Source organism: Meriones unguiculatus, chromosome 1 (genome assembly GCF_030254825.1).
Source record: "Meriones unguiculatus strain TT.TT164.6M chromosome 1, Bangor_MerUng_6.1, whole genome shotgun sequence".
NCBI classification, from domain to species: domain Eukaryota; kingdom Metazoa; phylum Chordata; class Mammalia; order Rodentia; family Muridae; genus Meriones; species Meriones unguiculatus.
The window spans coordinates 20,696,090-20,836,898 of NC_083349.1; the positions used below are offsets into that span (position 1 = coordinate 20,696,090).

At 49.6% G+C, this 140,809-nt stretch overlaps 4 protein-coding genes and 1 non-coding gene across 13 annotated transcripts; 2 read left to right on the top strand and 3 right to left on the bottom strand.

Annotated features, from left to right (window-relative positions):
- Positions 1–14,129: 14,129 nt before the first annotated feature.
- Mrgpre (MAS related GPR family member E) lies at positions 14,130–20,443 on the bottom strand. Of its 3 annotated transcripts, none has more exons than XM_060383214.1 (2): positions 20,061–20,443; positions 14,130–17,486 (listed from the first exon to the last, which is right to left on the bottom strand). In XM_060383214.1, the coding sequence occupies exon 2, from the start codon at positions 17,365–17,367 to the stop codon at positions 16,438–16,440; it is 930 nt and encodes a 309-aa protein (XP_060239197.1). In that variant the 5' UTR covers positions 17,368–17,486; positions 20,061–20,443; the 3' UTR covers positions 14,130–16,437. The 3 variants fall into 3 exon arrangements, with proteins under 3 accessions (XP_060239197.1, XP_021490299.1, XP_060239199.1); XM_021634624.2 differs by having other exon boundaries at positions 14,130–17,437; positions 20,061–20,428; XM_060383216.1 differs by lacking the exon at positions 20,061–20,443 and adding an exon at positions 17,875–18,850 and having other exon boundaries at positions 14,130–17,437.
- Positions 20,444–26,965: 6,522 nt separating this feature from the next.
- Positions 26,966–50,904, bottom strand: Nadsyn1 (NAD synthetase 1). 2 transcript variants are annotated; one of them, XM_021633932.2, is made up of 21 exons: positions 50,722–50,904; positions 49,191–49,251; positions 47,328–47,444; positions 46,504–46,557; positions 45,772–45,861; positions 43,549–43,600; positions 42,895–42,983; positions 42,610–42,727; positions 41,312–41,443; positions 39,560–39,634; positions 38,751–38,875; positions 38,158–38,206; positions 37,636–37,738; positions 36,683–36,851; positions 34,708–34,843; positions 33,962–34,068; positions 30,780–30,911; positions 29,985–30,054; positions 29,374–29,502; positions 28,748–28,924; positions 26,966–27,297 (listed from the first exon to the last, which is right to left on the bottom strand). In XM_021633932.2, the coding sequence occupies exons 1-21, from the start codon at positions 50,804–50,806 to the stop codon at positions 27,190–27,192; spliced, it is 2,178 nt and encodes a 725-aa protein (XP_021489607.1). In that variant the 5' UTR covers positions 50,807–50,904; the 3' UTR covers positions 26,966–27,189. The 2 variants fall into 2 exon arrangements, with proteins under 2 accessions (XP_021489607.1, XP_060239202.1); XM_060383219.1 differs by lacking the exons at positions 42,610–42,727; positions 43,549–43,600; positions 45,772–45,861; ... (2 more) ...; positions 49,191–49,251; positions 50,722–50,904 and having other exon boundaries at positions 42,895–42,979.
- Positions 50,905–52,865: 1,961 nt separating this feature from the next.
- On the top strand, positions 52,866–70,267 carry Dhcr7 (7-dehydrocholesterol reductase). 6 transcript variants are annotated; one of them, XM_060383226.1, is made up of 10 exons: positions 52,866–53,172; positions 55,647–55,774; positions 56,712–56,768; positions 58,453–58,544; positions 60,124–60,346; positions 62,095–62,185; positions 62,309–62,522; positions 64,468–64,672; positions 66,723–66,854; positions 69,022–70,267. In XM_060383226.1, exons 3-10 carry the CDS (start codon positions 56,763–56,765, stop codon positions 69,484–69,486), a joined length of 1,428 nt encoding a protein of 475 aa, XP_060239209.1. In that variant the 5' UTR covers positions 52,866–53,172; positions 55,647–55,774; positions 56,712–56,762; the 3' UTR covers positions 69,487–70,267. The 6 variants fall into 6 exon arrangements, with proteins under 6 accessions (XP_060239209.1, XP_060239207.1, XP_021489627.1 ...); XM_060383224.1 differs by lacking the exon at positions 52,866–53,172 and adding an exon at positions 53,414–53,529; XM_060383235.1 differs by lacking the exon at positions 52,866–53,172 and adding an exon at positions 53,529–53,577.
- An 8,492-nt stretch (positions 70,268–78,759) lies between these two features.
- LOC132653801 (uncharacterized) lies at positions 78,760–101,545 on the top strand. The gene is made up of 8 exons (XM_060383242.1): positions 78,760–78,887; positions 81,574–81,702; positions 85,731–85,841; positions 87,308–87,392; positions 94,731–94,892; positions 97,169–97,357; positions 99,275–99,456; positions 100,739–101,545. Exons 1-8 carry the CDS (start codon positions 78,771–78,773, stop codon positions 100,880–100,882), a joined length of 1,119 nt encoding a protein of 372 aa, XP_060239225.1. The 5' UTR covers positions 78,760–78,770; the 3' UTR covers positions 100,883–101,545.
- A 434-nt stretch (positions 101,546–101,979) lies between these two features.
- Positions 101,980–102,120, bottom strand: LOC132651590 (small nucleolar RNA SNORA48). Its single transcript, XR_009589178.1, has one exon. It is a non-coding gene; the product is annotated as a small nucleolar RNA SNORA48 (small nucleolar RNA).
- Between the last annotated feature and the right edge of the window lie 38,689 nt (positions 102,121–140,809).

Here is a 140,809-nt window from a genome sequence, read left to right on the forward strand (position 1 = left end):
CTAAGTTGCATACACAGTATATTCTAGACAAGAATTGAATCATCTATATACCATGTGTAGATTTTTAATTATAAGCCTTTTGCTATAAGTTTAAAGCCAAATTTTGTTACAATTATTGTTATAGATTTTTGTTTGTATAGATTATTGTTACAGATTTTAAGCCATGCCCAATGAACTCACTGAGTTAGGGCTTACAGGATAGTCTTAAGAATTTTTTTTTTTTTGAGAGCAAAATGCAGTAAATCATAGAGATAAAAGTTTTTTAAGAGTGAGAGGTAGAACCTTAGAGATAAGAGGCTTTTGGAAGGGCAGAGCAGAGCAAGTAGAGATATAAGAGATCCATTCACACAGTGGCAGTAACAATTTGTGAGAATTTGGAAATGAACTGTGTCAGATTTTGGTCATTGATCTGTACTGAGGTCAGGCCATAGTGAGTCGGTGGAGGAAGAAAGAAAGGATCAAAAAACCGAAACTTCACTGAAGGGAATTTCTATAAGCTCCAAGAGGAAACTGAGAGAGTGCGTAGGTGGCCCAAACACTGGCTTCAGGAAGCTGCAGGAGGGAGCTGAGAAGGGAACAGGGTTGTGAAAGAGAAGCTGCAGGAGCAAGGAAAGGATCACAGACCATAGGTGGGATCAAAGGTGGAGAGAGCCTAGTGGGACAGCAGGCAGGGCTACAGTTCCCAGGGGGAAGAAACAAGAAAATCTACAGTGTATCGACCTAGGAAGGCACAGAGAGAGAAAGAGAGCAGGTGGAGTGGGAGCAAGCAAGGAAAAGAGTCCCAGACTGCCTGCCGTAGGCAAGACAGGTGGGAACTGAGAGAGCATGGTGAGACTCCAGGCAGGACCGCAGTTCCTAGGGGGAGGCAAGAGAAAGCTAGAGAGAGGGAGACAAGAGATCAGAGAAAAAGGGAGATGGTAAGTGTCTTTAGTAGAGATACCCAGACACAGCAGGCCACAGCCGTGAGTTGTGTGCTGAGTGTCCAGGCAGCTGCCTTATGAGGCTGTAGCTGACTGTAGGAGTCAGAGAGACACTTATGGCCTAGACAAGGAGAGGGATGTTTAAGAAGGAGAGAGAAGTAGCTGAGAAGGCAGACCCTAGAGTTGGGGTTGAATTTGATGGATGGCTGGGGCCAGCAGAAACAAGTGATCCGTACTTAGAGTCAAATCGGCAGCTTGATTCAGAGTGGGTGAGTTCGGATGGGCAGGAATTTCTTTATGCCGCTTCTGGGCTTCAGCACCAGACGGAAGGAGGAAAGGAAAGGAGAGTGGGAGGGAGGGAGGGAGGGAGAGAGGAAGGAAGGAAGGAAGGAAGGAAAAAAGGAAGGAAAGAAGGAAGGACATGACTGGTCCTGGGTATGGTGTAGGAGAAAGCTTATCGTAGATAAAATGGAAGGAAAGAGCATAACAAGGGGCAGGGACATCTGAGGGAGTCCAGAGTGAACAGGACCAGACTAAAATGGGACATGTGAAGAGAGTGGGGGAGGGGAGAGGAGCCAGCATCCAAGAGGGGTGGCCTGGGACAAGAGACCAAGGGGGTAAAGGGTAGTCAAAAAAAGGTCATCCAACCAAAAATGGTTGGATTATATAAGGAAGGGCTACTGGGGGAAGGGCAGCCCAGACCCTGTGCTGGAGAAGTTTAGGGTAGAGGGTGGGAGAGGTCAGCCATACCCGTAACAGGTAGGGAAGGAGGGATGCTGGGAGAACCTGGCATCTAGAGACTGCTTTGCACCTCACTTAGCCATTTTTCCTGGCTTTGAGACCTAACAGCAGCATCGGCTGCTGTCTCAGGAGTCTTGGCTGCAGTTCCTACCACCCACAGAAGCATCTCAAAACTGTCTGTAACTCCAGTTCAAAGGGATCCTGTGCTCTCTTCTGGCCTCTGCAGGCACTGCATGCATGTGGTGCACAGACATACATGCAGACAAAACACACATACATGTAAAATAAAGTAAAAACTAAAAACAAACAAACAAACAAACAAATTTACTGAGGTATAACTAAGAAAGTAATTACGGCTGTTTAGTGCTTATTGGAAGAAGCAAACAGGCAAGAAAACTATCTAAAGAATTATTTTGTTCGTTTGTTTGTTTTGATACATGGTTTCTTTGCGTAGGCCTGGCTGTCCTGGAACTTGCTCTGTAGACCAGGCTGGCCTCAATTTTAGAGATCTGTCTGCCTTTGCCTTCTGAGTGCTGGGACTAAAGGTATGTGCCACCCTGTCCCATTCATCTAAAGAATCTTTGGCAGGCTTTCTCATAGGTATTAGCAAGACTGATGATTTTTGTCATTGTTGTTGATCATCATATGCAAGGCCATTGGTTTGGTGGGGGAGCTTGAAACATTTTTCATTGGCCAGCTTAATTTCAGAATTACCTATGGGTCTTCTCTATTACAACGTTGTGGGAAATAGTAAGAATTTATCATCATTATTAGCATACATTGTGTTCAGTAAAGTGAAATGCAGTTGTGCAACTGGAGGGGCCCATGTGGCAGCATTCTGTAGAAGGATAAGATCGTTGTAATTATCTATTTGTTAAATCAGACTCCTGCATGAGGAACAAGCCCCTGGAAGCTTTTTGAAGGAATTCAGTTAAATTCAGTATCTAACTGACAATTTGAAAGAGAAATAAAATCCTATTGAGTCATTTTTATAGTATTGTCTAGCAAGGCTTTCAAAGACACCACTTGAATATTCTGACTAATTACCCAAAACTGTGAGTTTGATGACAAGAGAATCTTTTTTTTAATCTTTTATTAATTACACTTTATCCACTTTGTATTCCCCCATAAACTTCTTCCTCCTCCCATCCTGATTCCACCCCCTCCCCCTTCTTCACTTATGCCCCTCCCCGAGTCCACTGATAGGGGAGGTCCCCTTCTCCTTCCTTCTGATCTTAGTCTATCAGATCTTATCAGGAGTGGCTGCATTGTCATATTCTGTGGCCTGGTAAGGCTGCTCCCTCCTCAGGTGGAGGTGATCAAAGAGCAGGCCAATCAGTTTATGTCAGAGGCAGTCCCTCTTCCCATTACTATGTAACCCACTTGGACACTAAACTGCCATGGGTTACATCTGTGCAGGGGTTCTAGGTTATCTCCATGCATGGTACTTGGTTGGAATATGAGTCTCTGGAAAGACCCCTGTGTTCAAATTTTCTGGTTCTGTTGCTCTCCTTGTGGAGTTCCTGTCCTCTCCAGATCTTACTATTTCCCACTTCTTTCATAAGATTCCATGCACTCTGCCCAACAGTTGGCCATAAGTCCCTGCATCTGCTTTGATAGTCTGCAGGGCAGAGCCTTTCAGAGGCCCTCTGTGGTAGGCTCCTAACTTGTTTCCTGTTTTCTTCTTCTTCTGATGTCCATTCTCTTTGCCTTTCGGGATGGGGATTGAACATTTTAGTCAGGATCCTCCCTCTTGATTAGTTTCTTTAGATGTACAGATTTTAGTAGGCTTATCCTATATTATATGTCGATATGAGTGAGTATATAGCATGTGTGTCTTTCTGCTTCTGGGATAGCTCACTCAGGATGATCCTTTCCAGTTCCCACCATTTACCTGCAAATTTCATGATTTCCTTATTTTTCATTGCTGAATAATATTCCATTGTGTAGATGTACCACAATTTCTGTATCCATTCTTCAGTTGAGGGGCATCTGGGCTGTTTCCAGCTTCCGGTTATTACAAATAAAGCTGCTACAAACATGGTTGAGCAAATGTCCTTATTGTGTACTTGAGCCTCTTTTGGATATATGCCTAGGAGTGGTATGGCTGGATCTTGAGGAAGCGCTATTCCTAGTTGTCTGAGAAAGCACCAGATTGATTTCCAGAGTGGTTGTACAAGTTTACATTCCCACCAGCAATGGAGGAGGGTTTCCCTTTCTCCACAACCTCTCCAGCATGTGTTGTCACTTGAGTTTTTGATCTTGGCCATTCTGATGGGTGTAAGGTGAAATCTCAGGATCGTTTTGATTTGCATAACAAGAGAATCTTTAATCGAAGACCAAAGGAGGTTAGGGTGTGGACTCTGTAATTAGCTTTTGAACTAGTATGTGGGTCCCCTACCAGTTGGGTGCTAGCTTAGGTATAAGGTTTTCCTGTTCACAGAATGCTCATATGTCAGTCATTGAGTGAAGAGACTTTGAGTGTAGTGTGTAATTGTTTTTTTTTTTTGTTTTGTTTTGTTTTTTGGTTTTTGGTCTCTGTGTTGTTGTTTAACCATTTAGGATGTGGGTGTAGAGGCTAAGATCCTCCAGCGGACAAGAGAACCCATGTCCCTGTCATGTGAGACATGAAGCGTCATTCATCCTCATGTAGATTAAAAGGCGGTTTTCCTGATCAGGCCGAAGAAGCTGGAACTGGTCCGGGCCAGAGACAGGAGCAGCAGGCTGGCAGGTTTTATTTCCCTAGGCATACTTTTCCATAATGAGACTAGCATGCAACTTTTCTCTGATGGGAAGGGTACTACTCGGGCCTGGTGTTGTCCTGGCGTTCAAGTGTACTGTAAAATTCACCCATTTTACTCAAGTATTCAGTTTTTATATGCCTGTTAAAATTGTTGAGCCTCAAAAATTATGACTTTTAAATTAAAGCTTTTTTAGTATCAAAATAAACTTTGAACCATAGATACAGTCCTTGGAGAGACTGGAAACCTGATTTTCCTGATTCTTTTTTTAGTGTACATTAAAAAAAAATCATAGTTTAAAAAAAACCTTTTTATTCTTTGTAAATTCCGTATCACGTACCCCAATCCCACTCTTCTCCCTGTCCCTTCATATCTGCTCTCTGCCCTCGCAACCTTCCCTTAACCCAAAAGAAAAACACCAGCAACAAAACCCCATCTCATTGTGGAAGCTGTGGTGTGTCACAGTTTGTTGTCACACGATATACTTTTTGTCCACATGTGTTTACTTGCGAATGTTCGTTGCAGTGACTCATTGGTCTGGTTTGAGGACTCTGGCTTCTGTTGCACTATCAATACTGCACCCTCCCCAAGACTCCCCTTCGGCATCCTGTTGCCCTGTGTCATGGAGTTCCTTTAGCTTTGGATCTGCAGGACCAGCCCCTTTGAATGCTCCAGCAGCTCATAGATCGCTTAGATGTTGGGTGGGCCAACTCAAAGCCCTGGATCTGGGTCTGGGTAGTAGCTGAGTTGGTCAGCTCATCAGCTATCCTGCACCCGTATCACCAGAGAGAGCTCTCCAACATTGCCCTGGCTAGCTCACCCAAAGCTGTAGATGGCAAGGGGCAAGGCCAGCTCTCCTGCTCTCATGCCCTCTGGGCTGGCTCACCTCCCCCCCTCCCCCACCACCGGGGCCAGTTCCACTGTGCTGTCCAGACAAGATGCAGGCCCTCTCTCAGGAGTGCTGCAGCCAGTGAGGGCCAGGACCAACTCTCCCATACTCACGCCACCAGGGCCAGCTCTCCTGAACCCACACCATCAGAGCCAGCTTGCTGCCCAGGTGAGGGTTAGGGCCAGCTCAGCACAGTGCTTGGACATCAACAAGGCCTCAGGGGGCAGCCCAGACCCGGGGACATCTGCATGGCCTTTGGTGGTAATTCAGGTCGTGGACCCTAGCTGCAGCAGGACTCCAGACCCAGAGATGGCTTTTGGCAGAAGCCTTGGGCCAGGACATCACCATGGCCTTCGGTGATTGCACAGGATCCTCCTACAATTTCACCTTTCTCCACAGCGTACAAACCGCTTGGCTTCACCTTCTCTCCCATCTCTTTACTGTGTATTCCATCTTTCCCATCCCTCCATCACATATTTGCTCACCATAGTGGTACCTGTGACAGGCTTTTGGGTGTCTTTCTCTGGGCTGCCCAGCCAGTGGGGCTGGAGGGGGCTCTTGGGATAAATGTCATAGTTTTTAATGACTTGGTTTCTCCAGAAAGTTTAACAAAGTTAGAGAGGATATGAGTGATTAGATACACATCTTTAAGTCAGTTTTGTTAGCATGAACAGGCCACCATAAACCTAGGAATTTCTAAGTATTTTTTGTTTTGTTTTGTTTTTCTCTGTGTAGTCCTGACAGTCCTGGAATTGCTCTGTAGACCACGCTGGCCTTGAACTCTGACATCTGCCTGCCTCTGCCTTCTGAGTATGGAGATTAAAGGCATGAGCTACCATGCCCACTGGAATTTTTTAAAAACCCTGTCTAGCCCTGGTTGTTCTGGAACTTACTCTGTAGACCAGGCTGGCCTCAAACTCACAGAGATCCCCCTGCCTCTGCCTTCCCAGTGCTGTGATTAAAAGTGTGTACCACCACAACCTGGAATTTTTAAATCTTAATCATCAAACATATATCATTCTTAAGTCCCATCCTTAAGTCTTGTATAACTAACTCAGACTTGGTTTTATAACCTTATATTTTACATTTATTAAACATTTTTTTCCTCATGCCTACTCACTGTTTCTTTCTATTTTTCTAAACAAGAGTCAAATCCAATTATATAAATAGCATGCCTTAGCAAATTAATATTACCTGCACAGAAACCTTTAAGTATTAACCTTTTTAAGCTCAGTTTTCTCTGTTTGGAAGTTTACAGCTTTTCAGCTACATCCCTGGTGATCTTATGGATCCTGAGATAAAGAAAGCTTATACTCCAAGGAGAGCTTCAAAGAGTGGGGGAACATTTATTTTTTTTAATGAGAATCTAGAAGAGGCGACATATTCAGAGAGCCAAACATCTGTAATTACATTTAGCCATTTTAACTTTTATATATGAATTTCAGTTGATTAAAAGAAATGAAACACAAGACATAACATGAGCAAATAAGCTAACCAGTTGTTGTAAGAAATTTTCTGGAAGGGGAGGTGTTGGGTTATCTGGGGTTCTCACTCAGTTTACACAGCAGCGTCTCCATTGCTGCAAAGGTAGACTCTCGCTCTATTTTCAGTCTTTAGCCTGTACATTCTGTTTTTTGTTTGTTTGTTTGTTTGTTTTCTTGAGGTCTCCTACAGATGGGCCTACTTGAATACAACTAGCTGGGAGGAGTGACTGGGAACTCGGGGGATGATGTGATGACCTTGACTCCTGTATTAGTCAGTGTCCTATCACTGTAAAGAGACACCATTACAGCAACAACTATTATGAAAGAAAGCATTTAATTGGGCTGGCTTACAGTTCCAGAGGTTTAGTCCATGATCAGCCTGGTGGGGAGAATGGCGGCAGGCAGGCGGACATGGTACTGGAGAAGTACCTGAGAGTTCTACGTCTGGATCCACAGGTAGCAGGAAGCGAGACCTTGGGCTTGGCGTGGGCCTTTGACACTTCAAAGTCCACTGCCAGTGACACACTTCTTCCAACAAGGCTGAATCTCCTAATCCTTTCAAATAGAGCCACTCCCTGGTGACCAAACATTCAAATCTATGAGCCTATAGGGTCTATTTTCTTTCAAAGCATCACATCTAACTTAAAGGCCAGCTGTGATTATGTTAATCAGGCACATCTGGAGTCATTATTAAGAGATTTTAGACAAAGGGCGTTTTTTATTCACAGCCATTTTACCTGTGTCTGCAGATGGAGGCAGACAACCTGAAAGGCATAACAAGTATTTTTCTCTTATGAAGGTATCAAGCTGCCGATACTGTAAGATAACCTGGAGGCCATCAAACAGAAAACTATAAAAATAGGAGCAAGAGTTTCCAGGCTTGGTAGGGTATAAACAAAGGCAGACCACAGACATAAGGCAAAGGATTCCCAAGAGTAGTTTCTCTTCTTGGCCACACAGCCAATAGGCTTTTTCTGCACAGAAAAATTTGCCCTGCATCCTGTGGCCATTCTGAGGTGAGGTCCTGTACTCACCTGGACTCACTGGCTCGAAAGCCTGTTAGGATATCCGGGGTTGCTCCATCTACATTTTGAAGTTCCCACTGTGCGGCTCTTGAGGCAACCATTTACCCTTTGGTGATGACAGGCTATCTGGCACCTCATCTTGACTTTATGGCTCATTTCCCACAAGCTGGAGGAGTCCTTGGGGAGAAGGGAAGACAGGAGTTAAATACACTCAGGATACAGTTGCAAGTGAGAGCTGTGCAGCAGAGGTGGGAATGTTAGGATGAGCTGGGGTGTTCTATGGAGGAGGAGCCTTGGACTGTTCTCCTTTCCATCTTTTATGAAGTTGTCTAGATCAATTTGGAAATTAAAATTGAAGGTTTTAAAATTTGGGCCAGCAATGGCGATGGTCCAGTGTGTACTGAGGCCAGATTGGAACCAGAGCTGAATGAGTGTGGCTGCTGAGGTCTCCCAGAAATGGAGCTTTTAAAAATTAGTCTGCAAACAGGTGCATCCTTTGACACAGACAGTTTAGAGCCCATGGTGGTTGTGGAACCAAGGTAAAAGCAGGCATTAAATCCAGCACGTGGAACATGCCTGGAAGGTAAGAGGGGTGTTTCTAAACTTTACCTTCCAGGAGTCAAGAGACCACAGGGCCAGTGAAAGCTTCTAGAACTCCCCCTGCCAAGCAAGCCTTGCTGGCTTGTGCAGTTTCCAGAACTCTTGACTGAGCAAGGCTCATTTGGGGCCACAGAAAGCTCCTGGAACCTCCAACAAAGGGAGTCTCAAGACAAGACAAAGGAGACTCCCATGAGCCCCTGGAGACCTCATTTGGGTACCTTCAAGTTAGGTCTCATGGGTTATCTTGTTGGATGTGTGGTCTGGCCAAATGAAGAATTGCTTCTTATCAGACTAAGTCAAAGTGAAGCGGAGAGATAATGGGAGGAGAGAAATGTTTGATTGTTTTATAAGTAAAGGTGAGGTGATGATGGATAGAAGTTTTGTGAGTGATAGATGGATTCAGCAAAGATGCCATATGGTCATGGTCAACAGAGCCAGAGCCGCTAGTGGCCTTCAGAAGTTCAGGGTCACTGGGAATGGCCTGAGGTCTGGAAAAGATAGAGAAAGGTGGGAGGAGGGAGAAAGGTTAAGTGATAGAAAGAGACAGATGGTTCTGGCAGGCTCACTCAGGGCCTCAAACTGGTCTGCAGAGAACACTAATAAAGCCCCCAGAGCCAGAGGCCCCATCAAGGGGGCTTGCACCTCTCCTGGAGGCAGAGGCCCCTAAGGCCAGGAGTCCCAGGTAGACTGGTGGCTGTTTAACTTACATAGTGAGCTTAGTGGGCACCTGTGCTCCCAAGAGAAGAGTTTCTAAGACAGCTCCAAGGACAATAAGAAGTCAAAAGGTCCTAGAAGGAGAGCTTGGAGCAGCTTGCTGTTGGCAGGGGTCCCAGATGTTCTCTCCAGTTCAACACCAAATGTTAGATTTCTTAGACAGGGGGCAGAAAGGAGACCCGTCCAACCTCAGCAGAAAGGAATGTTTATTTTAAACACGAGAGGACATACACAATGGAAAAGGGGTGTCTGTCAAAGGGGAATGGGGTACTCGGGGTTTATAGAGGAGGTTTGGGGAACGGAGCTGCTGGGGCTACATGCAAGGCTGCAGCTTCTCCCTCCTGGAGTTGTTTGTCCAGAGAAGGTTGTTTCATCTTTAGAAACTGCCTTGTCCCGCCTATGAGGATGAGGGTCACAGTGGGCAGACAAGTTTGGCAATGGCAGTGGAGGGGAAGGAGTTGGAGTTTCAACATAGGGCTTTAGTCAGGGTTTGGCAGAATTTGTTCAAGGTTTGCTCCAACAACTGACATCAGTCAGCGCTTAGGGTGTTTTGTTTCTGCAGAGCCTCGGACACACATTTATTTATCTAGAAACTTCCAATCTTGTCCTCAGAGAGGAGACATCCAATGAAGCGGTTCAGACATCTGGAAAGAAGGAGCCATTTACAAACTCAAGTGTGCACAGAGATGTGCCCACTGCAGGAAATGCTGGGCACCATTAGCCGCCTTCAGTGAAGGAGACGATAGCATCAACAGGGTCCTACCTGTGTCAATACACGCTGTGCCAAACTACCTGTGTCAATACACGCTCAGGACTTGTCACTGAAGATGATACTCGTGACAGTGTCTCTGCTGGACGGCAGGGCGACTGCAGCTAGGCTACCATGATGGGGCATGCTGCATGTGCTAGCCAGCAGAACATGTCCGTGAACAAGCTCTAAAATTAGCATGACAGATCGGCAGGCTACTGGAGAACCCTGTCGTTGTTGTGTTGTGTGTGTGCACATACATGCGTGTGAAAGCCGGAGGTTGATGCTGGGTGTCTTCCTCAATCACTCCACCCTATTCTTTGGAGACAGTTCAACGACGGAGCTTGGAGTTCGCTGCTTTGGCTAGGTTCACTGGCAGATGCCACTCCCAAGGCTATGGTCCAGTCTATAAGGACATGAATTCTTCAGACTTGATGGGCCCAGCCTTTTGACACTGCAACATAATGCTATCACCTATGAAGTTCACGAATCCTGCACCTGAGATACTAAAGAATGCAAAAAACAAAACAAAAACAAGGGGCTGAAGAGATGGCTCGGTGGTTAAGAGCAGTGGTTGCTCTACCAGAGGACCTGGGTTCGGTTCCCAGCACCCACATGGCAGCTCACAAACTATTTGTAACTCCAAAACTGACACTCTCACACAGACATACACGCAGGCAAAACATCAGTGCACATAAAATAAAATAAATAAATGATTAAAAAACAAAAGCAAAACCAACAAACAAAACATAAATCCTCAAGGGTTGGTAAGCTTGTTGCCTGGTGCTTCGTTTCTTGCTAGAGAATATCACTCACTTTACTCCCTGGACCTCACATTTATGTGGCTTGCTCTTTGACTGACAGCACTGTGGTCCTGCTCCCCCAGTCTGCTTTCCATGGTGTAACCATGGATGGCGGGGTGAGGCTCCCAGGCTGCTGCCCTTCCACTGTACCTTCGGTATCAAGGTTGTCTTTCTGCCCTCTTCCCAGGTGTCCAGATCATGACATCCAATTTGTCCCTGAGCTAACAGCTGGCACCTGTCTTGTCTTCCCATCCTCTACCTCTACAGCTGCAAACTCGGGCTGGTAACGTGGAGCTATGGTTCCCCCATTCTCAGGCAGGTTCGAGGATAAAAGGGAATGCTTATTCTGTTTCAAGCTCTAACTCTTAGCTGTTCACTCTCATCCTTAGAGAGCTGGGCATCAATGGCCACGACAATGGTCACCCCACTTCTGAGGCTTCTTGCTTTCCTTACTGCTGTGGGTGAGTGGCATTCAAATAGCCATCCATACCTGGTAATTTCCGGGCACCCCTGTATTCACACATAGGCTGAAAGCGCTTAATATGTACCCCAGCTTTCCCTGCTTGGGGCCAAATGGCCGGCTTAGGGGCTTTGCCCACTCTGCTTCCCCTCCCTGGCTGCTTCCTCAACATCCTTACTGGTTCTCCAATTTTTCTGGGAGGGGGAGGAGACCAGCTTAATCTTAATGTCTGAGGACCTGCCTGAGGATGCCATGAGAACCAGAAAGCGAGGCAGATAGGTCCAATACCACACAGAAACCAGTTTATTGAAGAGTTGTTAGAAGTGAGGGCCTGCAAGCACCATAGCCAGAATTGTTGGAGTCCCATACTCGGGGGTCAGCCTGGAGATGATCTGTATGCAGCAAGGGCTGTAACATTACTGCAGGCTGCTGCATGGGTGTGGACCCTGGTGTCCTGCAGGGTGCTACAGAGGAACACGTGAATCTGGAGTTTCCCTGCACAGGCCAGGAAGTGGCTGCTGGCCTAACCTTTCTCGCTGTGTGACTTTGAGAGAGTGACCTAACATCTCTCCCTCCGCTTTCCCATCTCATTGGACTGATCTTCCATTGGCAGCCCTGTCCTCCATGTACTTGGCTTTCTTCCCTTTACAAATTTATTTTATTATATAGTCGTATGTTTGCATTTATGTCTGTTACCACACACGTTCCTGGTGCCCTCATAGCCCGGAAGAAAGCAGATAGCCTGGAACTAGAGTTACAGATGGTTGTGAGCCACCATGTGGATGCTAGGAATCGAACCCAGGTCCTCTAGAAGAGCAATCCATGTTCTTAACCACTGAGCCATCTCTCCAGATCCTTGTACTTGACTTTAAAATGCAAAGAGTGTGTGGCTTGGATCTCAGGCAGCCCTGTGACCCCCTATTCCATCCCAGTGACCTGTCACTGTTCTGGTGGCTACACCTCATTGAGGTACCTCCAGACTTTATCCCATCAGCCTGTGTGTAACGTCATCTCTGGGCCACTTCTCCTGTCTCTGGCCAATGCACATAACACACAAGGGGGTTTCCAAGGCTATTTTGGCACCCTAGAAACTGCAGCTTCTGCTCCAATCTTAACACTTTAAAGTGAGTCAGGGGGCAGAAGATATATGGGCGAGAGATGGTACTTTGATTTTCATGGGAAAGAATGGGTAGAGAATGTCAGGGCCTTGGGTACAAGGGCTGTTCCTGACTGGTTGGCTCCAGCCCTGGGGCCTGATGGCAGAGGTGGTCACAGGAGGATAAGAACTCTACAAAGAAGAAGTAGGGGATGTACATCCAGGCCTGTAGTTGGAACCATGGACCGGTGCATACTAGTTTCTAGGAGTTAGCTTGCTCTGGGAGGGGTGCCTTTCAGTGTCAGAGAGACCCCAGATACCAGGGCAGCATGAAGACACAACAGGGGCAAGGACACAGAGGTGCTGAGATGGAGGGGTGCCTGAGGCTGAGTGAGGTCTTCCTGCCCCCCTTCCTCTGGGCTGAGGTCCAGCATGGCTCGTTGGAAGGGGCCATTTCTTCTCATCGCCAGGAAGGGACACAACCCCCTGGGCTGTGGTCCCAGTTTGGTCCTCTCCCTCTCTGGAATCCCATGAAGGTTATATGACATCACACCTGTGGCTGTGTGACCCCTAGCTTTTTATAGAGTAAATGCCACACCTGAAGATGTCACTAACAACCCCCCCCTCCAAGTTTTAACATGGACTCATTCAAAGAACCGGCCTGATGTGTTTTAGTGACCACAAGTTGAGTGATGTGGAAGCATGGAGGCCAGTGGGATCCCACCATGTCAGGTGCTCACATGGTCTCTCTGGGGCTGGCTCTGCAGGCACCACAGGGGCTGGATCCTGGATCAGGGCAGGAAGGAACCATGAAATACACAGCCCTGGAAATAACAGGAGACGGAGGGCAGGGGAAGGCTAGGACTTGACAGCACTTTCTGACCTCTGAGATGAGGAGAGAGGCAAGACATGAGCTAGTAAGGCCCTCACAGGTCTTGGGAGAAAGACTGTTTTTTTATTAGCATGCAACAGGGTGGAGTGGGCTGTGAGAGTTATCTCAGGCCTCTGGCCACTAGGCTGCTGTCCTTTCTCAATCTATGTTTTTATCAACATAGGCTGGGCTCCTCTGTGCTCCCTGTGGGTCATGGGAGGGAGCAGGCTTACAGTGGCTCCCAAGAATGTCTGGCTGACCCAGTGGTGACATCTCAGTGATGATGCCCTGTTTCTGAGAAATATGTACCCCAGAGCAGCTCCTGTGTTCCAGGATTCCGAAATAGGTAGGCCATGGTAGATACTAGCCTGGCTAATTCTCCTAGAACTTAGGCCTCTCAAGGTCTGACTTTTCCTGGAGGCCCCAGGGAAGGGCAACTTGGAGAACCTGGCTTCAGGGTCATGCTAGGCATAGGTAGCGTTGAAGATGACTGGGGGTCCTTTGTGGGACCTTGTTGCTCTGAGAGCAGAAGGAGATATGTGGGGGCTGGCTGCAAAGACAGGATTGTCTCTTGGACCACAGGGAGAGAACTGAGCAGGCAGACGTGGGCCCAGTGAACAGCCAACCAATCCAGGCTATTGGGACACACACAGATATACACTCATGCACACACACACACACACACACACACACACACACACAGAGTTGGTAGAGTGGGTTGTTTCCATGGTGATCTCAGAGAAGGACACATATGCATTTGGGGATCTTTGGGAAGAATCCTCTACTCATGAAGTCCAGTGGAAAAAAATTTTGAGGTATTCCAAATCCATCTGGGAGGAAGGGTGTACCCTGAGGGCCCCTGATCTGTCTGTACCCAAGGTTGGCTAAGGGGTCTGAGTGGGTGGGAGGCATGGGTACCCAAGGTGGGCTATCACACTCCAGCCAACCCTGGCCCAGCAAGGCAGACACTGTGTGTGTACTAGTTTGCTTTTGGTTGCTGTGATGCCATGACAAACAACAACAACAACAACAATAACTTGGGGTGGGAGGAGCTTTATTTGACTTGCACTTCCAGGTCACAGTTCATCTCAGAGGGCAATCAGGGCCGGGACTCAAACAGAAGCAGAGGCAGGAAGTGCCGAGGAAAGCCACTCACTGACTTGACCCTAGGTTTGTGCTTAGCTAGCTTTGTATACAGCCCAGGTCCACGTGCCTACAGTGGCCCGGGCTCTCCCACATGTATTAGCAATCAAGAGAATGCCCACAGGCCAACCTGATCAAAACATTCCCCGAAAGGAGACTCCCTCAGATAACTCTGGACTGTGTCAAGTGGACATCTGAAGCTAACTAGGAGAGTAGTAGAGGGTCTGTGCCTTGTTCCGGGTTGTCTCAAGCAGACACAGGCCTCTCTGACCCTCAGGGTCTCACTGTACAGTGGAAGCACCTTCCAACATCACTGACAGGACACTGGGCAAACACACAGTTGTGTAGACACCTGAAAGGCTGGCATGGGCTTTCTCCCCAGGGAGAAGTGGGTAGCCAGAGGCTAACAATTGGACTTATGGACAGGCTACTTCCCTTCCTGCTCTCAGTTCCCCAAAGCTGAGGAACTGAAGTCGAGAAGCCTGTTCTGGAGGCGGACAGACGGCCACACTGGCTCCTAAGCTCCAATGTGGAGGAGGGAAGGTCCTCATGTGGGACGGAAGGGACTCCTCTGAAAGAGGATGACCAGCACCTCAAGCTCCTAGCCTCCTGGGATCTCTGCATTTAGACCTGCCAGAGAATCAGAGGTGAAGGCCTCGTGCCACAGGATGCATTCCAACACAACCTGAGTGGAGTGGGGAGAGCATGTTGCCAATTCCAGGACACCGCTCAGGGTTCTTCTGTTCTTGTCCAGACTCAGGGACAAGTTTAATTACAACATAGACCAAATGTGCCTCCATCTGTTTGCCTGGTCCAACTCAGAATTACACCCACACAGATGTCAAAGGAGGCCAGCACGTCATGGATGTGGGCTTAGTGTTGACGATGTAATAAAATCCTCTTGGGACTTGCTGGACACAACTCAGAACACTGACTTTATTCAATGAGGAAGTAGAAATGTAAGGGTTCAGTTAGCACAATGACACATGGGTGGTAGCAAGCTGGTCCTCAGCCATCTGTGCCAGGATTGGTGGCCTCCCATTCATCTCTGTGCCCCTGGCCAGGCAGGAACTCAGCCACCTCCTCTAGAGTGTGGCCAGGCTGCTTCCTCAGAGGAACCCTACTAGGTAGGTAGGTAGGTAGGTAGGTAGGTAGGTCCTGTCTAGGATGGAGGGTGAGGAAGGAACTGTCCAGGTGCTGAAGTCCTGGGTGTCCTGCTAGGTAGAGGTGCTTTGAATTAGGCAGAGTTGAGAGAGGGCTTGCTGCCCACTCAGCGAACCTCGCTTTGAGATTCAGACCCAGGAGCCCCCAGCTTTTATGGAGCATTGAGTGAGGTTTATGTCATCCAGTGGTCTCTTTCCTACACATTCCCCTCTGTGCTTTGATGGGTCCTCTAAAGCTTAAGCTGACCTTGAACTCTATTTTCAGTGTGTGTGTGTGTGTGTGTGTGAGAGAGAGAGAGAGAGAGAGAGAGAGAGAGAGAGAGAGAGCGCATGTATGAGCATGTATGTATGTATTCCACATGGGTGCAGTGCCTGCAGAAGCCAAAAGAGGGAGATAGAGTCCCTGGGACTAGAGTTACAGATGTAACCCAGGTACTTGGTTTTATGGTCCTGCCATGGCCTCTCAAGCAGCTGGGATGGCAGGCCTGTGACAGCTTTGCTCTTGGTCCCTAACAGAAGCCAGGCAGGCTTTGCTCTCTGGCTGCAATGTGGGGTCAGGAGGATGCCTTCTGCTATAGTTTGGCCTTCCAAGCCACTTACTCCCCCTACCTAACTGAACATCCAATTTCAGTGTCATTTATTCCACACTAAAGGGAGGAGCATGGGGCCCTGAGAAAAGTCACCCCACACTCTACAGCTAGGAGGATGCTTGTGGAGAGTCAGCTGCCCACCACATGACTAACCTGTCTCATGCCTGACTGCTCTCCTTGCTGTAGCCGTGGGGGAAGGTTGGCCGTGGAAGCAGCCGTCATGAGACAGTCCTGCAGCTCCGCCTAATGTGCACAATCCCAGGCCCTCTACAGAAACATCGCTCTCTGTCTGCTCTTTCCCAGCATCCTCTCAGGGGTCATACGACTGGGTCATCATCAAAGACGTCCCTCCGGGTTCTCACTAATGGAGCTCTGATGCCAGCTCTTACCTACATCAGGCAGCAACTCTGGTCCCCATGGGCTGGAGCTGCTCATGTGACCCACTGGTCTTAGACGGTCATGTCCACAAGTCCCCCTTGGGAGGCCTCTCTCACAGCCCCCAGCTCAGCCTCATCCCCTAGAGCCCGCTGGAGCACCAGCCGGAGGGGTTCCTGCAACCTCTGGCCAGGGGTGCTGCCCAAGAAAAAGTAGATAGCAGGCTTGGCTGAACTGTGCACACTGGCCATGAAGAAGCTGAGGTGGTAGAAGTAGAGGGGGGTGTGCCAGGACAGGTTCTTGGACAGCCAGAAAATGCCAAAGGGCAGCCCGCAGAAGAGGAAGAGGAGGATGGACAACAAGACCAGGGTGGAAAAGCCCCGGGGCTGGTGCCTCTCTGGACCACGCTCCACCCGCAGCAACAGGAGCAGGCTGGTCACACACATGGAACAGCACAGGGCAGCCAGGAGGACTGCCACCACCAGCCACAGCATCCCACACAGGTGGTAGCTGGGTGCCCCGAAGAACTGGGTGCAGGCGCCGCTCAGCAGCAGGTCCAGGAGCAGGCAGAGCACCCAGATGAGGGCACACACGCAGGTGGTCAGGTAGCGTGGGCGGCGGCACAGGTACCAGGCCGGGAAGAGGGTGGCCAGGCACTGCTCTGTGCTGATGGCCGCCAGAAGGCTCAGGCCCACAATGTAGCAGAAGAAGCGAAGCATGATCAGGCTGATGTATATGAATTCTGGGAAGTTCAGTTGGTCCCGCAGCAGCTCCGGGATGATGGCCACCATGTGGCAGCAGAGAAAGATGAGGTCAGCGCAGGCCACATCCAAGAGATAGATGGAGAAGGGGTTCCTGTAGACATTCTGGCTGAGGAGCCAGAGGGCTACTCCGTTGCCCAGCAGCCCGCCCAGGCTGAGGAGCTCGGTGAGGGACAGGATGGTCAGGTTGAACGCCATGTCTTCCTGGGTGCTGGGAGACTGTGTGTGCATCCTCAGTGACATTGTGAGGGGAAGGTGACTGCAGCAGAGGCTGTGGAAGTCTGTGATGCACTTTCTCTCTTTCCGGAAACCCCTGCAACCATAAGGACACAAGCTCAGGACTCCTGCCCACCTCTGAGGACCTAGGTAGCCAGAGAACAGTAGGTGACAGGAATGGTGACACTCACAGGAGGAAGTGCCAACCTCTCACTTATGTCTTATCATCTTATCTAGCCATGCTTCCCTCCCCCACCCTCTGTCTAAGGCATGAGGTGAAAAGGTTTCTGTCAGTCTTTCAGAGAGCCCCACCCTAGGGCCTACTAAGACTGTGCGTTCTGTGCTTTCCCTGGAGAGGCTGACTGGGCTGGAAATCGGGGGTAGGGGGGAGAGGAATAGGGGTTCAAACCAGATGGCTCCCTTTGTACAGGGAGCACAGGACTTGGAGGGGTGACTCTGGAGGACGAAGAGGTTCTCTTGTATTTGTTATCAGCATAAAAAGCTCTTAAGTCATCCGGGCATGATGGTACACACCTGTAATGCCAACACTCAGGGAGGTGGAGGCAGGCAAATTGTTGTGGCCTGGAGGCCAGCCTGGTCTACAGAGCAAGTCCAAGACAGCCAAGGCTACACAGAGAAACTGTCTCAAAAAAACAAAATGAAATAAAACAACAACAGAAAGCTCTTAAGTCTTCTAGGCCTTTCTGGAGCATCCCATGAGGGCGTGTTGGCAGTGAGCTCTGGACCCCCTTAGCTGGCCACCATACCTTGAGGGCAAGGTAGCTCCGGCAACCTTCTCTCTCTGCTTGGCCACGTGCCCACAGTTTGTGAGGTAACCCAGCCCTTCAGGGACTAAGGAAGTCTCTCCTTTTCACATGCCACTCACTTGTCCCTTCCCTTCCCTGAGGGGGAAGAGGCACCTGTTTGTGGGCGATGCCAGGCAGGGTCCTCACCTCCTGCCTTCCTTGCCTGAGACACTGTATGCTAAAGGGTGGGGCTGGGGGTGGGGCTGGAGAGGCAGTGCAATCTTCACTCAAGATAGCCAGGGCCATGCCACTGAGGCAGCTAAACGCCATACCTCACTGGAGACCCAGACCTCAGACAGATACCCACATCTACCAGTGTGGTTCTGTCTCACCCATCACCTGCGGTCTCCTGTCTTGTCCCAGCAACTATAGTCACCTGTACCATCCTTCCACCTGTGTTTTCTGTGCCCATCACTGTCTTCAGCTTTTCCTTGTGCCTTTTTCTCCCCAGAGACTGGCTGGAGTCTTCCTCCTGCCTTGGTGTGGCTGGTCCTCTGGTCTCCTTTGAGATCTGGGTGTCAGTCTCTGGGTGGAGATTAAGGGCCCCCTTCCTGGCCTTGGGTTCCATCCTAGCTCCCAAGGCCCTGGGAATGCCTGATGGGCAACAGGCAGAACGGGGGGGTGTAGTGGGGTGAGCGGAGCGGGGTGTCGGTGGCCAAGCTGGGTTCTGTGAAGCACCATCATCCATGTTAACCACCTGGGTGGCCCCTGAACCCACACTCCATGGGGAAAACACAGACCAAGAGCCCATATATCCCTATACCTACTGGTGGGATGAGCTAGTGTCCTCACAGCTAGGAAGTCTGGATGGGTTGCTGTGGGGAAGGGGGAACACTCAGAGGTGGGACCCCTGGCACAGACCCCTCTCAGATACTCAGTTCCATACACCCATGCACTGAGCTGCTTCCGGGACCCCAGGGAGGCTCTGGCTCTGAATGAGGGGGAGGTCTTCCCAGCCTTGAGGCTCTCACACAAGGCTCTGCAACCTCTCTCCTTTTCTGGGCTGGCTTTCTCACTTACCTCTGTACCTGAAGATGCCTGTCTGTGTGCCAAGGGTAGGGATGGGAGCCAGGGAGGACACAGCCCTGCATACCCCAGGGGAAGCTCAGGAAGAAGAGAAGAGGAGAGAGTACATGGGAAGTGAGGCGGGCAAGGAGAGGAAGAGGAGAGAGTGGGAGGAGGGGAGGTGAGCAGAGGATGGAAGCTATAGCCACACCAGGGGAATGATAACAATAGCAACAATTTAGGGGTGATGGGCAGGGCAAGGCTTAGCCAGGCCTGGCCAGCGTCCCTTTCCCACTAGAACCCTGTGAGGGGCCTGTGGAGGGGTCACCTAGCTGGAGGTTGGGGGTCTCAGGGTTGTATAGCAGGAAGAACTAGATCATGTGATCTGTGGGAGGAAAGAAGGAGAAGGAGGGAGGGGACCACAATAGAGGAGAAATGGGGAGGTTCCCCTTGGAAATACAGGAGATTGGGATAGGACATAGGTGTGGTTTTGCCTTCTATAGACTGGAATCAGGCACGCCCCACCCTGGCTCTGTTCTTGTAGGGGACGCTGAGGATTGAGGACCAATGCTTAGGTGGCTGTCTCCTGAATCTCCTGCACTCTCCATAGAGTAGGACCCATTTTCCTCTTCCTCAGGGGACACAAGAGTACGGTGAGAGAGCTGATGGGACAGGAGCCTCACCACAGGTGGGGGAAAGTACTATTTACCTCAGTTGCCCTTCTGGAGTGGCAAGGGGTTGCCTGTAAGCCAGATGGCCCAGCCCAAGTCAGAGGATGGAGGACAGGCCAGCCAGTCTCATGTAACCGCCCCTCCCCCACCTGCCCAGCCACCCCCCCACCCCCACAAGACACCCAGCTCCTGGGCTGCCCCAGAGCTCCGCCTTGACCAGCGTCCCCTGGCTGCTCACCGTTCTGCTTCTCTCTGCTCCACCCAGGGCCTTGGAGGAACTGGCAAGGAAATTCCTGGCCAGACCGAGGATCCAGCCGCAGCCTGAGCTGCCGAGCAGCAGGCGGGCGCTCCGGCTCAGCGTCAGTGGCTGGCTCCTCCGTGTCACATGGTGTCGGAAGGGATAGGGCTGGTCAGGAAAGAGCCTCTCTGGGGACCTTGTTCCGAAACTGGCTTCAGCTCCTGCCCAGGTGTGGACAGGAGAAAGCCAGCTCCTCCCTGCTGTCTTCCTGGCTAGCCTGGCACTCAGAGCAAACTAGGATGGCTCAGGGAAGCCTTCGGAGCCTCCACACACCCAGTGATAACCTCACAGGCTCTACTGTTTAGACCCAGACACCTAGGGGCCTTTTAGAGACCACTTCTCTCTATTGGTGATAGGGAGGGGCCACCATGTGCCAGGCCCTAGAGTCTGTCTGTCACTAACAAGCAGAGCTTGAAGGCTGCTGGCCCAGGCGACTCCAGGCAGCAGGGCAATGAAAGCCCAGGTCGGGGCAGAGGCAGAGGAGACAGCTAATGTTGAGGAGCTAGTGTTCATCCTCCAGCAGACAGGGGCACCAGAGACAGCCTCATAAGAGCGAGCCCTAAGAATTCAGGACTCTCTGATTATCTTAAAACCACGAGTCATTGATCACATCTGTTGTTCAATGAGGAAGAGCACGTGCATATTTTTGTCCCAGGATCTCCAGAAGTCATGCCCTAGCGACTCTCTCTCTTAGTCCTTAGTGTTGGAGGACAACTTCAGATGTATGGGAGAGTCTCAAAAGGAACCCCAAATTCACCAAGTGTAAAAACAGTTCCCATGGCAATGATGGCCTGTGTTCCTATCCTTTGTGGAGCCAAGCCGGAACAAGTTTCTGACAGTGACAGTGTCCCTTCAGAAACCTGGGCTGCAAACCTGAAGCTCTGGCATCTCCCTTCATAAGCACAGGGTGACAGACATCTTTAGGAAATCATGATTGACTCTGCAGGCATCTGAGTACCAAGAGCGCCACCTGTTGGTAGGTCTCCAGGCTCCATTCCCACCTGCCTTATCTGATGATGTGATTCTGTGGCACTTCCCACAAGCTGCTGCTGGCTTTGGGGAGACTGTGCCTGGAAGGGGTGCTAGAGAGGTCCTGGGCAGGAAAAGAGAAGGGTCCTATTCAGTTTTGTTTGCTCGAAAGTCTCATTTATCCCAGCTTGGCCTTGCACTCTTGATATGGCCAAGGGTTATCAGGAATCTCTGATCCTCCTATCTCCATCATCCAAGTGCTGAAATTACAAACCAAGGTTATGTGTATATGCCAACACATCTTGTTTATATGGGGGTGGGACCAGGTTTTTGGTCATGGTAGGCAAACACTCTTCCACTTGATCTCCATCGCAGCCCCACCTCACGTTTCGAACCCTCTCTTGCTTTTGTTTTTGTTACAGTCCACACTGCTCGGCAATTTCCCCAGCCTGGTGGTAGCCGCTGACTCCAGTTTGTGGTCTTTGTAAAACTTGGAAAAGCCACTCCTTGTCTGACATTTCAGAGACACCAGCCACCAGCTGGCTGGCTGGCTGCCCTCAAGTCTGAGTTGTGACTGGGTGGCCTTAGAGCTTTGTATGAATGCTAAGAATGGCAGCTCCTTTTGAGTCCCAGGCCTGGGGTGGCGGTAGAAGGTTCTAGCAGCTGCTGCCTCCTGAGGTGAGGAGCTAGCTTCCTGTGGTCCCTACTTCTGCTCTGCTCCCTTTTCCACGTTTGTGTTCTTCAGTGATGTGCAGTTCTTGCCCCTTGACTGTCCCTGCTTGTGTTGGAATTGTCCCAAACAAACATGGCATTTGGCTGGATCTGGCAGGGGTTAAGAGGGATTCTAGCAGTCCAAGGTATGTGTGGCCTCAGGGTTAATGAGAGGAGCACTCGTGATGGGCTGTGTGTGGGGTTGTCCCATGGAAGCTGTGAGTACTGCAAAGGCCACAGCATGCGGTGACATCGTCTGAGGGCCTGGAACCAACAGTGGCTCTCACTCCCAGTTATAGAGGACGAACACCAGCCGGAATCATTGCCCCATCATAGAAACCAGAAACTCAATAGTACTGCTGAGGACTTTGGCACCAGGCAGTGCAAGGGCAGGGCTCCCCTTTTCCAGGTGCCTCTGAAAGAGGTCTCCAGCTGGGGCCTGGGAGGAGGCACTCCAACGACTCGCCAGGGGAGCCCCGGGAAGGAAATCTCAGGAAATTGTAAAGACAGAAAGGCAACTTAAGAACTCCAGAAAATGGACCAGAATTAAAAAAAAAAAATCAATAAAGTAAAAATAGTACTATTAAAAGATTGACAGGGATAAAGAACTTTATGTAGATTAACTTAGAAAAAAATATAAATTACTGAGATGGGCTGCTTCTCCTGTTATCTCTTTGAAACAGACTTGTTATCCAGCCCTGGCACTTTCTGTGTAGTTAAAGCTGGCATTGAACACACAGTAATCCTCCTGCCTCTGCCTCCCAGTCCTGATATTTCGGAAAGTGCTTCATGTCTCTCTCCAAGAGAGTTTCCTTACAGTGCTGGAGCTGGACTCTGGGCCTTGAACTTGCTAGGGAAGTGCGTTACCACTCAGCTATCTGCCCTTCTACCTTGTGTATTGGCCAAGAGGCAGCCCTCACAGAGCTCAGGTATTCAGAGGCTGCAGTCAACACCCAACACAAGCTGTGTGCAGACACACGTGACAGGGTTGAGGACACTGTCCGACTCCTTCAACGCTACAAGTGATAATACAAGTATTTCTTAATAAAAGACATTGGGATCCTTCCTTCTTTCCTTCCTTCCTTCCTTCCTTCCTTCCTTCCTTCCTTCCTTCCTTCCTTCCTTCCTTCCTTCCTTCCTTTTTCGATTAAGATGGGATTTCTGTGTAGCCCTTTCTGTCCGGGAACTTACCATAGAACAGGTTGGCCTCTAACTCAGAAATCTGTCTGCCTCTGCCTCCTGCATGCTGTGATTAAAGGCATACACCACCACCATCCAGCTAGAAACTGGAATTCTAATTGAACCCATTTTCCTCAAATAATTCTCCATCCACATGGTGCAGGTGGTAAGTCCATAGGTCTATAAGGCAGTCATCCTGGGCTGGCGCCATGCCTCCATCTGTAAGTGCTTACTGCGCAGGCCTGAGACCCTGAGCTTGTTGTCTGTAACCCCAGTGCTGAGGGAGGAAGAGCACGCAGAAGCGGGTTCTGAGCTCTGGCTAGTCCAGCCAATCACTGAGCGTGAGGTTCAGTGAGAGGCTGTCTCAAAAAATAAGATAGAAGGCTGGAGAGATGGCTCAGAGGTTAAGAGCATTGGCTGCTCTTCCAGACGTTATGAGTTCAATTCCCAGCAACCACATGGTGGCTCACAACCATCTAAAATGAAATCTGGTGTTCTCTTCTGGTGTGCATGCAAATACACATTGTATACTTAATAAATAAATAAATCTTTAAAAAAATTAAAAGGAGAGCATCCGTAGAAGACCCTTAATGCTGACTTTTGTTCTCCACATACTTGCACCTACAAGGACTGGAGTACACACAGGAACTTTCGTACATGTCCATGTGCACACAGAAAGAGAAAGGGGTGGGTGCATTTGAATCTTGCAAACCTCTTTAGAAAACAGTTGAGAGGAACACTTCCATCCATTTTGAAAGGCAGTAGTGTTCTGATTTTCTAAGCTGGTCACACGCTTTATGAACACAGAAAATTTCAGGTTCATATCCTCTTAATAATGCACCTCCATTACTGCTGTCCCACTGGCCTCTCTGGGGCTGGCCCCACAGGAGGCGGGAGGTTGGACACTGAGACCACAGTCAGATTGGCAGGGAGCTAGGCTGTAAAAGATACAGGCCTGGAAACAAGGGCTAGGGTTTGGCTGTACTTTTCCAAACTATGAGGTAAGGAAGCTGCTGAGGGAAAAGCAAGGTCTCCTCAGGGCTCAGGAGAGGCGCAGGTTTCACACAGGCATGGCGCTGAGTGGAATAGGAAGTGGGGGTGTCCTTCAGCCAACATCCCTAGGCTCTACATGCTGCCTGCAGGGCCTGGGCGGGGCCAGGCTTACAGCATTTCCCGGGAATGCTGGCTGTTCTGGCGGAGACGTTATAGTGACGTCCTGTTCCCGAGAAGTCTGTGTTGCCAGAACAGCCCCATGATCCCAGGTCGTAAGTGGGCAGGCCAGGGTGGACACATCCTCCTGGGATCTGAGTCTTCACGGGTCTGGCTTTGTCTGAAGGACTGAGGAGGGGTGGTTGGCTGCAGAAACACACAGGGGAAGGCTACCACTAAGGCTGGCTGGTGGGGATAAGAGGGTCTCTTGGTGGTGGTGGTGTGTGTGGGGTCTAGTGGCTTTGAGTCACAAGATGAGGTCCATCTAGGCTAGTGGGAGAAAAAAAATGTGGCTAGTGTGGAGCAGACTGGGGAGTCAAGGCTAACTGGAGGCTCAACTACCTACTTCCACCCGAGGCTCTAGCTTGGAGGATCACCCTCTCTGGTCCCAGAAGCCTCTGGAAATAAGAGCCACTATATACTAGCTTCTGCCCGAAGTGAGTAGTTATTATGAGATTTGAGCTTAGTGAAAATGGCGGGGGTTTGGAGTGTGGCGGGGAGGGGTAGTGGGAAGGGAGTGGGGGTCTGACATGGGATCACTGTAGACACACACAGACACAGCTCTGCAAGCCTGGCCTGGTGCAGGTCTGTCTCAGATGGGGCCAGGGAATGAGATATGGGGCCTTGTGGATTTTTCAGGGACCCCAGGAAACAGGATGAGATTGTACAAGAAAGATGCAGGGAGAGCCCAGCCAACCATTCAGGAGGGACCAGGGTATGGGCAGAGAAGACAGGAATAGAAGGCTGGAGGTCTGTGTGCAGCAAAGGAGGTGCTTTGCCTGGCCTTCATGTCCCCACAGCTGAAGACCCTAGTGTCCCTCAGAAGCAAACTTCCCCCAACTCCCCAGGGTCCTTCCATCTGAGTGACTGCAGCACAGCCTTCCCCATGTTAGACTCAGGACACTGGACACTGGTGAGTAAAACATCACACTAGGGAGGCGGAGAGAAGAGTCTGCAATTAAGTGTCTACTGCTCTTACAGAGGACCCAGGCTCAGTTCCCAGCACCCACATCAGGCTGCTCTCAACTGCATGCAACCCTGGTTCCTGGAGCTCCGACACCCTCTTCTGATCTCTGTAGCCACCTACAAACATAGAACATGCCTCTCTCTCTCTTTCATACACACACACACAGAAAGAGGGTGGGGGAATCTTAATTTTAAAAATCAGGTCACACTCAGGAGGCAGAGGCAGGTGGATCGCTGTGAGTTCAAGGTCAGCCTGGTCTACAAAGCAAGTCCAGGACAGCCAAGGCTACACAGAGAAACCCTGTCTTGAAAAACAAAAACAACAACAAAAGAATGGGTCACACTAAGAACCTCTGGGGTAGAGTGCTTCCATTGTAGGTGATGGCTCCCAGACTAATCTTGTATCCGGGCCTCCTGGCTCTGTGGTGCTCTCCTCACAAACTGTGGAACCTGGATAGAGAAGACCACTAGAACTGTTTCTACCAGCTTTCAAAAATCCAACTGCTGTTTTGGCAACACCCCTTACTGACCTGTCTCCTGATCAGCCAGTGTTTGCCCATCAAGGATCGACAAAGAACTTCTGACTCTCCCAGGGGCTTCAGCTTGGCCTGGTTTCCCGCTGCATACCACCTACTTGAACTGCTGTCTGTCCATTCCTTTCTCTCATCTGGACCCATTGTCCACCTGCTGCCTACACCCAATGTTACCCATTCACCTGCAGTGGTTGCTACAGCATTCACAGCTTCTGCTTTGTTATCTTATCAATACAGACTAATGCACCTTCTCCTGTTTTCTAGTTTTGACTTCTCATGCCTCTTTGGGACTCCTTGTCAACCCTTTGTGGTTACTCACCAACCTACACACACACACACACACACACACACACACACATTTGCTATGTGATGTGTTGTGTGTATATAGTTAATATTGGAATAAAAGAAACTGTTTGCCTTAGACAGGCTATCAAAGAAAGCGGGATTGTCTGGCACATTACTGCCACCAAAACAGCTATACTGTGAATATGCTGTTACTCATGTTAATAATATGTTAATAATAATAGCATGTTAATAATATGCTGTTATTCAGTGAACTCTGACATTGAGGAAAAGACAAAGATGTGTTTACCTTTGTCTCTGAGATAGCAAGTGACCCCTACGCTGCACTTGGACAGCCAGCCAGAGCATAGCCTGGCAGGAAGGAAGCAAGCCCATGAGCCAGGCAGAAGATGCAGCTGCCTGCGGGCAGAGGTTTGGATAGATGCAGGGAGAAGGGAGCCCTGGAAGGACCCCCAGGCGGAGAAAGGGGCCAGATGCCACTCCACACCCGCCCTGCTCCCAGACCTGGCAGTTTCCCACAGGACAAGGTAAGGAGGGCTGGGCTCCCGGACTCCACATGAGCAAACTCAGCAGAACTACCACATTCCTGCTAGAACCCAGAACACCCATACAGGACAGGGTGGAGGGGGTGGCTTTTTCACGTGTTTCCTGCTCTAGACACCCCTCCTTGGTCAGGAACCATGTTGCAGCTCTGCCTACACAGACCCAATCCCACATGGGGCGTCCCCTAACCCACGATGGCCATGCCCACAGTGGAAAGCAGTGTGACTGAGCACAGGGCACCCTCGATGCTCAGTGGTTATGAACGCTTGTTTCTTTCAGAGGACAGGAGTTCAGTTCCCAGAACCCACACTAGGTGGCTCACAACTGCCTGCCACTGCAGCTCCAGATGATCTGATGTTCTCTTTTGGCCTCTATGGGTACTCATGCACATAAACATGCATTGACATGTATGTGTACACATAAATACAATTATTTTGTCTTAAGAATTTTATTAGTTTTGTTTGTGTGCATGATTTTTTTTTTTTTTTTTGCCTATATGCATGTCCATGAACCACATTGGCTGCTCCCACAGAGGACCTGGGTCCAATTCCCAGCACCCACATGGTAGCACACAATAATCTTTAACTCTAATCCCAGAGGACCTGTGACAGGGCAACTAGTCCTGACCACTGGTGCTGTGAAGTCACATTAAGACATTAAGAGTCCCCAGGGAGGAGCTGCTTCCACAAAGGTGATGGTTTTTCAAAGTGCTCCAAGATCTGGTCTTCCTGGCTCTGCTGTGCTTTCTTCTCTAGCTGTAGAACCTGGAGAGAGAAGCCCATCAGAACTGTCTCCATCACCCTTCAAAGAACCAGCAGCCCCGCCCCATGAAGGTTATGGGCCGCCCAGGGATTGACAGCAGACGTGCTGGGGAGAGGCTTGGCATGAGAGTTACTGGTGGCCAATGTGGATGGTGAGATGCCAGGTGCTTCTATCTCTGCCCACCATGAGGCCACGGAAATCCCTTGCTGATCTGCAGGGACTGCTACCAAGTGGGTCTTTGTGGGAGGTAGAGTGGTCAAGCCCTTATTACCACTAAAAAGCCAGAGCTTGGTATTGGAGAGATAACTTAGCATTTGAGAGCACTTGCTGCTCCTCCAGCGAACCTGAGTTCAGTTCCCAGTTCTGATGGCAAGCTTTCTGTAACTCCAGGCCAGGGGATCCAACATCTCTAGCCTCCACGAGCACTTTACTCACAGGCACATACGTACACTCACAGATATACACATGGTTACAAAGAACAACAGTAAGTTAAACAGCTGGTGCAAGTCCCACCCTCTGAACTTGGTGGCTAGACTGGTCCATTCCTATGACTCAATGACAGCAGGATGCTGGGACAAACCATGTGTGCATCAGCTCCACAGGGTGCACGATCTGTCCAGCCAGCGGGGACATAGGACAGTAGCATGCTGACCCATGTCTCAGCTTCCCAGTGGCCACCACCTGCTTCCCAGTGGCCACCACCTGCTTCCCAGTGGCCACCACCTCCCACTTACTTCCACTGTGTCTTCTGAGTTACTGGGGGTAGGGTAAGGGTGGTTCCCAAAGTCAGCTGGATACAGTCACTTCCTTGCAAGGGGAAGCCCAGAGGGTTTTATAGCCCCATGCCAGCCTTCTTTGGCCTGAGCACTACTGACCAAAGGGACCAGATCTCTCTCTCTCGGGGGCAGAGGAACATCTGGCAGCATACCTGCCTTTTCTTCTGGATGTCAGAAACCCTGACTCCAGCTCAGTCATGATGACCATGATCTGCCTACCTCCATCTTCTGAGTGCTGGGATTGAAGGCATGGATAACGCCAGGCCTATTTCACACACACACACAATTGAGACAGGTTCTCTCTATGTAGCCCTGTACAACTTGCTACATAGGTCATGTGGCTTCAGACTCACAGAGACCCTCCTGCAGCTCAGCGGAACACTGTCCATGGTTTGCCATCTTTAATCGTGTCCCTGTGCGGAGCAGCTGTCTCTCTCTTCAGCGAAGCAGAGCCCAGCTGGGAAGGAGCTGTATCTAATTTGTCATTTGTGGGTGTTTCTACTGTGGTCTTAAAAAAAGGAGGGAGGCAGGAGCTAAGCCTGCTTTAGTCCCTTTGCTGAAGCAAGGGCAGTAGCATGCCATGACAGTTTGCATATAAAAAAAGTTTTTCTCCCGGAGGGAAACCCCTCATATGCCCTCCCAGGCATGACACAAAATGCCCTTTGGTTGTGCTCACCTGGTAGTCAATGCAGTGGAATTGCCAGGGCCACTTAGCATTGTATAGAAAGGGCCTCAGGTCAAACCTGTTGTCGTCAGGACTGTAGTTTTCAGCATGATATGCTGGTGTGAGAGTTGTCATTTTGTGCCTGTTCATGGAGTACTTTGAGAAAAATCGCTTCACCTTCTCAGCCACCTGGTGGGCAAGGGACATACGGGCTGCAAGTTAGAAAGGCAGGAAATACTCAAGGCTGAGAGCCCTGCCTTTGGGGGAAAAAAATGGCCAGTGGCTGCCATCCCTGTCCCTGGCTTTCCCTGACAGCAGCACGGAGCTACAGCAGCTGAGCTGGCGCTGACTGAGCTGCAGGACTGTAGGTTCCTGGCTCTAACAGCCCATTGCTGTGCTCCAGGAAGCCTCCACGTGGGCCCATTAAGTCCTCTGGCCAGCAGAGACCTAATGCATTCCGAAGCGTCTATAATGCACTAGCACACCTGCGTGGATGGCCCACACTGGGGTTAACTTAGGGCAGCCAGGAACCCCAAGCTGGTGAAGATGACAGCCACGAATGTTACTGTATGAGAAATAAGCTTATCATTTTGGGGTCACGCACAGGTGGCTCAGGCCGACGTCACACATAACTTTACCTGTCTTGGTGTACAGCTGTCTTTCCACATGTTGAGCAGTTTGCAGAACATGCTGTAGGGTCCTGCCTTGGCGACCTTCCGGAGCCTGCCGAAGATGGAGAGTTCTGCGTACGTCATCCCCATGTCTTCCTGTGAGGACAGAAGTGTGTTCAGTGTGTAGTGGGGTGCTGCTGGGAGGGACCTCAGAGGCTGTTGCAGTTGGGGAACCAAAGATCCAGGGAGGTGACCCTCAACAAGGGCCAGAAGTGGATGCCCAGCCAGGCTTCTCAGAACTTGATGGGTGCCAGAGATGCAAGTTTGGAAAATGACCAAAACCCTGCAAGGCACGGGAGGTGACTGACTCTACTCCAAGGTTGCTCTGAGGGAGAGAACCTGCTGCGAGGAACCTGGATTCCTAGCTTGTCTTCCTCACTTTCCCTCCGACCTACCTTGTCATCTCCCAGTACTAACTACACTGAGAAAGCTAAATGAGAGTGTCTGAGGGCTGGTTCCAGCAGCCTGAGTGAGCCAGGATCCCGTGGCAGAAAGGTCTCCTTTTGGTAGACGGGCGTTATGAAGGGACCCAGTTAGAAGGGAAGACACATCCACCATGAAAAAGCCATCATCGTTACCTCATCCGTCTGAGACACCTGCCCGTTGGCTAAGGGCTCCAGCTCTGCAGTGGCCGGGGCTGACAGGATGCTGCAGGAAGACATACTGAGTTAGTCACCGGGGCTGCTAATGTGCTCATGAGCTCTGGCAGGATGTCCCTAGAAAAGCCGTTCACGCCTGGCAGGGCCATGCCTGGGCTTACGGCCCTGGGGCTTCATGACCCAAGGGATGACGGATCAGGAACAGTAGGAGGTGAAGAGTGCAGGGCAGGGACCCTCCCCTGCATGGCTATTAGTTAGTGGCTGGGATCAGAAGACGTGGCATAGTGGCTACGGTGGAATCATCTGACACACTACAGGACACTTGGGAGGAACCCCAGCCTGTGCCGATGAGCTGCCAGGAACAACTCTTTGTGACAACCAAGGGTATCTCCAGATATTGCCTGAGGTCCCCTGTGGGCACAACTGACTCTGCGAGGAGAGCAAGGACACAGACTTTTCCCTGGTACCAGGAGTGAGGCCACAGTGGCTTGATAGGCTGTGAGTGTCCTTAACCGTTACTCCCAGAGAGCAAGCCTGTCAGGCGCCAGCACCCGCCTCTCTACCTTGAGAGGAGAGCAGGAGAAAAGACAGTCTTGGAGGAATTGTCACTTAAGATACTCAGAACTGTGGGCACAGGAACAGCAGTGGGTAGGGTCATGACCTCATGCTCCCAGCTGAAGGGCGAGGTGTAGGGAGCTTAGGAGGGTGGCTGAGTGGGGACCAGGGTGGCCCTGGAGGCCCAGGAACCCCAAGAACCCTGGCAGGAGCACTCACATCTTCAGGGTGGGAAGCTGGAAGCGCTCTGCGCAGAACTGGATGAAGGCTCTCAGGTCTGTCTTGCTGATGCCGCCTATGGGGTTGATGTCTGCGCTGGAGCAGTCATACTTGGTTAGGTAGCCCAGGAGACTGCCAGGAAGAAAGGACAGCGTCTCCATGATTCCTGGGGTATTGAAAGCTCTGAGGTCCATCATTGCTGGCCAAGGACTCCTTTCTTCCAGGGGCCCTTGAAGTCACAAGCCCGGCACAGCCCGGGCCCCGGAGGAGGCCAGCGGGGTGATACTGAGCACGCCGGTAGACACCTATCTTGGTTCAGAATGCTTAGGTACCACCATCAGCCCACCTGGAAAGGCTGGTCTAGAAGGCCAGGACTAGCCAGGTAGAGCTCATACAGCAAAAAGAGCCCCAGACATAGACCGAGGACTGCAGACAGAGATGGACCTGCATTATAGGGTGGGTTTGAGAAGCAGCCCCAGGTCTCCTCAAAGGAAATAAGAATTAGAGAGCCATGGCCAAAGGGTGCCATCAAGAGGCCGATGGCTATGAGGACACAAGGAGGGCTGGGTTGGTGGTGGGTCTAGGGATAGCCTCCAGAGGCCAGGAAGAGGACCAGCAGTCTCAGTACTTTGAGGGATTGGAGCAGTCACCCTGCAGTGGCCATGAGAACAAAGGACTCGGGGCTTACACGCCTCCCAACCCCACCCGGTGCCATAGCTCTGTCCCAGGCCATTGTGTTCCCTGGTGAGATCACCCATTCCTGGCCACACAGGAGTTTTTTGCTGACCCAGTGGCTCCAAGCCTAATGGGCAAACAGTGACACATCTACTGGCCTAAGGTAGGTGTCTTCAGGTGGGACAGAGGGTTGGCACTCCTGTGATGGGACTCAGACTGCCGCCAGCAGAAACACGGGCCCTGAACAGGCGCCTACAACACGCCCTGCTCTCCCTGTGGTTCATGAGACACACCGCTCTCCGTGTCCTCATGGATCCCGGTGAGACTCTGGCCTTCCTTCCTTTACCTCCTGCTCCGCCGATGTCAATCACTGGCCCTGGATGCCTACAGAGTGGTCTCAGCCTGAGCTGTTAGCAAGAGTACCCCCACTGCACCCCCACTCACCTGTGTGCCACCCACAGGCCTGGGACAACAGCCTTCCTTCAGAAGGCAGCCACCACCATGTGGCTTGGCTGATGTCAGTTACCCAGGCTTGCAGGCTCCCCTGTAAAGGTTCCTGGGCCTAAGCTGTGTGTGCAAACTGCACGGATGGTGCGGAAGCCCTGCATTCCTCCCGGGAGGTGCGGTTTCTGGCAGGTCTCAGCAGAAGGTGCCGGCCAGTCTGGGTTCACCTGCACCCCAAACACTGAGCGACCAGCTGCCCCGGAGGTGGCCCTTTACTCCACCTGCCAGTAATGGGTGAAACTGGATGTGTCTCTATTAACACTGCTGGGAGCAGGTTTGGCCAACTCCCTGGCTGCTCTGTCCTTACCTGACCTCACGGCCAGTCTATTTGCAGTAAAGGCCAGAGTCCCAGTACAACTCTGTCCCAAGTCCCAAGTCCTCTTAGCAATCTCATGGAACTCATTGGGCCCAAGACACCTCAGGCACCTATCCATCATCCTTATGGCTGTGCCTCATCATCTCGCCTCAAGCTCTTAACTCTTTGCTTCTCTTGGCACCATCTCTTGGCAAAACAATAACAACCTTTGGCAAAAAGCTGGATGCCACTGCAGAGGGATAGCAATCCCCATCATACTCTACCCCACCCCCGCTGGTAATTCCTTCTCCCCCTACTCCAAAGAGAAAAAGAACAGCCTTGGGCTCTGGGGAATGACGCTGTCGGTAAAGCATTTTCTACATAAACACAAAGACCTGAGTTTGGATCCCCACGCACCCACATAAAGCTGGACACAGCAGTAGTCATCTGTGATCCCAGGGCTCCTATGGAGAGAGAGCGATGGAGACAGAATTCCCAGAACCTTACAGGGTAGCCAGCCTGGAGTACACAGCAGTGAACAATGACAGCCTGCCTCAAACAAGGTGGGAGATGAGGAGTGACACCGGAAGCTGTCCTCTGACCTGCACACACATGCCATGGCACATGCTGGCTGTACACACACACACACACACACATACACACACACACACTCACACACAATCTGCTAGGTGTGGTGACACAATGCTATCATCTCAGTTCTCGGAAGGCAGAGGCAGAAAGCCTGCTTCCAGTTTGAGGGGAGCCTAGGTTACAGAGTAAGTTTGAAGCTACCCTGTGCTTCATAGTAAGAAGTTGTCTCAAAATCAAACCAAACCAAACTGCAGAAGTAGCAGTGTGTATGTATATGTGGGTGGGTGAATGGATGGACAGATAGATGTTTGTGGGTGTATGTACATATTTATGGGTAGGTAGGTTGATGGAAGGGAAGGGAGGGAGGGATGAATGGATGGATGAATGGGTAGGTGGGTGGACATACTGATGTGTGGGTGGATGTATGGATGGGTGAGTGGGTGGGTAGATAGTTGGGTGATCAGAGGGATGGATGGCCAGATGGGTGGCTCAACTTATGGCTAGACAGACTGGTGAAAACACTAATTGATAAATACATGATTTTTAAAAAATTCTTCAGCTGATGAGGAGCACGTGAGAACAGTTAGGTATGACAGCTCACCCAAGGAAAGCAGGGAATGGAGCCTGGAAAGGGATCTACTGGTCTCCACTGCTGGGTCTGAGGTTAGATTTTTCCTGGAAACTGGTAAAATCCGTGGACCACTGGACATTTTTTTAAGTAAGAAAGAAAGAGATTTGTCTTCAGTCCAAATAGAAAAACAGCTTATCTTGTTTGGAAAACTGTCTGCAATGAAATAATCTATGACGCATGGTCAGGAAAGGAGGAGGAGGTGGGGCCCCCAGTGTGGCTGACAGGAGCTGGAGGCAGGCCAGGGATGGAAGTAGCCTGAGCTGGATGAAGAGTGGGGTGGCTGGGAGTAGATACAGGTTTCTTGGCATGCACTCTCTGGATATCCTGATATTACGGGAAGACTATGTCTTGAAAGGACCAAGCTTCCAACAAGAGATTTAGAATACCCGAGTCCATCAAAGCAAGTCCCCAGCTGCACACACCTCTCATCCAACAAGAGATTTAGGATACCCGAGTCCATCAAAGCAAGTCCCCAGCCGCACACACCTCTCATCCACATTAGCAGATCCAAGCACAAGAAGGCCTCCTTGAGCACCCCGGGACCAGAGGCTCAGCTGAGCAAACAGGTAGGCGAGGACCATCCTAATCCGAGCCTGGATGAGAAAAAAGGAAGTTATCCTATGCCAGGACCCAGGAAACAGCTACTTTATGATGCAATCATTGTACAGGAGCAACCAAGTTAGAACACAGACAAGGTGAATCAAGCTCTCGTGTGCTGGGGAAAAGCCTCCCATGCTCCCCCTGCACCAGTCCACAGCAGGGTCATAGCACCAAGAGTGAGAGGAGGTGGGCACCAAACAGCCATAGCCAGAAAGATGCGCAGCAGTGCCCTCTGCACTATCTATCTTTGGGGAGATGGCCACGCACACGAGGAGCAAACAGTGACGGCATGCTGACATCCCAACAGACAGCCCTGGGACCTTTTCTCTCCCTGTTGATACACAGCATGTAGGTTAACCAAGGTAGCCTAGAGGTGGGGCAGAGCCAGCCAGGCCAGGGCTGGACGAAATGCACAGGTCCCCACATATACCTATGTGTGGTCATGGTCTGGCACACACTTTCCCATGTACTCCCACTCACAGACCTGCAACCTAATGCATGGCTGTGTGGCCAGCGGCTAATGAGGCTTGCAGGTTAAACCAGCACTGCCCATCCCATCCCCAGGCTCCCTGTCCTCCATTGTCTTCCCCTCCACACCCTTGTGGGGACCAGGGCCAGGCTCAAACACCTACCTGCACATTCTGCAAGGCCAGGTTCTCCCTGCTGCTCCCTCCATGTGCTGAAAACCGAGGGAACTTCCCGGTCACCAGGCTGAAGATGCCTAAGACAGCCTTCACAGCAGTGTCGATGCTCAGACTGATGTGGTAGCTGCAAATTCAGGGGTGAGGGGGGTCAGTAGAGGTATGCTAAGACATGCTCTTAACTACCTTTTAAAGACATTTCTTGGGCCTAGGTGTAATGGTGCATGCTTTTAATCCCAGAATTTGGGAGACAGAGGCAGGTGGATTTATGTGGTCAGCCAGTGCTAGAGTAAGGTCTGTCTAAAAAAAAAAAAAAAAAAAAAAAATCCCTTGAGGCTGGAGAAATGGCTCAGCAGTTAAGAACACTGACTGCTCTTTCAGAGGACCTGGGTTTGATTCCCAGCACCCACATGGTAGCTCACAACCACCGTAACTCCAGTTCCAGGGGATTCCATACCCTCTTCTGTAACTCCTATGTACATACCCACACAACATATATACTTAAAAATAAATTAAAAACACTTTCTATATGTATTGGAGGGGGCACAAATTCCATGGCGTGTGTGTGGATGTCAGAAAACAACTTTAGGGAGTCAGTTCTTTGCTTCCAGCATGTGGGGCCCAGGGTTTGAATTCAGGTCATCAGACTCGGTGGGAAGCATTTTTACCTACTGAACCCTCTCGCCGGCCCTCTATTACCATCCAACAGCATGTGTCTCAACCATGATCCACACAGTCATGACACTGTAAAGCCATTACTGCTCACCATCTAGATCCAGAAGTGTTGCAGGATAGTTGATCCCACTGTGAACCCCGAAAGTGTGAACTGTAAAACCCTGTTTCTTGTTTGGTGTTGTTGAGCCCTAACACACACCTTTAATCCAAGAGCCTTCTGATAACAGGATTTAGTAAAGTTAACCCTAAGTCAAGAGGAAGAGCAAGAAACCTGCTGACAGTGATTAAAGAGTAGAAGGGACTTTGAGTTGAGGGGTCTTTAAGACAGCATTGATAAGCAGAAAGGGCTTTTAGCTCAGGCTCTGGCTTTAGCTTAAGCTTTATTAGCTCTTTAGCTCCCTGGCTTTCTGGGCTTTGAGCTAGCAAGCCTTCAGCCTTGGGTTTTTTTAGCCTTTTGCTCCTGGGCTGTCAGTTAAACTACTGAGCCTTTTGGGTTTTTTTCCATCTGGACCTGGCTGAGAAGGAAGGTCAGCTGGGTGCTTTCTCTGCCTCTATTGAGCTACAGCAGGTTTTCACCCAGCATCTGGCTCCTGAGTCTTTATTGGTAAAATTGAATGGTTGGATTTTTTTTCTTTCTTTCTTTCCTTCCTTCTTTTCTTTCACAACACAGAACATACCAACCCAGAAAGAAATCCTGCCCAGTAACTGTCATTCCCCACTCCCATCTACCCCAGCCTGACAACTGCCAGTCCACTGTCTGGACTAATAAATCCACTATGGATATGCCAGTCTGGGCAACTTACAGAAATGGGGTTGTGCATGTCATGGCCTTGGACACCTGGTGTCAAAAGCATGACAGTTCCAAGGATCACTTATGCTGTAAAGGCACTCTAACACTCCATAGTGTGGGTACATGACATTTTGTTTAGCCATTCATCAGCTAATGGACGTTTGGGTCATTTCCTCCTCTCACTACTGTGACAAAGCTGACAACCAGGGGCATCCTGGACAGGTAACTGTTTGGATTCCTTTGGGCATAAGCCCAGGAACAGAACTGCTGGTGGATAGGCAATTGTGACAGGCAGTTTCTTGTTTTTCCAAAGAGTCAGACTAAAAGAACATTCTGGACGAGGCGGAGTCGCACCTCTTGGAAAGGTCTCCTTGGTCCTTCTCACACAGCCTGCAGGCTATGTCCAAAAACCGCTGGACCAGGTATGCTGCTGATAGGAATATGTGACCTCTGACCTCTGCCACGGTGCTGGCCCGCGCTCAGTACAGGGTGGGGTCCTACCTTCCAATCAACTGAGCCAGTTCTGTGGCCCTGCCGTGGGTCTCCTGGGAGGAGTTCTCGCTGGCCATGTAACAAGTGGTGAGCAGGCGTCTGCAGAGCTCCCGGGGATCCCTCGGGGTGTAGTTGAATTGCTGTACCAGGTTTTGGACGTCTGCCAGCACTTGCTGATCTGGGGCCACCACGGCAGGATGTGAACCACTGTCTGCAAAAAGTCCTGGCCTCCCTCCCAAGGGCCCATGTAGCCAGGCCACATCTTTCAAGTGCCAGCATCTGCTCCTCTCCCTGGGGCCCACATAGGCACCATGTAGCCCTGGTCTGGTCCTAAGCTCCCACACATTAGACCCAGTCCATCCTGACGGCCCACCTAACTACTCCCTAGTCTGAAGTTAAGTTCCCACAGTCCCCAAGTTCCCTTGCATCTAGCTCCCACTGATCACCCTAGAGGACACAGATCTAGCCTGGTCCATTGCTCACATTCCTAAAGAAAAACAGCAAGTCCTTCTCCCAGGTGTCTGTACACTGGATCCTGTGCACACAGGGCTAGCTGTGCTAGCTCAGTGCTGTGCTCTAGGCTAACCTGTGGTCTGTGCTGGGCTAACCTTCTGCCCCTGTGCTGCTTAAGCTGTTCTCAGGGCCACTGCACCCATGGAGGAATAAGAAATTGACCTCTGCCAGACCCCAAAGCCTGTGTCCTCCCAACTGCTGATAGACAGTGGTAGACAGACAAGGCCACATCTGCTAACTGCTCAGGAATGGCTGTTACCGGTCTGGGTTCTGGGACTTGAATTGGACCGATGGCCTGGGTTCTGGGACTTGAATTGGGCCGATGATATCTGTACCCAGCAACAAAGCCTCCCTCACCCACGGTGCCCATGACCTGGGTTTGTTTTCTGTTCCCTGACTGGTTCCCAACCTGACGCCCTCCTCAGATGAATGGACATCATGCCACCTACTTCCGCTTTTCACAGCCTCGCAGATCAGGCAGCACATGGAGTAGACAATGCAGGCGCTGGCTGCACTGTCTATACCACCACTCAGGGGCAGGAAAAACCCGGCCTGGAAGGGACCAACCAAGCACTGTGTGAAACAAACTGCAGACAGGCCGTGCCCCGCTCAATCCTCAGCCTACCACAGCGCTGTGAGTCCCAGAGCCCTACAGCAATGCTGGGCTCAAGAGCCATCCCTGGGATGGACAAATGAGCCATGTGCATGACAGAGGTTTCCTAGAGGTCAGGAGATGCTGTTCTGGGTCCCGGGTTGCCTTTCCAGCCCTATGATAAGCACACACCAGGAGATGTGGGAGTTCCTCCAGCTCTCAACAGCTCCACAGACCACCAGCTTCGAAGAAGGCTTCCCCCATCTGGCCTCTGGCCAGTTCAGATATACTCCCCCAAATAAAAACATCATTAACCCACCCTAGACCTGCACAACAACCGGGAGAGCACTCAGGAAGGGGCAGGGACAAAACAGCCTACCTGTTTGCTCCGTCGGAGGAAGTCCCAGAGCCAGCAGGCAGGTCCGAGGCTGCAGGGGATGACAGTGTTGAGTCTGGAGCTGTAAGACTGGCTCATTGTGCCTGTGCAGTGGCCCTGCATGGGCACCCCCAGAAGGCAGTACAGAGATGCATCCCCAGGCCTGGGCTCTTCTTGGCCCATCTGCTATAAGCACTTCATGTCAATCTGGACATTTCAGTTCTGAAACAAGTCTGGGGGAAACCCCCAGAGATAGCCCAGGTAAAATGGGGACACTGAGGTCTGGAGCAGGGCCTCGGAGCTTAAGGTCACAGTACAGGGTGACCACTTTGAGAAGAACCAAGGCAGCCGGACATTATCAGCTATGGGCCATGGTGGGGTTTTTTGTTCATTTGTTTGGTTTTTTTTTTTTTTTTTGGAGACAGGTCTCACCATGTAGCTCTGGCTGTCCTAGAACTAACTATGCAGCAGCCATTATATCTTTAGCTCCAATTAAGCACAGCAGCCAACCTAGGCAGATTTCCCACACCCGGCAGACCTTGGCAACCACTGAGACGATGGTGTCTACGCAGGATTCAGGCCCAGGGGGCACCCACCTTATCTCCTCCTCAGGCCTGTGGTATGTCCACTCCACAGGCTCCGACACTGGCTCCAACAAGTCTTCACTGACCGAGAGGGCAAAGTCCACTGTCACCCGGGGGTATGGGCTCACCTTGCTTGCCTGTTGGGGGAGACATCAGCACACAGCAACAGCTGCAGTTTGGAGCCTTTATGGGTGAGGAGCAGGACTCCAGCAGCCATCGGAGACACAGATGAGCCCACGGGGAAGCAGAATGGACTGATCAAAGTTGACAGTGCTGAACAGTGCTTGCAAGGGCAGAGAAGTTATGGGATCCTCCCCCCCCCGAAATGTGGGAGGGGGAACAGCTGCTCAGGAAAGCAGTCTGATAGCTCCTCAGTAGCCTGAACATGAGGCTACATATGAGCCAAGGGACTTATTCCTGGACAGATACACCCAGGAAAAAGGAACCCATGCTTACTTAAGAATTTGGAGGAATGGGTGAGTACCCAGCGGTATAGCCACTGAGTGGAGTACTACTGTGCCCTGAAAAAGAGCAGAGCTCCATTATGCTTCCACATGGCAGAACCCCAAGGTTGCTATACTTAGTGAGAGGAGCCAGGCATAACAGCACACGAGGTGCGGCACCATCTCTGAAAATGTTCCCACCCCTACAGGCAGAAAGCAGAGTAGTAGTGGCTAGAGATCAGGGCACAGAAACAAGGTGATGTGTGTCTCTGCATGGTTCCACACATTGGCCCCACAGCCTCGGCCAAGCCGGCAGCACATTGGGCCACCTGAAAGGCCTGGCTGAGCTCTCAGGCTGGCATCTCCCAGGGCACTTACCTCCAGGTTCCGAGATGAGATCTCTGCCCTGTAGCTCCGGACATCCTCCAGGTCTAGGGTGGCAGTGAGGACCTCCTGGGTGAGAAAGAGGGAAAGTACAGGATTGCAGTCCCATGTGAATGGGTCAAACCTCTCACAGCAGAGGCTGGGCACCCAGCAGGGTAAACAGCATCACTGCCCTCCTTGAACTCTCTCCTCTTTAAATAAAAGTATTTTATTTTTAGTTATGAGTATGTGTGTGACTGTGTGTATGTGCATGTGAATGCAGTTCCTGTAGAGGCCAGAAGAGGGCATTAGACTCCTAGTGCTAGAGTTACAGGTGGTTGTGAGCTGCCTGACACTGATGCTGTGACCTGAACCATCTCTCCAGCTGCACCTAACTAGTTAACATCAGTCTCCCAACTACATTTAAACATTTCCCAGCAACCCACCAGTTACAGCAGGAAACACAACTCTGACAGTAACCAGGGGAAGGGGTTGTTTCAGGAAAAGTTCTTGTTTACTTAAAAGACACACAGGGAGCAATGGCGCCTTCTTCAACTCTGAACATAGCCACTTATAAATGGGATGGCTGGAGCCACTGGAGCCATTCTATCACCAGAAAATGAAGCCAACACAGAGGAAAGTGGAGGGGGAGTACAGCGTGGGGAGTAAGATGGATGTCCACACCCACATCTTCCAGGCATTGAGCATGCAGCTCACCAGCCCCTCTGAGGACTGTGTGGTCCCCCGAGGTGAATCAGTGGGGTCTGTGCAGGGTTTCCCTCTGCCTGTCTCTTGCCTGCGTCCTTACACCCACCCTGTTGAAGGACTGTGATAGCACTTCCATCCTGTCCCTCACTTAGCTGGCCTCATAGGCTTAGAAAGTCCCCTCCCACAGGAGGTCTCCTCTGTGTTTCCCAACACTCAGGGACCAAGTGGGATGTGATGGTTAACACTTATTGTCAACTCAATACAATTTAGAATCACCATGGAAACAAACCTACGACCGTGTTTGAGAGGGAGTTTCTAGACTGTTTATCGAAGTAGAAAGATGGGCGGCGCCAGCCCATGCACTGGGGTTCCAGACTGAATGAAAAGGAGAAAGCGAGCTGAGCACCAGCGTTCATCTGTCTCTGCTTCCTGACTGTAGCTATAATGTGACTGGCTGCCTCAGGCTCCTGCCACCATGCCTTTCCACCATGATGGACTGTGCGCCTTCAAACCATGAGCCAAAATAAACCTTTTCTCCCTAAAGAATTTCTGTCAGGTAATTTGTCACATTGGTTAAGGTGTGATAGATCACTAATTATAGAAAAGTTACTAATGCAGGGCTAAGGCCTCCCTTTAATATGTGCTGTCCAGACCGTGGGGAAATGGAAAGGTTTGGACAGGCTAGATGCCCTTGAGAATAATATCCCCAGTTAAACTTGATGGTCACTATTTTGTATGACAGGACCAGGCCTATGTCAGTTAATCCCTGACTGGGGCTTCATCCTGCTAGCCTCCAGAAGGAGTCAAACAAGCCCCCTGCATGGAGCCAGATGACCCTGTGTCCCAGACACTATGGTATCTGCAACAATGTGCTCACCACGGCTTGGGGTCCTCCTCCCTAGCCTATGTCCAGCACGGACATTTTTCTCTGCTCTGTGTTTAGCCAAAACATGCCCTTAGGGGATTCTTCCTCACAGCCAGGGGAGAGGGAGCTACACAGATGGGACAGTGGACTGGTAGTATGAAGGCTGCACCCCATCCCCATGCTTAGCTCATTACCACATCATCCAATGAGAACTGAGTGCCCTGGGCGAAGATGCTCCCATTCATGGCAATCATGGCACAGCCATCATAGTAGAGACGGTCACCGTCACAGCCCTTCTGGTTGGCTAGCAAGTAGATGCCACCATTCTAGAAGAAACAATGGTGAATGTAGGGCTGCCAGTGCTGGATATAACCTATGCTTGCCAGCATCAGTTGTACAGGACACCTAGATGCACCAGACTGCCATTCTCCACCTGGTCCTAAGCTGCCATTGGCATCCAGACTCTGACAAAGATGGTAGGTACAGGTGGGGTCACAAAGCCCCATAGCTCAAACTCATGTGGCCTTGCCAGATGTTGTGCTGCAATTTCCTCCATGTAGAAGCATCAGGAAGTCAACAATTTACAAGTCTCAGAAAGTTCCTGAAACTCACCAAATGCACAAGGCCTCTCTCCAAAGTAACATAAGCAGTAAGGATGGCTAAAAGGCTTTCCAGACCAGCCAAGCTCTCTGAAGAGATTTTCTGACCTTTCAAACTGCCTGCAAGTTGTGAAAAGTGCTACAGCATTCCAGCTTTTATGAGCTGTTGATGGACTTTGTTGATGTAGCTGCCTTTGATTCATCTTTGCTCCTATCTGTAACCAACTCACTTACATTGCTGGGTCATTCCAATAACTTCATTGGTTTACCACGTTGAACTTTGGTGGGATTATTACTTTGGTATACTGTTGGTTCCCTAATCTGGGATAAGCAGACCTGGGTTGGGTCTTCCCAAGAATAGTGTCACATGACACCAAGAGTCAGACATCCCATAGAATAGTCACTTTTACTTTCCCTCAGCCCTCAGTGTAGCCCTGCTGACCCTATCTGACAAGACCACTGCAGCTAGAGCAGTAAGATGGGGCAGCATTGAGCTCTGGGGCCACTAGAAGCACTGGTGACCTTGGTGACTTCTGTGAGGGCTGGATGGTATCTCCCACCTGTGCCCATCTTCAACCTCGGGCATGTCTCTCTGAACCAAGGACCAAAAACAGTGCTCTACTGTGTCCAAGGTCAGTGGCAGGTACATACAAGTTAGTATGTGTCTCTATGACAACCACGGACAGGAGAAGTTAGGACCAGGTGATACAAAAAAGAGGAGCCTGGGAGGGACCAGGCATGGCAATGGAATACAGCCTGAAGCCACAGCCTTAAGTATACACCAGAAGTGGCAGAACCTTGCCCCAAGTGCCACTTCTCCTGGGGGTTCCCCTGATGGGGGTCACAAGCCCCTAACTTGTGACCCTGCTCTAGCCACCCTACCCAATGCCCACCTTGGAGGTGGCCATGGTCACCAGGTCCACCCTGGTGTGGGCTTTGCGTAGCACATGGTGGCTGCCCGAGGCATTGGTGATGATCTCTACACCATCCAGGCCCATGTCAACGTGGGGGCTGTGGAGAGAGTCAGGTGGAGTGACTTCTGGGCCCCTCTGGCCCCTCAGCTATCTATCTGGGGGGACCTCCATAGTTAAGGACATGACCGCAGGAGGCTGCAAAGCCTGAGTCCTCCCACTGGTCAGTCCAGGATGGGGAATGGATGGCACAGAGAGCCGGCTGACCTGCGTGGTGTCCAGAGCTCCTCACAGACCTCACTCCCAATACAGGTGTCTTGGGTGGCCAGTACCACATCTCCAAACGGCACAGTTGTCTGCAGTGGAAAGAAAAGACCACTTTAGATCCCAGGGCTGCCTACTAAGCTACACCCTGGCCTCCTACTTCTTGAAAGCTACCACACTGTTCCAGGCTCTCACTACGGCTCTCCTCACCTTGGGTGTGCCCAGCCCCAGCATAAGCTAATTCTTATGACCCCAGGCTCTCCCATTTCCACAGTCATGACTACAAGCCATTTGGCTTTACTATGGCTGCAAAAGGCCCTTTCCTCCCCTCCATCTTCTGCCACAATGTCACCATTCACCAAGGCTAAAAGAAGAGCTAGGACCCTAAGTCCACAGTACAACAAGAGGGACAAAGCTCAGAGATGTGCCCACCACCAGCCAGTTGTCTGTGGTTTCCCAGAACTGTCCCTGAATCAGAGTCTGCCCCCTGCTCAGGGCTGACTCTGGCAGCCTGGCTTGTAGCAATCAGCCTTCCTGCACTCACCATGGAAGTTCCCCTCTGTGCTTTCCACCTCCCCAGCTATGCTCTGACTCCACCCAGGTACTCCTCCTGTGTCCCGCCCTCAGCCTGCACTGGAAGCCCCGGGAAGGATGCACCTGCTTTGTCAGGTCCTGTAACATCCGAGGGAGGACATAGTCCTCAGTTTGCCTGGAAGGAGAGAATCAAAGCTGAGATGAGATCCTGGGAAGCAGGAAGCACAGCACAGGCACAGGCCCTCAGTGTAACCATGCCACACTCCTGAGACTGTTTGTCCTCAGAGGCCTAGGACAGACACTGCAGTACTCATGCATACTGAGTGTCTCCGCCTCTCAGGATTTTCTCAGAAACTGCGGGGAGGAGGGACTGGAATCAGGTCACCGTGCCAAGGAAAATAGGGTGGGATGCCCAACCTGGAAAAGCCCTTTGATGTTCACTCCCAGACATGACCACGCCTACATTACCAATAAGACCATAGAGTCACAGTTCACAGAAGTTGACAGGCAGAGTGTTTGCCTCGAACAGCTTCGGTCTACAGAGTCTCAAAGATCTACCCCAGCGGATCCAATTACAAAAACACGGAAAATAAAAAGGTAAAACCTCTGACTTCCAACAAGCCACTCCAAGCGCACTGATTAGACGCTGAGTGCAGCAGACTTTTCTGTTTGCTTTCTTGGAATTCGTGGCTTGGGGGCACACTGCCAGTAGTTCTTTTATTTCAGCAAAATGCCAGAAGTTGAGGAGCTGAGTGGACAAGTCCTCTCCTCCCTCTTTAACATTCACTCTCCATTTGAAAAAGGCAGGGCTGGAGAGATGGCTCAGCAGTCAAGACCTGATTTCCGTCCTAGCAGTGGTGGATGGTGGTTCACAACTGGCTGTAACTCTAGCTCCAGAGGATCGATAGCCCTCTTCTGGCCTCTGTAGACACTGCACTTATGTACACATACTCCCACACAGACACAAACACAGACACACATGAATACAAATAAAACATATTTTTAAAAATTCACAGTAAAGAGAAAGGATGGTGAGAGGTAAGTCTGATGCCAAGTGAGGAAACTCAGAGAGATTTCTGGTTAGTTGGGAGGATGGCAGAAATATGAGCCTTCTGTTCTAGGAATAATCTGGAATGTTACAGAAATGCTGGCCAGAGACAGTGATGTTGGGCTGAAAAATGTGAAAACAAAGAGGTCATGAGGAGCACATTATATAAAAGTTCTACTTGATGGAAAGGCGAAAAAAGTCAACACAACTATGAGACAGCATCAGAATTCACAAGGCCGTCAAATACAGAGCAGCTCTCGGAACCCAACCCGTTTTCCTCTGTCAACTGCCGACCAGTTAAAGTCTAACACTAAAGACCCTGTTTATAAGGGCAAAAGGCAATTACAAAAGGGGCTAACTGTGGGGTTTGAGCAAGAACGACTCCCATATGTTCATATAGTTGAACGCTAGGGAGTGGCACTATTTGAAAGGATTAGGAGTCGAGGCCTTGTTGCAGGAAGTGTGTCACTGGGGGCGGACTTTGAGATTACAAAAGCCCAGGCCCAGGGTTTCTCTTTTCCTGCTGCCCGTGGATCCGGATGTAGAACTCTCAGCTACTTCTCCAGCATCACATCTGCCTGTGTGCCACCATGCTCCCAGCCATGATGAGACTGGTCTAACCTTCTGAAACTGTAACCAAGCCCCAATTAAATGCTTTCTTTTAAATGAGTTACCATGGTCATGGTGTCTCTTCACAGCAATAGAACACTATCACAGTAACCTAAAACACACAGCAGGGCTTCCCAGCTGGGGCATTTTGGCCCTAGGAAACATTTAGTAAAGTCTGGATTAATTGGTTTTTTTGCTCTGTGACAGGGTCTCATGATCCCCAGGCTGACCTGGAGCTCACTAAGTTGCCAAGGGTGACTTTGAAGTCCTGATTCTTTAGCCTTCACCTCCAAGTGCCAGGATGAAGGATGTACACAACCATGCCAGCCTGGCGTAGGGGTCATTTCGGATGGGGTGCCTCTAACCACTATATACTCCACAGGACAGCCCCCACCCCAAACCAACAATCACCTGTTCCCATGCTGCGAGTCCTTGCCTTCAAGGTCAATTTGAGACACTGTGTCCCTCCACTTAAGAGTGACCACTGACTGGTGGCTTAGGTCTCTTAGGTGTCTACTGGCCCAGATTTGAACTGGCAGCAGGGAATCGGCCATGTCTGAACGGCAGGAAGTCCTCCCACCCTCCCCACTGCCCTCAGCATTCCGTGGCTAAGGTTGCATGTACTGAGGACATGCAGTGAACACGTGTGTGGCTGGGACCACGGTTCAGCTGAGCCACTTGTCACTCACCGGCTCCTGGACCAGGGGGTAAACCAGCGCAGTTCCCGGTAGTTGCCTTCGTTGGCCAAGGCCATCTTGGGTCTGATGAGCAGGATCTTCCTACAGCAGGTAAAAGGAATGCTCACACCAAACTCCTGAGACAAGCAGGAATCAGCCACAAAACTTGTCCCATCGGATAAGGTAAGGCCACTGAGACCAGGACCCTGAGAAAACCTGTTTGTTTGTTTGTTTGTCTCCCCCCTCCCCCCCCCAGGGTTATGCTTTCTGTTTGGGGAAAAAGAAAAGAAAAAGAAAAAAGGAAAGGAAAGGAGAGGAGAGGAAAGGAAAGGAAAGGAAAGGAAAGGAAAGGAAAGGAAAGAAAAGAAAAGAAAAGAAAAGAAAAGAAAAGAAAAGAAGAAAGAAGAAAAGAAAAGGAAAGTTTCCAAGGCTCCGTCCACCCCACAGCCTCCTTTACTGGAGGCTGGTGTATGGAGGGTGGGTTTTGTGTGTGTGTATATGTGAAGGACACTCCCCTCACCTTGTCTACTGTCCAGGTGACAAGGATGAAAAACAAAACAAAACAAAACAAAAAAACTAACAATCCCAACCTTGGGTCTCCTCCTCCAGCCTGAATGAAGGTGGCTGAAGCCCAGAGGAGGAGATTCATAGGAACGGCTGAGCCAGTGTGCTGCGCTCAGTGAGGGACACCCCAAAAAGTGCCAGGCACAGGCACGCCAGCCGCCCTCCTCCCACCTCACCTACCGGTTGAGAAAGATGACTCTGCAGTTGTAGCGAACATTCCGGTGCATCACAGGCCTGCAGAGAGGAGGGAGGGCGCGTGTCTGCCCTGTCACAAGAGCCCAGCAAGCAGGGGAGGGGGCACTGACTCCAGCTGTTCCTTGGTTGCTGCGTGTATACAGGCGCACACACCCAGGCATGCACACGTGGACCACAGACATCAGAAGTCCTCCTTATGTTATCAGCTCCACCTGATGTCCTCTCAAGACTAACCTTTGCTGTGTGTATGGTCATGCGTGCATGCAAGCATGTGCACATATATGTGCGCACATGTACATATTTGTACACACATCTGCATGCATGGGTCTGTGTGCACATGTGCATGTAACACGCTTGTGCATGTGTGTGCGCGCATACGAGTACATGAGGGAAGAGGTGTCAGATCCCCTGCAGCTGAAGTGACAGGTAGCTTGTGTGCTGGGTGGCGCCATTCTTGAGGAACCCATGCCACATGAGGCTCCATGGCTTCCATGTCCCCAGGAGCAGCTGCCCCAAGACTCACCATGAGGAAAACTATGTGGCAGGAGGCACATACAGCTTGCATTTGTGTAGAGTGTGCTCACGGGTGCCCAGACACTCCTGGAAGAACTAAAAAACTGCCTCCAAGAGCTGTTGCCTCGGGGAGGATAAGTGGCCAAAGGGCTGAACAAAACGCACATTTAACCTAAGGGCTTTGGCGGCTCATGAGGAGCCCACAGCCCCAAATGAAGGGAGCACTGGGTGCAGGACACCCTTGAACTTGCCTTTTCTTTGGGCTTCCCCTTCCATACCCTCACAGTGGCACTTACATCCCCACGTCACAGATGATGTCCTGAGTGATCGGAGAGTCCAGAAGGGCAGCCAGAACTTGGAGCGAATGCAGGAGAGTGTCTGATTCGTGATAATGATCCCAACAGCCATAGCCACTGAAGAGAGAGGAAGTAGGCCAGTGAGTCGCGAGGAGGGGCCCAGGGTTCTCATGACCCGTTGGGTTAGGTGCCAGGCTTTCCAAAGTCTCTGAGTTGAGGGAGTTACTAAGAACAAATCCAATGAGGGGCACAGACAGGCTTAGACGGCATGGGACACGGAGCCTTTGTTGGAGTCAGGATTCTATGGAGAGACTTAGACAAGTGAAGCAGGTAAATCCAGGAAGATAAAGTAGAAGGTGCCTTGAGACTAACAGAAAAGTGCAGAAGTACAATCCCGCTTCCCTAATGTCCAGACATTCGCTCTATGATTCTCAACCTTCCTAATGCTGTGACCCTTTAATACAGTTCCTCATGTTGCGGTGACCCACAATCAAAAAACTATTTCATTGCTACTTCATAACTGCAATTTTGCTACCACTATGAATTTAATGTAAATACCTGATACACAACCCCAAAGGGGTCGTGACCTACAGGTTGAAAATTATTACATTAGAGCACGGTAGGAAGGGGAACAAAGAGGAGAGAACATTCTGGAACCCATAGCTAGCCAGGAGCCTCAAAGATAGACAGGAAATAGCAGCGCATAGCCGACAGCTGGTAGTTACCCCCAGACCAGAGAGGACCTACCCCTGTAAGAGACACACAAGGTCTTGCCCAACAAGAGAGCAGAAGATACCAAGTCATCGGTTTCTCTATTATCACAAAATGGGCACCAGGGAGAGACCACTGAAAGATGCTGAGATGATGGAATAAAACCTCTTTTTGGCCAAACAGGAAAATAAAAACCCAGGATTAGCAAGATGGCTCAGTGGGGTCAAAGAACTTGCCACCAAGACTGATGATGGCCCAGATTTGATCCCTCAAACCTACACACAAACACACACAAACACACATAGCACACGTATACAAAATAACTGCAATAAAAATTTTTCAGAGATTGGACAGATAGCTCACTTGCTCTTGCAAAGAATCTGGGTTCAATTCCAGCACCCACATGATGGTTCACAAGCATCCATAATACCATAATACCCAACATGTTCTTTTGGCCTCTGTGGGCACCAGTCAGGAAGGTGCTTCGCAGAGAGATGTGTAAGCAAAACACCCAGACACATAAAATAAATACATCTAAATTTTTTTTAATTAAAAAAAAAAAAAAGAAAATGAAAGCCTCAGGAGGTGTCTCAGTGCACTGACCTGCCATGTTAAATGCCACAGACGCCCACTGCACACAGCTCTGAGGCTGGAGCTGCGAAAATCAAAGCATCTGTAGAATAAATGTCTGCTACAGGCTGCTCCCTGCTTCAAATGTGGTCCCTTCATTGCTCCTCGACATTCTGGCTCAGATTAGTTGTAAAGAAGGCAACTTGAAGGTGGCCTCATGTCGGGGAGGCAAACAGGCTTCCTGGTGCCTTTATATAAGATGCTACTCATGATGATTTAATCCCCTCTCCCAAGCCCTGCCTCTCAGGGCTTCAGCAGAATGTTGGAGGACATTGAAACCACAGCCATCAGGGAAGGTGGGGCAGCCTCGCTTTGAATTCAACCTCACTCCCCTATTTAGCCACCAGGAAGCCTGGAGTTATCTAGTCTCTCCCATCTGCCCTGACCCAGGCCCACTCTTAAGTTGCTGATGTCCTAAATGGTTTACATTTCTTCTGCTCTCAGTACTGTCCCATTTCTTCCTGTCTTTTGATACCACTATCTGCCCTCCCAGGGTTGGGGTGCTGGTGTGCTTAGCCATACCATATTTCTAGTTCTGGTCCAAGCCTGTATCTTGCACCTTTGTCTTTGGCAATTTGAATACCTACATGGAGAGAGAGAGGGAGAAAGAATTCAGCAGCTAGGTCACATCCAAAGGCAGGAAAAGCAGGCCGCTGCAGTACATACAGCCAAAGCCAGGCTCTGTGACACTCCCAGACTACTGCAGCCCGTTCTGTTAACAGCAGAGGACAGTGGGCACCTATACACACCTGTATACACTTGCAGGCAATCAGACACAGGGAGCACAGGGTGACCTTAGCACTGGGGAGGGCTAAGTCACGCCCTGATAGGTAATCATTAGGCAGGCACCGAGGCAGGCTATTAGAAGAAGCTGTAGACAGGATGTGAGGGTTTCCAACCCTAAGACAGTGCCAGCACCCAGCATCCACACCAGCTTCAGAGCTGCCACCAACATGCAGTCAAGGCAGCCCGTCTTCACCCCAAAGACATATACTCTGACAACAAAAGCTGGTCAATAGATACTTTTTTAAGAGACGAAAACGCCTGGGCTGGCCAGATGTCTCAGGAGGTAGTCACTGTTGCTAAGCCTGACCGTCGGAGTTTACTTGGACCAACGGTTCTCAACCTTCCTAATGCTTCGACCCTTCAATCCAGTTCCTCATGATGTGGTGACCCCCGCCCCCCAACCATAAAATTATTTTCATTACTACTTTGTAGCTGTAATTTATAAATCATAATGTGAGTATCTCATATGCAGGACATCTGATATATGACCCTTGTGAAAGAGTTGTTTGAGCAGTTTGACACCCTCAGCCTCCCACCATAGGGGTTATGACTTACAGTTTGAGAACTGTTAACTTAGACCCACATGATGGAAGGAGACACTGATTCCTGCAAGTTGACCTCTGACCTCTCCGTGCACACCGAGGCATGTGTGTACATGTAATAAGTAATAATAAATTTGGGGGTTTTGTTGTTGTTAAAAGATGAGCTGCTGCATCTTGCTCTTGTTTCGCCGCCTTGAAGAGGCAGCTCAGCACAGACAACCTGAGGTGGGGAATCTGCAACTCAGCTTTGCTCAGAGCAGCCCCAGTTCTATTTTGAGGTCAATGGTGAGCTGACATGAATGTGACCTGTAACAGGGATATTCAATGGCAACACTCTTCTCTGAGCTGAGGGTTCATCCTTTACCTGACTTCTGGGTTCATAAACCCATCTACCAGGAATGTCCTCAGGGACCCTGATCTCACTGAAACAGCTCCAAGGATGGGCAGCTCTGATCCAGGGGACCTTAGCAATCTCCCAGATCCTAGAAGATGGCTGAGGGCAGTGCCTACCAAGCTGACAGGGCACGCCTGTCTCCACTCCTGCCTTGCTACTCCGCGTGTTCCCCAAACTGGTGAAGTCCCCGTGAAAGCTCACCAGGGCTACTACTCTTTTATACCGCGCCCAGCGCTGAGTCTTTCCTGGGCAAAGGTGTGCAGTGTCTTGACTGACATACCCTAATCATTGTGGACTTCCGACTTCTGTCTCCCGCCACCCCCAGACTCACTCTTTAAAATCCTCTGGAAATTGCCCTCAAAGTCCAGGGCCCACTGGTTGAGCGCACAGGTGGCCACGGTCACCTTCCGGCCCATCTTGGTTGCTGGGACGCTGTTTAAAAAGAGATCCTACAGCAGCTTCCAGCCAGACTGCCTGACTTGCGCCTGCGCAGAGCGGCCTTCCTAAAGGCCCCGCCCTTCTGCCGGCCATAGCCCACCCCCTGTCGTTTTAATCCTTCTTCTGCACCACCTCCAGTAGCGCGCTTGCGCAGAGCGTGTCCTACCTGGAAGCCCCGCCCCTATGCCCACCCACAACCCTTCTCACTTTGACGCAGCTCGCCCTTCTGCGCGCCCGAGCAAAGCGCTGTTTAAAATAGGGCACCGAGGACGAGGTTGTCTCGGAGTCACGTCCTCATTGGTTTGTCCAGGATAGATATCTTGGCTACCTTATGAAAGCCTCACGAAAGGCTTGTGTCTGCCACCAAAGGTGGTGTCTGGTTTGCTTTCTGGCACTGTGATAAACACGTGACCAAAAGCAGCTGGGGAGGAAAGGGCTCACTTCAAGGCTCGCTCAGCCTACTTTTTAACGCCGCTAAGGACCACAGCCCAGAGGTAGCGCCACCTCCCAGTGTTGCCAGCTCTCCCACATCAGTCATCAGTTAAGAAAATGTCCCACAAGGCTTGTACACAGGCCAGTCTGATGGGAGCAATTCCTCAACGGAAGTTCCCTCTTCCCGGTGTACTCAGTTCATTTGTGTCAAGTGGACAAAAACAAAACAGCACAGTTGAAAAACAGGTCCACAACAGCCCATGGAGGAACACTATATGTGTGTGCTCTGCTCTTTTGGCTCACTGCACTCTGGATTCCGTGTGCATCGCCCTGAGCCCTTTCTTATTCCCCTCATGCATTAGGTAACTCCAACCAAGGTAGATGCGCTTCTCCAGGCCTGGTTCCTCCTCACCCATTTTTCCTCAGATCCGGGGGTTCAGACTTCATCTCCTCCTTCAGACAAAAGCCAATCCAGACCCTCAGGCTGTGCTAAGAAAGAATTCTTGGAGCCTTGGACATCTTTCAAAAGAAGGGCCTGTGGGTAAGTGTTACAGCTCTGAGGGGGAAGGGTTCCTGGTAGTCGGTAGCCAAGGAAAACCACAAAGTTACACTAACAAACCTTACTCAAAAGAGAAGGGAGAGGGATCAGCCTAGATCATCTTGCCTTTGTCCCCAAACCTTGGACCTAACAGAGGTCACTATACCACAAGGAACCGTATTACAGGGTCCCGGCATTAGGAAGGTTGAGAACCACTGTACCATGTAAATATTTTTCCCCTGGTTTTTTGAGACAGTGTTTCTCTGTATAGCTTTGTCTGTCCTGGAACTCTGCTCTGTAGACCAGGCTGGCCTCAAACTCACTGAGCTCCACCTGTCTTTGCCTCCTGAGTGCTGGGATTAAAGGCATGTGCCATCACTGCCCAGCAGAAATTTTTTTAAAATTTGAAAAGTTAAAAGAGCTGAATTCTTGATAGAAACTATCAAATGATAAATAATAGTTTAATAATAAGGCTGAAGGAATGCTGAAATCAAGTCAACTCTCTGTACCAAGCAGTAAGCAATGTCCCGAGTGTCCTCCATGATTGCTAAGTCACCAGGGTCAAAGGTTGCTTGGGAACGCTGTATTTACCAGTCTGGAACACTTCACTCATTTTCTTGTTAATCAAGAGAAAGCTGGGGGCAGAAGAGATGGCTCAGGGGTTAAAAGCACTGGCTGCTCATGCAAGAGGATCCAGGTTTGATTCCCAGCACCCATGTGACAGCTCACAACTCCAGTTCCAGGGGTGACCATGTATGTATACATGTGTCTGTCTGTCAAGGCCGCTGGTTGCCTTAGAACTGGAATTACTGATGTAGGTGCTTGGGATTGAACCCCGGTCCTTTGGAAGAGCAGTACTCTTAACTGCTGAGCCATCTCTCCAGTCCCGACCCTATATTCTGTATACCCTACTATTCTATTCAAACGTGTACCTTGACTCGGTACTGGGGTTTTGAAAAGAAAAAATAGTAATAAAGAATATTATTGGGCAGCTGGGGCCGGCACGTGGACAGTGGCTAATAGTGCTGAAGTCACTTCCGTTTCCAGTTTGTTTTGTTGTGGCTGCAGAGGAGACTGTCGCCAGGAGAGGGGGACTGCAAGTAACTAATGTCAGGAGGTGGGGAGGAAAGAAATGAGAAGAGTGAAACTGTTCACGGCTGCTGCGTTAAGGCTCAGTTGGTTTGAATGTAGGCTGGACTTTCGCCAAGTACCTTCAGCCGCACGAAGGTGTGACTGAGTCCTGGCCACCAGGTGTTGCGTTTGGCTGTTTAGCTCGGGCCACAGCCGCCTGCACCCTTCCGCTAGCTGTCCCTTCCTTGGGTCCACCGCGGCCTCGGCAGCATCAGCTATTCCGTGCACGAGACGCTCCTTCAGGTAGGGGCTCTGCGGCAAGGTAAACCGAGGTGCGAGGGAGGCTGGCTCGGAGCCTGCGCGGCGGAGTCCACATTTGCATCCTTCCTCCCACTTGAGCCGGGTCAGACCCGAGACCCTAGAGGCGTGGGCGGGGCGGGGCCGGCCCTGCTGTCAATCTCGAGCCCGCCGCAGCCGCCGACTGGCGGGCCTGGTGGGGCTCCAAGTCAGCTCACCGCCTTCACCAATCGCAGGACGCTGCTCTCAAAGTCCACTTCAGATTGGTCGTGGGTGACATCACGTCATCTGAGCCGGTGCTTCAGGCAGACACTTGGGGCGGGGCTGGAGAGAGCGGTTCTAATGTCTGGACCTTGAGCGCAGGTGAGGGTTGGTGTACACAGATGAGGCCAGAGCTGCGGGAGAGGGACGGTGCGCACTGACGGGGTTTGTGGAAAGCGTCGGGAGTGCAGGCGAGGGGACCGTGTGTGCAGATGGGGTTGAGTATTCGGGGAAGGAGGCAGTGTGTGAGATGGAGAGGGATGTGCAGGTGAGACTAGTGTTTATGTATATTAGGGCGTGCGCATTTGCACAGGTTTGGGGTAGATTGGTAGACAAATGTGCTGACTTAGGGATGTGTGCGCAGGTTAAGGGACCAATGTGCAGATCGGGGGCGTGTGCGTGAGAGAGGGGGCTGTGTGCTCGAGTGTGGGGAGGTGTGTGCTTAGGGAAAGGGCCTGTGGGCCGGGCCGGGCCGGGTTGGAGAGGGGATGGGAGAATGCTTTGTCCAGATTGTCAGGTGCACCTGTGAGCAGGTACTGTAGGTGGACCTTGCTTTGCTTAGCTGGGGCCTGTGGATAGGAGAGGGATGTGAGCCCAACTCTCTGGGAAACCTTCGAATGTATGGAGGGCCAAGTGTAGACTTGCTCCTTGGCACAGCCTCCATACCACAGGGCACATACAGCCTGGCAAATCTCTTCGGTAGGATCTGAACGATTCTGTTCTCTCAGGAGATAGATGGGTTACCCACTGACGTGAGCATCTTGGGAAGCTCTAGGCATATCTGGCCTCCCAGGTTGTGGAGAACCTCCTGGCCCCCCCCCAAAAAAAAAAAGATCAGGATGGTTTTCAGAGGAAGAATTAAAAAAACCGAGCATCTTTAATTTATTTATTTTTTGAGCTACTTCTGATAGAATCTTCTGGAAATTGCTCCTCAAAGCAAAACAAAAAAAACCCCAAAGCAGCCAATAGGCATAGTGGGTCTGCATGCCAGGAAGAGGTGACCTTGTAGGGTATGCTAAAGCCCTGTTGCCAAAGAATTTGATAAACAACTTTTGGACGGAAAGGGACAAGTAGATGTGGTAATGATAATCTGTGGAACAATCTGAAATGGTAACGAGGCCTGGGGTGGACCTGAGAGAGGAGAAAACACTTTTTGCTTCTCATCTGATGTATATTTTGGAACTTTTGAGAAGCTTTGTGGCTTTGATTAGAAACAGGGATTATTCCAAAGATTCAGGGATCCTTTCCTCCCTCTTTGTGCTTGTGCTTATTTCTGGGGCTTCAGGAAGTGCTGCTGTTCCTCCACAGGGACCCCAAGCTTTCAAGATAAGTCAGACCAAAGTTCTGTGCTGAGAGCATCAGAGGGGCCCACGTGCGGAGCTCACTAGTCATGGGTCACCCCAGAAGCCAGCCTCATCTGACCTGGAGAAAGTGGTGTGGCACAGTGAACTTGCAGATGCCACTTGACCACAGAGGCTCTTCCTTTGGGAAAAATGAGGACACCCCCAACATGCCAGTTTGTAACGCTCCCACAGAGCCCAAGTAGAACCCCTCATCTTCGAGGTTCTTCCGTGACACAGGAAGGGCTCTTCCCTGCTGACGTCTGTTCGCAGAGCCAGCTCTCTAGCGCTGGGTAACAGAGCATCTGATTTCCCTGGCAATTGTCAGTGGGTATGACACAAGTTTGCATGTCTATGCAGAACATTTCGGGAAGTTCTGGCATCTCTGCCTGCTGCCACAGCCCCAAGTATTTCCCAGGATCAGTTGCTATTGGCTCATGCAGGTGGGCATGCTTCTCACTCCCCATCCATTTCCACCATTCTCTTGTATTCTCAGTGGCTTCTAGTATGTTCCGTGGTCAGGTACCAGCTTCCTGGTGAGTGATGGCCCCGAGGAGTGTGAGAATGGTTTTACACGTGCAGGTACAGCTGTCAGCATCCTAGGAAAATCTGTTAATATCTGCCTGTGCTGTGTCTAGCATTCCCGAGCCTCTCTAAAGATTTCCATCCATTCACCCCAGTGCAGCCCTCCATGCTCCTGCCGACATGGCTCAGTCACCCCAGATGGACTCTGTTGTGTATGTACCCCAGATCCTGAGCTCTCGTCCCTTCCTGATGTCAGCAGTGGCCTTGATACATACTCGTGGATTCTCGTGTGCCTTTGACCTTGACATTTCGGCTCCCTGGGTGACTCTGGTGTTTTTGTGGCCTCTGTGGCAGGGTGTGGCTCAGCATTTGGACAAGGACTGAACAGACCCTGGGTGACTTCTGAGCCTGGACATTTCAAGAGACACTTCTGAGAAAGAAAACTTCATTCTGTTGTGAAACCTCTGGTCCAGTGGTAAAAGGTGAGTATATTGATCACAGTGCCTGTGAGAATAGGCAGTGGAAGTGAGGCACTGTTTTAAAAGCTAAAGAATTGGCTGGAAAGGTGTCTTGGTGGCAGAGAGCACTGGCTGCTCTTCCAGAAGACCCAGGTTCAATTCCCAGCACCCACTCGACGGCTCACAACTGTCTGTAACTCCTATTCCAGGGGATCCGATACCCTCACCTAGACACATGCAGGCAAAACACCAATGTACCTACATAAAAATAAATAAATTACAGAAAATAAAAAATTAAAAAAAATCTCAAAATAGCAACCCCTAAATGAGGAAATCAGTGTACCATCACATGTGTTGTGTGAGCTGAAGTGTAGAAGGGGATCCCCTCTACCCAGCTGTCCCCTCTGGTTGTATATACATTTTTTCACAGAGTTTGATGCCTGTGAGAGGTGTGACCAGGTACGTGATTTATAAATACATTTAAAATAATTACTTTTGTATTCCTCCCCCCCCACCCCCCGAGTCTCATGTAGACCAAGCTGGCCTTGAACCTTCTGTGTAGTTCAGCATGATCTTGAACTCCTGATCCTCCTGCCTCCACCTCCCAAGTACTGGGATTTCAGGTGTGCACCACCACACCCAGTTTATGCAGTGTGGGGGATTGAACCCGGGACTATGTGCATGCTAGGGCTCGTCCAACTCTACCAACCAGAGTTGGTACCAGCTAGGCCAGAGGACCAGCCCCACTTGTTTTTATTTTAATCACTGTTTTGGGAGGGGGAAGTATGCCATAGAGGTCAGAGGACAGCTTGTAAGAGTTGGTTCGCTTCCTCCACCACGTGGGTCTCAGGGATTGAACCCAGGTTGTCTGCCTCAGCAAAAAGCGTCTATACCCACTGAGCCATCTTGCTGGCCCTTGTCTTTTTATTTTTTCATCCTGGATGATGTATGTTTTTGCCAGGTGCGGTGGATCACACCTGTAATCTCAGCAACGGGAGGCAGAGACGGGAAGATGGCTGTGAGTTCAAGGCCAATCTAGGCTATAGAATAAGACCCTGACTCCAGAAACTCCCAGAAAGATGTACATTCTGTATTTAGGTCGGAGGTTCTCCCCTCACTGGCTTTTACAATTTTCTAGCTTGTTAGATTATCAGAAAAGCAGTGTTGGTGCCAAGATTTATATCCTTATCTATGAATCAGGGCAAGACAAATGTCAATCCCTCTGCTGAGCCTCTTGGAAGGTATGTGAGCACGAGGCAGAGGGTTTATTGTGATGCATGTAGGCACCAGAGATTGGGGAGATGGCAGAACCTTTGGCAGTTGTATGGGACTGCAAATGGGGCCATTCACCAAGTGTAGTGTGTGTGCTGCTGGGCAAGAAGCAATGTGACTGCTTCTGGGGGTTGGGGCTGTCAGAAGCAGGCTGATATATCCAGGCAGCACGGGTTCTGAGGCTAGAAGTGCTGGAAAGCAAAGGCCTCTTAGAGGCAGAGCTCTCTCCCTCGCCCCCTTTCATTCTCTGTGTATACTTTTTGTGTATTTTGTGTATGTTATGTATGTGGGAGGGCGAACATACAGCATGGAGTATGTGAGTGGAGGTCAGAAGACAACTTTTGGAATTGCTTTTTCTCTGCCATGTAGTCTCAGGGATCCAACTCAGGTTGTCAGATTTGGTGGCAGGTGTCCTAACCTGTTGAGCAATTCTGCCAGCCCTGCTTAATCCTTAAACCTTAATCCTGGTTTCACTGATGACGAACATGTGTGTGAGTGTGTGGGATATCGCACCCTCTTCACTGGCTCTGCATCCTAGCTTTTGACATAGCATCTCTTGCTAAACTTGCAGCTGGCTGAGTTGGCTAGGCTGCTTGCCAGACAGCTCCAGGGGTGCTCTTGCCTGCTTCCTTTGTATCCCTGGGATTGCAAGGCTTGTGCTGCTGAACCTGGCTTTCTTTTTTTAAACATTGGTGCTGGGAATTGCAGGTCCTCATGCTTGCACAGTGAATACTTTACTGAGCCTTCTTCACTGCCCCTCTCCTCAGAAATTTAAAGGTATCATTTTAAAATCTCTGATGTCTAAAAATTTTACAAGCTTGTTTTGTTTTGGAGGTGGAGGGGGAAGTGTTGGGGTAGGGGAGACGCCTGAAGAGCTTATCTATGAAGTGTCCCCAGAGGTACCATTCTAGGTCCTAGTGGTGGAGGGATGAATAGGGAGCTGCCTTCTACTTACGGGAGATGGGCAGTGCACAAACAAAACATGCCCACACAGTGAGCAGGGGTATTCAGAAGCTAAAGGAACAGGTCACCCTGGAGGGAAACCACTTGCCATTAGCTGGCCACAGTCTGCTGAGAAGGGGACCGGACAAGAACATTGGTGAACTTGCTCAGAGCAGAGGAAGTAGTGGGTGCTACCAGGAAGGCTGAAAGCCATATAAAAATAAGGTGCAGGTTCCTGAGGTCTGGAGGAGCAGGGAGCAAGTGTCTGCCTCTGTCACGGTTGGGAAGGATATTAAATACTGAGCAAGGTCAGAGGTGGGAAGGCCAATGGGAAGAAGTGCAGGCTTAGGAAGGAACCTAAACCTGTTCTTTTCCCTTTCTGGAATCTGTCATGGCTGATCAGGTGCTGAGAAGGCTACAAAGTCAGTACTTGAGTCCTGGCAGGCTCTAGTTTTCTGGGAGGATCTGAGCCTCTCTCTTTTCCTCAGGACCTGATGTCTTCGAAATCCCAGCACAACCTTCCCAAATCCAAGAGTCCCAATGGCAATGCTGAAGCTCAAGGCCAATGGGGCCGCGCCTGGTAAGGAGCTCACCTGTTTTACTAGCTGGAGGGTAAAGTGGACTCTCAAAGGTCTCAGCCTCAGGGATGTTATGGACATAGAAAATAAATTATTATTTTAAAGACAAATGAAAGGTAAGCTGTTTCCCATTCCACAAAATAAAAAATTGGAAAGAAGAGCCTAGAAACCATTTTGGGCAAGCTGTCCTTTGTCTGAAGTGCTTGGTGCTAAAAACGGTCTCATTTCTGACTTCTGCTGCTGCTTTTTTGTATTGAGAAATGTATGTGTATATCTCCTGAGATATCTTAAGGAGGAGATTTATAAGAACCCTATACTCATGGCCTGAAGGTAACTCGCTATTTTCAGATTTTTTTTTTTTTTTTTTTTTATGCAACTTGTCAACTGAAGGTAGGTGTGGGACTCTTCCTCCGTCTTACCCTGCCAGGACTCCGGGCCATCCAGATGGCCTAAGGGTCATCTGGAGCCCTGCCGCCAACCCAGGAGCCCTGGCTTGGTGTCATGTTCTCTCTCTGCCATTGAGCAATGTGAGTCCTTTGTGTGGTAAGTGTCCTCCCTGGGTGAGAACTCTGGGAGCTACTGGCCTTGAGGGTTGTGAGGAACCCTCTGCACTCATGTTCTGGTCTCTGGGTTTTTTGTTGGTGGTCACAGATAGGACACCTATCTGTGACACAGGAGCAGCATGAGTGACCTGCCTTGTCTGGAGGGATGTCTGAACTGATACCCTTTCCCACCAGGTTCTAACTGGTGTGAAGGAAAGTCCCACACTTGGGAGGGCACCTTGGAGACCCCCATGTGGCCTGGGGGGAATTGGAGAGCATGTCAGAGAACACTGTGGGGCTCAAGGGACAGAAGAAAGTCTCAGAGGGGTGAAAGGATGTTGGCCTATATTTTGGTCTGTTTTATTGGGTTCTTATATCTCTACCTCCCTTCCAACCTTTATTCCACCCTAATCCCTCCCACCTCCCAATGTTAAGTAGGAGAGAAAGAAGATTAGGGGGCAAAGGGTCCGGCATAGTTCTCCTTAGACTACTTCCTTTTTACTAGGGCTATTGGGTTCCTAGGTGGCAAGTCCAATCTTCGTAGTCAGGATATTTCCAACCTCTTTTTCTTATCTCTTTGCTCTTTTCTTATGACCGAAGGGGAGGAAGCAGCAGACACCTTCTTCTTTGGAGCACTCGCAGCCCCTCTTGGGGCTCTGGCATTTATCCCCCCTGAAAAGTTCCCAGAATTCCAAACGTAAACTCTCCTCAGCTGGCAAAATCATGCCCCTACCAGAGCCCGAGACACATTATAGTTAGCTGCTGTGGACAATCTGAAGCAGCCTGAGATCCCACACATATTCTCATAAGTTTTTTTTTTTTTTTTTTTTTTTTAAGAAACCCAAATTCTCACTACAGAAGGAGTGTCTTGGGTACCCCAGCATGGCCTCAGACAGACAAAAGGGAATCTCAGAGTCTTGCGTGGGGCTTGAGGGATGGGAGTGGACATTTCTGTCCAAGGGACAGAAGGGAGTTTGTAAGCCCCCTGTGGGCTTTGAGAACGGGAGGCTTCGTGGTGACTGTCCTGTCCTTCTCTCAGGGAAGTGGACTGGTTCTCCCTGGCCAGCGTTATCTTCTTGCTGCTGTTCGCACCATTTATTGTGTACTACTTCATCATGGCATGTGACCAGTACAGCTGCTCGCTGATCGCTCCTGTGCTGGACATGGCTACAGGCCATATTAGTCTGGCAGACATCTGGGCCAAGACACCACCTGTGACAGCTAAAGCTGCCCTACTGTACACCTTGTGGGTCAGCTTCCAGGTCAGTCCTCTGCCTTGGGGCTGGGCGCGGTGGATGGGGAAGGGGTCCCGCTGCCAGGGTCTTGTCTGGGATGCAGACTTCTGACTCAGAGTGACCTCACATTCTCAGGATGCAACAGTCTCAGGAAGCATCTCTGTGTCACATTGAATCCTTCTTGGTTTCCAGCACCTGGCTGTAGCTCAGCAGCATGCCCTACTGGGCGGTGATTGCATGGGAGAGCATACAGTTCCTGAGGGTGTCCCTATACACAGTTAGAATCTTTTTCACAGTAACCCCTGGGAGGCGGTGTCCTAGACTCTATGGCTTCTGCAGGTTGCCAGATAGTCCTGATCAGGGGTGTCTTTGCCTGTGATACAACCTCTCAGCCTGAAAACTAGGACGTTACCAGGGAGAATCAACCTTCACAGGTTAGATGTTGGACATGATGTAAGTCTATAGCCAGGACAGGTTAGGGAACCACACGGGAATCAGGTCACCTTGTTTTTTCCCAGGCAGAATTTTGCATTGATGCTTGTCTCTCCCAGGGTCCAAAGTTTTGTCCTCCAGGGTCCACCTCCTTTTCATTACCCTGGTCCTCTGGCTGAGAAGGATAGCATGAGTCATGATAGCTAAGGCACGGGAACAGCCCAGCTGTGCAGTAGAGGACAGGATCAGCAGCACATTGTCTGTGCATAAATAGAATGCCCTTAGACTGTAGAAAGGATGAGCTGTGGGGCAGGTGGGCCAGTGTTGGAAATGGCTACCAAGCAGAAGATGCCAAGACCAACTGGAGCAATTCCATTTATGTGAAATTCACAGGCCGGGAAGATTGGTGGCTGCCAGGGACTGTGGGAGAAGGATGAGAAGTGGTTGACTATGGGAATAGGGCTTCCCCCTTTTTAAATAAAAAAAAAAAAAAAATAAGGGCGGTGGGGCGGTGGGAACATATTTCAAGACAGGATTTCTTTGTGTAGCCTTGACTGTCTTAGAGCTCACTTTATAGACCAGGCTGGCCTCGAATTCACAGAGATCCATTGGCCTCTGCCTCCTGAATGCTGGGATTAAAGGTGTGTGCCACCACTGCCTGACTTTAAAAAAATTTTTTTTGATGATTTATTTATTTTATGTGTGTGAGTGTTTTTTTCTACACATATGTATAGGCACTGTGAGCTTACAGTGCCCAGTGGAGGCCAGAAGAGGGCTTACAATCCCCTGGAACTGGAGTTACAAACAGTTGTGAGCCACCATGTGGGTGCTGGTGCTGAGAACTGAACCCATGTCCTCTGGAGGAGCAGCGATTGCTCTTACCGTCAAGTGCTCTCTTTTCCATCATAGGGTTCGGTAGTGTTCTAGGATCAGACTGCGGTGATAGTTGCCTGGTCTTGTGAACCTGTTACATGACTGAACCGTGATGTTGAAAGGGTGGGCTTCATGGGATGTGGTCACATCTCAATGCTTTTATTATTTCTTTAAAAGACAGGCTCTGAAATCATTATTTGTTTTGATTTTTTTGTGCACTGATATTTTGCCTGCATGTATATCAGTATGAAAACGTCAGAACTCTGGAGTTACAATTGTGAGATGCCCTGTGGGTGCTGGGACTTGAACCTGGGTCCCCTGGAAGAGCAGCTAGTGCTCTTAAACACTGAGTCATCTCTCCAGCACCCATCTCAATGATTTCTTTTTCTTTTTTTTTTTTTTTTTTGAGACAGCTCCTGGCTGTCCTGGTGCTCACTCTGTAGATCTTTCCGCTTAAAATTCTGTTTCAGGTGTTGCTTTACTCCTGGCTTCCTGACGTCTGCCACAGATTTCTGCCAGGCTACGTTGGAGGCATCCAGGAAGGTGCCATAACTCCAGCAGGTAACTTTTGCCCTGAGTTGGTAGGTGCCTGGCCAGGCCGCTCTGTATTCTGGAGCTGCCCTCCCACGCCGATTCAACTTAGGTGATCCAACGAGCGTGCTCTGTTTGATTCTCCCTCTGCAGGGGTTGTCAACAAGTATGAGGTAAATGGGCTGCAAGCCTGGCTCATTACCCACCTCCTCTGGTTTGTGAACGCTTACCTCCTCTCCTGGTTCTCCCCTACCATCATCTTTGACAACTGGATCCCACTGCTATGGTGTGCCAACATTCTGGGCTATCTTGTGTCCACATTCGCAATGATCAAGGGCTACCTGTTCCCGACCAGTGCCAAAGACTGGTAAGTTCCTTAGGAGCTGGTTGAGTTTAGAGTGGATACCCAGGGCCGTCTGCTCCCTGGCATAGAACATTGGGAAACCTTGAGATTTGGGATCAGCCTTTTGGATGCTTGGATTTTCTTGCTTTAGGAAGAACTGCCAGAGGTAGCCAAGGCTGCCATGGGAGCAGTTAAACCAGAAGGACAACTTCTGGCTGAGGAGGAGGTAGATACTGCCTTTTTCTTTGGATTATTTCTTGTGAAACAGTCTTAGTAAAGAATCCTGTTATCTTATCAGCTTTACCATAGCTGCTTTTCCAGGAGAGCTGCTTGCTCACAGCATTCTCGTGGAATCTTGGGGTTGGAGGCCAACTGTCCAGATCATCCTATCTGCCTACCCAGCCATTTACTTATCTACCCATCTACTCATCTGGCAATACATCCATCCATCCATCCATCCACCCACTTATCCATTTGTTTACTCATCCTTCTCCCCATCCACCTCTCTGTCCATCTACCTATTTGCCCACCCATATATCCATCATCTACTCATTCTTCTATCCACCCACCCATTTCCCTTAACTCTGTCTACTCATCCACCTACATAGCCACTCACCATCCACTGATGTAATCATCCGTTCACCCACCACATGCCCACCCATACATCTCTCTACACATTCATCAACCATCCACCAACCCATCCATCTATCCATCCATACATCCATCCACCTGCCATACACCCATCCGTCCACTTATCCATCTACCTACCTGCTACCCATCTACCCATCCATCTACCTATCCACCCATCTATCTACCCACCCCCACCCATGCACTCATCTCTCTACTTACCCATCCATCTACCTACTGTATACCCATCCATCCATCTGCCCACCCATTAACAGATAATTGGCGAGCTCTTCTCGAGTTCTTAATTTTGACTTCGGACGCAGGTGAAAATGGAACATTGGCTGCTGGTTTTAGCTTTGGGGAACCAGCCTCAGGTGAGGATGCTGTGTGGCTTGTGCTACCCTGTGCTGCAGATGACTGCCCTGCTGCCTTTTGAGGCTCCCAGAGCTGTTGCTGCTTTTGTAGACGTTACGTTTGGTTCTTTCTATTTAGCCTGACCGTCGGAACTAGGCGGGAGAACCTAGCTAGCAATAATACCTCTGCATGCACAGAAGGCTATACCTAGGAAGGATATCTCAGCTAATTCTCTACCCCAATGTGGGATAAATGTCTGCTGTGGGGTCAAGTGACCAAGACCATGAGTGGTCACTGAACCTGTGGAATAGGGAGAAACATGGGCCCTGGAGCTTAGGCTGTGAGCACGGGACACGTGCCACTTAATCCAAGTGTCCCTGTGTTTTATGTCTCTGCTGATCACAGTGTACTCTGAGTGAGAATGAACGCAGATATGGGTCTGAGGGCAGGGCTGCTGTGCTTTCTCTTGCATGGACACTTTATGGTCACAGCTGCAGCCAGGCTGCTTCCTTCACTTGCCAGCACCTGAACATTGGTGTCCACAAAGCTAGATGAGCCATCTGTGGCAAGATATGCTAGTTGATTTAATGTGCCTTTGGAGGGTGGGGGATATGGCTTATTGGTTAAGAGAACTGGCTGCTCTTGGAGAGGACCTGGGTTCAATTCCTAGCACTCACATAGCAGCTCACAACTGTCTGTAACTCCAGATCCAGGGGTTCCAATTCCCTCCTCTGGCCTCTGACGGCATTGCACACACATGGTGCACATGTATTTTACCCACATGCATATCTGAAACAAGTGTTTTTTTTTTTTTTTTTTTTTTTTTTTTGAGACAGGGTTTCTCTGTAGCCTCTGTAGGCCAGGCTGGTCTCAAACTCACAGTAATCTGCCTGTCTCTGTCTCCCGAGGGCTGGGATCAAAGGCTAAGCTACCACACTTGGCTGTTCTGAAACAAATTCTTAATGTGTCTTCTGTTGATGTTTTTAAGCAAATTCACAGGCAATTTCTTCTACAACTATATGATGGGCATTGAGTTCAACCCCCGTATCGGAGAGTGGTTTGATTTCAAGCTTTTCTTCAATGGACGCCCGGGGATTGTGGCCTGGACCCTTATCAACCTGTCTTTTGCTGCCAAGCAGCAGGAGCTTTATGGGCATGTGACCAACTCCATGATTTTGGTCAACGTCTTGCAGGTAACTTAGTGTGCTTGCAGCAAGGGAGGGTGGACCACCACACCTGCTGGACTCTGGGAGAGTTCCCAGCATGCCATCTTATTCAGAGCTGGGCCTCCCAGGTCACAGTGAGCGCATTCTGAAAATCTACTGCTACATAGATGTCACTGTGCCAGCCTTCGGAGGGACAAGGCAGATACCATGCAGTCTGGCCTGGTCCAAGGAGTACACCCTTACGTACTGCACTCAGATGGGATCTGAGAGTTTCATGGACCTTTGTAACCAGCTAGAGAAGAGAGGTAGCAGGCAAGCTACAGACACAAGGAGAGGCCTTTGTAGTCTGCACAGAGGGAGAAGTTGAGACACTGAGGAAGGTCCTGTGTCCTGAGCAGACAGAATTAGGAAGCTTGTGGCCAGGTGGGACCAACATGGAAGCCCTTTTGGAGGTTTCCAACCTTCTGTTAAAAGCAGTTATCAATCAGGAGGCTGGAGCAGGATTGTTGTGAGTTCAGGACTATCTGGGAGTTACATGCTGCATTTGAGAGCAGCGTGCACTGTGGGGTGAGGCTCTATTTTGAGAACAACAATAAGACTAGGGAGATGGATGGTTCTGTGGTGAAAGTGCTTGCCCTGAAAGCATGAAGGCCAAAGCTCGGATTCCCAGAACCCGTGTAAGTGGTGGGTGGGCATGGTGCAATGGTAGCCTCAGAAGGCAGAGGCAGGTAGATGATCCCTAGAGCAGGAGCAGGATGACCATCGAGACTAGCCGTATCATTGAGTTCTACATTTGATTGAGAATCCTTGCCTTAGTGAATAAGGCGAAAGGCTTCAACCTATGGCCTCTATATGCACTCACACATATATACACATGCACCCACGTTTATGTGCCCACACACATGTACCACACACACACATGTGCAAAAGAAAAGAAAAACCCCGTGATAACACCAACAAAGTAGTGAGAGAAAATGCCGGGTGATGCTGGGATGTGGCATGTGTCTGGTGGGTCCAGCAGGACTGCAGGGTGCCAAGGGAGAGTGACTATAGATGAGGAGGCCATGGGCACAGCTCAGGCTGGCTGAATGCGTGCAGGGGTGGGGCCAGACTGTGGGGACAGGACTGGATGGGTGAAGTCCCTGCCTCATACCAGCTGTGGTCATTCAGACCTGTGGACCTGAGGAGCCAGTGATATGCCAGGACCATGGCCTCTGGGAAGAGTCTTCTCTGTGATCCTCTGGAAGCTGCTTCTGTGCTAGGGCATAGAGATGGATGGAGAAGAGACCTGCTTTTTCACAGAGCACTGGGGTCCAGGCTCCGCAGGCCGGCTTCCTGACACAGCCAAGGCTCAGTAAGCTGGGACTGTGTGTAGGTGTTATAGGCAAATCCCAGCATGCCTGTGCTAAGTGCACTCCCTTTTTATAAGGGACCTCCTCAGGCAGGGTGCTCAATCTTTGCCTTATGCAACTGTGGCTAACACCATGGTGATGAGTCAGAAGTCTCTGGAAGATTCTCTTGCTATATCCCAGCCTTAGTCACAGCTTATGGTCCCATGTAGGTTTCCTTGAGGTGAGAAGCGACAAGCAGGGTCTTTGCTTTTGCCCATCTCTGTGAATGGACCTTAGTCTCCTTGGACACCTCCCTCGTGTGTGTACGTAAGGGTGTGCTCCTTGGACCAGGCCAGATTGCATGGTATCTGCCTTGTCTCTCCGGAGGCTGGCACAGTGACATCTATGTAACATGGTGCTGAGGGGTAGCTGATGGGCCAAAGCTGGGACATTTTCCCTGTGGATGTCTATGTTGGTGTCTACCATGGTGCTCAGGGCCAACTTTCCAGAGACGGTCTTTGAGCCCTTCCATCCTGAGTCATGTCTGCTCTGAGCTCCACAGCTCATGTCACCTGTGGGAGCTACAGCTGGGAGCCCTTCCTTCTGATGGACAGTAGCCCCCCTCCCCAGCTCTCTAATGTTCCCAGCCTCACAGTAACTTAAGTTACTTAGCGTTCCAACTGCCCGTCCCCCATCCCTCCTCTGCATGGGCCTGTGGTGCTGACAGTGTTGGCTCCGTCTTGCAGGCCATCTATGTGGTGGACTTCTTCTGGAATGAAACCTGGTACCTGAAGACCATTGACATCTGCCATGACCACTTTGGGTGGTACCTGGGCTGGGGAGATTGCGTGTGGCTGCCCTATCTCTACACGCTGCAGGTGAGGAGCAAGGGTGGTGGGACACAGTGACCAGCCTCATGGGCACTGGCTATGTGGTCTCCAGTTGCTCCTGGATGACCTTGAGCAGACACACATGCTGGGCTTGCCAGGGTGTTAGTCCTTGGGGATCACTGGACCAGTGTCTTCTCCCAAGAGGGGAAAGCTTGTATCACAGATATCCTTGACCCATCATGGGATTTGGTTCCCACTCCATCCATCCTACACTGAAAGTACCAAAAGGAGAAAGCGCATTTAACACACCAGGCATAGCCCAGCCTTGCCTTCCTTAACATAAACATGGCCACGGCTCAGCAAAGTCATTCCACATACGGCTTGGAGGGCTGGCTGGCATTCACCTTGCAGCAAGGCTGGCCTTCAACTTGTGATCCTCCTGCCTCAGCCTGGATGCTGGAATTATAAACAGTCATCACGCCTGTCTATATGTCTGTCTCACATGGAGGGCATCCTGAAACCTGGCCTTTGTGTCCCGAGGCACAGCTGTGTGGCTATGCAATGTATGTATACAGACATACTCTTCATTCTGTATTTGTATTTGGGGTCTCTCAAGCAGAAATCAGCAGGAAGGGGATGGTAGTGGGGTTTGGTAGGTCCCAAGCTTTCAGTGGGGGCCTGAGAGCCCAGACAGGAGTGCTGTTGGAGTTCTGGTAGAAGACTGCCTCCAGGCAACACTCCCTTTTCCCAAGGGAGGTTGGTCTTAGTGTAAGAGAACAGGCGCGCCCACACTGTGGGTATTATCTGCTTTACTCAGGGCTTATCTAAATGTTAATCTCAGCTGGAGAGATAACCTCAGGGGTTTTAAGAGTGTGTGCTTCGGAGAAAAGTGTGGCGCACACCTTTAACTCCAGTTCTTGTGGGGGCAAAGAGAAGCAGATGGATCTCTCTCTGAGTTCGAGGACAGCCTGGTCTACAGAGTGACGGCTACACAGAAAAACCCTGTCTTAAAAAAAAAAAAAACAGAAACAAAAAGAGTATGTGCTATACCAAGAGGAGGGCCGAGTTCAGATCCCAACACCCAGAGAACAAACTGGGAAGCCCCATGCATGCCTGTAACCCTAACACAGACAGCCTTCTTAGCTTCTAACCTAGCCAAGAAAACTTGAGCCCCGGGTTCAGGACGAGCCCCAGCCCCAAAGGAGTGGGTGAAGAGTGACAAAGGCAGACAGCCAACACTTTTTTTTTTTTCTGGTTGCTTCGAGAGTGCTCAGGTGCACATGCATGCACACACAAATAAGTGCACACAGGCTGGGCGCAGTGGTACATGCCTATAATCCCAGCACTCTTTGAGGAGGCAGAGGCAGGCAGCTCTCTGTGAGTTCGAGGTCAGCCTGGTCTACAATGTGAGTCCAGGACAGCCAAGGCTACACAGAGAAACCCTGTCTTGAAAAAAACAAAACAAAAAACCGACCAACCAAACAAACAAATGTTAGTCTCATCCCCACATTTGCGGTTGGCCATATATATGTACTGTGGTCTACCTAAGTTGATAAATAAAATCAGCTGTCATCACTGTACATTCAGATTATCTTTTCATGTGCTACGTGGTTTACTTTTGCATAACAGTATATGATTTACCAGCTCCACCCGCTGGTGATCCAGCATCAGTTTTTAGATCTTATGATGCAAACATGGCTATCTTCATGGCACATAGAAGAGGAAGCAGCTGCAGAGCGCAGTCAGTCAACTGGCTCACAAAGTGGTCCAGCCTGTAATCAGGGAGAGTGTTCAGGGGCCTGAGTGTATTCAGCCAGTTTTCCTCCTGCTTGCCTCTCCCCTCCCTCCTCCTCCTTTCCCCTCCCTATCTCTCCCTCTGCTTGCCAGTCCTTGGAGTTGAACCCTGGACCCCGTGCTTACTAACCAGCTGCTCTATCACTGAGCCACCTCTTGCTCCCTCTCTTTTTATCTTTTGACACGAGGTCAGATGAAATTTCAGTAAATCATTCAAGCAGGTCCTGAACTTGTAGTGAGTGCTGGGGTTACAGATGTGTGCCTCCATGCCTGGCCTCATGGATCTTACTCCACAGGAAAGGAAACCAATGTGATGTGTGTCTGGGGCTGGGCCAGGGTTTTCTTAGCCGTCACTGATGCCCACTCTGCTCTGCAATGGGGCCACCCTTCACCTTTCTCCCCTTGCCTCCTCTTCCCACAGGGCCTCTACTTGGTGTACCACCCTGTGCAGCTTTCCACCCCCCACGCCTTGGGCATCCTGCTGCTCGGCCTGGTTGGTTACTACATCTTCCGAATGACCAACCATCAGAAGGACCTGTTCCGCAGGACAGATGGGCGTTGCCTCATTTGGGGCAAGAAGCCCAAGGCCATCGAATGCTCTTACACATCAGCCGATGGGCAGAAGCACCACAGCAAGCTGTTGGTTTCGGGCTTCTGGGGTGTGGCTCGTCATTTCAACTATACCGGTGACCTGATGGGCAGCCTCGCCTACTGCCTGGCTTGTGGCGGCGGCCACCTCCTTCCCTACTTCTACATCATCTACATGACTATCCTGCTCATCCACCGTTGCCTCCGTGATGAACACCGCTGTGCCAACAAGTATGGCTGTGACTGGGAGCGCTACACAGCCGCCGTGCCCTACCGCCTGGTGCCGGGAATCTTCTGAGGGCCATCCTGGGAAGCATAGGGAGGCTCTGTTGATTGCGTGGAGTGGCACACATGGCATCCCACCTTTCCCATGCATGGGCCTCAGTTTGATCATCTGTTGAATGGAGAGCCTGGTGCCCCACAGTGTCCAGCTGGCAGCAGCTAGAGAGTGGAGTTCACATTGAGCCCCCAGCGGAATGACTTGTTTTCTCTGTTTAACATCCTGAGGGCAGAGGACTTTCAAGTCTGTCTCTGTTGGGAGCCCACCATCTGTTCTGTGCAGATGGCTTAGGCTTACCAGATGTCTCCCAGGATTGGGCACTCTGGTAAACTGGAGACAAATGTTCTGCCATGTTTTTCCCTTCTTGTTCTGCCATGGTGGGCTGGTCCCCATTTTTGTCTGTGGCATGTGCAGTGTTGCTTGGCCAGCAGAGGGCTCGTGGGCCATTCAGAACAAAGGCTTTTGTTTAGGTTCTTGTTTTCACCCCAGGAATGCCAGGCAGGGGTCTGGGATATCCAGAGCCGCTGCCCACTGCCTAGCCCCTGGCTAACCTGGTGCTTCTTGTTTACCCCTGACACTTGGTTCTGAGGTAAACAGACTCGCTCAGACAACTGAGAAATGTATCACCAGCCAGTGGCCTCAGCCACACCTTCCTAACCGGGATTCCGGTGGTGGGGAGGTGGGCCATTCTTATTAGGGACACTGCCCACCCCCAAACTCAGGGTATTCTGTAAAACTAGATAGGATCCTCTTAGCCTTGGAGATGATTGTTTTTATTAAATCTGCCTTGTTAAATGGGTCACACTGTGCTGTCTCCTGAATGGGCCTGACCAGTGCCAGGGCTTGGGGTGGGAGTGGGAGTGAGGGGTGTTGTATGGTATAGATGGAACCCCAGGAAGTGTTAGAACCAGTGCATAGGCTGCTATCAAAGCTTCATATCCTACTTGGCATTGGGGTGAACTGTGCCCAGCCCTCCATAATTCCTCCATTAGTCCAGAGCTTGGCTGGATCATTTGCTTGTTGGAAGTGAGCCCATTCCATCTGCCAGTGACAGGAAGCCAGTGTCCCCAAACAAACGGAGAAGCTATGCGTCTGGGCCTGGACTCCTCTAGTTTCTGGAGAACTGAAGATGAAGGAGAGGTGAGTGGTGCCCACAGCCCAGGCACAACTGGTCTGCTTCTGGTTAGAGCTGGTTGAACACTGACAGCTGCTCCTGGAGAGAGCCGTGGATCCTGCTAGCCCGACTGGGTGTTCTGTCCGGTGTGTCTGAGAATGTGGACACGAGGGGTTTTAGGCATCTCTATTGGCTGCACAGCGGCACTTTCACTTCTCCCTTGAACAAAGTCCTTTGGAGGAGACTGGGGTGTGGTGGCCGTAAACTCATTCCAGGTCCCACTGTTCACATGTGAACTCTGCCTCTGCCTTCTGAAGGCTATATAGCTTACATAGGTGACCCTCTGTTGGCCTCAGCACCCTCATTTGTGCACGTGCTGAAGATCAGTGTGCCAGTCTTCCTGTATTGCTGGAGGCAGACTTTCAAGCTCATTTGCTAAGAGGCCTGGGTTCCCGTGTTGGTAGAGCTTGTCAGTTGGCTCTGGTTCTAGTTTGTGTTAGCCTGGGAGCCCAGTAGTTTGGGCTTTGGAGCGTAGTGCACTCAGACATCGCATTCGGTGACTGTGGGCCCGTGGGCCTGTCTGTCCCATCCTGCCGCCAGCAGATGAAGTCCACTCTTTCCTCTCTGGAGTCAAGACAAGAGTAAGCAAGAGAGCCCAGGACCGTAGACTGGGTCAGCCTCTGCCACTCGCCAGCCACGGTTCTCAATGCAGCCTCAACCCAGGCTTTTCATGGGCCTTCCAAGGTGGGGCCAGCTGAACTGTGCTCTGGGTGGAGCTGCCCCGACAGCCTGCTCACCTCATCAGGCATCAGACAGACCTAGACAGATTAAGTGTTGGAAGCCATGGGCTTCAGAGTGGCCGGAAGGGTCACTTGTCCTGGGTCTTTTGAGATAGAAACAAGCTCTACCCTGGTGTCTCCAAGACACCCCAAACCTGTTTTCCAACCGGCCCTCAAAACCTAACTTCACAGTCAGTGCAACACACCTGTGTCCCTGAGAGAGCCCTTGGTTACAGGTACCTTACGTGAGAACATTGGGGGATTCAGCCAAATGAGTCTAGGGGATGAGGGAATTGAAGTAACTTGCCCTGAACAATGTGCCTGGCGAGGAGCTGAGACTGGGTTTAAAAGTGGGTGTCTGCATTCCAGCCACACTGCAAGAGATGGACCAGGAGACCTGGGCCAGGGTGTAGGTAATCCTCCCAGAGGGCCATTTGTTTTGAGCTCTGTCCCACAGAACAGGAGCCATCATTGTTAATAATACATTGTTTTCAATTTTATGTTTTATGGTTTTTTGTTTTTAAGGTAAAGTTTCCCATGTATTCAGGGTTGACCTAGAACCTGTGGCAATCCTCTCACCTCAGCCCCTAAGTCCTGGGGTTACAGATTTGTACCCCCATGCTTGCCCGGCTTCTGGGTTAAAAATGTTTTTAAAAGTTGTTTTACATTTACTTATTTTTTTTATTTTATGTTTGAGTGTTTTGCCAATATGTAAGTGCACTGAGTAACTGTCTGGTGCCTAGAGGCCGGAAGACGGAAATGGATCCCCTGAAACTGGAGGTATAAGATGGTTGTGAGCTGCTAGGTGGGCGCTGGGAACTGAACCCTAGCCCTCTGGAAGAGGGGCCACTCCTCTTAACTGCTGAGCTGTTTCTTCAGCCCTGGTTGTGTGTGTGTGTGTTTTCTGAGACAGGGTTTCTCTGTGTAGCCTTGGCTGTCCTGGATTCACTTTGTAGACTGGGCTAGCCTCGAACTCACAGGGATCTGCCTGCCTCTGCCTCTGCTTCCCCGAGTGCTGGGATTACAGGCCTGTGCAACCATGCCTGGACCATTTGAAATAGTTTAAAAAGAATTGCTTTTGAGGGCTGGGGAGATGGCTCAGTTGGTAAAGGGCTTGCTATGCAGCCATTAGTACTGATTTTCAGAATCCACAGAGAAAAGCTGGGTGTGGTGGTATGAGCTGGGGAGACAATATATAAGCGGGTTGCTGGGGCGCCCTGGCTGGCCAGGGAATTGGTGACCTTAAGGTTAAGCAGCTGACATACTTTCTAGGCAAGCTTGAGGACCTGAGTCCTGAGTCCAAAACCAGTATCAGCATCTGTAATCCCGGGTCAATCAAAATGGGAGCCAAAAGCTTGTGGACCAGACAGCAAGTACCTGGGATTGTCTGTCCCCCCATACACACATGAAGAAAAAGATGATTTGATTTAAGCCTGCCAGCCTCCTCCACAAACCACAGTTGGTTAGCAGAAAGCTGTCTTGCTTCTGGCGTTGGTTTGGGTAATTTTGTTGTGTTTTGTTTTCTGACACCCAGGCCTCTGCCTTCCCAGGCAGACTGTCAGGCAGCCAGGTGTGAGCCACAGGCCACAGGCCACAGGTGCCGCCTCCACGGCATGGAGATCCTCTCTTTCCTATGCCTTTCAACGCCCACGCTCTCGGCTGTGCTTGCCACAGTTTCGTTTTGCAACCATGCTACCTGGCTCCAGCACTGCCGGCTGAGAACTCTCCCAGAGCTGAGCTAGGACAGGAGCCGGGAACCAGGAAAGAACTTTGAGAAACTGAGAGGTTCTGATCTGATCCTACTCCCTTAGTCAGTGAAGGGTAACCAGGCTGCAATTCCTGGAAGGAATGCTGGCCCTAGTGGCAAGTCTGTCCTCAGTGGGCCTTCCTGTGTCTCCTTGCTGTGGACTCTGCAGCAGCAGCAGCCTTCAAGATGGCACCCTAAGACCTACCCTGCAGGCAATCCTGTAATCTGAAGGGCTCTCCACCCAGGAGAGCACTGATGTGTGTAACCAGTAGACTAGAAATACGAGATGGAGCCTGGAGGCTCCATCCAAATCTGCTTGGAGGTCATGGTACTTCAGCCTGTGGTCTCTGGGCCCATGAGGTTTGAGGGGAGCCACCACTATGTCCTGTGGGCACTCAGCAGGCTGGGCAGAGGCTTCCCACCCACATGAGCTGCCCTGGAAGCAGGGTCCCTGTCCCTGTTGAGTTTTCAGGTGAGATGGCAACCACAAAGGGTCATCTTCCATAGACTTACAAGGTAGTTCAGGCTGGGATCAGTTCAGTGTGGGACTTACTGCGACTCCCACACCTCAGAGACAGTGTGAGATATGACAAGATGGCTTTGGACTGTTACCTTGGAGGGTGATTCAAAGGCAGAGGGGGGTGAGAGATAACCCATCCTTCTAGCGATGGCTTTATGAATTGTGAACCACAGTCTAGAAAGTTCTTTTGAAAATCCTTCCATCTGGTCCCCATCTGGTTTCTTGCCTTGGTGTCTCAGGGTTCTATTGCTGTGAAGAGACACTAAGACCACAGCAACTCTTACGAAGGAAAACATTTAATTGGGGCCTGGCTTCCAGTTCAGAGGTTTAGTTCATTGTTATCATGGAGGGAAGCACAGTGTCACGCAGGCAGACATGGTGCTGGAGAAGGAGCTGAGAGTTTTATATCTGTATCCAAAGGCAACAGGAAGAGGGAGTGACACTGGGCCTGGCTTGAGCATTTGAAAGCTCAAAGCCCACCCCTAGTGACGCACTTCCTCCAACAAGGCCACACCTGCTAATGGTGCCACTCCCTACGGGCCTATGGGGTCCATTTCATTCAAACCACCATACTTGGCTTCAAGTTATCTAACAACTGTGTCCACTCAGCCATGAGGTCCTGGCTCTGTCTATGGCCTCTTTCAACCATAACCTTGGACAGGATCCACTGCAGGCATTGTCACTTGGGACTGCAAGAAATAATGGCATTTTCCAAAGTGCCTTGAGCTACCTCAGGGCAGTTAAACAAATAAAATCTCTGGACCCCAGCTAGTCCATTCTGGCTCCTCGTGTCCATGTCCTGGCTCACCAAGGCAATACTGAAGGGCCTCCGAGGAAGTCCAGTTAGTTTCAAGTCCCAATTCTCTCTCTCTCTCCCTCTCTGCCCCCTCTCTCTTTTGTGAGATATAATAGCTTAGGCTGGCCTCCAATTTGCTATGTAGCTCCTGCCTCTACTTTCCAACCTTCCAAGTGCTGGAATGAAGGTAGATGTATGGATGGAAACCAGGGCCTCAGCATGCTAGGCAAGCACTCTACGAGCTACTCGTTCATTCCCATATGTAGCACATCCCTTGAGATTTCCCATCATGCCCTGGATCACCAACCCAGGGCTCAGGGCTGAGAGCACACTTCTTCAGGAGTTTAGGTCTCTTTGACTTTTGGGTCCCTTGTCATTCCAGATGGAGGCCTTAGTTCCCTCTGAGGTCCTATAGCAGGACAGACATCTAGAGGGCCACACAACCTCATACTACAAGAGTGAACCCAGAAGCTTCTTCCACAAGGTCATTTTAAGCAGGAGCTGATGGCCCTGCCTGGGTGAGGCCCTGAGGTCACAACTGTGTCACAATGTCCAAATGTCCTAGCATCAGGGGAAGGCCCACAACACCAGAGACTCTGTCCTTGCAGCGACACCAGTGAGTTCTACTTTCTACTGACTTCATGATTTGGTTCAAGGGATGGGGCCATCTTTCTGATGGGGTTGTGCTTCATAGCAGCCTTCACTGCTTCAGGCTCTCAGGTTTGGGCCTGGATGTCCCTGTTGCTTCACTTAAGTCTCTTAGAATCTCTTTCTCCCTCCCTCCGTCCTTCCCTCCCTCCCCTTGCCCCCTCTTTATGAAGGAAGGAACATGTTTCCAAGCAAGGCCAGCTGATCCTGAATAAACCTACTTTGGGTAGGCCACAGACGCCCAGACTGTCACCAGGGTGCAGCAGCTTTTGAGCAGGGACCAGAGCCACCCGAGCCAGGTGAGATTGGTGAATTTCTGGTTTCTTGTGAGCAAAAGTCAATGGTTTTGTGCTGTCTGCTTGCCTCACCCTGCTGTGGGGAAAGACTGCCTTGTAGGTGGAAAAGGAGCCACACCTTGTTTAGTCTCTGAAAACAGGAAACCCTGTGACTCATGTGAGCAGACTGTCACATATACAAAAATCTTCCTAGCCAGAAACAGGAGTTGCATAGTTGTGGGTGAAGTCCTCGCTCACCTGGAACTCGCTATGTAGCCCATGCTGGGCTTGAACTCAGAGAGTTCCCCCTGCCTCTGCCTCCTCAGTGTTGGTATTAAGAGTGTGAGTCACTGTGCCTAGCCACGGGCATTTGTTTTTAGTGACTGAATGACTAGAAGCCAAGCTTCCTCCCAGGCGGACGGTAACTTCTGACTCCTGTCATGGCGGGGAGGTGGGTGTTCTCACTGGCTCATTCTGCCAGAAGGAACAACTTCTGGAAGGGTCAGATTGTACAACCTACCAGCTCTGCCAGTAGAGCATGAGGAAATCTCCGCTCTAAGCGGTCGGTGTTGTCTGACAACATTCTTTTCAAGAGGTTTCTTTTCACCACAGAGTCACAAGGTTTACTCCAGGCGTTAATGGCTATTATGGGACTCAAAATAGCCCAAGATAACTTGCATATCAGATCTTTACATCACAATTCATAACAGTGACAAGTTTACAGTTATGAGGTAGCAACAAAATAACTTTATGGTTGGGGGTCAGCACATCATGAGGAACTGTATTAACGGGTCACAACATCAGGAAGGTTGAGAGCCACAGTATGTCAGCCTTGTGTAGTTCTGAACACAGGCGCAGCTTTTTTCCCTGAGAACTTTGGTTCAGCCGTGGAGAGGAGAGACCATGCCTGGCTTTGAAACCCAGGCTTCCTCTCCAGTTGGGGCAAATGAAGCTAGTGAGGTTTCGTGGGAGCAGATGCTATTGTCTTTCTTTCAGAGAACCCCTAATGCCTGGAAGATGCTGCTATCGCTCTGTGTCTGGGCTCTGGAAGGGGAGGGGAGGCCCTGAGGCCGTTTCATCTGACGAATTTCCAGCACATTGTTGAGACCAGTGTCTTCACAGTGAATTTTGAAAGAAATTCTAGCCAGGTAGAGTGGCTCCCACCTGTAATCCCAGCACCGGGGAGGAGGCTGAGCCAGGATTGCTATTAATTTGAGTCTAGCCTGAGTTACAGAGTGACACCCACATCTGCTGCTGATAAGATTCAACCACAAGGCACCCCATGCTAGGAAGAGATTGCTCGTGGAAGGAAGATCTGGGTAAAAGGCCGTCTGTTCCTATTTTCAAGAAATTGCTACAGTCACTCCAGCCTCTGGTAGCTGCTGCCTGCTCAGTTATCACTGTCATCCCAGAGGCAGGATCCCCACTAGGAAAAAGATGTTTCACCAAAGCCTTGGCGAACCCCAAAAGTACCAGTTACTGTCTTCAGTCTGATTTACTACCGTGTCTTTGACAGAAGCCCAGTGTCTTTGAGGCGTTCTGTGTCTACACAGTGGAACGCAAATACTCTACAAGGGCGAAAAATGAACCACAACTACCCTGGACAGCCTAGCAGGGCCTCCAGAAAAGGACTGAAATAAGCAAATGACTGAAAGTTCTCAGGTGTGGGCTCAAAGGGTACACTGGGGTGGATCGATGGGGGTAAGGAGGTTCCTAGGAGGGATGTCAAGCATAGTGAGGGCTCTAAAGAGAAAAGTCAGGGCCCACGGATAGGCCTCGAGTTACAGCTCTCTGAGGAAGAGAAAGTTTTCACAGTTGGAGCCTGCAGGTTTTCCGATTACCAAAGAGAAGGCAGGAGAGGGGTGGCTACAATACCCTCCACAGTCCTGTCGGTGTAACCTACCCCCTAGGTGAGAACCTGAGCTAGAGATCCACTGACTGTCTCAGTAGATGGCCTGGTGTCTGAGAGAAGAAGGGCTGTGCAGGTCTTGTGGGGACAGAGATGCTGGTCCAGTGTACAAGAGTAGGCCTGATTCCATGGGAGGCCCAGCAGTGTTGACCAAGATGCCCCCGTGGGCCCTTCAGCTCCTGGGGTTTTGGGTGAGATGGGAGTACACACATGGGACCACACTCTCATTTCTTGCTTGCTGTAATCTTTGATAGGAGAGGATTTATTTTAAAGATTATTTCTTATTTATCTGTATGTGCATCTGCATGAATTTATGTATACCACATGCATGTAGATACATGTGGAGGCCAGAAGAGGGCGCTGGAGACTCCCTGGAGTTACAGGTGGCTGTAAGCTCTCAGTGTGGGTGCTTGGAGCCTCTTAAGTGCTGAGACATCTCTCTCAGCCCCAGGAAGAGCTATTTTTAGGACTAGTTGTGCTACCAGACTACTGAAACAATGGACCCCAAGGCATTGGAGTTGCCCCAGGAGTCCCATGCTGGGGAAGAGAAAGGCTGAAGCCTGGTGCCAGCCATAGGGAGCTTGTCTTCCAGAGACCTCCCAGAGTTCTGAGAACTTGTCAGACCACTTTGCAGGAGAGACTGGAGCTGAGACAGTGATGGGTGAGTGACGGGCAGGACCACACCTTGACCAGGACCACGTATCTATGCGCTCCTCCTGCTCTCTGCTTAAGCCTGAACCTCATGTCCAGACCCTGAAGAGGGACTTGGAGGTAACCAGACCACTTTGCTTCTCTTCTGGACATGGTCATATTGACTAAATCTTTCTCTTCTTTTCATAATTGCTTTTTAAGATTATGTGCTGTAGACAAGAGGCTGAGTCTGGCTTACTGGGGCTGCCAGGGCCCAGGCTTTTGCTGTAAAATCTCTGTCAACATATCCACTCTTCCAAGCTTCCTGAGCCCTGAGCCTGCCTAGCTCTGCAGCCACAGGCAACTTCTGTGTTCTTACACATCGGATGGCAGTTGCCCCATCCCAGCCTACATGCATAGTGTTCTCCTCAGGAAGGCCTATGGTCTGACCCAGTTTGTCCCACACCAGAGGTTTCAGGGACACTGTTTCTTCTGTGTTGAAACTAGGGCAAACCAGGCAGACCCACCCAGAGGTTCGCCCAGAGACAGACCTGGTTTCCTTGTGATTGACTTATGTCCTAGGCACTCCAAACAGCTTTCTGTAAATGCTTCATTTTTTTTTGAAGGGAGCATGGGGAGCAGGCAGGGTCACAAAAAGCTCCTCCCAGGACAGCCTAGGGATGTTGGTGTGTAGGATAACTGTATGCACAGGGCTGTTTAAAGATGTCCATTCCTAAACTGTCACAGCACCTGCCAAGTGGCTTTTGTTCAGGGTGACCTTGCTCCTAGGTACATGGAGCCTCCGTCCTGCTGCTGGCACAGATCCTGCTGGGACAGGAAATGACGGTGATCTCTCCCTGCAGGTGTGTCCAGGTCACAGCATAATGGACCGCACACCCGTCATCTGTGACTATGGTTCTGGCTCCAGCAAGGTGGGCTTTGCAGGAACTGAGGCCCCCCTGGCTGTCTTCCCCACCATCCTCGGGAAACTGAAATATGATGTGAGTGACTTCTGGCTTCATCTTCCAGCCTCCTGTGCTGTTCTGGTTGCTCTGACTATCATGGCTCCCAAGGCCCCGACTTCCATCCAGACTGCTTCCTGTCAGATGGCTCAAGAAGGTGGCCTTAGGGACAAAGTAGAGGGCACGAAGCAATCAGCTCCCGTCCTGGCTGCAGGCTCTTCCACACCCTCCAGCACGGGCACCTTCCTCTGGGTGCAGCTTCCCTTTGTCTCCAGTACCACCCCCTCCAGCAATAGCCTTTGGGTCCCAAATGGAACTGCTGGCAACCTTCTCCTCCCACTCCAGGGACCCCTCCTCTGAGCTTGACTGGCAGCACCCTTCCCCACAGGCATTGCTCCCTCCTTCTCTGTCATTCTGATAGCCTCCAGCTTCCCCTGAAGTGCAGCATCTGTCTGTCTCTCTGTAGTGTAAAGCCTTAATGTGGGCTGTACCTGAAGTCATCCCATAGCCCCAGTGGGAGGAGAAGCACACAGTAACAGTACAGTTGGGCCTCTCATTTGTGGGTGTGTCCCAGCGGGTGCCTGGGACATTGGAATGTCTTCTTACCCAGACCTGTGTAGCATGAGTTATAAACAATGTACCCATCTGGAGAGAGAGAGAGAGAGAGAGAGAGAGAGAGAGAGAGAGAGAGAGAGAGAGTCGCTGCAGTGTTAGGTGTATGAGTGTGGCAGAGACGGTCAGGGCAGATGATGTTTGCAGAATGTGGATTCACAGAACCCCTGAAGGCAGAGCTATGGCCAAGGGAACATTGTGTCCAGAGCAGTGTAGGCACCAGCAGTGCTCATGTATCTGTTATGTGGGACAAAAAAGAGGGGCCCACATGGGAAAAGTCCACCTCAAGTCCATGTCGCCATGAGGACCATAAGCAGATCTCCTACCCAGCCTGTCTCCTCCTTCTTCAGGCTTGCCTTTCATCAGCCATATTCCCTGTGAGCCTTGCCCCAGTCCTGGGCAGCAGGAGTGGCTTCCAAGTTCAGAAGAGTCCATTTCCTTTACTTCCTTCTTCAGGCATGAGACTCATTTGTAGTCTGCCCCACGACCCGGATCTCTACCCAGGACCAGTAGAGGCAGTAGGAAGGCAGCAGGGTCTTTGATGGGAAGACTGGAGGTGACAAAGAGGCTGAACAAGGGCAAAGTCATTCTTTCCATTTCAGTCCTGGCCCACATGCCACTCAGGGTCAGGACACTGGGCCCCATCCCTGTCTACCTTGTTGCAGTAAATGGTAGCTTCCAAGCTGGGTAACGGTACCTGATTCCCACACTCACACAACCACAATCTGAAAGCATCAGAGGAGGCACAGCTTTGGCAATGCCATGTCCCCCTCATCTTTCAGCAGTGCATGGGCACAGAATTGCTCCCAGTTGGCAGAGAAGGATAGGGGGAGTTTGTGAAGGTGAGAAGCTCACCCGAGGTCTTGGCTGATGCTTTTCAAACCAAGGCCAAGGCTGAAGACAGGCCTAGATGGCTCATGACACCAAACTCTGTTCAGCTGGGTTGTGGCTGCCTCAGGCACAGGCCTAGCTTGAAAACATACTGTCCTACTGCAGCACCCCTACAGCAGGGTATTATTGTAGCCCTGCAGCATCGCTGGGATGCTCCACTGCTGCAAGGTAACGTTGCAGCATGCTCCATGTGTCATGCACCACCATAGCACAGCAATACTGCAGCGTGGTACTGCCACAGAGCTGCATGGCTGCGCCGTGGTACCGTGCGCCTATTCAGCCTTCCAGCATCATTGTGCTGCTCCACGGTAGCAAGGTACCATTGCACCATGCACCATGCACCCCTGTACCACATAGCTGCATGATAACAGTGGTACGCACTCATGCAGCATCGTAGCCTCCCAGCATTGCAAGCCCTATGACTGTCTTGTCACAATAGCATCCTGTCCCCCTTTCCCCTCTTTCCTGTTGTACTACTGCCCCCATGCAGGTTGCTCTCCCCTAGCTTAAGCATGAGATTATCCTGGAGACCCTAAGCTCCTCTGATGAGTGTGTGTGACTGAGGGGTTCCTCCACAGCCTCCCTGAGCCAGCCTTCTATATATACTGGAATGGCCACCTTCCCTGCTTCCTTCTTTCCTGGGCTCAGGCTCAAATGTGGGCATAGCTCTTCAGTCTTTCTCCTAGCTAGGTTCCCTTCCCCCTCTCGTCCATCCAGACAAGTTTCTTGCTAAGTCTTCACAGCTCTGATCCTAATGTCTGGTTTTTGGTGGACTGAAATAGATGCCCAGGCCCTCTGACAGTATGGAAAGTTCAGTCCACCTTGAAGGTAGCTAGGTCCATCTTCCTGAAACCCAGGAGCCAGCTCATGCTGCATTCCCTTTCCCAGAAAAGTCTTCCAGAACACGTGTGCAGGATGTGCCTCCAAGCTGTCCATCCCATAGTATTCCTCTGCTGGTCTCAGTTCCCACACCTACAGTGAGAGTCCTCACAGTTACCCTCAGCAGCTCAAGGCAAAGTCCCCTTTGTTAGTAACCACTGCTGAAAGTCTTCATGGTTGGAGAGCCTCCGCCCTTGTCTAGGCTGGTGACTGACACCAGCTCCCGGCAGCCTCATGGCACCGGCTCATGTCCACGGATGAGAGCCAGCTGAGGTGGGCCCAGTCCTAGCCTGCCACTCTCAGGGGCTGTCCTGTCCTGTCCTGTCCTGCCTGTGTTTTTCAGAACCTGCTAGTGGGGTTGGAAAAGGAAGACTGGTTCATTGGAGGTGAGGCCCAGAATAATCTACTTCATCTGAACTTGTACTACCCCATCACCCGGGGAACCATTACCAACTGGGACAATATGGAGAAGGTGAGCTACAGCCTCTTGGGGAGGGGCCAGTCACACCCCAGCCACTGCCTTTGGCACTGAGGCGGGGGAGGGGGGACCTGCTGTTGGACCTAGCTCTGTTGTGGTTCTAAGTCCTTCCATAGTCACAGCCTCATAGATCCAAGTCAGGAGACCCCAGTTCCAGTCCCGCCTCCTTTGCTTACAGTCTACATCACCAGGACATGGGGCCCGGCCTCCGACACCCTCAGATTCCTTGTCTATAAGATGATGTGATCATTCCTATGCTGTCATGGCTGGGACAGAATGATGGATAAGAAGTCCTTAGCCTCAGAGAAAAGCAACATATGGTCTAAGCAGCTGTCCATGACCTGCACTCAAGGGCATGTTGCTTACATTCTAACACTCAAGGCAGCTGTAATGAAGCCCCACAACACAGCAGGCATAAGCCTCAGAAATCTGTTGTTTTATAGCCCTCAAGGTCAAGGTGTTGGCACAGTACTGCTGCTGAGCACTGTGAGGGAGAGCCTGCCTAGGATGCTTCCTGGTTTCTGGAAGGCTTGCTGACAAATTTGGCAAATTTGGGGATGCTCATTCATTTGTAGAGCATGGCTTCAGTCCCTGCTCTCATCTCCACAGAGCATTCTCCCTGTGTGTGTGTGTGTGTGTGTGTGTGTGTGTGTGTGTGTATGTGTGTGTGTTCGTGTGTGTGTTGGCTCAGAATTCCCCTTTCTTACCAATGTAGTACCTGAGTTGGATTAGGGACACACTGTTCCAGTATAAGCTCCTCTGTGTCACCAATAATACCTGCTGCCACTATTTCAGAGATGGAGACACTCTGAGGTCTTAGGGCATCCACATAGGGATTTGGGGATCATAACTCAGATACAGCAATGCACTAACACAGCATAAGCAATCAGTTTAAAGGCCAGAGGCTTTCGACAGTGACTCCTGGTTCTATCCTTGCAGTTTCTCTGGATCAGGGATCTGGGCACAGCCTGGGTCCTGAAGGAGCAGGTAGCACTGAATGTGAGGCACCATGTGGCTACTGGGAATTGAATGCTGGTACTTTGCAAGAGCAGACAGTGCTGTTAACTGATGAGTCATCCATCCCAAGACAGGGCATTTAAAGCTGAGCTGTGTGGAGGTACCCACTTGCCATCCCAGCCCTGGGGTGGCAGAAGCGGGAGAGTCAGGAGTTCAAGACTATTAAGGCCTTGTCTAGACCACTAGGCCTTGTCTCAAAACAAAAACAAAATGGTAATCAAATCAAAATGAAGCCGCTACCATGGATTATAATTCATGTGGCTGTGGTCTAAGGAGAGGAGATCGGGACACAGCTACACTACAGAGCATGACCATGTGAGAAGATGGAGGAGAATGGTCTAACTTGCACAGCATCGGGGAGAGGTCACTGAAAGATGCATAGGAAACCCCAAAACAGACACACTGGGATGTCCTCAGTCAGCATGGATGATGGCTTCCCCATTGGATTGGTCAGGGTTCTCTAGGGTAACAACTTAATTGAATGAATCTCTCTATGTATAGAAAGGGGATTTATTAGAATAATTTACAGGCTGTGGTCCAGCTAATCCAATAATGGCTGCCTATGGATGGAAGGTCCAAGAATTCAGTTGTTGTTCAGTTCATAAGGCTGGATGTCTCAGCTGGTCTTCAGAATATGCCGGAATCCTGAAGGTGTAGGCTCTAATGCCAGTGAAGGAATGGACTTGATAGTGAGAGCAAGAGCAAGAGCAAGAGCAAGAGTTTCCTTCTTCCATGTTCTTTAGATAGGTCACTAGCAGTTTATATAGGAAAGTAGCAGTTTCCCAGATTAAGGGTGTGTCTTCTCACCTCAAAAGATCTGGAACGAAAAGTAGCTCTTCCCACTTCAACTGATCTAACTAAGCAAAAATACCCCATAGTTGTGCCCAGCATTTTTAGGTTTTAGTTAATTCCAGATATAATCAAGTTGACAAGCAAGGGTAGCCATCATACCCATGGCTGCATGGACAGAGCTCTCCCCTTAGCACCCTAGGCCCACAGAAACCACAAGGATACGTGCAATTAGGGAAGAATGCTGTATAAGTGTCTGGTAGGAGTGGCTGAATGCTCCGGTGAGAATCCAGTGACCCTGCCCGTCCTCTCCTGGGCACAGGTTTGTCCCAACAGACTTTTACAAGTAGGTACTGCCAATCTAGTGAAGATGATGGCTCAGTGGCCAGCACCTTACAGCGGGAATGAAAAGCCAGCTTCCTTGGCAACCCTATCATCTGAAGCCCACACTCCTTGGGGTGGTAGGTGGTCTCTTCCGTTTGAAAAATGAAGACAGAGGCTCACTAAGGTCACCTTGATGGTCTTGATTAGGCACATACTATATGACCAACTTCCATCATTGCTGGGCTTTCTCTGTGGCACCTAAACAACCTTAGTTTTCATCTTGCCCAAGTTTTGGTGCACATATCTGTCACCCATCAGATCCTAGGGTACCCTTTAGACAGCACTGGGCCTGCTATTTCCTGCCAGCCCCATTCCATAACTTCAGGCCTGGAGGCTGGATCATGCTGTATCTTGACAGCAAATCAGAGGTGCTGTTTACAATTCAGCCATCCTTTGGAATTACAGAGTCTGGTCCAGGGGCTTTTCAGACAGCCAGATCCCTCGATTGCCACCTGCAGTGGCTGCACTTGCAGTATTTTCAGGGTGTCAGCCAAGTCCTTTCATGTGCTCCTTGTCATCTCTAAATAGGCTACAAAACCCCAGTGTCGTCACCACACTAAATGATGGGTACTGAGTTGCTTAAGAGCAGTGACAAGGAGTAAACAAGAGTGACAAGGAAGGAAGTCTGAGTATGTTCGCTGCAGGCACAGATTTTTTCTTTTTCTTTTCTTTTGAGACAGGGTCTCATGTAGCCCAGGCTGGCCTCCAACTTGCTGTGTAGTTTAAGGTTGCCTTCAGCTTTTGGCTCTCCCGCCTTTACCTCTTGAGTGCTGGAATTTCAGGTGTATATTACCTTGTCTGGTTTATGCAGTGCTGGGGATGGAACCTAGGACTTTGTGCATGCTGGAGAAACATTATACCGACTGAGTGCCTCCGTTTTTTTTTTTTTTTTTTTCTCCCCAAACATTTTTGATTCTTGGTTGGCTAAATCTTTGGATGTAGAATCTGCAGATCTGGAGTTCAACTGCACTCATTTGTCAGATGGATGGAGGACTACATAACAGAGATGACAGCTAGGTAATAAATGACAGGCAGAGAGAGATGGTTGATGGGTGATAGATGATAAGTAATAGGTAACTGATAGGTAGATGGTGAATGAAAAGAAAAAAACAAAACAAAAGAAAGGAAGAGCATGACTGCTCCTAGGAGGCATAGTGGAGGAAAATGTTTATTGTAGCTAAAAGTGAGAGCACAGCACAGAGAGTCTAGAGTAGACATGGCCAGAATAAGATGGGCCATGTGAGAAGAGAGGGGCAAGGGAGAGGAGAAAACCAGGCTGAGAGGCTAGAATAGTAAAGGGTATAGGAAAGAGCCAGGTAACTAAAATGGCTGGATTATATAGAGAAGAGCAGCTGGGGGAAGGGCAACCCAGACCTTGGGCTGAAGCAGTTTAGGGTAGAGCGTAGGCTATGCTAGCCATACCCTGTAACAGGAAGGGACCAAGGGATCCTGGCAGCCAGGTCCACTTTGATATGTTAAATAGGCACCTTAGCCATTTGTCCCGGGAAGCACACGATAGATAACAGATAGATGGATGATGGACACAGATGCAGACACAAATGCAGAATAGACAAGAGAAAACAGACACACAGATAATAGACGATAAACAGGTAATGAGATGAACATATAGGTGGCAGCTATATACACACATATCTGGGTATATATATATATATATATATATATATATATACAGATAGATATAGATATATAGAGAGAGGCTAGATGGTAAACAGAAGACAGAAGATGATTTAGATAGCTAATAGATGACTGATATATAGATCAATAGATGGGTGAAAGAAAAAACAGCTCAGCTACTGTCCTCTCTCCTGCAGATTTGGCATCACTCTTTCTACAGTGTTCTCCGAATTGCCCCTGATCAGCATCCCATAATGATAACAGAGCCGCCGTTAAACAAGAAGGATGTTAAATGGAGAATGACGCAGGTAATGGCGTCTGGAGTTCTGTTCCCCTCCTGCCCTTAAAAGTTCCCTGTCTCTGCCTTGGGCCTCATCCTGGTCCTTCCCACCATGATGGAGTTGGTGGTGGACCCCGTCTGTGAGTGTTCCCACCAGAGCAGAGATGACAGAGTAGTCCTTAGGTGACAGTGGGGCTAGATGTAGTGGCTGCAGGAAGCTGCTGGCCTCCCTCCCCCCTGCCCCTCCCCCAGCCTCACAGCTGTCAGAGTTCTCACCCCAAGGCTCAGCTTCTCCTAAAGACACAGGCAAGTGAACTAAGCAGGCAGCCGAGCTGGCCCATCTGGCTCGCATCCCTGGAGCTCAGTGGGATCTCCTGCAGTGAGTAGTCGCCCATATGCAGGGCCAGGGCTAAGGCATGGTCTGCACATCTTAGAGATGTGTTTGCGTCCTAGACTGGGAAACAGCAGTTCTGCCCATCATGGTGCAGGCGTGAGCTCACATCAAACCAGCCCCAAACTGGCCACTGACAACCCCACCCCCACTCCTCAGTGTGGATAATCAAATCAGGGAAATGGCCACAGCTGGGTCCCCTGAGCACTGGGAATGGCAGGTTTCACCCAAAAAGCATCCAATGTCCAAGAGGGTTTCAGCAAACTAGAGTGGGCTAAGAGAAGTGTGAAACTGCGCCAGCCCAGCTGCCCATGCCACTCCACAGCTGTAGCAGATAACGGAGCAAGAGTGTGTGCACCAACAAGGAGGCCCATGAGGAACTGTAAAGGCAGGGGCGGAATAGCCGAGCTCAGCCGGAGGCTGTGGGTGCTGCTCTCTGAGGAGGCCCAGCAGGACAGAGACACATGCAGATGAAAGTTCAAGTCTATCCCAGAGCAGAAAAGCCCACAATTGGCTCTCATGGCTGGGGCTTTCCCCTTTGTCTTCTCCTCCTTGGACAAACCACTTGCTCTCCTCAGCCCCTGACTCAGTCTCACTTGTCTAGATAGAGACTTACAGGTCTACTCACAGCAAAGTGGCTTCCTACAAACAGTTTCAAGCAGCCCTTTCCGGGGCCACACCTTCAGGCATGAAAGTGATCAGTGGGTTGCGAGCTGTCTGTGGAATATTCATCATTCCTGCAGGTGTTCCTGGGTTGTATAAGAAAGCTAGCTTGAGGCCTGAGCCTTTGAGTAAGCCAGCAAGCATGGTTCCTCATGCTTGGGGATGCATGACTCCTCATGGACTTCCCTCGGTGATGAGCCATGACCAGCAAGTATTTACCGAATAAACTTTTTCCTCCCCTATGCTGCTTTGGTCAGAGTGTTTTATCACAGCCACAGAAAGAAACTAGACCAGCCGCTTAGGAGCAGAGCTGGCTGGAGATGGGTGCTGCCCACCCTGGGCTTAGTCTCCATGGATCCACAGCCTGCTGCAAGATGTACTCAGAGCACTGGAGCGGTGTGTGTCACCTGGCCAGCTAGCATGCCAATCTTCCTCCCCAGATCCTATTTGAAACCTTCAACATTCCTGCCCTGTTCCTGGCTAATCAAGGGGTCCTCTCCTTATACGCTACTGGCAGAACCTCTGGTGAGTGGCCCTGTGGGATTCCTGTTCTTCCTAGACACACTGTCTAGTTCTTGGGGCTAGGTACACTCACTGCAGCCTGCAGCCTCTCCTTGAAAGAAAAATAAAAAGGTAGGAAGAGAGCAAGATGGGTCAATGGGTAAAGGAGCTTGCTGCCAAGCCTAATGACCCAAGTTCAATCCCCAGGACCCCCATGGTGGAAGGAGAGAACTGACTCCTGAAGACTTGTCCACTGACCCCCACGTATGTGCAGGCATGTGACTGAACAACAGACACACGCGCGCGCGCGCGCACACACACACACACACACACATACATGCACACACACAAGCAGCTGTTCATTAAAAAAAAAAAAAGCAAAGGACACTCTTCAAGGCTCACAGTTATCCTCACTTCATAATTAGAACACTGTAGACTCAAGAGTAGCGAGCAGTGAAGCAAAATGCAGAATAGTTCGTGTGATAATTTGGTGTAAAACTGTGGTCTTTGTTTTTGGAGTTTGTTTTTGGTTTGGTTTTGGTTTCTCTGTGTAGACTAGGCTGGACTGTCTCTGCCTCCTGGAGTGCTGGGATTATAGGTGTGTGCTACCATGCCTTTCTGTTTTTGTTTTTTTTTTTAAATATTTTTAAGTCTCTCTCTCTCTCTCTCTCTGTGTGTGTGTGTGTGTGTTTGTGTGTATCTGTGCACAGTGGCCTCAGAAACCAGAGGCATGGATCCCCTGGCGCTGGAGTTAAAGGCATTTGTGAACCCCCTGACAGGTCCTCTGCAGCAGGTTTTTATGGCCCCTGATTGCAAACACACCCCTGCCCTTTGTATCCTGTAAGCTGGTTCTCCAGAGTTAAACTCTTCTCCCTTCTCTACCCTAGTCCCCTCCCTCAACTCCTTGTCCACTTGGGGACCCAGATTCCCCTCCCCTTTTTAGATACTCAGACTCAGTCACCTGGCAGTCTATAATGTTTCAACCTAAGTTAAACTAAAATACAGTACTTTCCAGTTGCTAGCTGGGCAAGACAGAGCCTAGTGCTTCCTTCTCTGTGGCCCTCTGCTAAGCTCTGAACACACCATATAATGAAAATGGACCATAATGAATTATTTCTCACACACACCCGGTTCCTGTTCTGACTCCTTCCATTTTTTCCTCTGGTGACACAGAATGCTCCCAGGATGCAGACATTTGCTGGACTCTTTTTTTTTTTTTTTTTTCCCTTAACCAATATACTAAAGGTGTTACTGAATGAAGTGAACAGCATTAATGAGCTCTGACACATGGGTGTGCTCACAAAAACATTGACGTCATAGACAAGGACGCCACTGTGCCTTTCTGCCCCTCCCACTCGTTGCGTTTTCTAGCATTTTGTGAATGGAACTATGCAGCCAGCATGAGATCATCACTCGTTGTTTTGCACTCTGTTCACTGTGTGGAGGTTCTTTCACGCCGTCACTGGCATCAGTAGCTCACTTCCTCTTCTTACTGAGCCATGATAGTGTGGTTCCATTTCAGGAAAGTGCTGAGCTTTTGTCTACTTATCCGTGAATGGCTGTGTGTGTGTGTGTGTGTGTGTGTGTGTGTGTGTGTGTGTGTGTGATAAAGCCCCAGTAAATGTTTGCAAGTCTCTTCCCGTAGCGTGTGGAACGTCAGTGGCCCTCCATGGTTCTTGCACAGCTCTGCTGTATTATCCCTCTTCTGTGACAAAATACCTGACAGAAGCCGGTGAAGTAAGGAAGGGATGAAGGCTCACAGTCTGAAGGCACTGCCCGTCGTAGCAGGGAAGGCATGGTGGTAGGAGCTTACGGTCAGCTGGCCACATAGCAGACAGGGATGAAGCTTCCTTACAGACTTGCCCAGAGGCTTGCCATCCAGGTGATTCTAGATCCTGTCAAGTTGACCATACTAACTATCCCGACTGCCAGCTCTCTGAATGGCCAGTACTATTGTGCCCATTCTCATGGAGGTGCAGTGGTGTCTCCACCAGCTTTTGATTTGAGCCCCCCTCACGGCCAAGGACCCTGAGCATATCCTTTCGTGTCCGTCCGTGTCTACTTCAGTGGTGGAGTGGCTCTCGGCTTTAACCAGATTCTCACGAATTCACTTGTGCGTTTTGACAGCTCTTTTTCCAGTCCTGTTTACACGTCTGTTACCAGCTATACAGGTTCCACTTCTCTTCCCACTGTCTTTTTAAGAATAGGTATTAATTTTTGCAGAGTTCCATTTATCAGTGTTTTCATGTTTGATGTCACACCCAAAAATCATTTGCTGGACCCAAAGGCTTTCGGCTCTCTTCTAGTCATTTATAGATTTTAGTTTAACATTCAGTTCTATGGTCCATTTTGAATGGATTGTTGATGTATCCTCTAAGATAGGAACAAAACGTGTGTTTATTGAAAAAGATCCATCTTAGCTGTGGACAATAGAAGGGTACTGAGTGAGGGAGGGTTACTCTCCTTTGGGGTGTCAACACACAAAAAAACACAGCTCTAACTTTAAAGAAATAAAAAGTTTATTATGGAGCCATTTTAAGAAATAGTGGCTTAAGAACATAGATTTAGGTTATTACATCTCCCAATGTACAAGCATTTTCATGACGTTTTATAGTTTTTTTTAAATTTAATTTAATTTAATTAATTACTCTTTATTCACTTTGTATCCCCCATAAGCCCCTCCCTCCTCCCCTCCCGGTCCCACCCTCCCTCCCCGTTCTTCACACATGCCCCTCCCCAAGTCCACTGATAGGGAAGGTCCTCCTCTCCTTCCTTCTGATCTTAGTCTATCAGATCACATCAGGAGTGGCTGCATTGTCATCTTCTGTGGCCTGGTAAGGCTGCTCCCCCCTCAGGGGGAGGTGATCAAAGAGCAGGACAATCAGGTTATGTCAGAGGCAGTCCCTCCTCCCATTACTATGTAACCTACTTGGACACTAAACTGCCATGGGCTACATCTGTGCAGGGGTTCAAGGTTATCTCCATGCCTGGTACTTGGTTGGAGTAATAGAACAAAGAAAGTCAAATCAAGGCAAATTTAAAACACCTTGGTGAGCATATCAGAGAAGCAGGTACAGCAAGATGAGGGAAGCTTTTTTATAGGCCCAAGATACTATCTGATGACATTCTTACCTTTTGGGTTAATGGATCTGCAGATCTGCTATTAGTCACAGGACTTTAGTTCCAACACAGGGGTGGGCAAGAAAAGGCTGTTCCAGGTGCTAAAGCTAGCCCGAGATAAGGTAGTTTCCAGGCCTGCAATATTCCAGTCTCTCTACAGTGATGAAGTTCTAATCAGTCAATCATCCTTTTCAGACACAGCTTCTTCTCAGAAGTTCTCGTTCACAGGGGAAATAGCTGCTAGTGGGTCCCTGGTCCCTCAGGCATGCCCATAGGCATACAGACAGCACTCACTGGACTCAGGGTCATAAATGACAACCAAACAAAATGTGGATGACATGAAGTTGGGAGTAAGAGGGGTGAGCCACCAGGAGAGTTGGAGGTAGGTAAGGAGGGATGTGATCCAAATGCACTGTATAAGTATACATTTTTCAAAGGATAAATTAAAATATTAAAAAAACAAGAAAGAAGGGGGCTAGAGAGATGGTTCAACAGTTAAGGGCACAGGCTGCTCTGTCGAAGGACCAAAGTTCAATTCCCAGCACTCTCACAGAAGCACACAACTGTCTGTAACTCTAGTTCCAGAAGATCTGAATCTCTCTTCTGGCCTTTATGGAAGAGCACCAAGCAGGCATGTGTACACAAACCACACACACACACACACACACACACACACACACACACACAGGCACACATGCACACATGCACAGGCCAAACACTCATACACATGAAAATAGATCATTAGGAAAAAAAGAAAGAAAGGAAATAGAAAAGACCTATTTGGGACTGGAGGCAGAGACAAGAGGGCAAGAGGAAATGGAAGATGGACAACATGACCAAACTAGCAAGCATAGAACTGTCCCAGTGAAACCTGTTATTTTGCACCATTATTAAACAAACAAACAGATAAATCAATCAATCACATTTTATAACCTAAAATAGAGAGAGAGAGAGGAGAGAGACAAGATTCATTTTCCTTTCTTGAAAAGCCTCTGTGTGCTTTTTGATGAGTTTCTCATGTATGTGCCAGCTGACCTCTCATGGTGTGGTTCCAGCAAATCTCTCTTTTCAAACCTTTTTTTTTTTTTCTGATTCTAAATGGATACCACATGATTTTGATACCCTGGAGCACTCTGAGTCTTTAAATGAGGTGAAGTTTGTCCTACCCTCTGGATGTCTTGATTTTGAAATGTGGGCTCTGCTAGGTCTTAAGCATGCCTGCATGAATTTTAGAGTCAGGTTGTCAGGTTCTGAAAACAAGAGAAACCAAAAACCAACCAAAACCCGTCAACGCCACACCCCTTTGGGTTCTGCTTGGGGCTGTGTTGAAAACATGGTCAATTTTGGAAGAGTCAGAATCTTAAACCATGGACTGTGATGGTCTGAGAGGTCTCTGGGTCCCTCTTGGCACTTCGATGGGACTTGCAGTTGTCCAGGCCATGTCTGTCTGTCATCAGATGTCATCAGATGTATTGCTAAGGGTCTCACATGTTTTGATGCTGTTGAAAGTGGCATTATTTGTTACAGTTTGAGTGTGAACTGTCCCCAGCAGGCTTGAGTTATTGTGGGGTTGTCAGTGAAAGGATTTGGGCAGTGACTGGATCCCAAGGGCTCTGATTCCTGATGGAACAACAATCCTCCAGGTTGGGAGGTGATCGGAGCTGAAAGCAGGGTCTGCTTGGGGGAATAGGTCAATGGCGGCATGTCCCTACAGAGTCTGTCTGTCTCCTGCCTTTGTTTCCTCTTTTTTTTTTTTTTTTCTGTCTACCATTTATGAGCACATTTGATGTTGCCCATGTTCCTGCCACGGTGCCCAGACTCTCAACATGGGGCCAGCTGCATAGACAATCAGCCAAAAATCTTCCCTCCCTTTAAATAATTCCTCTCTGGTAATCGCCGCAAGGACGAAAAGCTAACATCTTTCAATGACAGTCGAATGTGTGTACATGTATGTGTGCGCATGCACATTTCTCTGTGTTGTGTGTCTGTGGGCGCGTGTGTGTGTGTGTGTCTATATACTTGTACATATGCATGTAACTTTCTGCTTTATTTTATTTATTTATTTTTAAACTCAATGTCTTGGCTCACTGAACCTAGAGTAGAACTAATTGATTGACCTGACTGGCTGGCCTAATGCACTTCAGGGGCCAACCCATCTCTGTTCCCTAACCCCAACCACCCAGAGCTAGGGTTACAGATATGTGTCTCCACCCTCAGGATTTACATAACTGCTGGGGTCTGAACTCACGCATGTGCTGAAGGCTCTGGCCAACTTCATCATCTCTTCATTTCTGATTGCTCATTGCTGTTGCATGGGTAGCAGTTGATTTTTGAACATTGATGTTGTACCCTAATACTCTAACTAAATTCATTTTTTTGGTAGATTTTGTAAGATATTTACTTAGCAGATGTATACTTACTTGTTTGTTTCTATAGAGGGTTTCTCTGTGTTGCCCTGGCTATTCTGGAACTCACTCTGTAGACCGTGATGGTCTCAAACTCAGATATCTCCCTCTGCCTCCCATGTGCTGAGATTAAAGGTGTGTGCCTCCACTGCCTGGCAAATAAATATTCTTAAATTTGTTTTAAACTACATTATTTATTCTGTGTGTGCCGCAGCATATGTGTGACAGTCAGAGTGCAACTTTTGAGAGTTGATTCTCTCCTTACATCATGTAGATCCCAGGAATTGAACTCGGGTCTTCAGGCCTGGTGGCAAATGTCTGAATCTTCCTTCCTATACCATCTGGCCAGCCCCATGGCAAATACATTTTTTGACAAATAACATTTACTTTATTATTTCCAAGCCAGGTGGATTTCTTTTCTTTGTTTTTAATTGTTTCATTCTTTTCTATTGACTGCCTGGGCTTTACTGTTCTGAGTGGAGGCAGTGAGGATACAAATCCTCGTCTTTTCCCCAGTTTTAGGGAGAGAACATTCAGCTTTATAGTATTAAAGCTACGGGTTTCATATTTTCTTCACTAACTTAAGTAAGTTATCTTGTGTTCTTGTTTGCTGAAAATTTCGTCTTTTACTGGATTTTGTCAAAATGCAATTTATGCGTAGTGATGTTAGATCTGAAAATTTGCTAAAACCTCGATTCACCTGGGAAGAGAGTCCCAGTGAGGGACTGTCCACATTCTATTTGCCAGTGGGCACTGTCTGCGGGGGGTTGCTGTAAGTTAATGGATGTGGGAAGGCCCAGCCTGCTGTAGGTGGCACCATTCCCTAGACAAAGCTGTCCCGAACTGTATGTGTGGGGAAATAGAACTGAGTACAAGCAGGCAAGCAAGTGAACATTCGTTTCTCTCTGTTTTTGACTGTGGATATGATCTGATGAGCTGTCTGAAGCTCCTGTCTTAATTTCCCAATACGGTGGACTGTTACCTGGAATTGTAAGCTGACATAAACCTTTTTTTGTCTCTTAAGTTGTTTCTGTCAGGCTGTTTTTAGTCACAGCCACAGAAACAAAGCTAGAACAAGTATTTATTGAATACGTGAGTAAGCATATGAATTCTTTCCTCTTCTTTAAGATGAATTAATATTGATTTCCAGCTATGGAACAAAGGCCATTTAATTCTTTTAAACTCCATATTATTGAAATAAATCTTCCAAAATTTCACTTTGGATTTTTTTTTTTTTTTTTTTGTCTGTGCTCATGAGTAGCAGTGGCCCACTGTGTTCCTCTCCCATCTCTGAGGGACCATAGTGTATGGCCACATGATGGCCAATGTCCTGGAAATAGCCTGTCATTTTTAGCTGTTGTAGGTGAGAGGGGACCAACTCTCCGTCCCCTTTCACAGCTGGAAGAGGGTTTAACTTTGCTTAATTGAGGTGTGCAGTAGACCCCTTAACATGAACCCCTTAGCATGTCACACTATCTCTGAACTAGCACACCCAGGGACCTTGCTAACTAAAGCACACATCTCGGGCATGGTGTTCAAGCTTTCCCAGCACAGGGCACCTCCCAGAGAGTCCTAGTGCCCAACCAAGTACAGGCAACAGTTCCTTTCTTATCTCTCTGGCAGCTTTTTGGTAAAATTGCGTGTTTGATTTAGCAAGAAAACCTATGGGCTTATATCCAAAGCTGGTGGTCAGCTTCTATTCTAGTTCATGTCTTTTGGGAAGAAGCTGGCTCCTTGGTCCCTCTCCCTTTCCTTCTGTTATTCTCCTCCAGAATTAACAATGGACAGGATGTGCTGTGTGCCCCACATCATAACTACAGAATGTTTGCTTACATAGGAACAGCTATTGAATCAGGAGAGGGGATGACTTACTTGGTGCCCATCATTAATGGCTATCCTTTGGAACTGTCGACCACCAGGATGGAGGTAGCTGGCTTCGACTTGACCCAGCACCTCATGAAACTGCTGTCAAACAATGGAAAATTTTCCGTGACCACAGGTAGGAAACAACTATTCTCAGATGCATAAACCTGTTCTGTGTACAAGGTCCTTCACTTTCAGTGCATTTGTGTATAGGTGCATCCAGAGATTGAAGGACAGTTGAAGGACAACCTCAGGCATCAGCTTCAAGAATACTGTCCACCTCTTTTAAGACAGGGTCTCCTATTGGCTTGGAGCTTGTCTATGAGTCTATTGCAGAAGAGAGTTAACTGGTACCCTATAAGCAGCAAGGGTCTTAGGTCTTTGGCTAAGGGCTTAGACAGGGTAATGCTTTGTCCCCTTTGTGCCCTCTTCCTGGGCTAGATTCTTAGTTTATACAATATGCATGACACCTGCTTCCAACAGGCCACTGGCCTTTCTGGTCTTAGAGAAGGAGTCAAAGGTTGAGCCCTGGAGCCCTATAGAGTCAATTAGAAGGATGGTGAGAACTGGTCAGGCATTTTCCTGGCTGCCCACTCTTAGCAAGGATGTGCACCATCCATCTGTTCTCCTGGCACACTCCCAAATGCTGATTTATGCTCATCCTTGCAGATGAAGGAAGTTTAAAAAGAATAACAACAGCAAAAAAGGGAAAAAAATAACATAACAAGGCAAAATGAAAAAAAAAGCCAGTCATGCTTTGCTTCCAGCTAGGATCTCAACTGGTGGATCCTAAGGGGGGAATCGTGGGAACAGCTGGAGTGGAAGAGCTCCCAGGGGCTGTGAGCACAACCAGAACAAGACTCCAGGAGGCAGGCTTCAGTGAGACTGAGACGGCTTGTTTAATAGGGGGAACAAAGGCTACTTAAACCTTTGGGGTTGGTAGGGGCTTTTAGGGCGACTGTGCATCACTGGCAAGGGCCAGGGTGCTGGGGATGCCTCATTTGCATAAGGCGGAATTCCAGGAGCTGCCTGGAAGTTTCACGTGGCTACTGAGCTATGTGACTTGGTGGGGGGCGGGAGTGGGGGGAGGAAGCAAAGGTGGTGTGTGTCGCAGGGCTATGTGTGCTGGGACACACAGGGCCATGTCGGGTGGGGAGAAATCTTATTCCTGCCGCTCTCAGGATGAGATTTCCGGGGTTTGAACGCACCTTGACCCCCATCTTGCTCCAAGCCAGCTTCTACCAGTCCCACAGCTCCTCAGTCTCCTCAGTCTCACAGACTAATTTACCTAAACCCAAGTAAACAGCAGAGGTAGGTGGGATGTGATCTAGAGTTGTCTCACCAAAAACCAAACCAGGTAAAGGAGAGGAACATTAGGATACAGCAGAGTCCCTGAAGCCAGGGACAGGGAAGGGAGAAGCAGACAGTGCCAACACTGGAGGGAAGGAACAGGGGAGCCTCCAGGCTTTGAAAGAAGAATGGAAGAAGCATGGGCAAGGAGGTTGGGTTAGGCCAGGAGTGGCATATACCTATAATCATGACACTGGAGGTGGAGGCAAGAGGATTAAGAGTTCAAGGACATCTTCAGCTGAAGTAGGGTGGAGGCCAGCCTGGGCTACATGAGACCCTGTTTCAGAAGAAGATAAAGAGGGAAGAAAAGGAGAGGAGGGGTGGGCAACTGGAGTAAAAGGAAGAGGTGGGGGGAGGGGAGGAAAACCAAGAAAAGGAGGAGGGGAAAGAAAAAGGAGAGGAGAAGGAATAAGAGGGGGCATGAAATGAGGAGGAGGAGGAGGAGGAAGAGTTGGAGGAAGAGATGAAGGCATTGGAAGAATTGGAGAAGGTGGAGAAGGTGTTGGAAGAGGAAGAAGGGCTGAAGGAGATGAGGTGGAGGATAAAGTGGAGAAGGAGGAGCTGGAGGAGGATGGGATGGAGGACCTGGGTGAGTTGGAGGAAGAGGGGATAGAGTGGGTGGATCAAGGGAAAGTGGCAGCTGACAGTCTGCAGGTTTGAAGAGCAGATGGGGTCTCCAGGTGAGCAGTGCAGGGAAGTCCCTTTTATTCAAAGCTCCATGACAACAGCAGATAAAATGTAAAAGCCTAATCAAAAGGCATATCTGGATTTCAAACCTGTTGTCAGAAAAGAAAGGGGCATCACTTGCCAGGTGTTTCCAAGGAAGAGGCCTCAGAGAACAGCAGGCATGGGAGTGTTCCATAACCCTAGGTAATGAATGTGAGTAGGATTTCTTGGCCCCACAAACACCATATATGACAGAGGTGCAACTTAGGCGATGCTGAAGAGACCCAGCTTCGTGCCTCTTGCCAAGAGAGGGCTACTTCCTTGTGCTCCCTGCCCTTTGAAAGCCTGGCCTACAGCCTGTCCAAGACCCTGCTGAAGGTCTTCCTTGCCTTGTAGCTGAGCAAGTCTACATCCGAGAACTGAAAGAGAAGCACTGCTATGTGGCACTGGACTATGACATGGAGGTAGCAAAAACCTCACATCCCAGCTACCAGAAGAAACTCCAGCTGCCAGATGGCAAGGAAATCATACTAGGGCAAGAGGCTTTCATGTGCTCAGAAGGACTCTTCAACAGCAGCCTCCTTGGTGAGTCCAGGGTCAGGGTACAGTGGTCCAATAGACACTTGGCCCAGAAGGCTGTCAGAAGGAAGGTGTGGGGAGATGCTGGCAGGGCACCCTGCTTTAGGAGCAATGCTTCTTGCTCTAACGTTTCCCAGGGAGTGGCTGTCACTCACTCACTGCCTCCTATACTCCTGTCACTTAGCTGACACTTTAACTTCTCTTCGAAGGTTGCCCAGATGGGTTGGAGGGCAACAGAGCACCACTCTCTTCCATAGTGTACTATTTATAATCTCTCACTGTACATGAAGACAGCTGAGACAGAAACATAAGAAACAAAGGTTCCCGAGAGCTTTAAGCATATGAATGGCCAGAGACTAGTTATTGTTTATTATTATTATTATTATTATTGAGACAAGGTTTCTCTATGTAGCCCTGGCTGTCCTGGAACTCACTCTGTAGACCAGGCTGGCCTCGAACTCACAGAGATCCTCATGCCTCTGCCTTCCAAGTGATGGCACACATGCCTTTAATTCCAGCACTTAGGAAGCAGAGGGCTTTTAATGATTGCTGGCTTGACCACTGTCTTAGTTGGGTTTCTCATTGCTGTGAAAAAACAAAAAAATGCCCAGCAAAAACAACCTAAGAATTTTGATTCATAGTTCAAGGTTAGCGTCTATCAGGAGCACAAGGCAGCTAGTCGCCATGCATCCACAGGTGGGAAGGAGAAAGAAGAATGCTGGGGCTTGTCCTGCTTCCTCCTTTGTGTTCCATCCAGGACTCCAGGTCAAGGGATGGTGCTGCCCACATTTAGAGTGGTTCTTCCCTCTTAATTAACCCAGTCTAGAAACTCCCTCAGCTGTGCCCAGACGCTTGTATCCATGGTGACTCTAGATCCTTCAGGCTGACAGCATTAGCTCTCAGAATCACTGCTCTCTCAGGAACAGTGAGCGCTGCATCAGCCAGATGTAGTGGTGCACACTGGGATGCAAAGCAGGGGAATGAGCGTGAGTTCACAGTCAGCTTGGGCAGCACAGTGAGTCACTCTTTCAACGAACAGGAGAATGATGGACTGAGAAATCCCCATGGAAAGGGAAAAGATCTTCAAGGAAGTCAACATTTCCCAAGATAAAAGTCCTGGAGTCACTTACGCCCCCTACCCCCATGGGACATGTGCTGCGGTGTGGCAGGGCTTAGCTCTGTGTTCCATGCTCCACAGCACAAAGCACAGTCTCTCTCTGCTTTTGTGTTTGAGACAGATTCCTGCTCTGTAGCCCGGGCTAGTCTGGTTCTCCTACACAGCCTAGGCTTGTCTTAAACTTGTGGCAATCCGCCTGCCTCAGTTTCTCAAGACATGAGCTTATAAGCACGGCAGAACATGTAGTCTTAAAGGCATGATGCATACCAGTGTGGAGAAGTCACTGAAGTATTCTTCAGAGGCCGGTGGATGCCAGGAGGAATGCCAGGCTCCTCATGTCGGCAGAGCCTCTGCCAGGCACACCTGAGCCACTCTGTTTGTATTGGTTCTTCAGCCCTTAGCCTGGGGTCACCCTCTGTAAAGATAGAGGGGCACTGATTGGCATGCAACACCCCCAAACACAATGACCCTCCCCCCAGACACAACATAAGCTATAGCTACATGACACACCCATCATTCAAGGATGGTGTCCCTTGCTTGCTTATGCAACAAGGCTTACCGAGTTGGGAGAGCACCCGAAGAGACACCCACAAAACAGGTGATGATAACCTCATTTGAGGCACAGGAGGCCAACATTTGTCATTGATGGTTCTGGCAGGCCAGACTGGTGACTCACTTGAAGTCCACAGGGCCTCAAGGTTCCTGGTGGCACTTGGATCCATCCAGAATCTGGGAGGTATCCCTCCTTAAAATACTGATAATAGGGAGCCTCTGATCCCAAAGCCCCTCTTGTGCATGTCACCCAGGAATGAGCAACCAGGGGATCCACATGTTGGCCCGGCAGACCATCACATCCTGTGACAACTCCCACTGGAAGACTCTCTTCAGTCATATCACGCTATCTGGTGGCACTGGTTCCTTCTCAGGCCTACGATTGCGGCTGCAGGGTGAACTATCAAAGCTGGCCCCTCCAGACATCAATGTGAAGGTACTGGCCTGGGCCTCACCAGGGGCATTCAGGGGTTGACCCATGGGTAGCTGTAGGTGGCTAAGGCTCCAGGCATTGTTTTTTCTGTTTGAGGATGCACCCAATAAGGAAAAGTGACAGAAGCCCTTGGCATTCATTTACATCCATGTGTCAGTGTGTGTGTGTGTGTGTGTGTGTGTGTGTGTGTGTGTGTGTGTGTATTGGTAACAAGCTAAGCTGGTTCAGGAAGACTGGGAGATAGGAAGGAGCTACAGTCTGCAGGAGTAGGCAATGGCAGGGTTGGGGTGCTGAACACAGAGAACAGCTGCTCAGAAGGTGGCATCAGGGATGGGGAGCTGTGGGGAGGGCGTCAGGATGAGCATGTAGGCTCCTTTTACATTTTACATGAATTCACAGGCACGGAGGCCACGTCCAGCTTTAGACATGGGTTCTGAAGATCTGGGGTTAGGTCTTCAGGCCTGAGCCTATCTCCCCAGTCTTCTTCTGAAGTAGAGCTCTGTAGCCCTGGCTGGCCTGAAACTTGCTGTGTAGACTAGCCTGTTCTCGATCCTCCTCCTGCCTCTGCCTCCTGAGTGTTGGGATCACAGGTATGTGCCAGCAAGGCTTCCATACCCCTGAGTTAAAAAATTTTCCTTTCCACTTGGGAGAGATGACTGCCCACAAAATTTTTCCAGGGATGGATATTGTGGATCCCATTCAGAGCAGCTGGATTTTTTTCAATGAATATCTTGCTTAAATGCTTCTTTTTATTATCTGCATATGAGTGTTTGCCCCTACAAACTACACAGGCATGCAATGCCCATGGAGGCCAGAAAAGGACAAAGGATCCCCTGGAACTGTAGTTGCAGACAGTTGTAAGTAGCCATGTGGGTACTGGGAACTGAACCAGGTCCTCTGTAAGAGCAACAAATGCTTCTAACCACTAAGACATCTTTCCAGCCCCTCGAAGGAGTACTTTTTAAACAACAAAATAATTTAAATCACATTTATCTTTTTGTGTCTCGATGTGTGCATGCATCACAGAGGTTGGAGAATAACTTGTGGGAGCCAATTTTTGTTTTTTCTTCTAGTATGTGGGTCCCAGGATTTGGTAGGTACAGGCTTGGTGGGGTGGGGCTTATCCACTGAGCCACCTCGCCAGCCCCAAGAACAGATTTTTAAAAAATACTTATTTTGTATGTGCATGTGTTTGTGTGTATGCGTGTGCTGTATATGTGTGTATTTGTGCACGCATGCTCCCGCCCAGAGTGGTGTTTTGATGTGGAACTCCTCCTCCCTCCAGGTGGTCGCCTCTCCGTACGCCAAGTACAGTGCCTGGATAGGTGGCTCCATCTTGTGTTCTCTCCCTGTGTTCGAGGACATGTGGGTCAGAAGCCAGGAGTATAAGGAAATTGGCCCTGCTGTTATGTTTAGAAGAAGCTTCTGATCTTTCGCCCGGGGCCAACATCACCGTGCCCAGGGTGAGCCTCAGCGTTGCCACAAACTCGCAGGAAGACCCCCTCTTTTCCTGGAGGATAGTAAAAGTGTGCAACACTCGTTCACTCTGCCCGGCTGAGTGGCCCCTGGAGTATCCCACTGCAGCGGGTGCTGGTTCTTGTCTGTTAGTCAGGATAAGTCAGTGACGCTGCATAACAAGCATCCCCAGCTCCCAGTGTCACAAAGGGTGCTTTGCCAGTCACCCTGCTGCCTGCACCCTGAGGTAGGGGTTATCACCCTCACTTGGGGCCCATCACCCTCACTTGGGGCCTTCCGCTAAAGCAAACACCACCCGTGCGCAGCACTGGCAAAATTAGGAGTTTCTTAGTAGATTTTCTTTTGCTCTAACAAAACACGGGATACCGGGTCATTTATGAAGAACAGGGGTTTATTTAGCTCACAGGCTCAGGAACATGACACCAGCCTCTGCGAGGGTCATTCTTGCCTTGTTAAAACAGGGCAGAACATTGTGGACTCAGGGAGCAACATGTAAGCTTGACTCTCTTCCGCCTCCTTTTCTCCCTCCTCCTCTTCCTCCTCCTCTCCCTCCTCCTCTTCTTTTTTTTCTTTTCTAGAAAAAAATTAGCTTAATTTTTTTGAAATTGAGAGCTAGACTTGACAGGCTGTCAGAACTGTGAGGCATCAAATTTGCTATATTTTAGCATTTTTTTTCCCTTTAGATTTTTTACCTGCTATCCTATTTCTTGTTTTTTTTTTTTTTTAAAAAAACCTTTTTATTGATTCTTTTTAAGTTTCCCACTCATCTCCCCATTCCTTCCTATCCACCCTTTCCGCCCTTGCAACCTCACCCCCAAAATAAAACACACACACACACACAACAGCAAAACAAGGCGCAGAAAACATCGCCTCTCGGAAGCTGTAGTGTGTCACAGTGTGTCCCGTTGTACATTCCTCTGGCGGCAAGCAGGTGTCTATGGCCTGCCTGTGCCTGTGGGTGTCCCCAGGCATGGCTGTCCCCAGGTTTCTGTCTGTCTTCCTCCTCCTCTGCTGTGCTCCCTGAATTTTATTTAATTCGATTTGATTTTTTTATGAGTCCTAGACATAAGACAGCTTTGGCCATCGAGCCAGGCATCAAGCTAGGATGAGCAAAGGGCTGCCACCTACTCTGCCCCTGACTGATACAAAAACACCACCAAAGATGTGTCTCTTTGCCCATTGCCAGGCGCTCTCTTGTTTGTTTCTTCTTCTTTGTTATTAAGAGCCATTTTATTTTTATCTTCCCCCCCACATAATATTCTTATTGATTATTTGAGAATTTCACATCATGCACTTCGATCACACTCACCTCACAGTCCCTCCCATCTGACACGCGATAAGGAAGACGCCTCCCCCCCCCCCAGGTTGTAAGAAATATGGTCTATTTTCAGTCTGAGGTGTGTTTAGAGCTCCCCAGAGAATCACAGATAATCAGGAGGCACTAGCCGTCTCCCACATCTTCCCTAGCTGGGAGCTGCTTGTCTGGGCTCTCAGTTCATCCTAGGCTGTTTCCCCCATAAATATTTGCATCTCTGCCAAGAAGGGCTCTCAGACCTGCAGTGTCAGGTCTCCCATGGGCTTATTAGAAACATTCTGGCCCAGGCCACCAATTAAGGCTTCTGGAGGAAGAACCAGACTATAAGAGTTTAGTCCCCAGAGGCTTTGCCCCTTGAGAAGCCTAGATTATAAATCCAAGTTGACAGTTTGGGATGGAATCCCTGATTCTTAGAGCCGACCAGTAGATGTCACCCTAACACTGGTCACCAGATCTCGCCCGGCCCTGTCTGCGTGGCTGGTGAAGGTCTCAGGTACCTCCGAGGGGAATCTCAGGGATCACCTTGCCTGTCCATGCCCCTGGGTGGTCAGCTGTCTTGAAGGAGGGAGATAAGGAGGGCACAGTTCATGTTTGGCGTTCAAGGAAGGATCTAGGAGACAGCCTGTCCTTGACAACTCTCGAAGGTCAGAGACTCTAAGAAGGGCGTTGTGCTGGAAGCTGAGGACTGGACCTGAGTTCTGATCCCATCCTAGGCCACAGCTTGCACCTCCAACACTGTTGTGGGGGCCCTGGTGGTCTAGATCTTGGTGCTGTGATGTAATACCCTGACAGAACGCAATGTAGAGAAGAAAGGGGTTGTGTGGCTTACAGTTGTAGATTATAGTCCCTCGTTTCAGAGAAGTCAGGGTGGCTGGAACCCCAAGCAGCTGCCCACAGCACATCCACCAATAGCAGAGAGACATGATTGCATGGGTGCTCAGGTACCTCTCTCACTCAGGACACAAACCCAGAGAATGGGGCCACCCGATTCCAGGCTGGGGCTTCCCATGTCAATTAACACGGCCAAGACAGTCTACCACAAACAGGTCCACCGTCCAGCCTGATATAGACAATCCCTCACCGAGGCTGAGTTTCCAGGTAAAACTGTCGATTTGACAACCAGAACCAACCATCACATTCGGTGTCCTCAGTCAGAAGGCAGCTCCGATCACACCAGGGTGTGCTAGACAGGCGGGGGTTCTGCAGAGCCTACAGCATCAGTGGTATTTGCTGCTGCTGGTTGTACTGGGATGGCATGCACTTTTTACACAGTCACCCTCACTGCACACCTACTAAGCATGAACTGCTTTGACCAGGCTGGAGCTGGAGACACGGCAGCCCTCTCGGTTGGGTTTTACCGGGAAGCTGTTTGGGACATGAGTAAGCCTGCGAGGGGGTGGCTGTGGAAGTGCAGTGGCTCTGGCTGGCCTCCTGACAATCTCAAGGTGAACCCTTGGGACTCTGAGGACACAGATCTCCAGCTACTGCTAGCATGCTCAAAGCACGGGCGCTGGCTTCTTCCCTAGGTGCTGCTCAGGCATCTATAGAAAGTCCTTTGATGGCATCTCCACAGAGACATTTTAAGATTTCAGTTTCCTATAAGGACCGAAATGGGTCTGGTTTGCTGGGGCGTGTGACTCTTTCCTGGGGAGATAGGAACAGACATGGCTGTTCACCCCACATGACACAGCACTGGCAAAGCAAACCATTCTTTACGTGTGCATGGGTGTTTTCCGTCATGTATGTTGCATACCATGAGAGCATGAGAAGGCCAGAGGAGGGGGTAGGATCCCATGGAACTAGAATAACGATGTTGAGCCACCATTTGAGTGCTGGGAATTGAGCCAGGGTCCTCTGGAAGAGCAGCCAGTATTGACTGCTGGGCCATCTCTCTAGTCCTAATTTTCTCATTTCTATTCAATCTAGGACACCAGCCCCATGGGATGGGAGGCTCACATTCAGTATGGGTCTTCCCACATAATTAACTTAATCTAGAAAATCCCTTACAGACATGCCCGGAGGTGGCTTGGGGCAAGCTGGAGGGTGGGAAGCAAGAGAGTAAGGCAGGAAGACAGGCAAGGCCCATGAGCATAGTGATGTCTGGGTAGTGAAGTGGGTGAGGTCTGGGCCATCCAGTGCTTTCTTTGACCTCTTTGGGTCAGATAAACATCCTAAGAGCACAGTTAGGTTCGGCACTTGACCCACTGAGAAGACAGAGCTTCAATGAAGGATTTACCTCCATATGATTGGCTTATGGGAATGTCTGTGGCATTCACACCCCTGGCACCCTGGGCCTTGGCCTCCCTCTGTAGTCAGCAGCTCATCTCAGTAGAGGTCCACGAAATACAGACTTAGGGAAAAGTCACAGGACAGCTTGGGACCCTCACCAAGGAAACCTCCCACCCGACCCTGACTTCACCCCGGGAGGTGGGTCCCATCACCTGCCATGCAGGTGTCTGGGTGACTAGCTGCTTTCCTCAAGCTGACACAGGGTGTAAGTGGAGGAGATGTGGAAAGGGAGGAAGCCCCTTACCCTGGGACTGGACTACCTTTCCTGCTGAGAGTCATGACACAAGAACCCAGCTGATAAGCCAAAACAACCTGCGCAACAATGCGTGTTTTCCTAAAGCCAACAGCAAGGATGCTGGAAAACAGCAACAAGGTAATTCATGCTCGCCTCCAGCCAGAACACCCCTGACCTTGAGCTTGATGCTTACAATCTCGTTTATGGATCTTCAGGAAAAATAAGGCCAGTGCATGTATTTTTACTTAATTTAATTTTTTTTTTTTTACTTAAACATTAAGCTTATCTTAATTTAAACCTTGTAAATTGCATCCTTAAAGGGATACGGCTCAGAAAGACACAAGGCACATAGAATCACCTTTGTGGAATTACACCAGTCTTGTAGTAGACCATTCATGGCACAGAAAATATCTAACATTCCTGAGGTCTGTAGATAGCTCACTCAATGCTAGTTATGTCAGTTAGCCAATCACTTTGTAACAAGCTTGCCCTTGCTGAATGTCACCCATCATGTAACTGCTAAGCTGGAAATTCCAGGTCCTTGCCCAAACCCCAATAAAAACGCTGCCTTGCATCTGCTTGAGGCTCTCCTCTCTGATCCACTGTGTTGGTGATAGTGGAGAGACCGAGCTTAAGCCTTGAATAAAGTTCTTTGCTCTTGCCTACGTGGTCCGGCTCCTGGTGGTCTTTGGGGACACTAACAGAAAGAGGCCAGGATGGCTGTGTTTCAGGGACCTAAGTGGACATTAGCTTTGCTGACCTATTGGCCTCTCTGTACAAGTGAGGGTGATAGACTTGACTTCTAAGCCAGTGTCCTGCTATCAGTGACATCCCTGTGACATTTAACGACAAGCAATGAGGCCTAAATGTTAGCAGTTGTGTTTGGGGGTGGGCGCAGGCTGGAGATGAATGAGCACCACTTTCACAGTGCTGTTTTTGTGAAATAACTTTCTTCCATGGTGGTAGGGGGAGGAGTCGAGTGAGGCTATCTATGGGTGCAGGTCTGAAGACTGGGGACTACGGTAGCTAAACTTGGTTGTCAACTTGACCCACTGAGAAGACAGAGCTTCAATGAAGGATTTACCTCCATATGATTGGCTTATGGGAATGTCTGTGGGACTCTTTTTTTTTTTTTTTTTAATTGCTGATTGATGTGGAAGGGCTCCAACCACTTCGGGTGATGTCACGCCTGGCTAGGTGGTGGGTCTGGGCTGTATGAGAAAGTGAGCAGAGTTCCTCCATGGCCTCTGCTTTAGTTCCTGCCTCCTCGTTCCTGCCTTGGCTTCCTTCGATGATGGACTGTACCCCATAAGTCAAACGAACTTTTTCCTCCCAAAGCTGCTTTTGATCATGGTGTTTTATCACAATGATAGAAGCCAAACTAGGACAAGGGTCCCCTGGGGACCCAGCATTGCTGATCACAGTCCCAGGACAAGCAGACACAGACACCTGAGGTCCCATGTAGCAGCTTTTTCTGTAGTTGGCCTCTGAGCATCCCTTCTCTGTAGAAGACTTGCAGGTAAGAGTCCAAGCACTGTAGACAGGGCACCCAGGGCAGATTGGTCCAGTGGTGCCAGGCGACGATGGCTCCTGCATGACCCTGAGCCACACATCCCCACTTTGCAGCCTCGCTGGTGCGTGGCGGATAATGAGACTACCTCACTGAGAGTGAGGATCGTACCAGAATTGCCTCCTGGCTTGTGATCTCTTACTGTTAGGGGAGTCTGGGTCACAGGCTTAGGGATTTGATGACAGGGCTACTAGCCCAATTGTGGCTCAGCTCATCCTGAAGTCCGTGGATCAGAGCCCGCTCTCCCAAACCTCTGACCATCTCCACTTGGGCTAGAACTTAACAGGACTCCACCTAAGAGTCCAATGCTGGAACTAGGGGCACAGCCTTTCAGATACCCAGATCAGACAGCTCTAAGAGTCTGAGCTCATGGTCTCCAGGACTGCAGCCACTCAGGCTGCGGAAGCAGGCAGAGCGCCTCCTGCCGTGACCATCTGCAGACATGTGCCTCTGCACAGCTTATAAGTGCCTTTGGGAGCTGGGAGAGGGATGAACAGAGGTCCACCATCTGTCCCTCTCTGTTCTCGGGGAAGCTTCGGAGCTGCCAGCTAGGCCAGAATGTCTGGCTGTTCCCCTCTCGGGGGATAGTCCAACATCAGTCTGTAAAGCTGGCTCCCACAGCTGTGACGGGGCCTCCAGGGGACCTGCAGGCCTCTGGCTGATCTTTGCTTTAGAAGACAAGCATGCTGATTATGGAGAAAGGGAATACGCACCCTTCTCCCTCCGGTCTGCCTCCCTTTACAGAGAGAAGCTGCTTCTGAGCAGCTTCAGGCTGAATGATGGCTAAGGAGGTTCTGGGGCAGGGTACCACAGCTTTGTGGCCTTAAGATAATTGCACAGCTCACCAACTGGGCAAGCCAACTGGTGGCATTGACAGAATGTACCAAAGGGGAGGTGTAGCTGCCAATTCCAAGCCCCTCCACCACTTGGACAGCTTGCTCCCATCCCTCTGTTGAAACCCTCCCCGTTTCCTTGCCTCCTGCCCATAGGAACTGCCTGATAAGTCCTGCAGCTTCCTTAAGCCCTCCAGGCCTCTGCAACCTTGTTCCTCCTATCTCTCAGCTCCATCCTGGAGTGTTGCAGTTTCTCTGTGCCCTCCTGGGCTTCTCCCTTATCTCACCTCCCACTTGGAGCTTATAGAAACTCCCCGCAGTGGGGTTCATTTTGCATCTCTTTTTCTCTTCCTCCACAGACTCAGATTTTGTTAAAGCCTCACTCTGTAAACAGCTTGACCCCGGTACGGTTCAGTGGCCAAGACTGGCATGCCTGATTTTCGATGGTGGCAACTTCTGCCATTGCACAAACAAATGACCTGAAAATATTTTTATATCTAAACTTACTTCTCTCCTCCTATTTCTCCCTATCTACACCTGTCTGAGATAGCTCGTACATACAGATGTTTAACATCCAAGAGACTCCCACCTCTCCCCAACAGCCCATCCTAATAGGGTTGGGAAATTCTTCTAAAGCAGGCCGCCATAGGCCAATTCTTTCCTTTTCAACTCCCCGATCCATCGCTCCTTCACAGCTACTCTGCAGTGACTGTTTTCTCTATGACCTAAAGAAAGATTACTGGAAAAAGTGGCCAGAAACTTAAAGAGGTTACCCATATTGGTCCTGAAAATATCTTGGGACAAATCTGGGTCATCCTAATTGCATATCAGCTACTGAATAACGCTCTACCTGGCCGCTTTGCAGAGTGGTGGTTGTGTGTCCCTCCAGCGTCAAATTCACTGGACTTTCTCACCTCACTATCACCCCTTAACTGTCTCCAACCCCTCTCTTTGGTATTACAGGCTGCTTTAACTCCTTAGAGACACACTTTTCAGACACACTGAATTCCTCAGACTGTAACACTATGCTGACCCTGAACACTGACCCTGAACACCCAGCCCTCATGTCTGAACTTTCACAATGTCTCAGTCCTCTGCGGCCCTCAAGTTTACCACTGCCTACTTGCTGGGTGGCCTGGGGCTTGTTCCCTGGTGTTCCCTTTCCAAGAATTAGGAGTGGTACCCAGTGAAGAAGCTTTGCTGGTTCCCATCACAGGGTTTATAGTGGTAAAGCATTGGAAAGGAGTGGTTTAGGTCTTACCCCTTCTTGCAGCCCTGGGAATAACTGCTGGTGTTAGTCATTGGAGTGGCAGGACCGACTGCTTCCCCAACGGTTATCAATTTTCCTCTCAGCTCATCCTGGATCTCCAATGGATGGCTCAGACCACCGTCACCCTCCTGGGCCAAATGGACTCAGCAGCGCCAGTATTAGAGCTACAAAATCGACAAGGATTAGATTTACTAACAACAGAGAGACGTGGTTTTTGTCTTTTCCTCAGGGAAGAATGTTGCTTTTATGTGTTAACCAGTCAAGTAGAGTAAAAGGTAAGATCCAGCAACTCCAGAAAGATCTCCAAAAACTTATAAAAACAGCTCCATGCTTCCGGCCAGTAGATCATTGACAGGTTGGTAAGAAACTTACCCCCTTCTCTCTTTCTTAATCCTGCTAATCGCACCTTGCCTCATAAATGTCTAGATTTCTTCAACAGCAGACCCAAAAGATTTCTAACCAGATTTTTAATTGGTTGCTTTGACGGGATTAATGGCTCCTAGCTAGGAAGCCAGAAGCCCGAAACTCCCGATTATACCCTGACAGCAAAGAACAAACTTGCCCCAAGGATCTTGACACCACCAGTCAGTAGGAAGTGGTGTAACAATAACATCACCTCATTTTCAACACCAAGTTGTTTATTAATAATAAACAGAAAAGGGGGATGCATGGTAAAAGGGCCAAGAAAACATCCAGACCCTGACTTGACCTGAGACCAGGGCCAAGGAAAAGAACCCCACCAACTCCTGAGCTCACCCCAAGATTAGGCCACAGTAATCCACCAAATCCTAGGCTATTCTGGAAAGCTCCACCCTCCGTGCCCCCCCCCGAAATCTTATATAAACCCCACCTTCTGCTCAATTCTCTGCTGCTTCTCTCCGGAGCAGAGGCAGCCACCCACCCATGTTTCTCCCAATAACACTCTTGTGTGAGTTTTGTGTGGTGTGTCTCGATGGCATTCCTGCCAGGATGTCTTTCCCCTCAGAGCTGTAACACCTACAACAGCTCCCCCTGGTGGACCCTTCCTGGAATGTAGAGAGGCCTGCCTTCCCTGTCCCACGCCTCTCTGCCATCTCACCAACTCTTGGTCCTTGTGTCCTTCCAGCTACTAGCCCTGGTCAGTAGTTTCCAGAAAGCCACTTGGCTGGCAGCTTTTTTTTTTTTATTTTCTTCTGTGGACAGAGGGACATGGGCAGCCCCATGTCAGGAGGGAACTCTTAGGTGTGTACCAGTGCAGGTTGAGCCAGCTTCCTAGCAGGGTGGCCTTGCCTCTTGCCCAGACAATAGTGAGCAGTGTTTGCAGGCTATCTTGGTTGTCACAACTCAGGGAGGGAGTGGGCCCGGCATCTAGTGGGGTAAGATCACCAGGGACACAAGCCAATCATGTACACTCAGCTCTCCACTACAGGAAGGTCCCCATCGGGTGGGCTGCAAACCAGCCTTGCCCCTGAGGGTGGAAATGTGTAGCCTCTGCAGGTCTCCTCCCCTGTCTACAAGCCAGGGAGCAGCTGAGAAGCTTGAGTATGGGCAAACCAAAGATTTCCCGGGGCAGGGTGTGGAGGAGGACTGAATCCACCCCAAATCGGCATGGGCTGGGGTTCTGCCTTGTCATCTTCAGTGAGGGAACCTGGCTAAAGCCTGGGGTGGCAGTGGGCTCAGCTGATAAAGTGATGTAAGATGCAAACGCTTGACCAGCTCCTGCCCTGGAAGCTGCAGATGGAAGGATGCAGTAAGGCCCCAGGCACAAGGTTGTGGGATGAGCCAGGAACACCAGCAAAAGGGTTTATGGAGTATGGAGTTAGAGATCAGATGAAAACTTGTTGAGTGCAGGGAGGGAGGGAGAGAGGGAGAGAGGGAGAGAAGGAGAGAAGGAGAGAGAGAAAGAGAGAGAGAGAATAGTCTGTAGTGATAGACCCTTCTCATCCATTTCCCCTTCTTTCCCCTCTGACCTAGAATACAGACTAGAATACTGGCTGGTGCTTCAGAAACTTCAAGTAACACAGAGGAAGCTGATACCAGAACCAAGGAGAGGGAGAATGAGCTGGGTTCAGGTGACAGGGTGACAGTCTATGTGCTGAATTACTTTTCATGAGAGAGAAGTAAATTCTTGGGTGGCGTAAGCCAGTTAACTATTATTTGTGAATTAAAAATTTATCCTTTGTGAAGCAGCAGCCAGCATTCAGTGATGGCTAGTTTTGTGCCTGGTGCTGTTCTAAGGACTTGGCTTTGTCTTTTAAAATCCATCTCATGCCAGGCAGTGGTGGTGCACACCTTTGATCTCAGCACTCGGGAGGCAGAAAAACAGGTAGATCTCTGAGTTTGAGGCCAGCCTGGTCTATAGGGTGAGTTCTAGGGCAGTTCAGACTAATCAGAGAAACTCTATGTTGGAAAAAAAAAAAACCCCTATGCCAATATTGTTGTGATATATAATTTAAGTACCTTATCTCTACTGAGGACTGGAGATACTGGAGATAGCAAGTGATTCACACAGGAGCACATAGATGTAGGGCCCAGGTTTTCACCATGATACCAGTCCAGGCTGCTCAGGAGCTGGAAGTCCTCCTGCATTCATCTTTTGAATCCTGTTCTCTCTCTCTTCTTTCTCTCTTTCTCTCTCTTCTTTCTTGCTCTGGTGGTTTGAATAGGTATGGCCCCCATAGACTCATGTGTTTGAACTCTTGACTCATAAAGAGCGGCACTATTAGGTGGTATGGTCTTATTACAATAGGTATAGCCTTGTTGGAGGAAGTGTGGATCTGAGGTCTCCTAAGCTCAAGCTATGTCCAATGACACAGTGAGATCTCCTTTGGCTGCCTGTGGATCAAGATGTAGAACTCTCATCTCCTTCTTCAGCACCACATCTAGCATGCACACTGTCTTTCTTTCCGCCATGATGATAATAGACTAAACCTCTAAAACAGTGAGCCAGCCCCAATTAAATGTTTTCCTTTATAAGAGTTGCCTTGGTCATGGTGTCTCTTCACAGCAATAAAACCCTAACTGAATCACACCTGAACTTTCTAACAAAGGTTGACTATATCTCAGCCACCATAGAAACCTTTTCTGGGAACTACCAGTTGCAGTCCAGTTGCAGACTGGCCAGTGCCTCCCTTAGGTCTGTGGTCCTCTGGGGCTGGGGGAAGCTGGTCTGTTTTCCACAGAAAAGCAGAACTCCTGTCTAGGACAGAATGTGACAGAGGCTCTTGAAGTCAGCCAAGTGGGGAGCACTGAGGATCTTGTTCCAGGGCTCAGGACTTGAGTTACCTGACAGAGTGTGTGTAGCAGTATGTTTGCGCTTTGTCCAGGAAGAAGGGCAGAGACGGCTGCTGAACTGTGGTAGAGGCCAGGCTGTCTGTATGAGGTCTGTAACAGGGCACAGTTCTTTCAGAGCCTCATAGAACAAAGAGGAGCTGAGGGCAGGCATAAGCAGTGGATGACTGACAGGCACAGGGTTCAATAGAGTTAGATTGTATGGATGAGTAATAGATGATAGACAGATGGTGGTAGGTGGATGAATGGATGCATGGATAGATGGATGGATGGATGGATGGATGGATGGATGGATGGATGGATGGATAGAGGGTAGATGGATAGACAGATGGGCAGATGGATAGATGAGTGGAACTAATTGATGGGTGAATGAATGGATAGATGGAGGAATGGATGCATAGACAGATGGATAGATGATGTCCTAGTTTGCTTTCTATTGATGTGATAAAGACCACAACTAAAGACAACTTGGAAAGGAAAGAGATTATTTAGCTTGCACATCCCCATCACAGTCTGTCATTGAGGAAAGTCAGGGCAGAAACTCAAGACAGAAACCTGGAGGCAGGACTTCTCAGCCTTCAGACCCATGTGCTCAGTTCCTGATGTGGAGTAAGAAAGTGGGTCCCCAGTGAGCTGTTCCTTTTTTATTAGCATTTTGAGGCCACCAAGGTGCCCTATGATCAGATCCACTAGAGGAGCCATGTATTGGGGGTAACAGAAGAGCATCCTGAGTCTGTGGGGGAAAAGGGGTGAGGTAGGCAGGGTTAGACATCCCCATATCAGCTCTATATACAAAGTGCATGTGCACAGGCTGCCTGCCTGCTTTTCTATCTATCCATCCATCTAACAAGCTAATAACAAGGTAACACATTTTCACTCCACATCAGGAACCGAGCATATAGGTCTCAATGCTGAGAAATCCTCTGCCTGTAAGGTCCACCCTGTGACCAGGGCTGGGGCCATAGCCGGTCACGTGGGTGCAGGAGCTGCAGCTTGCTCTAGTCCTGGGTTTGCTGCAGCTACACTGTGACCTGGGGCCAAGGGTTTGATTTCTCTGAACGTCAGCTATTCACCAAATGCTGGGCTTCCTCACTATACTCTCTGGGAGGGAAGGTGTGTGGGAGGGAGCATCAGGATCAAAAGGAGCCACATGCTCTGGACATTGTATAGCGTTTGGAAAAATGAAGGATTTTATCACTCTGTTCCCCCTTATAAGTTATGAAACTGGAAAGATGGTGATACTGATGGAGATGACATCAGTGCTGTCCATCCCTGCGTGCTGATTGTGTCCTGACACTGGGACACCAGGCAGAACATACTGTACGCACCACTCCATCCTATCCCACAATGCCCCAAAGAGTCACAGTTATTATTTCTGCAGATGGAGATGAGAAAACAGGCTCCCTGAGGGAAATTTGTACCTGCAGGCCCTAAGTCTTCCTCCTTGTCCCCTGACTTCAAGTTCCCAAGGGCTGAGGGTAGTACAGGACTTTCATTCAGCTCCAGTGAAGGTCTCCTGGAAAGCTGTGCTTTCTGGCCATCACTCTCCCCAACGAGCAGGGTGCAAAAGAATGACCCTAGGTTTGATACAGAGATTTTCCTTCCAATAGCCCAACAGATATGGGTTGAGGTCCCAGCTTTACCTTTGTGTCCCTATCCAAGACCCTTTGAGAGAGGGCTCTCTTTACTCTGAGGATAAGGGCTGCATACTAAATTGTAGACAAATGGTTCCACCCAAGTGTGCTGTGGCACCTCAGAGCAGACATACCTGTGGGCTAGGGGCAGGGCCGTAGTGAGTCCCAGGCGAGGGTATGGGGAGTCTGTGCAGGGCGACTGGACCCTGAAGGCGAGTGGACAGGAAGGGGCCCAGCACCAATCATATGTTCCCTGCACTCCCAGGGAATGTGGTTCTGATCCACAATAGCAGAGTGAATTTCTAAGCCTGGATATTGATTTTTTTGGGGGTGCCTGAAGGAAGCTTTCCTGGTGAGCCCAATGGCCAGTCATTTCTGGAACCTCACACAGAAAGCTTCCTGTCACCCCTGCCTTCTCCAGGTCGCCAGGGATCACTACTGCCCTGGCCAGCCATACAAGCCCCTGAGAAGCCTGGCCTTGAGCTATTGCTGCACACCTCACTGGGGACCAGACCCAAAGGAATGTTTTAAGCCAGAAAGGCAGGAGCCTGGAGGGAGTGCAGGGAACAGGTAGTGGTCATGGTGACTCTGGGAGCCTCCAGCTAGCTCCTCTCATACCTTGCCTTGTTAGGTGGGCATCTCTGGACAGCCCCATCCCTGATCCTGGGGACATTTACCAGCCATTTCCTACCTCTCCTCATCATACAGATTCAAAGGAGATGGCTCCTGGTTAGGCCCTGCAGTTCCTGGGGGTGTCCTTCGTTTGCTTCCTAGATACTGTGGGTCCTGGGGAAAATCCTCCATTCTGATTCAACCTTAGGAGGATGCCACTGAGAGGGAAGCAGAGGCCTGGCCATCCCATCCCGGGCCCAGTTCCTTCCATGATGCTTTTAGCCTGGAGGCTGCCACTATCTCACCACCCTGCAAGGGCTGCAGACTGCAAGGCTGGAAGATGCCCAGCTGGGCAGACTGCCCTCCTTCATGGGGGCAGAGGAGGGAGAGGCACCAGCAATCACCAAGATTAATTGGTGAACACGGGCTTGTTCCAAAATTGGAGAGGAAGTAGGTCACTCTTGGAGGCCCCGGTCAAAAGCAAGCACATGCTACTTGTGAGTCTGCACGTGTCACTAGTCAATGGGGAGAAGCTTCCCGAAGCCACTGGGAAGCAAGTTTGAGAGGCAGTCTAACATCTAAGATTGCGGTGGAAGACAAAGTGCCAGGCACCCAGGGGGGAAGGGATCAGCGGCAAAGGTATCAGGCATTCTTGCTTGCCTGATACGTTCCCAGGGCCACCTACCTTGAGTCGGTTTAAAGATACATAGCCGGACAAAGACATAGATGATGGGAGGACAGAAAATGACAGACAAGTGAAAGATAAGTGACGGGTTAAGGTGCAGGAGAGACGGACTTGGTCCCTCAGTGGGGAGGTCTGTGAAGCCACAGTGCAGAGAAGCACAAAGTAGTGCTGTCGTTCCTCTAGTTGGGTGTGGCTACAGCCATCTTGAGTCTCTGCTGCTGCGATGTCCCTCACTAGGCCCTCATGAGATTGGGCATGCTTACATTTCCTTTGGGTTTTGTGGGTGCAGGGTGCTCACAAATATCCGGAGCCTCGTGAAAGCCTCACAAAGCCCCTGACACCCTGAAATGACCTGTTAAGTCACTGATGGATGCAGATGAGGTGTCTTGCTGGCATAGCTGCCTGTAGGTCACCCTCTGGGACTCCCCACTCGTGTAGCTGCTTGATTTGCTGTTCCTAATAAACTCACTGGCTCATCAAGCTAACCTTTAATGGGACCTTTTCCTTGGTCTGTGGGTACCCTCCCTACCTGGACTGGCTCCAGAAAATGTCACATTAACACACAGATGACAAGAACATGTGGCCCTTTTTGCAGCACCAGGCTTCAGGCTCGGCTGGATCTAGGGACTCAATAGCATCTTAGGGATTTATCTCCCTGCCCTCTTGACTCTGCTTCTGTCCCATTAGTCCTCTGGGGCACAACAAGCTGCTCGCCTGTGGCTCAGGGACTCTGGCCACCCAGAGGATGGCCAGTGAGGTAAAAGTTTATCTCTCACTCCTGTTCTTAAAGAAGCCACTGGATTGTCCCTGTCTGACTCCGGTTGGGTCTTCCCCCATTGCTGAACTGACTGTGCTACAGGTAAAAGATGGTGGAAATGGTCTCACTGTTGGTAGAAGGCAGAGCTCTTGATGGCCCCCAGGGCACAGATAAGAGAGAGGACTCTACGTACTCTGTGGACAGAGGATGAGTGGGGACAGGTAGATGATTGGGCAAGGCAGGTACCAACCAGAAACCAGAAGATGCTCAAGGGTTGTGACAAGTGTCCATCTGCTGCCCATGGTTGCTTGAGTGTTTTCTTGGGTCCCTGCTATCATTATTTGGGTCCTGTATCTGGATTCTCTGGCGGAATGGAAAAGATAACATGAATATATGCTATAAAAGGAAACTCCCTAAACTGACTCACAGCACAGGCAGCCCAACAATGGCCACCTGCAATCTGAAGAGTCCGAGAACCTGGTACCCACTCAAGCACGAGGCTGGACACCTCTGCAGCCCCAGTTTGGTGCTGACAACCTGGAGGATTCCTGGAGAGTTCTGGTCTTTAATCCATGGTGGAACTGGAGGCTAAAGAGTGTGGTGGCAGCAACGGTGTGACAAACACACTGAAGAGATGCTAGGCTGGCAAGCAGTTAACAAAATTCCCTGGGATCTCTCAGCTATCTGGGATGCAGCAGGAAGCTGCCATCCACTCTAGGACAGAAGTTTCTCCCTTCCTGGACCTGTCTTCTCAGAGATGACCAGAGATGTGTCTTTTAGTCCATCCCAGATTCTGTCAAGTTGACAGTTAAGATGAACCACAGCTTTCTTCTTCTTCTTCTTCTTCTTCTTCTTCTTCTTCTTCTTCTTCTTCTTCTTCTTCTTCTTCTTCTTCTTCTTCTCCTTCTCCTTCTCCTTCTCCTTCTCCTTCTCCTTCTCCTTCTCCTTCTCCTTCTCCTTCTCCTTCTCCTTCTTCCTTTTCCTCTCCCTCTTCCTCTCCCCCTCTCCCTCTTCCTCCTCCTTCTCCTCCTTCTTCTTCTGGGTCAGAGTTTTTCTGTGTAGGCTTTGTTGTCCTGGACTCTGTTTGTAGACCAGACTGTCCTTGAACTCATAGCAATCCACCTTCCTCTGCCTCCCTGAATGCCAGGATTAAAGGCATGTGCCACCATGCTGGCTGGTTCTTTTTAATAGAGAGTTTTGAAGACCTTAGTAAGGGCTGACAGAGGGCTTTTGTCAGTCACATATTCCATGACTATTTTCTTATGGTTCATGGCTTGCCTTACTTTCTTTAAAAACTGTTTTATGTGTGTGGATGTTTGCCTGAATGTATGTTTATGTACCACATGTGTGCAGTACCCACAAAAGCCAGAAGAGGGTGACAGACCTCCTGGAAATAGAATTACAGATGGTTTTGAGCTGTCTTTATGAGGCTGGGGACTGAACTCAGGTCCTCTGGAAGAGTAGCCAATGCTCTCAATCCCCAAACTATCTCTCCTGCCCATTTTCTTAATGATGCCTTTTCATTAGTACATGTTTGTAATTTTTAATAATCTCAAATTTGACTTTTTTTTTTTTTTTTTTTTTTTTGGTATGTCCCATCAAAGAAACATCTTGACTGTCATGGCTTTGAGAAGACTGACATGTCAAGCTTCCACATTTAGGTCCATACTGTGTTGACTTTGAGGCAGAGTGTCAAGTGTGGTGAGGTGGATTCTAGTTCTTCCAAGTGGACATCCGGCAGAGCTCAGTGCAGCCTGAGCTCTGCTGCTGCAGCTGGGTAATCCTTCTGCTTTCCAGCTTCCATCCACACTGGTGAGGACTGAGATGGCTGGCCCCTCTGAAACAGAGGGAGGGAGAAGGTTAGATTCCCACTGTGAGGCATGAAGAGGTAGGGCTGGGAGGGCAGTCCTGATTAGCTTTTATTGTCAGCTTGATATAACCTAGAGTAACCTGTGGAAAGGGAACCTTAATTATAGAATTGCCTCGATCCCTTTAGCACCCATTCCTTGGTCCTGTCTGGTATGCTGAAGGCTTCCTCACATGTCAGCACTCCAGGACTTCAGGCTGTGTGGTTTGGTATGCAACCTGTACAGGGGTGTCCCAGCTCCCTTGCAAACCTGGCTTGGTCTGAATATCCCTGGAAGTCCCTTGTCCATCTCCCTTCTTCTAGGTAGCCACTCAACACACTCTGACCACAGTGAGCAGAACTGCTGGTCCCAGGCCCTGGTCACATGGGGTGGGGTGTCAGGACAGAGTCCACCCTTAATGCCCTGTTGCTGAACCCAGGTGCCCAGGCATGTGGTGAGCAGTGCTGGGCCGATCACTCCCTTGTTCAAGTTCCCTGTAGTCCTCAGAACTGCCAGGGCCTTCATAGCTAGATGCACCTTTGTGGGGACTTCCACGGTGACAGTGACTGCCAACATGGGAGGATCTGGAGTCACTTAGGAGACACACCTCTGGGTGAATCCACGAATATGCTGTTAGATGGATTAACAGACAGAGAATAGTCTCAGAGCAGTCCAGATATTAGGTCAGGATGTTAAGCCACCGTCACTTTCTCGTGAGCACGTGTGTCTTTCCTTCCTGCTGCCGTCTTCTGCATCACAGCCTCCAGCTTCCTCAGCTTTCCAGAATGGACTCAATGCAGCCATTCTCTGGGAGGTCTGTGCCTCCAGCACCAGACTGGGACTCTTGAGGTGTCCAGCCTCATAGACTGGGTAGCTACCAGGTTCTCAGCCACCCCAACATGCAGACACCCATGGCTGGACCGCGCAGCACACATTTTGTAAGCCTATCTAATTAATCCTTTGATAACATATGTGCATTCTAAAGGTTCTGTTCTTTAGAGAAACCTGCCTAACAGGGGCCAAACAACCTGAGCCTTTAGCCAAGTCGGGAACCCCCAGCCACATCTCCAATGACTAGCTAAACACCATTGGCTGCCTATAGCAACATGCTGCCCTTTGATTCTGAAATAATGTCTTGAGAGAGTTACTTGGGAGCCCCAGGTGACAGAAATGAGACATTTTGGGTCTAGAGAGAAACTTCATGGTACTGTCACACCAGGAAATAAGAGATTCCATATTCTTACAACATGTCTGTAAGTTCCAAATACAATTCTGTATTTTGTATTTCTGTATTCTGTATTTCAATGTTCTTTATTCCTTTCCTCCTTCCCTTTTTTCTTCCCTCCCTCCCTCCCTCCCTCCTCACTCTTTATTTCCAAAGGAGATTAATGTTTATTTTCTGTGTACAGGTGTTTTTGCCTGCATATGTATATGATACACACACACACACACACACATATTATGTGTATGCCTGGTGCCCATGCAGGCCAGAGAGGGCATCAGGTTACTTGGAAGTGGAGTTCCCAATGGGTAGAAACACCATGTGGGTATTAGGAACCAAGTCTGGATCCTCTGCAAGAGCAGCCAGTGCTCTTTAAAAGATGGCCGTCTCTCCAGTCCCTATTCAAAGAATTTTTTTTTTTTTTTTGTAAAATTTGCCAAGTGCCTTTCTTCGGAGTCTCTGCTGTTGTCCTTTTTACCTGAGTGTGGCCCTGTGGACCCTAGCGATTGCTGAAGTGTCTTGACCCTTCATAGGATACAGGGAGTGGATGGGGGTGAAATGGTTGGAGTCCAGTCACACACATTGCATTCAGAAGCTGGTGCTGTCTCACACTTGGGGCCCTGGTTGTGGGTGAGTGATCAGGGCTGGGGACTTGGCTACTGCCTATTTTGAGAAGTGGACCACAAAAATAGAAAGGTCCCTGATTTTGCAGTCTGAAACTCTTAAAGTCATTAGCTAAGACAATAACTCCCAGCCTGGGAGCTTCTCCTAAATGCTTCAAACTTGTTGAAGAGAAAAAGAACTGGCTAAATTGTCTTTAAAGACAGAGCAGCAGTTTTTAGCAGCCTTGGGCTGGGTTGCTGAGGATGGCCCGAAGAATGGCCCTGTTTGGTATAGCAGGCATTTAGCTTTGGAGGGAGGGAGGGAGTGTTGTGTCCTGGTTTGACACAAAGGCCCATAAACTGTGAAAAGGAAGGAGACACTGTTTGGGGGACATTCTGGTGGAAACAAGTGAAATTAAATGTCTTTATGAGTGTGGTTAGTCAGTAACACCTCAGAGCCAAGATGAGCCTTTCGCTGAAGACTACAACAAATATCTAAAAACCAGAGGTCCTTAGGTCTGTAATTCCAGTCTATGTCTTCTTGCCATTGGCCTTCCCTGAGAGATTTATTTGAGAATTCTTATAGAGTTAACACTGGCCAAATAAAGCCATGAGAAAGGAAACTGGTTCTCAAGCTCATGAGCCAGGGTATGCCAGGAGGATGCCCATCTTCCTTTGTGACATACTTACCAAATGTGGCTTTGGATGGCTGATCGAGAGGGAACTACCTGGATGCTGACAGGTCTTGCTCTGACGGGGAAGGGGGAAAAAGAATTTTAAACCATATTGGAGTATGCAGTAATGGGAAAAACCACTCAGGATGGGGAGAAGTGGAGGGGGCAGGAGGAGCCATTCTGGTAAGACCCAAGGACTGTAGTGGGCAGAGGTGGAGGGCACATAGGCAGGTGGCAGAGAGGAAATGGGGCAGGTGTGTGCAGCAAGGCTGCAGGAAGTTGGAAACCACAGTTGCAAGAAGTTTGGTGTTCCCTGAAGAGATTCACAAACATGTTTATTTAGGGCCAGAGCTGAGCCCATAGAAACAAACAGTGCAAAGGGGAAGGCTGTGACAGGGGTGAGGTGACTTGCTGATGGCAATTAAAAGAGCTGCACACCGAGTGGGGACTGCCCCACGCCAGGGTCTTGCTCCTCCACCCAGTGCACAGCCTAGTTCTCAGGCTTAGAAAGAACCAGCTGGAAGTGAATAGATGTGGGTGGGGTAGGGGTGGGGAGACACAGGGGAAGGAGAATCCCAGAAGAAAGGCTACAAGGAAAACAGAGAAAGTAAATTCGATGGGTCTGGCTCTGGGGAAAACTGCATAGCATGGTGAAGCAAAACAAAACCATAAACCAGCGCTTTTAAAATTAATTAATTTTACACCCCAATCTCAATGTTTTTTTCCTCCTCCCCTCCTAGTCTCTCCCTCTCAGCTCACCTCCTTGCCATTCTCCCTTCCTCCCTTTCTCCTCAAAAGGGGCTCAGAAAAAGAAAGGCCTCCCATGGATATCAATCCGTCTTGGCATATCAAGTTGTAGTAAGACTAGGCTCATCTTCTCTTATTATGGCTAGACAAGACAGCCTAGTTAGGGGAAAGGGTCCCAAGGCAGGCAAAACAGTTGGTGACAGCTTCTGCTCCTGCTGTTAAGAGTCCCACATGAGGACCACGCTGCACCACTGTTACAAACATGTTTAGGGCCTAGGTCTGTCCCACACATGCTCTCTGTTTGCTGGTTCAGTCTCTGCGGGCTCCTATGTGCCCAGGTTAGTTGGTTCTGTATATTTTCTTGTGATTTCATTGACTGCTCTGGCTCATTCAATTCTTTGTCCCCTTCTTGCATGGATCTGACTAATGTTTGGCTGTGGGTCTCTGCATCTGTTTCCATCAGTTGCTAGGTGAAGCCTCTCAGAGGACAGACTAGGCGCGTGTCTGGAAGTAGAGCAGAATATCATTAATAGTGTCAGGGGTGGGATCACTCTCGTGGCATCGGTCTCAAGCTGGGCCAGTCATTGGTTGGTCATTCCCTCCATTTCTGCTCTGTCTTTATCCCTGCACATCGTGCTGGCAGGACAAATTGTGGATCCTTAGTTGTGGTTTTGGGGCTGGGTTGGTGTCCCAGTCCCGTCATTGGAAGTCTTTTCTGGTTACAGGAGATGGCCACTTCAGGTTCCATATCTCCCATTGTTAGGAGTCTTAGCTATGGTCACTCTCATAGATTCCTGGGAGTTTCCAATGTCCTAGATTTCTAGCTCAACCTAGGGAAGCTCCTTCCCCACCACTTCCATTTCTCTCCTATTCTCTCCCTTCACCCCCCCTACTCGATCCCTTCTGCTCCTCGCCCTAGTAGGTTCTCCCGCCATGTACCCCTCCCCCTGTCTATTCTGTTTCCCCTACTCAGTGATATTCAAGTGTCCCCCCTTGGGCCCTCCTTGTTACTTAGCTTCTTTGGGTCTGTGGATTGTAGCATGGTTATCCTTTATTTTCTGGCTCCGTCTGCTTATAAGTGAGGACATACCAAGTTTACCTTTCTGGGTCTGGGTTACCTTGATCAGGAGGATCTTTTCTAGGTCCATCCATTTGCTTACACATTTCATGATGTTATTGTTTTTAATAGATGAGTAATATTCCATTGTGCATCCATTCTTCAGTTGTGGGATATCTAGGTTGTTTCTAGTTTCTGGCTATAAATAAAGCTGCTATTAACATAGCTGAGCAAGTGTTCTTGTGGTATGGTGGAGCATCTTTTGGTTGTATGCCCAGGAATGGTATAGCTGGGTCTTGAGATAGAATTATTTCCAATTTTCTGAAAAACTGCCAAATTAATTTTCAAAGTGGTTGCACACTCCTATCAGCAATGGAGGAGGATTCCCCTTGCTCCACATCCTCAACAGCATGTGTTGTCGCTTGAGCTTTTGATCTTAGCCATTTTGATGTGTGTAAGATGGAATCTCAGTCTCATTTTTATTTGCATTTCCCTGGTGACTAAGGATGTTGAACATTTCTTAAATGCTTCTTGGTCATTAGAAATTCCTCTGTTGATAATTCCCTGTTTAGATCTGTTTAGTTTGTCACTGGTCTGTGTTCCTGAACTATGAAACATGAATATGTAGGCCAAGGAGTATTTTCTCTCAATAAAGAAACTATTAAAAGTTATATGGTCAAAAATCAAAAACCAAGTAAACAAACAAACAACCCCCCCAAAACAAACAAAAAACCCAAAGGCAAAAACTAATTTCAAAACAAACAAACAAACAAACAAACAAACAAAAAAGCTATGTAAGGGAAAAGTAAACAAGTCATCCAGAATGCAAACACTGGAGAAGGATTTGTCAAAGTTGGGGAGGGGTGGGTTGTTGTTTTGAGAGATCAGGGAGATGATTCACAGTGAGGTGAACAGTTGGCATTCTGTAGGAGTTAGATCACTGTAAAAGCAATATATTACCTAAAAACAGAAATAAGTAACTTTAAAGGTATAAACGAGAGACTGGAGAAATGGCTCTGTCAGTAACAGCACATACTGACTTCAAGATCAGCATCAGGCTGTTGACAATTGCTTGTAACTCCAGCTCTGAGAGATCCAATATCCCCATTTGGTCTCTGTAGACACTGCACTCACGGGCACACAATCCCACACAGCCATGCACACACATATAATTAAACATAAACTAAAATTTAAAATATTTTTTAAAAACCCACTTTAAAGAATGGAAGAGGCTGGATTGGGGGGCAGGGGGAGTGAAGTCTGCTGTTGCATCCATCCTAATGAGCTCTGTAGTCCTATGTGACACTCATACATACACACTTAGTCAAGTCCACTTTGATGGACAAGGCCCACCAAATGAGCAGATACAGGGTATTTGAGTATGACAAAGAAGTGAGTCAGTTGCTGGGGTGTCTGAAAAGGCCTTGGTCTCACACATGCCATTTGAATTCCAGTTTTCAAGAAAATGGCCGGACTAGAGCCAGCTTTAGTGTTCTTTGACACCTGGCTGTGGTCTGAGGTCTACTGGACACAAACCCTCTCTATCTAAGATTAGCCAGTGCAGCAGCTATGACAGCAGGGCCCATTGTTTGGGAGGAGGGTCAGACAGAGTTGATCCCTTTTTCAGTCTCCCCATGCTCTTTGTGTCTGGCTTGTGTTCACCCTGGTCCCTCCTACCTCCCCCCACCTGCATACACACACACTTCCTCCATGCAGGAGGTTTGGCTCTGTAGTGACCAGCCTCCTTCCTGCTCAACCTTGCAGTCTAGGGCAGAATTACCTGGGAAGAGGAGTCGCCTCCATCCATTAGGAGTACTGGGTACTGTGTCTACCAGACACAAGCCTGACTCTCAGCTCAGTGCACATGCCTGGCCTCTGCTCTCTCTGTGCAGTAGGAATAGAGCCCACTCCCTGGGTGTGCTGATAGAGAGGGCTGAGATGTCAGTGTGGAAAGCTCTAGAACCTGAGTGAGCCCTTGTATTACTGCTTTCTCACTTGGTTTTTAAATGAAGAAAGAAAGAAAGAAAGAAAGAAAGAAAGAAAGAAAGAAAGAAAGAAAGAAAGAAAGAAGGCTATGATTGCTCCTAGGTATGGTGGAGGAGAAAGTTTATTGCAGGCCAAAGGGAAGAGCATATTCAGAGGCAGAGACATCTTGGAGAGTCCAGAGTGAACAAGACAAGACTGAGCTGGACCTTTTGAGGAAAAGGGGAAGGGGAGAGGTGGGAGGAGCTGCTGACCAAGAGGGGCAGCCTGGGCCAAGAGACTGGCATTGCCAAAATGGCTGCATTTTATAGGGGGCAGAGGAGCTGGAAGGAAGAAAGCCTGGGATGGAGAGTGCAGGATAGGATATATCAGACAAGAGGTCCCTGTAACAGGTAGAGACTAAGGGATGCTGGGAGAACTTGGCAGCCAGCATCACTTTGATGTTAATGGGAACTTCAGCTAGATTTTAGTCCCAGTTTGAGACCTCATACTCCTCTTAGCATATTTTTCTCTCAGCTCTCTCTATTCCCACTGAGGAGGTCCTGGTTGTGATAGTGTGAGGCCTGTGTAAGCCTATTTTTGAAAAACAAACTCTGTCTTAAGGGTAAATGACCTAGGTATACACTCCAGTTTTAAAAAGGAGAAAAGCCCACAAAAAATGTGCTCCAACCACTCACCTGTGGTAATATTTAGCCATCACCCCTAGCAACGGCTTATCAGTGTATACCTGAAGTTTACCCAGGTGTTCTTGACAATAGGATGAGTAAAACAACTAGGGTTTGGCCCTCCAGACACCCAACATTTGCTATAGAACTGCCAAGCTGGAATTCCCTGAACCTTGCTGTAACCCTAAATAAGACCCATCTCTCCATGAGCTCAAAGCTCTACACTCGAGAACTGCTGCATCGGTGATGGTGTGGGCCCGAGCTTGAGCTTGTAATAAAGACCCTACCACGTTTGTATTGGAATTGGTTCCTTGGTGGTCTTTGGGGTCTGCGAGACTTGGGGCTAACATCAGCTCATTCTCAAGGATGAGTGTACAAACAAAAGTCACACATTCATGAACTCAAGCCTGGGCTGGGAACAAGACAGTGCTCTCCCCTTCCTTTGGCGACTGAAGCAGTGAGAGTCTAGGCTTGCAAGCTCAGGTTATGGCGAGCCCTGCTGTGCCTCGTAATAGCTGTAAGCCTTAGTGTCCAGCCAGCAACCTCCCAGAAGGGTTGGGCAGGGCAGCACAAGGTGTGGGATCTGGGAGATGCAGATGGAGGCACAGGAGGTGAAGGCAGGGGAAATGTAGCCAAGGCCCAGAAATTGCTGCATGTTTTGGGAGTAAGCACTGTATCCTGGGTTCAGGAAAAAAAAACCCACACATATAATACAATATAACATATAAGGATAGGTACACACACACACACACAAACACACACACACACACACACACATTTCTTTTCATGATAAAAGACCACTGGGGCTGGGATGGCCTGCAGCCCAGCTAAAAGTCTGCATTTTTTTCAGCAACTGCCTCTGCTGGGGCCCTGCACTGACTGCTATGAACAGTAACGTGAGCCCTAGATGAGGGGGTGCTGCAGGGTGGAGTTTCTGGGGAAGTAGCTACAAAGGATGGTCCCACCCAACCTGTCTTCCTCCTACCTTTGAGGTATGTCCACTCTAGAGGTGACCAGTTGGGAGGAGCCTGAGAGTACTCTTAGGAAAGCCCCAAGGACCTCCATGTATGCTGGCCAACACCTGCAATCCAGCAGAAGTAGGAGGATCAGAAATTGAAGGTCATCCCTGCAACATAGTAAGTTTGAAGGCCAGGCTGGGCTACGTTAGACTCCATTGCAAAACGAAACAAAGCCAACCAAAACCACCACCCCCCCTCCAAAGACATTGCAGAATGTGACCTGGTGAGAGAGGTGCAAAGGAAGAGGCAGGAGTGGATTTGCATGAGATCCTCTCTGGTGACGGATAGTCTTCTCCCGTGATTAGTGACCTTGTGACCTTGCTGTCCCCCTGCACCCTTTTCACTGCAGCACTGGGGATTGTTTCTAACAAACAAATGTGGGGGCCACCTTTTGAGCCTCTGTTGTACCACCTCTGGGAGCTCCCAGCCCTTCTCTCTTAGTGAGAGGGGCTCACTAAGAACCTCGTACAAACCCAGATCCTCTGTGCTCCCCCTCTGCATCCCTACTCCTCTCCCTCTGCATCCCTAGCCACCCCCAACCAGCATCTTCCCTCCTCAGACCCCAAGTACTCCCTCACCAGATCTGAGTCTTCCCTATCCACATTCTCAGTCCTTCAGTCTTCTCTCTCCACACCCTCATCCTTCCTTCCCACTCTGATAACTTCCTACCCTGAGAACCCAGGGCCTTGGCCCCTGCGGGGGAAAAACAAAACTGTTTCACTTCACAGACTCTGACCCTAGTGCTAGTGACTCATAGATATTTCTGGAAGTCATTTCTCAGTTATTAGCTGGTTACCTGTTCCTCCCTCACATCACCGTCTCCTGTGTACTCTGTGGGTGCCCCAAGTGAGGAGAGGATAGAGCCTGCTTAGCAGGTGGATGGAACAGTTCATTCCTGTTTCCTAGCTGAGAACAGCATTGGATGTCTCCTCTGGGGGTGGATGTTCTGAACCCTGGAAGCTCACGAAAAGAGGTTCCAAGATGCCATGTGAGGAGAGAGCTAGACTGGAGAGTGCTTTCTGTGTCTTTTAGTGTGAATGGGATAGCCTAGGAGTAGGCTAGGGACAGGTAGGGCAGAAAGATTAGGATAGCAACTTTGGGACAGGATGTTGGATCCTGGCCACATCTATTAGTAGCCAAATGGGGCTGGGACTTCCTCACAAGGCCCCTGTAATGTAACTCTGTCGTCAGATTTCCCATCTGCCCGTGCACTTCTTAAAAAGACCACGACTGGCCTGACAAAGACCCCTGGAGACTTCATTTGTCACTGTGGAAGCCCCAGTATGTGGCTGTCTGCTGTTAATACCTCTTGAGCAGACTGGAAGCCTCCTCTTCAGAATACCATTCCAGTTCAGCCAGCAGCAGACAGCTTACAGCCTTCTCCACAACCTGGTCCCTGGACATTCCAATCAGCCTTAGCAGGAGGCCATTTTTGGAACAAACATCTACATATTTTATGAAATCCTAAATAAAACAGCCATTTGGAGCGGAGGCCGTGAACAATGACCACAATTAACCTAACACCCTGGGGTACAACTGTCCAGCGAGGCATTTCATTTAAGGCAGCTCAGCAACTTGAAGCTCCTGAGGAGCGTGGGGAAAGGATTTCAGGCCTAGAAGCCTGTGGATGGGAAGGCCATGGCCCGAGTCTCTGTGAGTCACCAGCCTGGGAAGCAGGCAGCACATGTGTGCAGAGTTTGGCTTATAGGCACTGGGGCCTGGTTTTCCTCATAGCTATAAAATTCCTCTTGGCAGCGGCCCTCTTATGGTTGAGGTCTGAGTCAGGCATTCCTGGGTTCTTAGTGGTATACAGACATGAAAAGAAAGCCTTAAGGTGCTGCTATGGGGAGTAGAGAGGCAGCATGATGCAAGTGGGAGTCCTGGGATGCTAACAGGTTGCCGGTCGCCAGGAACATAGTTAGGAGAGAGAGGTGTTTGCAGTGCAAGTCAAGTGGACTCTCAGGTTCCTAAACTGTCCCTATGCTGGCTGGCCTCACTCTCTGCCCCTTCCCAGATCAGGGTGCTCTGAATGGCAGGATTTGGGTAGCTGTCTCCTTCCACTCTTTCTGGGCAATGTATTAGAAGCAAGAAGAAAATCCAGTGTTTTCTGGGTGGGGGCTGGAATGGTAAGCTTGTTAAGTGAATGCCTTTCCTCTTGGACAATGGCTTGGCTGCAGTAGAGTATATGACAGGCTGGGCTGGTGTGAGCTACAGCAGGGACAACAAACCCGCTCTTCAGTACAGGCAAATGACCCATAATGATCCAGGTAGGTGTTTGAGCTTCTTGCCTGCTAGAATCTCGGTGATGGCGGATACACGAGGATGCTTTTGATTTTTCTATTGAGACACTGGATGTTCTGGAACATGGCTGGGTGAGTATTTCTGACAGCAGAAATGGTCCATCTAAAACTCTGCAGCAGGTACAACAGGCGCTCACGGATGCCTGCTGAAGACAACCCACTCAGAGCCAGGAGAGCTCCCAAAGAGAAGCAAACACACTCAGGAGGTGGAGGCCAGTTGCGTAGCTATTTGCTTCAAGCCTTCTCTCCTGGACAGAAGGGAATGAGGCTGATGACACAAGGAACGTTCAAGACTCGCAAGGCCTTGCACAGATTTTAAAAGCAATTAAGGATAGTTGGGGAGACGGCGCTCTTTGGTGGAGCCGCCTGTGAGTTGTAGAAAGAACTCCAGTTGTCCCCCAGGAGTGTGTGTTTTGGTGATATCTTTGAGTCAGCCATGCTCCTGTAAACTCTCACACGTGACCCTGTGAGTAAGCCCAGGCAACCTGCTAGTTCAACAAGCTACAAATGGTGGAATCCTTTCTTTGGTCCTGTCGTGCATCCCTGTCTGGGCCAAAAGACATTTGTTCATGTCGCCCACGAACAATCACACAAGTTTCCCCAAGCAGGCCTGGGACCAGGGGGCCAGATGAGGCCAGTGAACAATGATAGAAACCCAGCGCTCTCTAACACAAGCATGTCCCAATGCCACACAGGACAAATGCAGGAAAAAGAAAAATCTGCTGCATGTCGGAGAAGAACACGTAGCTGTTCCTCCTGTATATGTCAGCCCTTCCCCCAGAAAAAAACCCGTATGTAAAATTTGTTTCTGTTGTTCCTGCCTTAGGATTATAGATCTGTGATACCACCTCTAGTTTTTGCAAAATCATTTAAAAATGTATTTTTATGTGCTTGTGGTGTGTGTGTGTGTGTGTGTGTGTGTGTGTGTGTACACGCCACGTGAGTGCAGTGCCTGCAGAGACCAGAAAAGGGAGCTGGCATTGGTCCTGATCTGGTCGCTCAACACCATCTCCCCAGGCTACATGACAAAAAGCCTGCTACCTCATCTCCTTTGTTCTCCTCTCAGCCAATTAGAGCCACCCCAACCCTCTCCAGCGGCAGGGTCATTCCTCCCTTTCTCCCTTTCCTGTGCTAGAGCCCTCAAAACAGCCGTGTGCCGGTCAGCCATTGCTGTCTCTGCCTGATCCCGAGGCAGCCCCCTCTCTGTCCCTCCGGATGCTAAAATCTCCCCTGTGCTGAGAATCTGATAGCCTGGTGTGTTCCGTATGGTATCCAGGGTCATTTGGATCCCATGGAACTGGAGTTACGGGGCAGCTGCAACTTGTCCAACATGTGGACTGGTAACTGAACCCAGCTCCTTTTAGCAAGGTTTCTCAGCTGCTGAGCCATCTCTCCAGCCTCTTCTGAAATATCTTAAACAAGTGGGGGTGGGGGGCTCTACTCTCTTTCTGTGTGTGTGTGTGTGTGTGTGTGTGTGTGTGTGTAGGAGGCAAATTCAGGTAATTCTCAGATTCCATACACCTTGGATTGTTTTTTTTTTCTTTTCCCCCTTTTTATTTATTCTTCTCCCATGAATTACATCCTGACGGCAGTTTCCCCTTTCTCTCTTTCCCCCAGTCTCTCCCTACCACCTCTCCTCTCCCCCAGATCCACTCCCTCTACCCCCCCCCCCCCCTTTAGAAAAGAGCAAGCCTCCCAGGGGCAGCAACCAAATACAGCATTACAAGCGACGATAAGACCAGGCACATAGTCTCACATCAAGGCTGGATGAGGCCACCCAGCAGGAGGAAAATGGTTCGGAAGGCAGGCAAAAGAATCAGAGACAGCCCCTGCACTCACTTGCAGGGATCCCACAAGAACACCAAGCTACACAAATATAGCATATATACAGAGGACCTAGGTCGGACCCATACAGGCTCCCTGATCTCTGTGAGCCCACTTGAGTCCTGGTCAGCTGACTCTGTGGGCCATGGTCTTGTGGTGACCACTCTGGCCCCTCCAAACCTCCCTCCCCCTTCTCCACAGGACTCTCTAAGCTCTGCCTGACGTTGGGCTGTGGGACTCTGCCTCTGCTCCCATCAGTTACCAGATGAAGTCTCTCTGATGACAATTATGTTACCGCCTTGTTTTCTGAGAGTGTCTTGGTTGGGAGCTCAGCGTAGGCTGTCTGGCTGGCCCTGCCTGCCACTGCCTCCTCAGTGCCAGAATCATAGGCTGCAGCCCTTATGATTGGTTTTTCATGTGGGTGCTGGGTATCAAACTGTTACCCTTATGGTGGCACGGCAAGTTCTTAACCCACTAGCCCATCTCCCCAGCCACCTCTTACCCCCTCGACAGGAAGGAGATTCAAGTCAGCAAGTACTTCAACCTGCTGCTGTTTCTCAGGGGCCCCTGCTTGCTGCCCGTATGTTCCCACAGCACCTCCATGGGCGCCCACCCTGTGAAGTTCATTCCTCAGCCCTCAGTAGAAGATAAGATAGATGTAGACCCTTGTCCTTTTCAAAGAGGACTGTGTGGTAGGCAGACATGGCAAGAATCGCCCAGACAACGCATGCATCTCATTATCCAGATTTTTTTTTAGTCTGAAGCAAGGGGAAAAGAGAGTCCACAAGAGCAAAACAAACCTGTGTGGTTTTATTATCTACCACCCTGCGTGGTGATTCATGGCTGCAAACCTAGCACTCAGGAAGCTGAGGCAGGAGGATGGCTGAAAGTTCAGGCCAGCTGACCAACATAGTGTGTTTCAGACCAGCCTAGACTATCATGGGAGACTTTCTCAGAAAAATCCCAAATGGGGCTCCAACCTAAAGCTCCATTTTTCTTTCCCCAGATGTCCCCTCTCTGTAAACTAGTTCTATGGTGGGCTTCAAGCCAGCTCCTTCCTCAGTGGAGGTCCAGAGCCCAGCAGCAGGCTCCTGACCATTGAGAACACCTGCCTCAGATGACATCAGCGATGTCAAATTCTGAAGTCTGGCATAGGGATGCTCCTGGTAACAGGACCTTTCTCATGTCAGAGTCTCCCAGGACTCTGTTGATGACACAGATAAGCCAGCAGCCATATGTCCCCAACCTGCTAGGACTATCCCGCCTTGCACCTGTTGCTTGGGTGCCGTTTTTATTTATTTATGTCCCAGGGCTGTGGGATGGAACTGAGGGCCTCACACATACAGGACAAGAGGAGACCCACGCTCAGTTGTAATTTTTGACAATTTCACCCTTGTTCCCAAAACCATGTAAAAAATGGTCACATTGTAGAGGAGAAGATAGTGGCCAATAAAAGAGGTTCTGTCAGGTGGGGCCATTTCTGCACTGTGTACCTGGACGTGGCCTTGCTCAGCATGTTCTGTCCTGTTTATGCAGCTAGCTGCTTCCTTTGCATCTTAAGAACCATCCTAACCTCAGGCTCCCACCATCCCACCCTCCTAGCAGTCTTCTGGAACTCTGTCTAGGTTGGCAAAACTGTTCAGTGGACTTTCCACACAGCCCTGATTTCTGCTCAAGTCCACTACATTGTTAGAATGGCCAGTCTCATTATTGTCCCAGAGCTGTCCTCCAGCTGCGAATGGTAAGGGAATAGCCACATTGCAGCCCAAAGTTTTCTGGGAACAGTCTTCCAAGCTTCAGGCTCTGTTGAGATTGCCTTATCTTCTTGGTTAAAATCAACCTCCCTCCCTGAGGCCTTGGTGTTCTCAGGGGGCAGCTGCAAAGTGGGTTTGTCCCCCTTCTGCCTCAGGTCTCTGCAGTCCTTTAGGCCAGAGCTGTGCCTTGGCCACATAGGGCCACATAGCAAAGTCCCCTGAGCCTAAGGCCTTGGCTCAGAAGGACTTTGAGAATGGCAACATAGCTTCACACCGGAGGATGACAACTGGCTGAAGCCAGAGCTCAGCGGAGCCTCCCAACGTCTGTCCACATGCAAGTGGCAGTTCTATGTCTGTAGCTGGTGGACTTTAAGCTCTGGGCCAGCTGCCACAGGCCAGGACTGCCCCACCCGAGAAACAGGAGATGAGAGCCCAGCTGGAGTCTGGGCTTACAACCCCAACTTTTTCCCAGAGACCAGAATGTGGAGGGACCCAGGGTCTATGTCTAGGAGTAGCCACAGGGAGGCCGCTTGCCTCACAGCCCACAGTTCTGCAGTGTTCACCCACAAGAGTTGATAGTGGCATAGTCCCTGGGTGAAGGGATCAGGGAGGTGGCCCAGGGGACCATCCCTGTCTGTCTCGACCTTAGCTTTCAGACTGGTAACAGCACTCAGACACCTCTCACTCTGGGAGGAACCCAGAGCCAAATCTGCCCATCCCATCTGGGCATGTTGACAGTTTGTCCCCTCATAGATGTGTGGGGAGGGTCATAGGCCCTCACCCTAGTAGCCAGCTGCTCCTGCCTCCTCTTGTCTGCAATTCTGCTCTAAGTGCCAAAATATATACACTGGGGAAGGCAAGGGGCCAGTCCTCCATTTATGCAGCTGTGGGGAAGCCATCATCCCTGGTGGGTAAAAGCTTTCCAGGTGTGGTCTGTTGATGGGGGCGGGGCACACATACTCCTGTAAGCAACCCTTCGCGTATGCTCTGCAAAGACACAAGAAATTCATGCTCCCCAGATTGAACTTTGTGCCTCAGTTTGTCGTTAGGACCGTAGGAGAAGGAGTGGATGCTGCGTAGTTTCCCCCTAAAAGAGGCTTTTAGCAACAGTAGGTTACAGCAAAGTGGGGCACTCTCTGTTATAGGCCTTGGATGCTACCTCTAACATTCTTAGCTTTGGGGTCGGTAGAAACATGGGGTCGGCTAAGGAGACATCCGAAAGGTTTTGATAATCACAAGGTTGGACACTGGGCGATGAACAGCTTTTGAAGGGACTAAAAATACCTCAAGATAATTTGGCTCTGGTCTGCAACATTTTCACATGAGCTTCAGCCATTGGGCCACTAGAATCTTTAACTTCCCGGAGGCTTTTCCTTTTTTTCTGGTAATTTTGATTTACACTGGCTGCTGGTTGGGCTATCTTGAAGGGGTTGGATCTGTCCACTCTGCAGGGATATTTCCAAGGCTCCTTGTCCCTGGTGTGGGGGATAACAGTGTGAGACCTGATGCCTTTCCCTGCATCAAGGAACAAAGGAGTGGGTCACAGGACCCGGGGAACCAGGAATGCTGCAGAAGGCTGGCTAATGGACAGGAGGTACAGTGAGCAGAAGAGGACCCCTGTGGTGCCCAGGTCCAGTTCCTGGACTCAGCATGTGGCACTGCCCCTATCTGCCCATTCCTGCCAGGAGTCCAAATCCATCCTGCTGGGAAGGCTTTCAGCAGACATCAGGGGAGGGGTTATTTCACAAATGGGGGGAAATGAGGTGACTCCTTCAGGACACAGGGCCCAACCCCAGGTCTGACACCATTTCCAGCCCTGACCCCTGTCCTCAGGCCCCTTTGGAACCATGGCCTGTTGTATCCAGCATACAGGGGCCAGTGATTGCGTCATGACATTTATTTTTTTTTTCTTTTGAGGCGGTTCTCGTGTAGCCCAGACTAGTCTCTAACTCTAGAGAGCCAATGATGACATTGAACTCTCCATCCTTATGCCTCCACCTCTTTTAGAATTACAGATGTGCATCACCATAAATGGCTTATTTGGTGGTGGGCACGGAACCTCAGGTTTTGTGTGGGCTAGGCCAGCACTCTGTGAACTGAGCTCCACTCTGTGACCTTGATCCCTTACACCAGGACAGAAGGAGCAGGAGGTGTCGTGCTATACCCTGAGGGTGCCAAGACCCAAGACAGGAGAATCACCCAGTGTCCTAACCAAGGCTCCCCTGGGTTGCTAAGATAACTCTCCATTGCCCCTCCCATCTCTTAAGTCTGGACTAGACAGGGATATATATATATATATATATATATATATATATGGTGACTACGGCGAACCAGTGTACTGTGCCAGCCTTCAGGCCCTGCCACCAAATTCCAGAAGTATTGTCAGCAGTGAAGGCACAGACACAGTTCCATGTCATCACCCTCAGCAGCCTGCAGAGTCCCTAGGGTTTTAAGAACCTCAACTCGGGCCCAAAGCAGGATTTTTAGCTTAGACACTGAAAAGAATTTTGTACCTAGCCACTATGAAGCAGAGCTGGTTTTTTAAAGCTATTTAAATACAGGCCTGAGCATGAGGAACAGGGGAGGTGCTGGGGAAGACACAAAGCAGAGGGCAGGAGCAGGGAGGTGGCTGGTGACCATGTACACACAGGAAGAAGAGACAAGGAGGGGAGTGTGTGAAGCCAGAAACCCTCAAGTCACCCTCCCACGGTAACATACTTCCTCCAGGAAGGCTCCACCTCCCAGAGGTTCTATGACCTTCCCAAACAAGGCCATCAACTAGGCACCAAGTGATCAAGTACATGGGTCTATGGGGGACGTTTATTCAAATGCCACACCAAGAGTGAGCCCAGGATCCTCAAGGCAGAGCTGCTGTGGTGTCCTAGCATTAGCCACACACACTCTTTTGATGGCCTACTGAGGTACATCTCAGTAGGTTACTAAGGACCTGGCCCCTCTCTCCTGACAAGCGGGATTGTGAGGTGGCTCTGAGGATGCCTTGATGGGTCAAACCTGATAAGGTGAATCTAGGGGAGCCTAGGGCTTCCCAGGGGCTTAGGACATGCCACTTCCTGCCAATGGGGTTTCTGGGAGATTCCTAGAGGATGCAGGATCGAAGCTAGGAGGGCAAGGCCTGGGCAGCTATTATGAAGAATTCTCGCTTCGCTGTGGAGAGGCTTCAGCCAGCCTCTGGGGTAAGGGTTCCTCTCCCTTCTCATGTCCCGTGGTTTCTTTGCATCCTGCCTCATCCCCTTCCAGGCGGCGATGCGCGATGTTCTCAGCACAGTGCTGCTGCGGAGTGCCAGGTGCTTCGCTGCCATATTCCCCAACATGAAATTGTCTCATCTTTCACTTGGCCCTTCAGAGGCTGGTAAAACGCAGCCTGCCTCCTGGTCCTAGACCAGTTCCTGGAAACTCCAGGCTTCAGTTTCCCCACCTTTAACATTGTTTGTTGGATCCTACAAAAGAGACGAAACAACTGCCTCTCCCCGCCTGAACCTCCAGGTTCCACGTTTGCACATTGAGGCTCGCACAGATGAAAAGCAACAGTTCTGAACGCTGCAGACCCTTCATGTCCATGGTCCCAGACAGATCGGAGGCTGCTTCCAGATTGCCATAGGAAGGATTTAGCCAACAGGATGATTTGTCTATGCTACATCAGGGCATCTTATACAAAAGACTCAAATGCTTCTGGATTCTGACATCTGCAGGGTGCTCTAGGACCACCTGCCCTAGAACCCAGCTCAGTGGCTTGAGCTCTTTAGGGTTATAAGGTCCCTGGGGAAACAGACCAAATAAACAGAAATTACTATTAGGTTTAATATTAGGTGGGCTGTCATCCATGAGCTCCCAAATGTCTGGATGGACAGTTAGGGGTTAGGAGCTGATTTCATCTCCCAGAGAGGATGACCTCTTCCTGTGGTTCTGACCTCAACTGGGTCCAGGATAAGTGGCGCTGGGAGGACAGGCCTGCAGATGGAGGTCCTGGAGCAGATATCAGTCCACCTCAGCAGCCAGCTCCCAGCCCAGGTGGGACTTCCACCTGCCACCCAGCAGGAGCCGACACTCCAGGTAACAGTGGAGGAGAGGCATGTTCCTCACGAAAGGGGAAGAACGGGAACCCAGGGAACGTTCCAGAAGCCCGTTTTCTACTGCGCAATGAATGAGTCTGAGGGCCCCTCTCATCACAGCTTCATCAAAGTACCTAGAACTCAAAGTTTTCTAAGAAACATGTCCCTGCCTACTGCTTGTTCCATCTGGAAACGCACCCAGCCTTTGCCACAGATGTTATTTTAAGCTGCGATGGTCCTTTGGCCATTTATGGGAGCTTTGAAGTTAGATTTCTCACCAGTGTTCCCGGGACTTAAAAACACTTCATTATGACGTCAAGTGTGTGCGAAGTACAAGTGGGCTTATAGGGAGAAGGCTTGTCTTAGTTAGGGTTTTATTTCTGGAGAGAGACACTACGACCATGGTAACTCTCATAAAGGAAAATGTTTAATTGGGGCTGTCTTACACTGTCAGAGGTTTAGTCCATTATCACCATGGTGGGAAGCATGGCAGTGTCCAGGCAGACATGTGTATTAGTAAGGAATTTCTATGCCTGCCACAGCTCCCAAATAATGACTTATTATATTTATTATTAGCTTATGGCACTAAGCTGGGCAGATCCTGAGCTATACTAACCCGCAGATACTGGCCTGGCCTACATCCTTCCTAGTCTCATCACGGCACCTGCTTTCTCATCCATGTCTAGCTGGCAACTTCTGCCTCTCTCTTTCCAGTTCCCACCTGGAACCCCCTCTATGTCTGAACAGAAATACCCCCTCCTAATCCTGCCTCAGTTTTTTGGCCATCAGATTTTTATTTAAACCAATCAGAAGGTGATAGAGAACAATGTTTACAAAACATTGGGACAGGAGATGATGATGCCAAAGTCACAGGAGATGACAATGCCAAAGTCCAGCATAATCAGATCTGAAGCAGCCCAGAAATCAGGACTTGAGTAATTAATACGAGGGCAATCTACACAGTGCACAAAACAACAACAACAACAACAACAACAACAACAAAAACAGCACTCCAACAGACACGGTGCTGGAGAAGGAGCTGAGGGTTCTACATCTTGACTCAAACACAACAGGAGACTGTGCCACCCTGGGCATGCTTGAGGAGGCCTCAAAGCCCACCCCCACAGTGACACACTTCCTCCAACAAGGTCACTCCTCCTAACAGTGCCACTCCCTATGGGCCAAGCCTTCAAACAAGAGTGTTTGAGTGAGGTGTGGCGTGACTCTCCAAACCACCGCAAGGCCCCATGGTCACAGGTTCCTGGCTTGGAGACTATTCTCCTCCTATCCCCCTTCTTTCCCTTCTTCCCCTCCTCCATATCCTCTCTACTCTTCCCTCTTTTCTCTTCTTCCCTTTTCTCTTCCTTCCCCTCCTTTTTCTTTTCTTTCTCTTTCTTCTGCTTTTCTTCTTCACTTTCCTCCTTCTCTTTGTTCTTTTTATCTCCCTCTTCTATTTCCTCCTTCTTTTCATCTTTCTTCCTCCAATCTTCTTTTTCTTCTTTCTTGTCTTTTTTCTCTTCCTCCTTTTTCTCTTTTCTACCTCATCCTCTTCCTCTCTCTCCTCCTTCACAACCTCCTCTTCCTCCCTATCTTTTTAAATCATCATTGTCTTTCTCCTCAACCTCTTCTCATCAAGGTCTTTCTAAATAGGTGGGACATTCTTTTTTTTTATTTTTTTATTAATTACAGTTTATTCACTTTGTATCCCCCCATAAGCCCCTCCCTCCTCCCCTTCCTCCCCCTTCTTTGTGCATGCCTCTCCCCAAGTTCACTGATAGGGGAGGTCCTCCTCTCCTTCCTTCTGGTCTTAGTCTATCAGATCACATCCGGAATGGTTGCATTGTCATCTTCTGTGGCCTGGTAAGGCTGCTCCCCCCTCAGGGGGAGGTGATCAAAGAACAGGCCTATCAGATTATGTCAGAGGCAGTCCCTCTTCCCATTACTATGTAACCCACTTGGACACTACACTGCCATAGGTTACATCTGTGCAGGGGTTCTAGGTTATTTCCATGCATGGTACTCTGTTGGAGTATGAGTCTCTGGGAAGATCCCTGTGTTCAAATTTTCTGGTTCTGTTGCTCTCCTTGTGGGGTTCCTGTCCTCTCCAGATCTTACTATTTCCCACTTCTTACATAAGATTCCCTGCACTTTGCCCAGGTGGGACATTCTTGCACTTGGTCTAGTCCCTGTTGCTGAAACAGAATCGCTAAGACCGAGTAATTCATTAAGAACAGGAGGTTAGGGAGGAGATGAGGGAGGAAGGGTGGGATTGGGGGGGAATGAGGGGGTGCTACAGCTGGGATACAAAATAAATAACCTGTGTTTAATATAAAAAAAAATAAAAATTATTTTTAAAAAAGAACAGGAGGTTAACATCTTCATGGCTCAGTTGGTCAGCACGTTTGGCTGTTAACCAAAAGGTTGGTGGTTCAAACCCATGCAGGGACGTGTGACTCTGAAATACTCAGAAAGAATAGGAGTTTAGTTAGCTCATGGGAATCAGGCTGGGAATCCCAGCAGTGTAGAACCAGTGTCTGCTTCCTGTTTTCCTCACATGACACATCACAGCAGGGCACAGGGCACTGGATGGCAGGTCACAGCAAGTGTGCCAGCTCAGTCTCTCTCACATGTTTATAAAGCCAATGATGCCATCAAAGTCCCCGCCCATAAGATCCTATCTACCCTAATCACCCCCAAATGCCACAAAGTCAATTTCTATCAACATGTGGCTTTGAGAATGAAACTTAGGAAACATGAACTCTGTGGGGGTCAGATCTGAGCCACAACATATCACAGCCCCTGGAACTGACCCTTTGGAAAGGACTCCATGGAACTCATGGCTGGGAACTGACCCTTTGGCTGCACTCTCTTCTCACGGGTCCTCTGCTCTCTGAGGACTGGCTTTACCCTGGCTCTCTGGCCTCTGGTCTTGGCTCTAGCATCTCAGCACTCACCTTTTAGGACATAAGCTCCAGCTGTGCTCAGTGGTAGGTTAATTATGACCCAGAATAAGAGAGGATAGGGTAATCTCTGCCAGGGTACTGGTACTGCCACTGACATAAGGACTGGTAGGGTGTTAGTTTCTTTCTTGCCACTGTGAGAAAATACCTGACAGAAATTGTATAAGAGGGAGATTAATTTCAGCTCATGGCTTCAGGAGCTCCCAGTCCATTGTGGCAGGAAAAGCACCTAGGGTCAGGAGTGTTCCTGACCCAGTTTCTTTCACTTCTGTTGCTGTGATAAACTATCCTGATAAAACCAAGAATGGATTTATTCATCTCATAATTCCAGCTTCAAGTCCATCGGTGGGAGGGACTTGAAGCAGATAGTTACATCTACAGTCTAGGGCAGAGAGAGAAGCACACATGCTCAGCTCACTTTCTCTACTCTCATACAGTCATAGGGTCCCTCTGCCTAGGGAATGATGCTGCCTACAACGGGCTGAATCTTCTCACATCAACAATCAAGACAATCCACCACAGACATGCCCACGGGCCAACCTGATCTAGATAATTCCTCATTGAGACTTTTTCTCCCAGGTGATTCTAGACTATGCCAACTTGGCAATTAAAACCAACCACCATAGGCTCCATGGTAGCAGTGGCAGGAGTGTATTCCATTGGAACATTACGATGGCCCATCAGGAAGTCAAGCTCAGGCTGTAACTATACCAGAAATGTGTATAACCTTCCAAGGTCTGCCTCCAATGAGCCGCCTCTGCCAGGTTAGGACAATGTTCCAAAGGGGACACAACATTGCCAAACAATGCCACCATCTGGGACCAAGTATTCAAATACATGAGCCTCTGGGTGACTTTCTTATCTAAACCACAGCAGGGAGACACTGGACAACTGGGACAATGCATCCTCATGTGACATTTCCTGACTATATGTGACATTCACCTGGCTGAGCTGATGGTGTCCATCTGTAATCAGAATCTCTCCCATAACTCTCCCAGTGGCAGGGTCAGAAGCTATTGGGTACCCATGGGAAGTGGCTTGGAGAGGAGCTAAAAAGAGGTGGGAGAGAGCAGTCATGGTGCTGCTGCAAAGATGGAGGTGGAGGGCTCAGAGATGACTAGGTGCAGAGTGGTTGAATTCTCCATTCTGTGCCCTACAAAGTAAGGGGAACCCCAGGTCTGTCCCACAGCAGGAGCAGGGGCCTGGAAGAGTCAGGGAGCTAGTGGATGGGACAGGATCTCATTGGTCACTAAGATATGCCATCCCCTTCTGGGATACAACTCAGATCTACTGATCATGATGGAGATACAGATCAAAACAGAGAAAAACAAACAGAGTGTGGTGGCTCATACCTATAATTCCCAGGACTTGGGAGGCTGAAGCCAGGATTTTCATGAGTATGAGGACAGCTAAGCTATACAATGAGTTTGAGACCAACCTAAGCTTCACAGAAAGACTTTTCTCATACCCTAAACAAAAAGAAACAGAATCCCACATCACCCCACCACAAATTATTCCTTCTTTTTGAAGCTGTCAAGGGTCTGACAAAGTAAGATGCACTCAGAACAAAGACACTCTTTAAAGAATTCAAATAGGACAGTCCAAGTTCACATGTAATTTTTGGAACTTAGAGAGATGGTGTGTGTCTTGGTTTGTTTGTTTTTTTTCTCTTACTGCGATAAGAACAGACCAAAGCCATTTGGAAAGGAGGGGGTTTATTTCAGATCACAACTTTCAGGCCCTACCCTGTCACTGGGAGAAGTCAGGGTGGAATCTGGAGGCAAAGAACTGAAGCAGAAGCCATGGAGGAATGCTGCTAACTGACTTGCTCTTCATGACTTGCTCAGCCTATAATATACCATCTAGAACCACCTGCCCACGGTGGCACCGCCCATCACAAATTAGACTCTTCGCTGTCAATTAGCAATCAAGAAAACACCCTAAAGACATGCCAGTTTGGTGGAGGCAGTTGCTCAATTGATGTTCCCTTTCCCCAAGCAGGTCTGGTTTGTGTCAAATTGATAAAAGCTAACGGACACAGTTTGGGTGGTCCTTCTACCAAGAGGGACTCTATGGGGGAACTGGGAATGGATCTCTTCCCTCAGGTGACACTTGGATCTCCAGCCTGGTGCAGGGGCTCTGTGAGTGTTCAGCTGTGTGTCAGATGAGGGTGCTAGGGAAGGGGAAGAAAAAGAGATACAAGAGACACTGACAGCTGCCTTTTCCTGCTTGGAACTATCCCTTGCAGGCTGCTGGAGCTACACACATTGCACAAAAGAGCTAATTAAACTCAGAGGCAAATGCATCGTCCAGCATTGATTGCTTAATTGCACAGAAGTCACCCACATCAGACACATCCAATCTGCACTGCGCTTGCACGAAAGCCAATTAAAATCCAGTCACCTCCAGGTCACCGATTTGTCGCCACCCTGTCTCTGTGGTGAGTTTGCACATTAGACTGGTGATTTTTTTCCCCAGCGCTCTGCAGATGAGAAGGGAGAAGCCAGCTTCTGGGAGGTAGTGGAGCCAATGACATCCCAGAAATCATCAATGTAAAGAACCACAAGATGGCCTAAGCCATCTCACTAAGTCCCCCTGTATGATCTAGTGGGGCCATTTGGACTTCTAGTTGTGTGGCCCAGTACTAGCTCGGATGCTCAGAAGGACACCAAGCCTAAGGTGGTGG

Excerpts from the sequence above, each read along its gene's own strand:
- Mrgpre (XM_060383214.1), bottom strand. The coding sequence starts at position 17,367 with ATGTCACTGAGGATGCACACACAGTCTCCCAGCACCCAGGAAGACATG.
- Nadsyn1 (XM_021633932.2), bottom strand. The coding sequence starts at position 50,806 with ATGGGCCGGAAGGTGACCGTGGCCACCTGTGCGCTCAACCAGTGGGCC. Across the intron at positions 42,728-42,894 it reads GAGCTCTGGACACCACGCAG|CCCCCACGTTGACATGGGCC; the intron begins GTCAGCCGGCTC and ends CTCTCTCCACAG. Across the intron at positions 38,876-39,559 it reads TCTCATCTCGGAACCTGGAG|GCAAGCAAGGTGAGCCCATA; the intron begins GTAAGTGCCCTG and ends CTCCCCCAACAG.
- Dhcr7 (XM_060383226.1), top strand. Across the intron at positions 62,186-62,308 it reads AGGTGCCATAACTCCAGCAG|GGGTTGTCAACAAGTATGAG; the intron begins GTAACTTTTGCC and ends CTCCCTCTGCAG. Across the intron at positions 66,855-69,021 it reads CCTATCTCTACACGCTGCAG|GGCCTCTACTTGGTGTACCA; the intron begins GTGAGGAGCAAG and ends CTCTTCCCACAG.
- LOC132653801 (XM_060383242.1), top strand. The coding sequence starts at position 78,771 with ATGGACCGCACACCCGTCATCTGTGACTATGGTTCTGGCTCCAGCAAG. Across the intron at positions 85,842-87,307 it reads TTAAATGGAGAATGACGCAG|ATCCTATTTGAAACCTTCAA; the intron begins GTAATGGCGTCT and ends CTTCCTCCCCAG. Across the intron at positions 94,893-97,168 it reads AAAATTTTCCGTGACCACAG|CTGAGCAAGTCTACATCCGA; the intron begins GTAGGAAACAAC and ends CTTGCCTTGTAG.